The 144,179-nt window shown below is 41.9% G+C and overlaps 2 protein-coding genes and 1 pseudogene across 6 annotated transcripts; all 3 read right to left on the bottom strand.

Moving 5' to 3' along the window:
* Positions 1-33,843: 33,843 nt before the first annotated feature.
* On the bottom strand, positions 33,844-34,912 carry LOC140595664 (protein YIPF4 pseudogene; annotated as a pseudogene).
* A 16,292-nt stretch (positions 34,913-51,204) lies between these two features.
* RPF2 (ribosome production factor 2 homolog) lies at positions 51,205-96,615 on the bottom strand. Of its 5 annotated transcripts, XM_072738992.1 has the most exons (11): positions 96,494-96,573; positions 94,226-94,358; positions 91,327-91,364; positions 85,774-85,813; positions 85,268-85,385; positions 80,794-80,875; positions 79,847-79,923; positions 72,475-72,574; positions 61,583-61,685; positions 55,221-55,365; positions 51,205-54,463 (listed from the first exon to the last, which is right to left on the bottom strand). In XM_072738992.1, exons 5-11 carry the CDS (start codon positions 85,328-85,330, stop codon positions 54,284-54,286), a joined length of 750 nt encoding a protein of 249 aa, XP_072595093.1. In that variant the 5' UTR covers positions 85,331-85,385; positions 85,774-85,813; positions 91,327-91,364; positions 94,226-94,358; positions 96,494-96,573; the 3' UTR covers positions 51,205-54,283. The 5 variants fall into 5 exon arrangements, with proteins under 5 accessions (XP_072595093.1, XP_025861593.2, XP_072595073.1 ...); XM_026005808.2 differs by lacking the exon at positions 85,268-85,385 and having other exon boundaries at positions 96,494-96,615; XM_072738972.1 differs by lacking the exons at positions 85,268-85,385; positions 96,494-96,573 and adding an exon at positions 95,509-96,351.
* A 10,859-nt stretch (positions 96,616-107,474) lies between these two features.
* Positions 107,475-122,458, bottom strand: GTF3C6 (general transcription factor IIIC subunit 6). The gene is made up of 7 exons (XM_072749408.1): positions 122,329-122,458; positions 121,078-121,451; positions 120,722-120,802; positions 118,297-118,360; positions 118,153-118,197; positions 115,972-116,085; positions 107,475-110,570 (listed from the first exon to the last, which is right to left on the bottom strand). The coding sequence occupies exons 1-7, from the start codon at positions 122,456-122,458 to the stop codon at positions 110,266-110,268; spliced, it is 1,113 nt and encodes a 370-aa protein (XP_072605509.1). The 3' UTR covers positions 107,475-110,265.
* Between the last annotated feature and the right edge of the window lie 21,721 nt (positions 122,459-144,179).

Genomic DNA, 144,179 nt, shown 5'->3' with positions numbered 1-144,179 from the left:
TTGTTTTGCTCTTCGGCAGTCACCTCCTACCACTAATCACAATATGCAGGCTCCGCAATGCCACCTGCTCACTTAAAAGAAAGAAGACGACTTACTTCATCTCTCCTGCTTGCATACCCGATTCCCTATCAGTACCTGGCGCATTAAAGACGCCCATGCGGCAAGGGGCGGACCTATGTAATACCTAAGCTTTCAAGTGACATTTTTGGCAACACAGCTGGAAAAGTACTTTTGCACGACAGCACAGGTGTTTGCACTTTAGACAAACCCCCGCACGTAAAGTCTGCCTCCCTGAAGCGTGGAGCAGCAATGTATGTGAAAGGGAGGAAGAAGAGCCATGCAATCTTGAGCACACTTCTTAATTGCTCAGTTAGATTCTTCACCTCAAAGTCAAAATATACTAGTTATTTTATGTGCCCACTACTACGGTGGGGCACATAGATGAGTGTGATTGGTCGTATTTCTTCCTCTACCCCTTAGTAAACTAGTGGGAGAAAATCCTGGGATAGGATAGGAGGCTCAGAGGATGAATGTTATGCATGCACAACAAAGAGAAGTGGGATGGAGCCATACAATTCTCTTCAAAACACTACAGAAGAGCTGTCGCAAGTCACCGCGGAGCTCAGCCCTGAATCAAACAGGGAACTTGAGTGGGCAAGGATAGAGGAAGAGTGTTCTAGGTAGAGAAAATCACCTAAGCTGTGGAAAGCAGGGCGTGCTTGGAGAACAGGGGACATAGCGCAGATATAATGTGTCTGAGGGAGGGGTAGGAATCATAGACCAAGGGACGCCTAAGTGGCTCAGCGGTTGGGTGTCTGCCTTCAGCTCAGGTCATGATCCCAGAGTTCCCCCGATGATGTCCCACATGGGGCTCCCTGCAGAGCCTGCTTCTCCCTCTACCTGTGTCTCTGCCTCTCTCTGTCTCTCTCATGAATAAATAATTACATAAATAAATAAATAAATCTTAAAAAAAAAAAAAGAGTCAGAGTCATAGACCAAGATTAGTCATACAAGTGCACAAGGATGTTAATCCAGCATTGTTGGAAATAAGGGAAAAGGGGAAGCAAAGATATGTATCAGTGGCTGGTTGATTAAATACATTCTACATCATCTCTAGAAGTTATGTTGTTTACCTCCAGCGACTTTGAAAGTTATTATCCACAACATTTTATTTAGCAAAGAAAACACATCATTTAAAAAAGGTATGGTTTATAACACAAAATATAAAATAAATATCCATGAGTCAATAGTGATATAAGTAAATGATTAAGTATATTAAGTCTTCCTCTCAAAACCTATAATCCCAGTCTAATCATTAAAAAAAAAAAGAGGGCAGCCCCGGTGGCGCAGCGGTTTAGCGCCCCTGCAGCCCGGGGTGTGATCCTGGAGACCTGGGATCGAGTCCCACATCAGGCTCTCTGCATGGAGCCTGCTTCTCCCTCTGCCCACCCCCTCTGTGTGTGTCTCAATAAATAAATAAAAAATCTTTAAAAATAAAAAAATAAAAAAATAAAAAAAAATAAAAAAAGAATTAGGGGCACCTGGGTGGCTCAGTCGGTTAAGCCTCAGACTCTTGATTTCAGCTCAGATTAGGATCTCAAAGTTGTGATATTGAGCCCCTGATCAGGTTCTGTGCTGGGTGTGCAGCCTGCTTAAGATTCTCTCTCTGCCCCTACCCCTGTTCATGCAGGCACAAGCTCATTCTCTCTTTAAAAAAAAAATAAAAATTAGGGACTCCTAGGTGGCTTAGTTGGTTAAGAGTCTGACTTGGGCTCAGGTCATGATCTTGGGGTCCTGGGATGGAGCTCCACCAGGGCCCCTGTCAGACTCTGAGCTCAGCAGGAAGTCTGCTTCTCCCTCTCCCTATGCCCCTCCCACTGCTCTTGCTCACACATCCTCTCTCTCAAATAAATAAATAAAATATTTTTTTAAAAATTAGACAAATCCCAATTGAGGGACATTCTACAAAATGCCAGACCAGTACTTCTTAATACTGTTGAGGTCATTAAAAACAAGGAATGTCTCAGAAACTGTCAAATCCAAGAGAAAATGAAGGCAGTGTGACAACTAAATGAAATGGGGCATCCTAGACAGGATCCCAGAACAGAAAAAGGTTAGTAGGTAAAACTAAGGATATCTGAATAAAATAAAACAAATTATTAATATGGGCTCATTAATTGTAACAAATGTGGAATAGAAATTAAGATGTTAATAATAGGAGAAACTGGGTGAAGAGGTATGGGAACTCTATTATCTTTGCAATTTTTCTATGAATCTAAAATATTCAGTAGGGAAAAGACAATATCTTTAATAAATGGTGTTAGGAAAACCGAACGGTTACATACAAAAGAATAAAACTGGGCCACTATCTTACACCATATACAAAAATAAGTTCAGAATGGATTTAAGATTCAAATATAAGACCTAAAATCATTAAACTCTTAGAAGAAAATATAGGCAGTAAGCTCGTTGACATTGGTTTTAGCTATTTTTTTGGACTAGTCTCTTTAGGCAAGGCAACAAAAGCTGAAATAAACAAACTGAATTACATCAAATAAAAACCTTTTGCACAGCAAAATAAATCATCAACAGAATGAAAAGGCAAACCTGCTGAGTGGAACAAGATATTTGCAAGTCATATATTCATGAAGGGGCTAATATAAAGAATTTATACAAGTTAATATAAAAAAAAACCCAAACGACCCAATTTAAAAATGGGCAGAGGACTTGAATATACATTTTTCCAATGAAGATATGCAGATGGCCAACAGACACATGAAAACATGGTCAAAATCACTAATCAAGGAAATGCAAGTCAAAACCGCAATGAGATATCATCTCACACCCGTCAAAATGGCTAAAATCAACAACACAGGAAACAACAGGTGTTGGCAAGGATGTTGAGAAAAAGGAACCCTGGTGCACTGTTGGTGGAAATGTAAATTGGTGCAGCCACTGTGGAAAATGGTATGGAGGTTCCTCAAAAAAAATTAAAAATAGAACCACCATATAATCTAGCGATTCCACTTCTAAGTATTTATCAAAGAAAACAAAAATATTCAAAGAGATAGATGTATATATATGCATCCCCATGTAATGCGGCATTATTTACAATAGCCAAGATATGGAAGCAACCTAAGCGTCCATCAGTAGACGATCGGATTACTAAGATGCCATATGTGTGCGCATGTGTGTGTGTGTATAGTATATAATGGAATATTATATACATGAAGTATATGGTGGAATATTACTCAACCATGAAAAAGAATGAATCTTGCAATCTGCAACCACATAAATGGACCTAGAGAGTATTATGCTAAGTGAAATAAGTCATACAGAGGAAGAAAATACTGTATTATTTCATTTATCTGTGGAAACTAAAAAAACAAACAAACAGACAAAACAGAAACACTCATAGACAGGAGAATCATACTGTTAATTACCAGAGTGGGGAGCAGTTGGGAGCTGGAGAATGGGTGAAATAGATGAAGGGGGATAAAGGGGGATAAAAAGGTGCAAACTTCCAGTTATACCCATAAGGATGTAATGTACAGCATAGGGAATATAGTCAATAATATTATAATAGCTGTATGGTGACAGATGGTAACAAGACCTAGGGTGGAGGTCATTCCTAATGTTGAATAATATTCAATCACTATAAAGCACACCTGAAACCAATAGAATATTGTATGTCAATTATATTTCAATTAAAAAATTAATCTGAGGGACGCCTGGGTGGCTCAGCGGTTGAGCATCATGCCTGACACAGGCAGAGGGAGAAGCAGGCTCCCTTCAGGGAGCACGATGGGGACTCGATCCTAGGACCCCGGATCACACCCTGAGCCGAAGGCAGACGCTCAACTGCTGAGCCGCCCGGGCATCCCTCCATGCTCTTTGATAAAGATAATCTGGACCCTCAATTGGAAGGAGTTTTCTGGGTTGAAATCTTACTATTAAATCTGGCAAGTTTGTGCTTGGCGTGTTGTTTTTCTATATCAAAGGGGGAAATTTGAATCAGACTTTCTTGTCTGAATGTTTTTTACAGGAAAGTTTTTACTTATAAATGCAAATACGCTGCTGACTGAAGCAAACACTTGGGTGGGAAGAGAAACTACGTTCTAGTTCCACGTGGACACCTGCCACTAACTTCCATCTCGTTATTGGATTGACCTCTTGCTTCACCTTCTCCATCTGAAAATATGGAACTGTTTCTATATAACTACCTCCCGATAATGGTATGTTCCTTAATGAGTTTCTATTTAGTAAGCACTTTGTGATCTTGAGATAAAAGGATTTATAAAGTGTGAAACACTATAATTGTTCTTTAACTCTAAATGCCAGCAGTAACTTCACGGGTAGGCCTTTTCATCTGTAGTTTATGTTGAACTTATTATTTATAAACTAACTATTAAAATATCCTTACTTGACTCCTCACTCCTTTCAGAAATGTTATTCTTTCCTGTTTAGGGGGGGGTCTCATTTTTTAGCTAAGAATTAACACTTTCACTCTCCAAGAAATGTTCTCCATCTAGTCCAGTTCAGCATAAAAGCTCCTTAAACATCTGAGTTGAATTGAATATGCTAAATACTAAAGTACCGGGATCCCTGGGTGGCGCAGCGGTTTAGCGCCTGCCTTTGGCCCAGGGCGCGATCCTGGAGACTCAGGATCGAATCCCACGTCGGGCTCCCAGTGCATGGGGCCTGCTTCTCCCTCTGCCTGTGTCTCTGCCTCTCTCTCTCTCTCTCTCTCTCTCTCTGTGTGACTATCATAAATAAAAAAAAAAAAAAATTTTAAATACTATACTACTAAATCATGTAGTCGCGGATTTCCAGGGATGCAGTATGTAATCCAGTACATAATACCTGTTCTGATGTCATTTCAATTACTGTTTTAAATCTAGTGGCTAACAGTAGCTTTGGCCTGCCCTAGTGGTTATGGACAAATTCTAACACATAATCTTTCCATGTCTCTATTCTCCAAATCACACATAGGAATAGTACTACGGTGGTGATTATTTGGTAGGAAGTAGGGAGTATTGGGTAGGAAGTTAGTAACTGATATCATCAAATTTAAACACACATATACACATATGTGACCTAGAAATCTTTTTTGTGAATGCTTTGATTAAAAACACGTGCACAGAGATTCTTCAACACTGACTTGAATAAATGACAAAGGAGGACTTTGTTGCTTAAAACTGAACTCTATAAATGATACTGAATTAACTCTCTGACCTCCACTTCCTCATATCTTTCAAAAATCCTCTCAATCTGCTCCTCCCCTAGAATCCCCCTTATCTTGCCAAATACAGGCTAATTAAATCAAGACTCCTCCTTCATATACCTCTCCCCTAGGTAGGGGCCCAGGGCAGGCCGCAGGGCAAATGTACCCCCAGGACATATTGATTATTTTGAATTGAAGCTACTCAGAAAACAATGGCACAAGCACACTTGGACTCTCCTGTCTCCCTGAAAGCAGGAAATAAATCTCCCATATGAAAAATACCCTCCCTATACTAAGAAGTAAAAAAAGAAAGAAAAGAAAAAAAAAGAAAAGAAAAGAGAAGAAAAGAAAAGGAAAGGAAAGAAGAAAAGAAAAAAGAAAAGAAAAGAAAAGAAAAGAAAAGAAAAGAAAAGAAAAGAAAAGAAAAGAAAAGAAAAGAAAAATCATTATCTCCAGAGGTAGGGACTTTAAAGTTGAGAAGCCGTAAAAGAAAACTTGTTTGGTAGCCCGGGTTGCTCAGCAGTTTAGTGCTGCCTTCGGCCCAGGGTGTGATCCTGGGGTCCTGGGATCAGGTCCCACGTCGGAGTCCCTGCATGGAGCCTGCTTCTCCCTCTGCCTCTCTCTGTGTCTCTCATAAATAAATAAATAAATGTCTTTTTAAAAAAAAGAAAGAAAACTTGTTACTTTTTACTAACATACTACTTCAACTCAAATTCCACTTAGAATTCCTTTCTAATTAAAAATCCCAAACACCTGTTTTCCTTATCCCATAGATTCCTCACAAATTTATTGTCTCTTTGTCGAAAATATATAACAATTGCCTGCCTTGGTCATTTCTGTAGGTCTCACTTTCATTACCAGGCCTCCATGTGCACAGAATAAACCTTTGCCTTTTTGCTCCTGTTAATCTGTCTCCTGTCAATTGAATTCTTACTCCAGCTAGAAGAACTGGAAGGGTAGAGAAAGAATTCTCCCTCCCGTACACCTTGTTCCCCCAAATACAATCCTGCCAATTCCAGCCCCAGAACGTCTACTGACTGGCCTCCTCCACTCCATCCAGCTGCTGGTTCCCTAACGATTCCTCATCATTTCACATGGCCACCAAAGTGACCTCCTAACTAGTCTTGCTACCAAAATCTCTGCCTCCACCAATTCATCCTCTTCCCTATCTCTGCCCAAACTCTGTTCTTTAGGCTTAAGACCAGCTCCTTGTTGAAAGAACAGGTATAAACACCTCTGTGCCTGACACCCTGCAGACCCTGCTTTTGACATGACTTCATTTCCCCTTTTCTGAATGGTGACATCTTACTCAACATTCAAGGCTTGACTCCAAAATGGAAGTCACGTCCGGGAAGCCTTTAGCAATTCAGTGGTTTTCAGTCTCCTTCACTAGACTAAGAATTTTCAGACAAGTCAAATCAGCTCATGAAGCTTTGACCTACAGCACCAAGCACAACATAGGTGCACAACAAATATTTGTCGAGCCAAATTGAACAGAATTCCAAAAAAAATTTTAAAGATTCACAAAGCATGAAATTGAGAACATCAAGTCTGGTCCCATATTTTCAGGTGGAAATTTTTCAACATTTTTTAAACAACATGGGTTTGTTTCCTAATTATAAAAGTAATACATGCTCATTATAGCAAATGCCATAAAAAAAAAAAACAGGAAATCAAGATAATTTATTATTGTACCACTCAAATAACCTCTCTAAACTTTTAATTTTTTTATAATTTGTGTACTTACAGGAGATAGTTTTATAAATTCCTTTGTAGCCTATTTCCTCCATAAAATATAGGTTTGATATAACCAAAAAAATTTAAATGACTCTTAACCCTTAATGAAAATTACTGGGCAGCCCCAGTGGCCCAGCTGTTTAGCGCCGCCTTCAGCCCAGGGTGTGATCCTGGTGACCCAGGATCAAGTCCCACGTCAGATTCCCTGCGTGGAGCCTGCTTCTCCCTCTGCCTGTGTCTCTGCCTCTCTCTGTGTGTCTCTCATGAATAAATAAAAAATCTTAAAAAGAAAAGAAAATTACTGTATCCAAAATGATGAGTGAAACATAAAAAAGCCTGTTATGAGGTGATGATGCCCAATGGGCAGCCAGAGTCACTTACTAAATAGGGGATCTTACTATATGTGACTCAGATTTGTACGTCAGCAAAGCTATTACCACATCTTAAAATTTTTCAGCATTGCTCACAAAGCCTCAGATCTACTATATGTCCTTCTAGTTTATTTTCTGTGCATTTTTAAGTAAAATCAGAATCACAGCATTGTGGACTAAATTGTGCCCCTCAAAATTCGTATGTTGAAACTCTAAACCCCAAAACCTTAGAATATGACTGTATTTGGAGATAGGATCTATAAAAAGGAAATTAAGTTAGAATGAGTTCATTAGAGTAGGCCCTAATATAACTTAACTGGTGTTTTCTTCTTTTTTTATATATAAAAGAAGAAAAGGCTCTTCTCTATTTAAGGTAGAATTTTTATTTTTAAGATTTTATTTATTTATTTGAGAGAGAGAGAGAGCATGAGCAGGATGGGAGGGGGAGGAGAAGAGGAAGACGGAGAGGAAGAAGCAGCTTCCCCCCTGAACGGGGAGCCCAACTCAGAGCTTAACCCCAGGACCCTGAGATCATGACCTGAGCCAAAGGCAGTTGCTTAATCAGCTGAGCCACCCAGGTGCTCCTCTTTGTTGTTGTTGTTTTAAAGGATTTATTTATTTATTTACTTTAGAGCACTCAAATGGGAGGGACAGAGGGACGGGGAGAGAGACAAACGCAAGCAGACTACCCACTGAGGGCAGAGCCTGATGTGGGGCTCCATCTCACAACCCTGAGACCCAAGTGTTAGATGTTTAAGCGACTGGGACACCCAGGTGTCCCTAACTGGTGTTTTTCTAAGAAGATATTAAGACATACAATGAGAGACACCAGGAAAGGGCCATGTGAAGACAGAGGAGGAAGGAACCATTTTGAGCCAAAAAGAATGGCCTCAGAAGAAACCAAACCTGCTGACATCTCGATCCTGGACTTCTAGCTTCCAGAGCTGTGAGAAAGTTTTGTGTTGTTTGGGCACCTGAGATTGTGATATTTCATTATGGAACTCCTAGTAAACTAAAATACATCATAAAAGCACAATTTTATGTCTTGCATTTTCTCCATTTAACCCTCATATCACAAATAATTTCCTATGTTATTAAATATTCTTTGGTCACCTGGGTGGCCTATTTAGTTGAGTGTCTGACTCTTGGCTTCAGCTCAGGTTGTGATCTTGGGGTTGTGAGATGGAGTCCCAAGTTGGGCTCCCAGCTTAGCATGGAGTCTGCTTGAGATTCTTTCTCCCACTCCTGCTTGTGCTTGCTCGCTCGCTCTCTTTCTCTCTCTCTCCAAAATAAGTAAATAAATCTTTAAAAAATATTCCTCAATAATACAATGTTTGGTGTCTATGAAGTGTTCTACTATAGAGATGGACCATAATTTACTTAGTCATTTCCTATCACTGCATATATCAGTTATTTCAGGTTTTCACTATGATAAATAATATTGCAATAAACATCCTGGCACACAAACCCTTGTCTACGTCTCTGATAATTTTGTAGGATAGAGTTCTAGATGTGGGATTACTGACAAAAACAAAAACAAAACAAAACCATGAATACTTTAAGGCTCTCAATACATTGCTAAATTTTAAAGCAACTTTATCAATTTATACTCCCACCATTTAGAATGACCATGTTAGGGGTGCCTGGCTGGCTCAGTTGGTGGAGCATGCAATTCTTGATCTCAGGGTTGTGAACTCGATCCCCACATTGGGTGTAGAGGTTACTTAAAATCTTTTTATAAAAATAGAGGGAATACCCAGATTAATGTATCTCAGGAAGTATTAAATAATACGATTACTTTTAAATCCTGCCAAGTTAGGATTAAAATGAAATCTCAGTGTTAGTTTATTTTCCAGATCTGCAGTTATAAGTGAGAAAGATCAAATTTATTAACCACTTCTATATCCTTTTTAATAAATCATCTCTAGTTATTCTCCACATTTTCCAACAGGGAAATTTATATTTCTTATTGACATTTATGGATATTTCTCCATATAGGTCCCATGTATTTCTTGCTAGGGTTAGTCCCAGACATTTCATTTGCATGTTGTGTTCCTGTTCTTGTGAATGAATTTTTTCCATGAGAACTTCTAAATGGTTATTGCTAATAGGCTAAAAGGCAATTACATTTTTATATAGTTATCTGATCCCACCGCTCTATTACGTTTTTGAGAAATCTGGAGACATTTAAATATAGTGCTTCAATTAGAATGAAATGGCTGTTTTTACTTTGGTCTAACTTTGACAGTAAAGCAAGCTCCACTAGATTAAGATAATACAAGCCTAATAAAAAACTTTTATCACTTCACAGCATGTGTTAGATCCTAATTCTACAATCTAAATGGATAAGTTTGAATGATGTGTATATATTCACGCAGTTTACATTTCTAGTTGAAAATAACTTCAACATTTTCTTTTTTTCTAATGCAACAATTTTTAACAAAACGACTTGTCTTCAAATACTTGGTTCTTAAACAAAGTACCTCTAAAAGCAAAATATTGTGCATCGGTGTTTATACTGTTGACTGTTCCTTTGGCCTTCTCAAACTCTGTGCTGTGGTGTTCTGTAGGGCAGGGCAGAGACTGGCCTGGGGCTTGCTGGACACTGCTCAGGCTAAGTCTGATCACCAGCACCCTGCTGGGTGCAGTGTGGGTCCAGAGTCTGGTCTTCAGCTCTTTATGTTCCAGAATTCAATTATTTCCCCTCACCAGGGTCATTTATCTTCTGGAGAGTGACTCAATCAAAGTAAATCCATAATAAAACTAATTAAGAACCTGGGATATAGTTTTAAAATGTAATTTCATATACTTTCAGGCCAACTTGAATATTCTTATGGGTTGTACAGTGCCTTGTTTTCCCAGAGGGAAGAATATGCATCACAAAACCTATTACCACCAAGATGCTATTAGGGTTTCCTAAGCCAGGTTAAGAAGGTTAAATAATTCTCAGAGAAAGTGTGTTTAAACCTATGCTACCCTGATGCCCCCCCTAATTTCACTATAGAGGACACAGGATATTATGGCAAGAACATTTGGAATCAGAAAATGAACTTCTTTCACTTTACTGTGTGTCTGACCTCGTTCCAGTCACTTTCTTTCAAGAGCCTATCTGCAGGTCAGTGCAGGAGACCCAAACACAATTCCTCAGCATCTAACCCCAATCCACCTACCCCACACCCTCCATCCTTCCAGCATGATGGCATTACCTAAGCCATATTTTAGTATCAAGCATATTTTACCTCAAGCATATTTTAGTATCATTTAAGATATTTGAAGGGAGCCCTCCTTTCTTTCTTTTTCTTTCTTTCTTTCTTCTTTCTCTTTCTTCTTCCTCTTAGAAAGTGGGATCTAGAGAGATTTTGAGGAATGGAAACCCATTCTTTAGTAGCATTATCTTTGTAAATATTCTGGAATGAGAATGTGTGCACTTTAGATGCTAAATCAGCTTCATTGCAGAGGATAACATTGTCTAACTCTATCCTAAATTTTAGGAGTGTGCCCTATGGCCTGTGGCTCTCCCTGCCTTGTCCATCTATACCTAGTGTCCCCAAAGTATGGCTGCTCAACAAAAATCTCTTGAGTTCAGCATCCTACCTTTAGCACAGACCCTGCTAATGTTTGTCGAAGTGTACTTAGCACAATTAAATTTATTGTCATGAGAAGAAAAAAATGTATTTGATAATTTAGATTTGATAACAATAATCCCTGTCCATGTGGTACAGTGGAATTCAAGAGAGTTTTGGAGGAAGAGATTTGAACTCAAGTTCAGGCTCGGCCTCTCCAGAGCTGCCAACCTAAGGTCCCAGGACAGCTGAGATGGAGTGGGATGATAACCTCTGTGCCCTGTGCCTCACTGTGGCACTGTGGAGAGGCTGATGTCATTATTGTTGCTGGAAGAATGTCCTCAGTTACAATTATTTATTGAAACTTTGAATTCCTGGGATCATACAGTATTACCTCTAAAGAAGGGATTCTATGATTTTGCTCAACTTCCTGCTTAAAGTAAGAATCTCTTCTAAGCATCATAGTGAAACCAAAGAGGCTGCAATGTGCAAGAAGTATTGTCCACGAATATAAAAATCCTCAAGTTGTCATGGAATCACAAATGATGTTTAACAACACGCCTCTCCTCAGCTTCTGAGGATCTGTTCGTGTCATGGTCTCTAAACAGAGACTGCTTGCTTGGGTTTAGGGTGTGGGGTAGCATCGTGGAAACTTACTCTCCCAAACCACCATGGAGGTAAAGCCCTAAGGAATACCTTTTGCAGACACAGGGAAACCTATAACACCAAGCAGAAGGAACCTCAGGAATCATGAATTCCCATGTTTTTAAAACAATATTTACTATATTTTAATCCACAGTTAGAAACACATCTGATGTCATAACCCAATGTGCACATACACACAGACATTGGAACAAAGGCTTAACAAAACAATATTTATCTTACAAATCACGTTCTAATCTATTTTATTTCATTAAAAAAAAACTGGCTAATCTTAAAACTGAACATCCAGTTATTTTACCAGCAAATGGCTTTACTCAGGGAGAGCAGAGAATTGCAATTTGGGAGTCAGGAGGAATGGCAAAACAGTAGGCAAGTCTAGAAAACAAAGAAGAGCAACAGTCTTTTAAAGAGGAAAGGGGGAAAGGGGAGAGTTGCTATGAACAAAGAGGCCATCTGGGTAAACTGGCTTTTCATTGGCTGAGTTGTGACAGTCTCTCATTGGCTGGGCTGTTTCCAGGCAAGGGGAAAAAGCTTCCTCTTCCTCCTGGGGCAGTCGACTATGGGCTCCTTCCTCTTGGACATGCAAGGGGCTGAGGAGGAATGGTAAGGCGCGGGAGCTTCTCCTGCTCCATTTTAAATGAGGTTGTCCTTTATTGATTTTCATGAGTTGCTGGCGAAAATCCTAAATTGGTATTTGCAGCCTACTAATGAATTTGGATTTGAAGTTTGAGAAACACTCCAATCCAATCCAATGCTCTCATCTTCTAAGTGAAAAAACTGATGCTGGGAAAGAGGAAATGGCTGTGTTTTGACTGCTCCGTGAATACAAATACGTCAGTGCCTGAGAGTGACAAGACTCTAGGCCTTCTGATCCTCATCCTGGCCTTCCCTCAGAACTTCCTAAGACTTCTCTTGCCTTCATGTATAGAGACAAAATTCTTTCTATTTTAAGAGCTATCTAAGCTTAAAATAAAGCTAGATAAAATTCAAAATTCAGTCTCTCATTCTCTTTCGTAACAGTTCAAATGCCCAATAACTCTATGGGACTATTTATTTATTTTATTTATTTATTTTTTAATAAATTAATTTTTTATTGGTGTTCAATTTACCAACATACAGAATAACACCCAGTGCTCATCCCGTCAAGTGTCCCCCTCTCTGTGGGACTATTTAGACCCTCATATTGGACAGCACAGAAATAGAATATTTCCATCATAACAGAAAGTTCTGTTGGACAGCACTGATCTAATGAGCAAGGTAATAAAGAGAACGCCTCCACTCAGATGCATTCAATCAGTCCTGGGCATTCCTGTTCAAATGAAGCACAAAGACAAAAAAGACAAATCAGAAAAAGATAACCACGAAGCTAAAAAACATCATTTGACAAATAATTCAAAAGATCAGATTTAGTCTGGAGAAGATGAAAACACACTGTAAATGTGAAGATTATCTTCAAGTATCAAAGGACTGTCATATGGAGAAAGAATTAGTATTATTCAGTGATTTAAGGAATAGAATTAAACCCATGGGTCAGAGTTAGAGGGTAAAAGATTCTGGTTCAACATAAGGAGGAACTTCTTGCATGACAGAGCTATCCAAAGGCAGAATGGACAGCCTCATAGGGGAGTGAGCTCAACAGTCTGAGAATGTTCAAGCAAAGCCTGAACATTTGCCTGCCATATAAATACTTAAAAAAAAAAAAAATTGGGACACCTGGTGGCTCAGCGGTTGAGCGTCTGCCTTTGGCTCAGGGCATGATCCTGGGGTCCTGGGATGGAGTCCTACATTGGGCTCCTTGTGGAGAGCCTGCTTCTCCCTTTGCCTGTGTCTCTGCCTCTCTCAGTGTGTGTGTGTGTCTCATGAATAAATAAATAAAATCTTCTAAAAATTTTAAAAATTTAAAAAAACTATGGAAAGAAGGAAGTTATTTGTCAAGTATATCAGGGAGGAGGTAGGAATCCAAACATAAATGGGTAGTTGGACTTGGTGATCTTTGGAACTTCTTTAAACTCAAATAACTTGTCCTATCTCCTCTGATTGGTTTTCAGCCTCTGATGGAGAGATTCTGGAGAGCATGGGTAAAGTACTGAGTGTTCTGGACTATTTTGAGCAAGATCAGGTCAAAACTCAAGAATATAACAGGGTCGGGGGCAGGAGTACCTGGCTGGCTCAGGTGGTAGAGCATGCAACTCTTGATCTCAGGGTTGTGAGTGTGAGTCCCACGTTGGGCATAGAGCTTACTTAAAAAAATAAAACAGGGCACCTGCCTGGCTCAGTAGGTTAAGTGTTCAACTCTTGATTTTGGCTCCAGTTGTGATCTCAGGGTTGTGATATCCAGCCCCACATCAAGCTCCACACCTTATGATTCTTTCTCTCCTTCTCCTTCTGCCCCTCCCCACTCCCTCTCCAAAAATAATAAAAATAAAATAAAACAAAAATAATTTGGGGAGCCTGGCTGGCTCAGTCGGTACAGCTTGTAACTCTCAAGCTCAGGGCTGTGAGTCCAAGTCCTACACTGGGCATGCAGCCTACTTAAAAAAAAAACAAAAACAAAAAAGAATATGACAGTGTCAGAGCCCCAGAAAAAGAGAGAGAAAGAAGGTGAATGAGTAAGCAATGTAACTGAAATTAAATGGAACAGAGGGACAGAAGAGAAGACGTAGGAGGAAAAGGAGATCTTGAGAAAAAGGAAAGACAGAAGAAGAAACTGGGATGGAGAGAAAGAATAAGATACCTGTAAGAGATCTGGAATAAAAGGCAACTATAGAAGCTTTAATTTTGATTCTCCCTGACTCAATGAGTGACCTAATAAGTTTTTTTTTTTAAGATTTTATTTATTCATGAGAGACACAGAGAGAGAGAGAGAGGCAGAGACCCAGGCAGAGAGAGAAGCAGGCTCCATGCAGGGAGCCCAACATGGGACTCGATCCCGGGTCTCCAGGATCATGCCCTAGGCTGAAGGCGGCACTAAACTGCTGAGCCACCAGGGCTGCCCAATAAGTTTGTTTAAATAGGAGTAGAAAAATATGAATGGGATCTGTAACCAGGAAACTTAATAAGGGGGAGAGACAGAAACAGATGAATACAATCAACTCAAAACATTACTTTATGCAATACCAAAGTGAAAACATTTGACCACCTACAGAGCCAACAAGATTTCTTCTTCTACCACCTCTAGCCCTTCAAGAGTGTGATAAAAATAATACAACTATTTTGTTTTTTAAGACTTTATTTATCTATTCATGAGAGACACAGAGAGGCAGAGACACAGGCAGAGGGAGAAGCAGGCTCCCTGCAGGGAGCCCGACACAGGACTCGATTCCCAAACTGGGATCATGCCCTGAACTAAAGGCAGATGCTCAACCGCTGAGCCACCCAGGCGTCCCTAATGCAACTATTTTGAGATGAAGATTGTATTGTTTCTATACTACAACAAATTACCTCAAATTTAGTGGCTTAAAACACTTGTGCCTTAGACAAATTGATTCTCTCACAGGTCAGAAGTCTGAAATGAATTTTAACTCACCTAAAATTAAAGTATCTTCAGGGCTGGTTCCTTCTCGAGGCTCCAGGAGAAAATCTGTTCTTTGCCTCTTCCAACTGCTAGAGGCTGCCTGAATTCCTTGGCTCATGGCAATATCACTCTAATCTTTGGCTTCTGTGATCATACCTCCTTTTCTGACTCTGACATTCCCGACTCATCTTGTAAGGACTCTTGTGATTACTTTTGACCCATCCAGGTAATCTGGGATAATCTCCCCATCTCAAAATATTTAATGTAATCACATTTGCAAAATCCTTTTTACCATGTCAAGGTAACATATTCACAGGTTCTTAGAATCAAGATGTGGACTTCTTAGGAGGTCTGTCTGCCATAAGGATTATAAGCATTTGCATTTAATGGTTAGAAATATTATATCAAAGTATTAAAATTAAGGTCACTGACCCAGCATTTGTAGGACATATGCTATTAGGGAGCATGATGGTAGGAAATGCAAGGAGTCAGGATTCAGGGGTCCCAGGTTCTAGTCCTACCTCTGACATTAGCTATGACACTAAGCGAATCACTCCCTCTTCTCTAGAATTCCCCTTGCCTATGAAATAAACTCTATCATCCACTGATGGGGAATTGTCAAATAGTACTCTTGGCTTATTTTTTTCTTCCTTGTGAAAAAGGGCATCAATCTTTCCTAAAAGCTGTCAGTTCATTCATTGTTGCTATGGAACAAATTTTTCTCTTAATGACCAAATGGTCTGGGCTTCTAGACAAACTCAAGGGCACTTTATGAAGCGTGTCAGTCTCTGGAATAGTCAGCTCTACTTTGTGCCAATAAAGTATCTTAAGAAAACAATGCTCTGAAGTTTGTTAAGACCTATGAATTCTATGTGAGTTCAGCATCCTAGGCTTGTCCTCTCAAATAATAATTGAAACTATTATTCACACACATATATTCACTTATTCAACAAACATTCGTTAGTACACTGAGTACTGCAAAGCACTGTGCTAGGATGATTTCTAGCAAGCTGGTTCTTTTTTTTTTTTTTTAGATTTTATTTATTTATTCATGAGAGACACAGAGAAAGAGAGAGACAGAGACAGAGACACAGGCAGAGGGAGAAGCAGGCTCCCTACAGGGAGCCTGACGTGGGACTTGATCCCAAGACTCCAGGATCACAGCCTGGGCCGAAGGCAGCACTAAACCACTGGGCCGCCCAGGCGTCCCAAGCAAACTGGTTCTTGATTTTAATAAAGAATACTTAATAGATTAAGTGGATCACTTGACATTATCACTCAGCAAACAATTCAAAAAACACTTATGAGGAGTAAGCACAGGAAACAGGAACTCAAGTTCTCTGACCTCAATTAATACCATTCAAATATAATATGAAGTACCATATTAAACATGTCTTAAGGAATAAAATAAAATAAACATGTCTTAAGATCAGGGTTATTTTTCTTTTCAAAGTTTTCATTTTCCTTTGTATTATAATTTTTTAAAGAGGGGGAGGGGGTAGAGAGAATCTTAAGCAGGCACCGCGCCCAGCACAGAGCCTGACAGAGGGCTCAGTCTCATGACCCTGAGATCATGACCTGAGCCAAAAGACAAGAGTCAGATGCTTAACCCATTGAGCCACCCAGGGGCCCCATGTATTTACAATTTATTTTTAAAAAAAAAGGTCAGCCTCCACCTCCACTCCTTTTCAGGTGCTCCTTCTTCTGGTACAGGGATATGAATGTAAACTTCTGATCTCAGGTTCTGAGTATTTTTCCAGTTACAAATAATATAATCCCATTCTTTTATTTTTAAAAGTATGTGTCTGTTTTTCCCTGCAGGATAGGATTTTGAAGGTTTTTCTCCCCTGTTTTGTTTATCCACATTTTCTAACTTTTCAGTAGTAAACATTTATTTTCATATAATGAAATACATCAAAATATTTTAATGGAAAACAAATCCTTATGATAAATTTACTGCCCAAATGATCTCACTGTTGGAAAACTTAGAAGTACTATTTAATTTTCACAATAGTAGTTAGTGCATGTCTGTACTATCTGATAGCTTCAAGTAATAATTGTAGTCATAAAGTCTTTATGAGATTGTAAGATTAAATTTTGACTCCTCTTTGACTCATTCTGGAACTGGAGAACTGTTAAACTCCTCTGCACTGTGGTTTCTGGCCACATTTCACTGTGGGAGTTCTACCCTAATCTGGCACAAATTAAGAATGATATGGGCTTTGATGGTCAAACAGCCTTTGAAAGCTTTCTATTTATTATATTTATATCTGCCAATGGTCACCTACTGATAAAAAAAATTGAGGGAGTTAATATGGCACGGTTATAATTCTCTCAAAACTAGTAAGTCTCAAAACTCGACTAGCTAATTAGTGTCCAAATTAGCTACTAAATCCTCATTGCAGCTTCCTGAAGGTCAACGGGTGAAAGACAGAAGCTAACGTAAGCACCAGCGTAAGGTTATAATTTAACCAGTGGTTCCCATTTGAGATGACCACATTCCTACACAGAAAACGAAATGTTTGTTCAACAGTTTTATCTGTTTTCTTCCAGGGGATTTTAAGTTATTTACAACTGAGAATCAGTAATGTATTATTCTAACTCTAGCTACTTTCTTTAACAGACTTCAGCATGGGGTCCAATTCACACATAAAGCCCGTCAAAGGTGGTCTGGTATTTTGCTGTACTCCTTGACTCAACCCCAGAAAGATTAAGTCACCCAAGGTCACTTAGTTATGAGAAGAGGAAGGATTAGAACACAGAGTTCCCAGTCTCTGGGACAATCAAGGAGCCCTGTTTGGTGTTTTACTGAATCATGCAATCCCCCTTTTAGTTTACAACCATGATAGTCTCCAGTTCTCACATATCGCAGGTCGCTGTTTCAGTCCCTTGCCCTCTTCATTCGCTCAACAGCCATTTTTGAGCATCTGCTCCTTGTCAGTCACTGTATTAAGCATTGATAAGATAACCAACACATTATATAGTGTTGTGCCATTTACAAGCCACTGTCACACATACCATATCATTTGGTCATGTAGTGTGAATCGTGTGACCTATTCAAAGTCAAGAACTTGGACTCATTCATTCTTGCATCATCTGAGACTTAGTCCAGTGCTTGAACAATGTACCAAACATTCACTGAATGGATGAATAAATGCAGGATAGAATGAAGGGGTGAATGAATATAGAAGTCCTCATAACTCTGGTCTATGCCATTTTTTATTTGGGATTGGCAAGCATTCACTTTCCTCCTTAACTCTTTTTCCTTTTGGAAAAGCTTTCTGGTTTCTACCCATTTCTTTCTCTCCTATAGAATAACACCTCCTGATTATGCTCAGAGGCAAACCTCAGGTCCCCAGAAGTCCCTAAAACTCCTACCTTTTTTCCTTGTCTAGGACCCTTGCCATTAATTTGGCAATTGAATTATAACACAAATTCTTGTCACTTGTCTTACTACTTAAGAATAATTTTAATTGGGGATACTCAGTGGTTGAGCATTTGCCTTTGGCTCTGGGCATGATCCTGGGATCTGGGATCAAGTCCCACATCGGGCTTCCTGCAGGGAGCCTTGCTTCTCCCTCTGACTATGTCTCTGCCTCTCTCAGTCTGTGTGTGTGTGTGTGTGTGTGTGTGTGTGTGTGTGTCATGAATAAATAATAAAATCTTTTAAAAAAAAGAATAATTTTCATTGGAATAAAAGCTGTGAAATTAGGTTTTCCTTGTTAGATTTAGAAACCCAGAAAGCAATAAGTCAAGGATCCTAGAAAAAAACGGTGGAAACCATAGCTAAGCTGTGTACAGTTAGTGCTCAAGGTGAGGTCAACAGACAGAATCAGAAAGTGGCCTGTGTCCAAGGATTGCTAAAAGAGTTTAAGCAATTATTTATTAGTCACACAAACAGAAAGCTTTTTTTCTATTTTTTTTTTTACATACTTCCAGATTACTGCAAGATTTTAAAAATTTTCAGGGCATCACCATGAAAACAGCCCTGAGGACAGTTAAGACCCCAAGAAAACAATGGGCACCTTTCCCACCTAAAGTGGCAGTGGTCAACTTCCAGGGAAGGTGGTGGAGTAGGAGGATCCTAGGCTCACCTCATCTCATGGATACATCCCAATAACACCCACATCAATGTAAATAACCAATAAAATGACTCATAGAGAAGCAGAATATGCTCTACACAGCCAAACAGAGAGAGGGGGCCATATTGCAAAGGGTAGGAAGGGTGGAGATGCAGTCAGGAGCCAAACGGACCCATGGGACTGTCCACAGGAGGGAAAGACCCACTGGCCACAGAGAGGGGAGAGGAGCAGATCACATCCTAGGCATGAGGCACCCACATTGGGAAGACAAATTGCCATAACATTTGGTTCTAAAAACCTGAGGGGCCCAACTTTGTGAGTTCTTACAATCAGTGGGGCTTAATACTTGGAAATATAAAAAGCAGCAGCCATGGCTCTAGAAGAGCCAGAGGGCAATCGGAAGCTGAGCCCTTACCCTTAAAGAGCTAGCACAACAAAGAGCTCTGCTGAGATACAGCACAGAAGCAGCAGTTTGAAAGACACCTGGGGTGTATGGGAGGAGATTTGTTCTCTAATCTTGGGGCCTGTGCTAAAGGGGGAGGGATCTTCAGGAGACTTCTCCAAGAACAAAGGAGTTGTCAGGCATCATTTCCCTCTCACACTCAGTTTAGACACAAGAACACCTGTGGGAATCAGCACAGCGCAGCACCAACACTCTCCACCTAGCCTGCTAACAGTGCGTCCCACCCCCCACACTCTTCCAGGACCAACCCTCTCCAGCCAACCTCCTCCGACAGCAGACCAGTGCAAATTTTGCTAACACTGCACTTCTTACCCTGCATTCTCCTATGGACTTGCCCCCTCCACAACACACCTGGTAGGGGTCCATCCAAGCTGCCCCACAAGCATGGTAGTGTGCAAACAGCCCCCACAGAGGTCAGCATCACCCCAAATTGATTTCTGCCCTAGGAAAAGAGGAAAATAACTACACAAACCAGTTTGACTGTGTCCTACTGGGGGCTGGGTATCTGCAGACCCTGGCAACCAACTAAACCTTCTTGTGGAACAACTCAGGGAGAGTGCTCTATAGTTCAGTGCTACCACAGCTCTGACCAAAGCCTAATATGACCCAACTCAAGGCACAAGGCACAAGGCAGCTCCAGACTGGCCCACTGACAACACAGAGAACAAATCCTGGCCACAACAGGCAAAGACATTGCAGATGACTAAACTGAAGGCAAATGCAGCTCAGCCATAATAGTAGGGTGAACACAACACACATAGGAGACCCTTCTAAAGCACCGGGTTCCGGTGAACAAGAGACGTTGTACTGCAGGACACTGTAGGACCCCTTTTTCATAAGGCCACTTCTTTCTTTTCTTTTCTTTTCTTTTCTTTTCTTTTCTTTTCTTTTCTTTTCTTTTTTTCTTTTCTTTTCTTTTTTCTTTTCTTTCTTCTTTCTTTCTTTCTTTCTTTCTTTCTTTCTTTTTCTTTCTTTTAATTGGGTTAAGAGAAATTTATTGTCGCACAATTCTGGAGGCTCAGAGTCTGAAATCAAGGCATTGGCAAGATTGGTTCCTTTTAAGGGCTATATAGGAGAATCTGCTCTAACCTTCTTCCTTAGCTTCTGGCGGCTTCAGGTATCCCCTGGCTTATAGATGGTGTTCTTCCTATGTCTTTTTTTTTTCTTCCTATGTCTTTACATCATCTCTTTGTACATATCTGTCTCTGTTTCCATATTTCCCCTTTTATCAAGGACGCAGTCATGTTGGATTAGGGCCCATCCTAATGACTTCATTTTGACTTGATCATCACATTCCCAGGTACCAGGAGTTAGGATTTCAACATCTTGAGGGGGAAAATAATTCAACCCATAATAAGGCCACTACTTTCAAGAGTAGGAGACATAGCTGACTTTCCTAACACATAGAAACAGACACAAAATTAGACAAAATGAGGAAATAGAGGAATATGTCCCAAAAGAAAGAATGGGACAAAATCACAGGAAGAGAGCTACGTGAAAAGGAGATAAGTAATATACCTGATAGAGAATTTAAAGTAGTGGTCATAAAAATGCTCACAGGACTCCAGAAAAGGATTGAGGACCTTAACAAGACCTTGAACAGAGATAGAAAACTATAAAAAAAGAACCGATCAGAGATAAAGCCTTAATAACTGAAATTTAAAATACACTAGAGTGAATAAATTGTAGATTAGAGGAAGCAGAAGAAAGGATGAGCAACCTGGAAGACACATTAATGGAAAACAATCAAGAACAGGAGAGAGGGGATGCCTGGGTGGCTCAGTGGTTGAGTGTCTGCCTTTGGGTCAGGTCTTGATCCCAGGGTCCCAGGATTGAGTCCCACATTGGGCTTCCTGCATGGAGCCTGCTTCTCCCTCTGCCTATGTCTCTGCCTCTTTCTCTGTGTCTCTCTCATGAATAAATAAATAAAATCTTTAAAAATAAAATAAAACATTAAAAAAAGAATAATAAAAAAATGAAAATAAGAAAATCAATGACACCATCAAGAGTAATAACATTCACATTATAGAGATCCCAGAAAAGGAAGAGAAAGGAAAGGGGACAGAAAATGTATTTGAAGAAATTATAGCTAAAAACTTCCTGAATCTGAGGAAGAAAACTGATATCCAGGTACAGGCTGCACAGAGAGACCCCAGCAAAATCAACTCAAGGAGATCCACATCAAGACACACAGTAACTAAAATGGCAAAAAAGGAGTGATAAAGAATTTTTAAAGCACCAAAGGAAAAAAAATTAAAGTTACATAGAAGAGAAACCCAATAAGGCCATCAGCTTATTTTTCAGTAGAAACTGCATGCCAGAAGAACGTGGAATGGTATATCAAAGTACTAAAAGAAAAAAAACCTGCAACCAAGCAAGAATACTTTATCCAGAAAGTTTATCATTCAGAATAGAAAAGAGATAAAGAGTTTCCCAGGCAAACAAAAGTTAAAGGTACTCATCACCACTAAACCAGCTCTACAAAAAATGTTAAAGGGATTCCCTGAGTGGAACGGAAAGACTATGAGCAGAAGTAAGAAAGATAGAAAGCACAAAAGCGGTAAAATTAAGTATATCTATAAAAATCAGTTAAGGGAGGGATTCATGAATTTAAAAGATGTAAAAAATGCTACCATATACCTAAAACATGAGGGGGGGTGGTAAAAATTTAGTGCTTATAGAATCTATTCAAACTTAAGCAACCACTCATTTAATATATACTGGTATATGCTTAGGATGATAGAAATAAACCCAGTGGTAACCACAAATCAAAAACCAGTAACAGACACACAAAAAAAGAGAAGGGAATCCAAATATACCACTAAAGAAAGCCACCAAACTATGAGAAAAAGGAGCAAGAGAAGAATGTAAAACTAACCATAAAACAAGTAACACAATGGCAATGAGTACAGACCTACCAATAATTACTTTGAATGTAAATGAACAAAGCATTCCCATCAAAAGACATAGGGTGATAAATGGATTAAAAAGCAAAACCCGGGTGGCCTGGGTGGCTCAGCGGCTTAGTGTCACCTTCGGCCTAGGGCGTGATCTTGAAGTCCTGGGATCAAGTCTCACGTCAGGCTCCCTGCATATGGAACCTGCTTCTCCCTCTGCCTGTGTCTCTGCCTCTCTCTCTCTCTCTCTTTGTCTCTCTCTGTCTCTGTCTCTCATGATTAAATAAATAAAATCTTTTTAAAAAAAAGCAAAACCCACTTACAAGCTGCCTATGAGAGACTCATTTCAGACTTAAAGACAACATGCAGATCAAAGATGAAGGGATGGAAAATCATTTACCATGCAAGTGGAAGTGAAAGGAAAGCCAGAGTAATAATACTTATATCAGACAAAATAGACTTTAATCCAAATACTGTCAAGGAGGGCACATGATGTGATGAGCACTGGGTGTTCTATGCAACTGACAAATTATTGTACTCTACATCTGAAACTAATGATATACTATATGTTGGCTAATTGAATTTAAGTTAAAAACAGAAAGAAGAAGGAAAAAAGAAACACTGTAAAAAGAGACAAAGAAGGATGCTATTATAATCATAAAAAGAATAACCTAACAAGAAGATATAACAATTACAAATATATATGCAGCCAACATGGGAGCACCCAAACCATAAAGTGGCTAATAACAAACATGAAGAAAGTAACTGATAATAATACAATAATAGCAGAGGACCTTAATACCCTACTTAAGTCAATGGATGGATCATCCAAACAGAAAATCAAGGAACCTGTGGCTTTGAATAACACATTGGACCAGATGAATCTGACAGATATATTCAGAACAGTCTATCCTAAGACAGCGGAATAGACATTCTTTTCAAGTGAACATGGAACACTTTCCAGAATAGGTCACATGTTAGTCCACAAAACAAGTCTCAACATATTTAAAAAGATTGAAGACATAGCATCCATCTTGTCCAACCACAACACAATGAAACTAGAAATTGCACTGCAAGAAAAAATGTGGAAAGAACACAAATATTGGGACACCTGGGTGGCTCAGCAGTTGAGCATCTGCCTTTGGCTCCGGTCGTGATCCCAGTTTGGGGATCGAGTCCTGCATCAGGCTCCCTGCAAGGAACTTGCTTCTACCTCTACCTATGTCTCTGCCTCTTTCTCTGTGTCTCTCATGAATAAACAAAATCTTTAAAAAGATTTAAAAAAAAAGAACACAAATATTTAGAAGTTAAATAAAATACTGTTAAACAGGGCAGCCCCCGTGGCGCAGCGGTTTAGCAGTGTCTCTGGCTCTCTCTCTGAATAAATAAAAAAATAAATCTTTAAAAAAATACTATTAAACAATGGATGCGTCCACCAAGAAATCAAAGCACAAATCAAAAAATACCCGGAGGGGCACCTGGGTGGCTCAGAGGTTTGGCGCCTGCCTTTGGCCCAGGGCGTGATCCTGCGATCCTGGGATTGAGTCCCACATCCGGGTCCCCTCAGGGAGCCTGCTTCTCCCTCTGCCTATGTCTCTGCATCTCTGTGTCTCTCATAAACAAATAAATAAATAAAATCTTTTAAAAAAATGTGGAGGAAAATGAAAATGAAAACACAATGGTCCAGTCTGTAGGATGCAGCAAACGCAGTTCTAAGAGGGAAGTTTATGACAATACAGGCCTACCTCAAGAAGTAAAAAATCTCTCAAATAAATAACTTAAACTTACACCTAAAGGAGTTAGAAAAGGACAAACAAAACCCAAAACCAGCAGAAAAAAGAAAATAATAAAGATAAGAGCAGAAATAAATAGAAATTAAAAAACAAAAACAGGGTAGCCCCAGTGGCGCAGCGGTTTAGCGCCGCCTGCAGCCCAGGGTGTGATCCTGGAGACCCTGGATCGAGTCCCGCGTCGGGCTCCCTGCATGGAGCCTGCTTCTCCCTCTGCCTGGGTCTCTGCCTCTCTCTCTTTCTGTGTGTCTCTATGAATAAATAAATAAAATCTTAAAAAAAAAAAAAAACAATAGAGCAGATCAATGAAACCAGGAGCTCAGCCCCACCCCCAAAACCCTCCCTGGACTGAAGAGAAGGATCTTCCACTGTCTCATGAGCCTGGTCTTTCCCAGTTTACCTCATCCTCTCTGCTTTCCCTCTATTATCATTTGAATGGTTGGGTCACCCAAAGAATAGAAAACACTAATTTGGAAGGATATATGCACAGCTATGTTTATTGCTGCGTTATTTACAATAGGCAAATTGTGGGGCCTGGGGGCTCTCGGCCACTAACAAGGCAACCCAAGTGTCCATGGATAGATTGAATAGGGATAGAAAATGTGGTATATTCACACACAAAAATAAATAAATAAATAAATAAATAAATAAATAAATAAATAAATAAAATCATCTAAGATAAAAAAAAGAAAATGTGGTATAGATAGATGATAGATAATGAAATATTACTCAGCCATCAAAAAAGAGTGAAATCTTGTGATTTGCAACAACACAGATGGATGGATCTAAGGGGTATAATGCTAAGTGAATAAATAAATAAATAAATAAATCAGACAAAGACAAATACGTGATTTTACTCAAATGTGGAATTCAAGGAACAAAACAAATGAACAACAACAACAAAAAAAGACCAAAAAAGAGTCTTTTAACGATAGAGAACAAACTGAGGGTGACCGGAGGGGAAGCAGGTGGGGAGATGGGGGGAAAACAGATGGAGGGGATCACGAGCACACCTCTCAAGGCGAGCGCTTGAGAACTGTAGTGTTGAGTCTCTAGATCGTACACCTGAAACTGATACAACGCCGTATGCTAATGATACTGGGAATTTTAAAAATAAAGAAAAATAAAAAATAACCTCCCAAAGTGGCAACGGTCCAGTTCCTTCACGCCCTTGATCAACAACTACTTATTAGACCTCTACTTGTCAAACAGTGTTAAGGATACAGTGTCTTAAAAAACCCAAAGCAAACCAACAACCCTGCAGGGCGGCCAGGGAAGGAGATGACCCTTCAGCTCAGTCCTGGAGCACACGCAGAGCTTCCAGGCAAAAGGTTGGGGGCTGCCCCCACCCCACCCCCTGACCCAGCCGGAGACCAGAGAGGGAGAGGGTAGGCGATGAAATCTAACACACACACACACACACACACACACAAAGAAATCTAAGACACAGGTGGGTGAACGAGGGCCTAGAGGGGGGGGGAGCAGCGGAGCTTTATCTGAGTACGACAGAGAAGTGGAGTGGCAGGTGCTGGCATGTTTTTCTCCCTACCACATTGGGTGACGAGAACCTCAAGGTAAATCGGCCATCCGAAGTGGCACAGGAATGACTGTCCCTTTGCGTCATTTCTTTGGATGCCATTTTAGGGGACTAGCTATGCTGGGACCTTTCGTTGCTTTACTACTAAACGCTTCCCTTTTAATAAAGACCCACAGTGCCAGGTTTTATCCAAATCATCCCATCACGTCTTCACGAAGACTTGCTTGGTGTCAGACATCTGATGCTCGTCTTTGACAGGAGACCTCAAGGACTCCACTGTCCCCCCCCGCACGGCTGGGCTGCGCCTGGTGGAGATGACATCCCCGAAACGTGTTGGGAGAAGGTCAAGGTGAGGGTCTGCTTCTGCGAGATCCCTCATCATGGGGCAGACATCTGCTCCTAGAGTTGGCTCGGGAGTAAAAGTTGATGTCCTCCCTCCGCACGTCGGTCGGTGCCCAGAGGTAGGAAAATGGGGAGAACCTGGCCCGACCCCGTCCTTAGTCACGTAGCACAGAAGCTCCTAAGGGGGATCCCTGGGTGGCACAGCAGTTCAGTGCCTGCCTTTGGCCCAGGGCGAGATCCTGGAGACCCGGGATCGAATCCCACGTCGGGCTCCGGTGCATGGAGCCTGCTTCTCCCTCTGCCTGTGTCTCTGCCTCTCTCTCTGTGTGTGACTATCATAAATAAATAAAAATTAAAAATAAATAAAATAAAATACATTAAAAAAAAAAAAAAAAAGAAGCTCCTAAGGGCGCCGCCAGCGCCCTGGCCCCCTGCAGCCCTCGTGTGTTTCTCCAGGGGCTCGTGGGAGAGGGCTTGGGGACGGGCCACGGGCAGGAGGGGCACCTGCTCAGCGCAGCCCCAAACACTGGGGTGGGACCAGCATGGAGCCCGGGGGGGACCTTCGGGGTCAGGGGGAGGCCAGGGCAGCCGCTACAGGCTGGGGTTCGGGCCTCGGCCAGGCCAGGGCCTGGGGCTCTCGGCCACTAACAAGGCCACGGCTCCCTGCCCGGCGCGGGACCTCCGTGGGGGCGACTGTCTCACGCGTAAAACGGGAGCATCAGCGCCCACCTCCCTGGGCTCCTGGGCGCACGTGGGGCACCTGCCTCGCCGCTCGGTGGGTCCGCGTGTGATGTGGGGGGCGAACAGGGCCCCGGAGAGCAGGGGGCACCCGCCTGCGGAGAAGGGCTCGTGGCCGCCTGTGCTCTGCAGGTGGGCCCGGGGATGAGGCCGCGGGGCCTCCCGCCAGGGGACGCAGGTTCCCGCCCAGCTTGCACGGGGGGGAGCCCCGGGGAGGTCCCCTTGTTTGTGCCTCCCGGGCCCAGGAGGCCCGCCCCAGCCAGCCGCACGCACACACACACACACACACATGCACACACACGCACAGACACAGACACACACAGACATGCACAGACACAGACAGGCAGACACACGCACAGACATGCACGTGCACACACACACAGACACACGTGCACACACAGACACACGCACACACACAGACACACGTGCACACACACAGACACACGCACACACACAGACACAGGCAGACACACAGACACACACACACACAGACACAGGCAGACACACACACACACACACAGACACAGGCAGACACACGCACAGACACGTACGTGCACACAGACACAGACACACGCGCACATACAGACACACGCACACACAGACACAGGCAGACACACGCACAGACACGCACGTGCACACAGACACAGACACACGCACACACAGACACAGGCAGACACACGCACAGACACGCACGTGCACACAGACACAGACACACGCACACACAGACACAGGCAGACACACGCACAGACACGCACGTGCACACAGACACAGACACACGCGCACATACAGACACACGCACACACAGACACAGGCAGACACACGCACAGACACACACGTGCACACAGACACAGACACACGCGCACACACAGACACAGGCAGACACACGCACAGACACACACATGCACACAGACACAGACACACGCGCACATACAGACACACGCGCACACAGACACAGGCAGACACACGCACAGACACGCACGTGCACACAGACACAGACACACGTGCAGACACAGACACAGGCAGACACACAGACACGCGCACACACACACAGGCAGACACACGCACAGACACACGTGCACACAGACACAAACACACACATGCACACACACACGCACACACGTGCAGAGACACTGACACACACATGCACGCAGACACAGACACGCACAGACATGCACACACGCACATACGCACACAGACACACTGACACACACGCACACACACAGACACAGGCAGACACACGCACGGACACACACGTGCACACAGACACAGACACACACGCACACACACAGACACAGGCAGACACACTGACACACGCACACAGACACATACGCACACACACAGACACACGCACCCACGCGCACGCGCACAGGGGGAGGGAGCGCTCCCTGGGCCCAGGGCATGGGCCCCCGAGCCAGCGGCCCCCGGAGCCGGGACACAGATGCCAACAGCAGGACGCGGCGAACGGCTTTGGGGGCTGGGGAGGAGGGCGGAAGCGCGGCCAGAGGACAAGGCCCTGGGAAGACAGTCCCCCACGGGGCGCCTGGGGGCTCAGCGGCTGAGCGGCTGCCTTGGGCTCAGGTCGTGACCCTGGGGTGCTGGGATCAAGCCCCGCGTGGGGCTCCCTGCACTGGAGGGGGAGCCTGCTTCTGCCTCTCCTCCCCACTCATGCTCTCTCTCTCTTTCTGTCAAATAGATAAAATCTATTTTAAAAAAAGAATTAAAAAATACCAGTGCACACGGAGACAGAGCCTGGCTGCTGCACCTACAAAGCGAGGAATGGCCGGGCGGGCTGGCACCCCAGAAGCCCCGGGCGCCCCCGGGCACCTCCTCCTGGAGAGCCTCCGGAAGGGAGCCCCCGGCCGGCACCTCGACTCTGGACTTCCAGCCTCCAGAAGTAGGAGGCAATACATCCGTGTTGTTTTAAAGCCCTCGGTTGGTGACATTTGTCCTCACAACCCCAGGACATCGACCAGCAGGAAGAAGGTGGCAGTTTGGGAGGCGGGAGAGCAGCTGAGCACCCCCACTGCCACGAGCGAGCCCCGCAGGGCGGCGAGGCTGGGCGGCCGGGGGGGCTGGAGACACCCCACTAGGGGCTCATCGGGCCTGGTGACCCCCGGGCCACACGCAGGAGAGGCAGGGGCCGCACTCTGAAGGGCAAAGGTGACCAAGGTGTCACGGCCGGCGCCCGAGAGACCAGGCCCCCTGCCCTCTTTGTTCTGTGACAGAGGACACAGAGGACACCCTCAGAGAAGATTCGGGAGCCTTGGTGTCTTCCCGGGAGAGAGGTGAAGGGGCCACACTGCGGGGTGAGGAGCAGGCCCCTGGTGAGGAAAGACGGGGTGACTCGCGGGACGTCCAGGGTGAAAGAGAAGGCCGCGGTGGCCCGGCCCATGCTGGGCGAGACAGGCCCTGTCCTTCGGACGCCGTCCGGGGGTCCGCCGGCTCCAGGGTCATCTGGTCAAGAAAAGCTAAAACCCCCTGGTTTTCCCCTCTGCCACCCGGTGCTCACGCACGGGCCCAGCGGAGAGGGGGCTCTAGTGGGGCTCCACAGCTGCGCCTCGGCCTGTTTCAAACGGTCCCTGCGGTGGCCACGGAGGGTGGGACAGAATGAGCGGGAGACTCAGAGTGGGTGCCTGTGACCACGAGGCGGTGGCGGCGCTGAGGGCCCAGGGACAGACTAGAGGCAGCGCCCTCTGGGGCCTTGGGGTGCTGATCCCTTCCGAGGGGCCCCTCGGAGGCCTGGGCCTCCTCGGCTCAGCAGGGGCCGTGGCTCCAGGGACCCAGGGCTTCCCCCCCCTCCTGGCTCCAGATCCGGGGCCGAGGTTGCTCCTGCCTCTCGCCCAGCTGCCTGCTCCGTGTGGACCCAGCCCCCTCCTCGTGATACACCGACCCGCCGCCGCCGAGCTGACAGCAATTTGTTGTTGTTACCCTTGATTACTCCCGAGCGGAGCGGGCCCCTTGGCCTGCCTCCCTGGCACAGAAACAAAGAGGCGCTGGTTAAAGCGCAGACCTGGGTGCGCTGGAGGCCTGCAGATCAAAGCCAGAGGCCGGGGTGGGCAGCCCTCTTCCCGGCCCGGTAGGCATCTCCCTCCCGGCACAATTTTCACACCCCCTGTCCTCTGTTTGCCCAACCAGCGAGATTCTGATGCCAAGGGGAATTCACATGATTTATTAAGACTTGACAAAGAACACAGTTGCGTAGCATGAAAATTAAGAACAGAATCAAATCAAAGGCATAATAGGTGTTTTATCCTGCACACCGCCACCCACACTGACCAGTCTGCTGATGAAAAGATACGGGGCAGAGGCCTGAAGGGAGAGGCCGGGGAACGGGTGCAGGAAGCTTTGCTTTGCTCATGGCTCGTCTAGGCCACACGAGCGCCTCCGTCTCTCACCCAGGGATTTGACAACTGGTGAGGGCCGGGATAACATACTGGCAATACTGAGGAAACGCAAACCTTTTGCTAATTCATTCAAGGTTTCTTGTGTTTTGTTTTTAAGATTTTATTTATTTATTCATGAGAGACACAGAGAGAGAGGCAGAGACCCAGGCAGAGGGAGAAGCAGGCTCCCTGCAGGGAACCCGATGCAGGACTCGATCCCAGGACCCTGGGGTCACGCCCTGAGCTGAAGGCAGATGCCCAACCACTGAGCCACCCAGGCGTCCTTCGTGCAAGGTGTTGAACACCTGCTGTGTGCTGGGCATTGTGTGAGGAAGGCTCTGGGGATGTGAAAAATAATAATACACAATCCTTGTTCTTATGCAGCAGCACGGATTAAGGATTAAGGCCTAGACAAAGCACTCAGAGAAGGGAGTTGCAGAAACCTCCTCCTGGGGAAGTTAGGAAGGCTCCGGGGAGGAGGTGATCATTCAGGTAATTCTGTGAGGTCGAGCAGGAGGTCCCTAAGTACTAGAAACACCACGTACCAACATACAGAGTTGTAGAGAATATGTTTTGTTCAAAGAACATGAAGAAGCTGAAGGCTGGGATAATTTAGGAAGCGGTAGGGGATGGGGCCAGAGAGGCAAGCTGGGAACATAACTCTGAAGAACCTGTTCTACCACACGAGAAATTTGGATTTTATGTGAATGCAGCTCTGCTGGGAAAATGTAAGTAGGAGAGCTGCTCGGTGAGACTTTGGTTTTGCAATGATAGATTGGATGGGGCACCCCACTGGTTCAGTCGGTAGAGCGAGCAACTCTTGATCTCAGGGTCATGCATTCAAGCCCCACGTTGGGCATGGAGCTGGCTTAAAAAGTTAAAATAAAGGGCGCCTGGGCGGCTCAGTCGGTTAAGCGCCTACCTTCCTGGGATCGAGCCCCACGTGGGGTTCCCAGCTGGGCTGGGAGCCTGCTTCTCCCTCTCCTCCCTGCTTGTGCTCGCTCTTGCTATCTCTGTCTCTCTTTCTCTCAAATAAAATCTTTTTTTTTTTCAAATAAAATATTTTTTAAGAAATTAAAAGTAAATTTAAAAATAAATAAAAATGATGAATTGAACTAACTAAATAAAAACAAATAAAAGGAAAGGGACTAAAGGCTGGGAAACCTCAAGGCTGGCGAGCTAGGAGACCCCTGGGTAGGGGGGTAGGTTTGTCAAGGGGGAGCCACGTGTACAATTCAAACCCACTGAGTGCGCTAGGGCCAGAAGTCCTTACCTCTACCATCTCATGTTGTCCACTGTCCCCTGAGTGTCTTCTCCTGGAGAGCACCCAGTGCACAGATAGAGGTTTAAGGAGTACGTGTGTCCAGCCAGGAACACCTGATGCAGCCACGTCTCTCCACAGCCAGCTCAGTTGCTGCACCCTGGCGAGGAAAAGCAACTTATTTTCACAGTTAGAAAATGTGTTTATGTTTTGGCCATCAAGAAGTAAAATATACAAGAAAAGAAAAGTTGGAAATAAGGGAAAAAAGAGAGAATGCCTACAGTTTCAGAAACTGCCATTAAACTTATGGTGGACCTTCTTCCAATCTTTTTCTATATACACAGGGATTTTGGTTATTTTTTTTTAAAGATTTTATTTATTTATTCATGAGAGACACAGAGACACAGGCAGAGGTAGAGGCAGAGGCAGAAGCAGGCTCCGTGGACGGAGCCTGAATTGGACTCGATCCTGGGACTCCAGGATCATGACCTGAGCCAAAGGCAGATGCTAAACCACTGAGCCACCCAGGTGTCCTGGATTTTGCTTATTGTTACTTTTGTTTATTCTAGACATCCCCATAGGGGTTCATTGAAAATGGTGGGGGTTTTTTTTGAAAATGGTGTTTTAAACATGTTATCATACATGGTTCATAAATATCATTTTCAGGGGCTGCATAGATTGCTTCGATTGGAAATAATTTATTCAAATAGGTTCAAATATGTAGGTGGTAAAAAAAAATTCAAAATGCAGGGGCGCCTGAGTGGCTCAGTGGTTAGAGTGTCTGCCTTCGGCTCAGGTCATGATCCCAGGGTCCTGGGATTGAGCCCTTCGTCGGGCTCTCTGCTCAGCAGGGAGTCTGTTTCTCCCTCTGCCCTCACCCCACCCATGTGCTCTCTCGCTTGCTCACTCTCAAATAAATAAATAAAATCTGTAAAATCTTTTTAAAATTTTCAAAATGCAGGAAGGATACACATGAAAAATAAGTCTCCCCCATGCTTATGTCCCGGCCACTCAGTTATCCTCAAATATAATGCTAGTCTGCTGTGTGGTCTTCCAGAGATAAGCCACACATGTGCACACAGGCACCTACAAATAAGTCTCCTTGCACCCTCTCCCTCCGAGGTCGGCTGGCATATTATACACACGGTAGGCACTTGGCTTTTTTCACTTATCAGTGCATCCTGGAGGCTTTTCCAGATTGCCAAATCAAAGCTGCCTTGTTCTTCTTATTGGAAATGCCATTTCTTAGCAGGCAACAAATAGCGGCTCTTCAAGAGCGCCGGGCCCTCCCTGGAAGCAGTAACGTGCCGGCCAGTCTGCTCATGCAGGAGAGCCAGGAAGGGCAAGTCGGCAAGTCGGAGGTTTCCTTTTTTTTTTTTTTTTTTTTATAAAACAAAACACACAGCTGGGAAGCATTTTATTTTTTTCTACTTCATATAACATTGTTCAGGACAAGATTTTAAAGTCTCTTTCCAGCAACTTTTATGACTTAGAAGTACCACTTAAAAATATTTATTGATGCTATAAATACTACTATTTTTCTACATATTAACAATTTTTATAATGCCATATCCATTATACCTCCTGTTGCTTTGGTCAGAAAGATAAATGAAACTGAAATCAGGTATTTAGGTATTCAAAAATGGTTTTTCAAAGCACACCCAAGCAAATCAAATCTGTATCAGCAGTTGTTAAAATTAGTTTTAGTTGTTATTAGAACTTAATAAGGACATACTGAAGCACATACGAGATTTTTTAAATTATATACAATTTAAAAAACAATTTGAATTTATAAATAAAAAGAATGGCCAAATTAATGGTTAAGCATCAGATTTAAAATATCTTAACTTTTAGGCTATTCAGAAATATATTTTGTGGATAATAAGAATTATTTCATAAATATATATGTATAAATATAAATATATATCTACAGGATCTGCGATGCAGGAGAAAACCCTTTAAAAAAAATTGCACTTTTAGATTATCAGGATGCTGCCATATTTACCCTTTGAATGAAATATAATTACCATTCCAGGTGTTTTTGGCACAAGTTTTTTTTTTTTTTAACTTTTTTATTTATTTATGATAGTCACAGAGAGATAGAGAGAGAGGCAGAGACACACGCAGAGGGAGAAGCAGGCTCCATGCACCGGGAGCCCGATGTGGGATTCGATCCCGGGTTTCCAGGATCGCGCCCTGGGCCAAAGGCAGGCGCCAAACTGCTGCGCCACCCAGGGATCCCTTTGGCACAAGTTTTTAGGTGAATATTGACACAACCTTAAAAACACAATGCTTTTATATTTTATTCACTGGAATATGAAGAATCAAACAGAATTTGGAATTCTGACCAAAAAAAATTCAGGTAACTGCAAATGCTTATTTAATTAAATACAAAAAAGTATGGTTTTAAAAAGACCTCAAACCTGCCTTTACATGTGGAACATGTAAAATTTTACCAGCAACAGGTTTTCTTCAATCATCTCAGCAAGAATTCCCAGACTACACACAAGTTTAATATTGTCTTTTTCTACCCATGTATGACTTAGATCACACCCCAGTATATAAAGACAAAAAATAAATGTATAGTAAAAAGATTGGATAAATCAGGAGAGGCTTTTTGGTCTTGAATTCTTCATCCACTAACAATGAAACAGCGCTATAGGCAGCCCAAAATACACCAAACAGTTTTATAAGAGTAGACACCACTTCAAATGATCCAACCACCAAAAGTATAGGAGCTATTACAATGAGAGGAAGTAGTGAATACCCAATAACTCCAAGAACTTGGCCATAGGCAACTTCTCCACCAAGAACTCTGGCCAGTAAGAAAATTGTTAGGGAACCAAATATCCAAATGGTCATAATCCATGAGACCACCCTAAACTGTCCATACAATGATATCATGGAAAAGAAAAGAACAACAGCCAGAGGACCCCAGAAGTCAGGATTGTCTCTCACCACTTGTCTATTGAAACCAAGTGATGGCATTGGCATCAAAACACACCGGATTTTGTAGTAAATATCCTTTAGATCGATATCCAATTCCTCCAAGAGTGGCTTATTATCTTCAGGATCATCATCTTCAACTTCCAAAAGCCAGCCATATCCTCTTTGTCTCAGAAATGTAGTAGCTGTAGATTCTTTAATAAAATCTCCACCAAGGTTTAATTTGACATCTGGAGATGCTATTGAACCACTGAGATCTTCCGCGTCGGGGCCGAGGAGACAAAGGTGAAGTCCCCGCGAGCCGGGAGGAGCGGGCTGGGAGCGAGGCCAGGGACGAGCCGCTCCGGGGCCTGCCCCCCGAAGTCCCTCAAGTCGGAGGTTTCCATCCCCCGCCCACAGGCTGCGGTGCTCAGCAGCCACGGAGACCAAGATGTGTCCTGTTAATGAATGAAGACAGAAAAATGAGACAGGAAGAGTGAAATTTGCTCAAGAAATGAGGTTGGTTTTTTTAGACTTTATTTATCTATTCATGAGAGACACACAGAGAGAGAGAGGCAGAGACACAGGCAGGGGGAGAAGCAGGCTCCATGCAGGGAGCCCGATGTGGGACTCGATCCAGGGTCTCCAGGATCACGCCCTGGGCTGAAGGCAGCGCTAAACTGCTGAGCCACCCGAGCTGCCCAGAATCTTTTTTAATAGAGTAGAATAGAATGTGTGCCCGTATTTTGATTATTGCTTTGTAAAGCTCCTTTTTCAGTTATTTATCTGTATGTATATGTTTATGTGTATCTCTCTCTCTCTCTCTCTCTCTCTCTCTCTCTCATATATATGATTTTTTTTCCAGTTACCTGTGTTCTGGCCGTGTTAGAAAATATATCTATTATTGTGGGTTATAAAGTTTGAAAACAACTGACTTCCCAGGAAGAACTGATCAATATGCATTTCAGTAGCCAGGGAAAAATCCCTCAAAACTATAAGAGCTAGCACAAAGTAGGTGCACCAAAAACGTTTACTTAGGCTGCACATGCTACAAGACTTTAAGAGAAGGCCAAATAAAGCAAGTTTGGGCTCAAGAGCCCTGGATAAGTAAGGGAAAATTTGTAGTGTCCACATGGGTGCTGCTCAGGCAGTGCACCTTGAATCTGGAATTCATCCACTTTGCTCTAAGTCGGCCCTCCTAATCCAGGTCCTTGTTATCTCTGGTCTGGACTCTGGCCAAGACCTCCTCAATGGCATTCCTTCTTCTGGTCCAGTCCTCTGTATCAGTTAGGAGTGCATTCAGCTGTAACAAGAATCCCCATCACAGTGGTTTTTTTTTTTTTTCTTCTTCTTCTTCTTCTTCTTAGGGAGAAGCAGGCTCCATGCAGGGAGCCCGATGCGGGACTCGATCCTGGATCTCCAGGATCACACCCTGGGCTGAAGGCAGATGCTTAACCACTGAGCCACCCAGGCGTCCCCCCATCACAGTGTTTGAAACAAGCAGGGGATTGTTCTCATGTAGCAAAAAGTAGTGGGGGCGGGGGAGCTGACCAGAGCTTACATAGCTGCTCAAAGGTGTCATCTGAACACCAAGCTCCTTCCATGTGCCTGCTCAATATCCTTGGCATAAAACCTTCGTCCTCATGGTTGCAAGACGGCTGCTGCATCTCCAAGCATTGTATCCTTTTCCCAGATAGGAAAAAGAAGAAAGAGTGTAGGACAAAGGGACATAACCTTTTCATCAGTAAAACAATAAACTTTCCTGAGACCATTGGATTCCCCTCTGTAGACCTCCAAATTACATCCATCAGCCACTGGCAACACTGTCACATGGCCACCCCTTGTGCCAGGAGAACCAGTCAGGTTGCATTTTTGGCTGAACACATCAATGCCTTGAGCAAAAACCAAGGTTTTGTTGGCAAAAAATTAATACCTAAAAGCATCGGCTACATTCTCTTCGGCACAGCCCCTGCCTCAAACTCTTCATTGGTTTTTCACTACTCTTAAAAAGCAAATCTGAAATCCTTAAAGTTGTGCTGTTATGGACTGAATTGGGCCCCCCCACTCCCCACACCCCCTTATTAAAAGATAAACTGAAGTATATTGAAATTTTCAAGAGTTTATTTAAGCAAAAATCATCTCAAATTGGGCAGCATCCAATCTAGCAGATAGAAAGGAACTCTGAGTTGCTGTACAAAAATGACTTTCATCGCCATAAGGGAGCAGGAACGAGGAAGTGATACAGGCGTAAAGGCCGTTGGTTGTTACAAGTTTACTTTCCTTTAGGGAATGGCAGGGGCCCATCAGGCAAATCACCTAACTTGTGCTAATCAGGCAATTAATTCCGGTTGGTGAAAAAAAAAAAAAATTCCGGTTTTCCGTTTCTGAGAGAGATGAAAGTGTCATTCACTGTAAGTGAAGTCTTGGTTTGGTGACGGGAGGCTTAGCACAAGCAATTGCATTTTGGGGCCTATTGTCTTGTGTTTTAATTTCAGAATGTGACTGCATTTGGAGATAGGCCTTTAGAGAGGTAGTTACGTTGAATGATGCCAATGGCCAATGATTCGATCAATCACGCCTAAGCAATGAAGCCCTACACAAAACCTTAAAAGGACCACATTCGGAGAACCTTCCGGGCTGACGAACACGTGGAGATTTGGGAAGAGAGGGACACCCAGACAGCAGGGACTCCCCGTGGCCTTTCCTCATACCTTCCATCTGGCTTTGTTCCTGAGTTATGTTCTTTCAGAGTAAATCAGTGTTCCAGTCAGTAAAATGTTTCTGAGTTCTATAAGCCACTCTAGCCCGTCTAAACTAGTCAAACCTAAGGAGGGGATCATTCGAACCTCCGATCTACAGCCGAGTTGGTCAGAAGCACAGGTGATGACTTGGACTTGGCAACTGGCATCTGGAGGGTGAAGGGATGGGGCAATCTTATAGGACTGAGCCCTTAACCTATAAGATCTGATGCTGCCTCCAGGTAAATAGGGTCTGAACTGAGTTGATTGCTTCGTGATCTGGGGAACAAAACACGCATCCTACATGTAGCTTTAGCAAACTAATACAGTTGCTTGACAGAGCTGAGCACACCTGCGTTCCCACTAACCTTAGACTCCCTCTGATGCCATTTTCTCTTGCTTACTGCCATCCAGCCAGGCTGGCCTTCTCTGATTACTAGAACAGGTGAGGCTTGTTCTAGGCTCTGGGCCTTCGCGTGCACTGTTCCTTCTCTCTAGAGCTCTCTTCACCCTGCATTTTAAATGACTAACTCTCCGTCCCACAGATCTCAGCTAACATACCACCTCCTCAGAGATGCCTCCTTGACTGCCTCACACGCTGAAGGTGGTTCCTTGATATTCTCTATCCCAGACCATGGTATGTTTCTTTCATAGGTCTTATGAAAGATTACTATGATTTGTAATAATTTTATTTGGTTATTTTTGTCATTTTTTTGCCTTTTCCAGTAAAATATCTCTAACTCCATCAGGGCAGGAACACGTCTAGTTCATAGATGTGTCCCTATGGCCGAGCACATCCTATACCTTCAATAAATAATTTCTGAAAGAGAGAACAGGATGTTATCTGGTATTTCCTGTTGGTTAAATTTGTTTTTAACTATGTGTGAATAAGAAGAGGAATGGAAGATGGGTAGCAGTTGGATATAATCAACACCTACAAATATGCCTTTGGGACTTGGAGGACAACACTCTCTTGCTTCCTTCAAGCCATTTAATGCTTTTTACTGACCTCCCCGGCATGGAATGAAGTCGAGCTTCCAGTTGGCTTGTTAATGATTCTAGTAACAGCTTGGTCAGAATTTCATGAACCATAGCAAATCCTCCTCTAACTCTGCTCTAAACTCTACGTAGCTCATTAAATGTAGACATCCAAATATATTCAAACCCTTATGTGTTCCCTTTGCAACAATCTAACAACAAAAAACAAAACTCAAGCTATTTTAAAAGTTTTGTAGAGGGGCGCCTGGGTGGCTCAGTCTGTTAGGTGTCTACCTTTGGCTTGGGTCATGATCTTAGCGTCCTGGGATTGAGCCCTGCAACAAGCCTGCATTGGGCTCCCTGTGGGATGGAGGGAGTCTGCTTCTCCCTCTCTGCTCCTGCTCTCTCTCTCTAGGTTTCTCTCAAATAAATAAATAAAGTCTAATAATAATAATAAAAGTTTGTAGAAGGAGAAGATTATTCTAACCATTATGTGTCACAAAGGTTGAACTGTTCAACAAGAGTACCAGTGGGGCAAGGCAAGGGGTGGGGGGAAGACTAATAGTGGAAATTGGAATCTGCTCCAAGTCTTTAACACTGAGCCAGGAGTAAAAAGAGTCTGTTATAGTCTCAACATCTAACTTGAAACCTCAAGATTCAGAACAGTGATTGCCCTGACTCAGCTGCCATAAATGTCTCCTTGTCTGAAAACTCCATGCCTGCCAGATTGTTGGAACAATGCAATATTATTTCAAAACTCTAAGTTTGTGCAAAAGCAGAGGGATGAACTAACCAAAAATAAGGACATAATAAAAATCATTGGTGTTTCCATTAATAAAATTTATTTCGAAAAGTGTTTGTAGTTTCTAACCCAAAGGATTCTGTTCCTCTGAACAGGTTCAAGGGAAGCAAAAATATTACATTTGCATGTTTCTGCTAAATGAATAAAATATGGACAGAGTTGGCCAATTGTCAATAATCAGATCAGGGTTTTACCTCTAAAAGAAATCCAAATATTAACTCTCCCATTTTTCTCATTTCATAACCATAGGTGAGCCTTATTTGAAAGGATCATTGTGTTCCTGGAAGGTTTTGCGCAAATAATATTTTTGGAAATGGAATGATCTAATATCTAAAGATGCCAACAATTTTACGGATCCTAATACTGAATTTTGCTTATAATACTAATAATTATGTTTGTAATAAAAATATTCACTTTTTAATTCTTCCGTGTTTAAAAAGCAGAATTTAGAGGCTCAGATTTATTTTGTATGATTTTTTAAAAATTATTTATTAATGTATTCATGAGGGACACAGAGAGAGAGGCAGAGACACAGGCAGAGGGAGAAGCAGGCTCCCTGTGGGGAGTTCAATGTGGGACTTGATCCCAGGACCCTGGGATCATGACCTGAGCCAAAGGCTGACGCTCAACCACTGAGCCACCCAGGTGCCCCTGTCTTGTATGATTATACATGATGACCATGTAGGTTTTATTTCACAAATGCAAGATTGGCTTAACATACAAAACATTCAAACTACATCACATTGATAGAATAAAGGTCACACCCCATGGGGTCCTCTCAATAGACCCAGAAAAGCACTTGACAAAATTCAAGACCCCGTGATGATAAAAACACTCAACAAACTAGGAACAGAAGGGAATTTACTCAACCATATAGAGTGCATCTACAGAAAACCCCCAGCTAACATCACACTTAATGTGAGACTGAGTGAGGAACAAGATGAGGAACCAGACCCCACTTCTAGTCAACGTTGTGCAGGACATCATAACCAAGGCAATTAGGCAAGAATAAGAAATAGAAGGCATCCAGATTAGAAAGGAAGAAGTAAAACTATCCTATTAACTGACGATGTAATCTTGCATATGGAAATCCTAAGGAAGCCACTAAAAAAATTACTAGAACTAATAAATAGGTTCAGCTAGTTTGCAGAATACAGTATCAATGTACTAATACAAATTGTGAGGCAGTTGGGTGGCCCAGTTGGTTTGGCATCCAACTCTTGAATTTGGCCCAGGTCATGAGGTCATGAGATTGAGCCCTGCATTGGGCTCTGCAACCACCCAGGAGTCTGCTTCTCCTCCACTCCCTCTCTGTCCGCCCCTCCCCCTACTCACACTCTCTCAAATAAATAAATAAATAAATAAATCTTTAAAAAAACAAATATAAATTGTATTTCTACACAATAGTTACAATGAACAACCAAAAATGAAATAAAGAAAAGAATTCTAAAAAACAAATCAAACAAAAAAAAAGAATTCTACTTACAATAGCATCAAAAGAATAAAATAATTAGAAGTAACTTTAACAAAAGAAGTACAAGACTTCTACACTGAAGACTACCAAGATCTTTGAAAGAAATTAAAGACCTACATAGGGGTACCTGGTGGTTCAGTTGGTTGAGCGTCCAACTCTTGATTTTGGCTCAGGTCATGATCTCAGGGTTATGGGATCAAGTCTTGTGTTGGGCTCCATCCACCTGAGCATGGTGTCTGCTTGAGATTCTCTCTTTTCCTTCTGCCCGTCCCCCCACTCATGTACTCCTCTCTCTCTAAAGTAAATAAATAAATAAAATCTTAAAAAAAAAGTCCTACATAAATGAAAAGACATCATAGGTTCATGGATTAAAAAACTTAAAATTAGGGGCACCTGAGTGACTCAGTTCGTTAAGCATCTGCCTTCAGCTCAGGTCATGATCCTGGGGTCCTGGGATCAAGCACCATGTTGGGCTCCCTGCTCAGTAGGGAGTCTGCTTGTCCCTCTCCCTCTACTCCTCCCCGCCACTCGTGCTCTCTCTCTCTCTCTTCTTCTCTCTCAAATAACTAAATAAATAAATAAATAAATAAAATCGTTAAAAAAATTACAATTGTTGAAATCTTGCCATTTACAAAGACATCGATGGAGCTAGAGAGTATCACACTAAACGAAATAAGTCAGTCAGAGAAAGACAAATACCATATGATTTTACTCATATGTGGAATTTAAGAAACAAAACAAATGAACATAGAGGGGAAAGAAAGAGAGGAAAACCAAGAAACAGACTCTACTTCAGAGAACAAACTGACAGTTACAGGGGGCTAGGGTGTGGGGTGTTAAATGAGTGACGGGGGTTATGGACGGCACTTGTGATGAGCACTGGGTATTAAATGGAAATGTTGAATTACTAAATTCTATGCCTGAAACTAATAACTAATATTACACTGTGTGTTAACTACTAGGAATTTAAGTAAAATCTTGGAGAAACAACAACAGAAACTTTACAATTGTTAAGATGGAAATATCTTCAAAGTGATCTACAGATTCAACACAATCCCTGTCAACATGACAGCTGACTTCTTTGTAGAAATTGGCAAGCTGCTCCTTTTTTTTTTAGTAAACTTTTTGTTGAATTGTAATTTGTTTTTAAGAGAAGCATTTTTTTAAAAGATTTTATTTATTCATAGACACACACAGAGAGAGGCAGAGACACAGGCAGAGGTAGAAGCAGGCTCCATGCAGGGAGCCCGACGGGGACTCGATCCCGGGTCTCCAGGATCACACCCCAGGCTGCAGGCAGCATCAAACCGCTGCGCCACCGGGGCTGCCCTGGTAAGCTGCTCCTAAAAATTCATATGGAAATTCAAAAGACCCGGAACGGCCAAAAGAATAAAGTTTAAAGACTCACATTTCTCCGTTTCAAAACTCATTACTACAATAGTCAAGACATTGTGGTACTTGCATAAGGAAAGACAGGCCAATGGAGCAGAATCAAGAGTCTACAAATAAACCCTCATATTTACAAATATTACTCATTTTTTACTAGGGTGAAAAACTACTCAATGGAAAGGAACAGTCTTTTCAAAAAATGGTGCTGGGACACTGGATATCCATACACAAAAGAATGAAGCTGGACCCCCTATATCACACCATACAAAATCAACTAAACTGGATCAAAGACCTAAATGTAAGAGCTAAAACTCTAAAAATCTTCAAAGAAAAACACAGGAGTAGGTCTTTTTGACATTGGAATAGGCAATGGTTTCTTAGACATGACAACAAAGCATAACAAAAGAAAAAAATGGGTAAATTGGACTTCCTCAAAATTTAAAGTTTTAGTACTTCAAAGGACATCATCAAGAGCCTGAAAAGACAACCCACAGAATACAAGAAAATATTTGCAAGTCATATATCTAATAAGGGACCTGAGCATCTAGAATATATTAAAAAAACTTTACAATTCAGTAAAAAAAAAAGACAACTCAGTTTAAAAATGAGGAAAGGCTCTGAGTAGACATTTCTCCAAGGAAAATATGAAAATACCAATGAGTGCATGAAAAGATGCTTAACATTACTGGCCATCAGGGAAATGCAAATCAAAATCACAACGAAAAGCAAATCTGCCTGAAAACAGCATTATGACAACTTGTTATTTACTGACAAAGAAGTATCCCTGTTTTTGGCAGATGAAATGAAAAGCATCCAAAAATACACAAAGAAATAGCATTTCTTATCTGTTAGAATGGCTATAATAAAAACAGGAGGCACCTGGGTGACTCAGTTGGTTAAGCATCTGGCTCTTGGTTTCAGTTCAGGTCATGATCTTGGGGTTGTGGGATCAAGCCCTAAGCGGGCTCTGCACTCAGCAGGGAGTCTACTGGAGTTTCTCTTTTTCCCTCTCCCTCTGCCCCTCTCCCCCTCAAATAAATAAATAAATGTTTTTTAAAAATGGAAGGATAATAAATGTTGGTTAGAATGTGGGAAATTGGAACCCTTGCACAAGGCTGGTGGGAATATAGAATAGTACAGCTGCTGGGGAAATAGCCCGGAGATATCTCAAAAGTTAAACACAGAATTAACCACATAATCAGCATTCATTTGTCCCACTCCTAGGTATATACCCCAAATAATCAAAAACAGGTATTCAAATAAATACATGTGCATGAATATTCATAGCCGCATTGTTCACAATAACTGAATGGCAAAAACAATCCAAATGTTTATCAACAGATTAAAATCAATGAAACAGAGTGGATGAACCTCAAAAACATTATGCTAAGTGAAAGAGGCAGTCACAAAGGGTCACATATTGTATTACGGTTTATATGAAATATCGAGAGTAGGTAATTCCACAGAAAGCAAAGTGATAAGTAGTTGTCTGGGGCTGGCAAAGGCAAGGGAAATTGGAGGATGATGGCTCAGGAGAGGTGGTTTCTTTTGGGATAATGGAAATGTCATAAAATTGATTGTAGTCACAGTTGCACAACTCTGAATATTCCAAAAGCCATTTAATGAAACACTTTAAATGTGTGAACTGACCCCAGATAGCCAAACCAATCCTGAAAAAGAAAAGCAAAGCTAAAGGACTTCAAGTTACATCACAGAACTGTAGTCATCAAGTCAAGTTATATTACCAGCTGTATGGCATTGGCACAAAAACAGAGATCAAAGGAACAGAATCGAGAACCCAGAAATGGACCCACAGCTTTATGGTCAACTCATCTTCAACAAAGCAGGAAAAATACCCACTGGGAAAAAAAAAGACAGCCTCTTCAGTAAATGGTGCTGGGAAAACTGGAGAGCAGCACGCAGAAGAATGAAACGGGACCACTGTCTTACAGTACACACAAGACTAAACTCAAAATGGATGATGGACCTACACACGAGATAGAAAACCATCAAAATCCTAGAGGACAGGCAGTGACCTCTGTGATCTCAGCCATAGTAACTTCTTACCAGAAATATCGCTGGAGGCTAGGGAAGCATAAGCAGAAATGAACTATTGGGACTTCCTCAAGATTAAAAGTTCTGCACAGCAAAGGAAACAATCAACAAAACTTATATCCAAAATCTATAAAGTACTTCTCAAACTCAACACCCCCAAAAAACGAGTAATCCAGTTAAGAAATGTACAGAAGACACGACTAGACATTGTTCTGAAGAACACATCCACATGGTTCCTAGACACATAAAAAGATGCCCCACATCACTCGGCATCAGGGAAATACAAATCAAAACCACAATGAGACAACCACGTCACACCTGTGCGAGTGGCTAAAATTAACAACACGGGAAACAACAGATGTTGGCGAGGATGCACTGTGGGTGGGGATGCAGGCTGGGGCAGCCACTCTGGAAAACGGTATGGAGGCTCCTCAAAAAGTTAAAAATAAAGCTACCCTACAGCCTAGCAATCCCACTACTGGGTATTTACCCCAAAGGACACAAAAATAGGGATTCGAAGGGGTCCATGCACCCCCATGACTGCAGCAGCATTATCAACAATAACCAAACTATGGAAAGAGCCCAAGTGTCCATCAACTGATGAATGGATAAAAAAGATGTATTATATATAATATTCCACTGCATGTATATGCAATGGAAACTCAGCCACCAAAAAGAATGAAATCTAGCCATTTGCAGCAACAGGGACGGAGCTTGAGTGTATAATGCTAAGCAAAATAAGTCAGTCAGAGAAAGACAAATACCATATCATTTCACTCCTATGTGGAATTTAGGAAACAAAACAGATGAACACGTGGGAGGGGGAAAAGATGGAAGGAGAGAGGGGGAGGCAAACCATAAGAGACTTGTTGTTGGTTTTTTTTTTTAAGATGTTATTTATTTATTTATTTATTTGAGAGAGAGAGAGACAGTGGGGAGAGCAGAGGGAGAAGGACAAGCAGACTCTGCGCTGAGCATGGAGCCTGATGTGGGGCTCTATCCCACGATCCTGAGATCATGAGCCAAGCTGAAATCAAAAGCTGGACGTTCAACTGACTGAGCCACCCGGGCACCCCCATAAGAGACTCTTAATGAGAGAGAACAAAGTGAAGGTGGATGGAGAAAGGTGGGGGGATGGGCTAGCTGGGTGATGGGTACCAAGGTGGGCACTTGTTGGCATGGGCGCTGGGCACTGTCTGGAAGTGACGCATCGCTAAACTCTACTCCCTAAACCAATATTACCCTCTATGTTAACCAACTAGAATTTAAACAAAAATCTGGAGGAAAAAAATGTGTGAACCATATGGTATATGAGTTATATCTCAATAAAACTATTTAAAAAAATTAACAGTGACACTTGAAAAAAAAAAAAGCAAATTACTCCCATGGAGGAATGCTACGACTATTCCTGGTACTGAAACCAAAGATGCTTCTCCTACAGATGTTTCTAAAAAGGACCTGTTGTGTTTTTTTTTAATATTTTATTTATTTATTTATTTATTCATGAGAGCCACAGAGAGAGAGGAGGCAGAGGCACAGGCAGAGGGAGAAGCAGGCTCCATGCAGGGAGCCCGATGCGGGACTTGATCCCGGGACCCCAGGGTCACAATCTGAGCTGAACGCAGATGCTCAACCGCTGAGCACCCCCAGGGGGGCTAAAGAGGATCCTTCAGAATGTAGTAAATGACAGTCCCCACGATATCCTTCAATAAATGCAGCAAAAACTTCTATGAGGATATTCTCAGAACACTCTTTTGATTGAATCAAAATGCCACAAAGTTCCATAATATGGAAATTAGGCCTGGCCTCTTACCTGATGGTTCCAGAAGCCTTTAGGCAAGGGCTGAAGGAGATCGTGGAGGAATGAGAGCAGCAGTTTCGTGACCACGGGACGTTTAACTTCTCCTTCTCTCTCTCCTCCTCGTCCTCCTCGTCCTTTTCCTCCTCCTTCCGTTCCTTCCTTGTTCCTAAGTTTGCGCGACAGTCATAATTCATTATGTGGCTTAGTCGTCCTGCACATTTTTTTTTTTTTTGTACAGATGTTCTTTAGTTCTCTCCAGCTTCACCGGAGCTGTTCAAGTACAGGTAGCAGGCCACCGCCCCCCACCCCCCACTGCCACCCCCAGGGCCTGAGGCTTCTTCCTCCAGGAGCCAGATGGCTGCCAGGGCTGCCGCTGCCTCCCACTGGCAGAAGCCAGAGATCTGGGGGAGGTTGCTTTATGGAACTAGAAGGTCCAGAGGCTCTTTCTAGCAGGTGCTGAGGTCCAGACTTGGGCAGGGAATCGGGGGGATGGAACAGGGACAAAGGCAAGGGCTATTTCTTGCGGGTATGCTGCCGGCGGGCCTGCAGTCGCTGCCGAGCCCCTGGGGTCTTGGATCCTGCACCAATGGAAAAGGAAGGGGCCGCCGATCCGAAAGGTCCAACTCCAACAAAGCCTTGGTTGGGTGTTGAGGATGCCCCAAAGGAGAGACCACTGCCTGACACGCCCACCCCAGGGGCAGGGGTGTTCTGACCAAAGGTGGGTGTGGAGGTACCTCCAAACACAGGTTTGCTCTCCGGTGTGCTGGCCACATTGAAGGCAAAAGGTGTGCTCTGACTAGGTGCGCCCAACGTGCTCTGACTCAAGCCTCCTCCAAAAGGGGTCGTGCAGCTGTGTGATTCCACCATCTACCTGGGTTACAGCCTCAGTCGGTGTCACGTGAAATCCCTGTTGCTGCTTTCGGCTGGGCAGGTGCAGGTAAACGCCGGGGTCCCCCGCCCCATTTGTTACTAACACGTGCCCTGCTTCCTACCCAGAACCACAGAAGACGTCATTTGACTGAAGCAAGATAACACGTCCTTCCTTTCCCAGCCTTCCAAGGAATACTTGACTGTGGTTTTTTTTTTAATTCATGAGACACAGAGAGAGAGAGAGGCAGAGACACAGGCAGAGGGAGAAGCAGGCTCCACGCAGGGAGCCCGACCCAGGACTTGAACCTGGGATCCCGGGGTCACGACCCCAGCTGAAGGCGGCGCTAAACTGCTGAGCCACCGGGCTGCTCTGTTTTCTGGGTCCCTATGGTTAAACCCAGACTGAGGAGGAAAGAGAAATGTTGGTTGTTTTGTTTTCTACCAGTTGCCTTGCAAATTAGTGCAAAGTGCTGCGGTGGGTTCGGAAGCTGGATTCGTGTCTGCTCCAGAACTCCCTGTGAGGGACCAAAGGCACAGCCAAGCTTCGGTTCCATCTAGTAGGAAGTGCGTGTGCGTGTGCGTGTGCGTGTGTGTGTGCGTGTGTGCGTGTGTGTGTGTGTGTGTGTGTTTAAGGAAAAAGAAAGAAGAAAAATAAAACCCTCAAGAACAACAAAAAAGAACTTGGACCTTGGTCATGTTCCACGTCCCACTATTAACAGGTAAAAGTGAACCAGAACCTTCTCCATCTACCTGGCGCTCAGCGGTCACATTCATGACAATGACGTCTCATGGAATCAGTGTAAATGCCTCTTCCTGCTGATTATTTTTCGGGTACGCGAGACCCCTCCCGCCTCGGCTCACCCATGCCCCGGCTCCGGGCCTCCCCTCCCCGGCTGTGCGCCCCAGACCCTCGTAGGCTGCTTTCTGCTCGGCACTCAGGGCTCCGGGCCACCGCGTCGCCACTTCCAGAGGGCTCGCTCCTGGTCCTTCTAGCGGGGCAGACCCCGCACTCCCCGCACGTACCGGGTCACCCGCCTCTCGGCCAGCACTGCCTAAACCCAGGCCTGTCGGGTTGGCGTGTTTCAGGGCCTGGCGCTTGCCCGCTGGCTGCCTGGTGGGCCGCGTGCCCGGGACAGCCCAGCCAGTCCACGCCTCGGAGTCTCCCCCCAGGAGAAGCGGGAACGTCCGTCCGCGGAAACGTGTGTCACGAAGGTTCAGGGCAGCTTTGTTCATAGTCGCCAAAAGCTGGAGGCAGCCCCCGTGTCCAGAGACGTGACTAGGAGGCCAGAAGGTGGGGCGTCCACGCGGGGGGCTCGCGCCCAGCACTGAGCTGCTCACGGATCCTGCAAGACCCATGAACCGCCAAGTCTTCGTGCTGAGCTAAGGAAGCCAGTCACAAGACTTGCCCTTTTCTATTCCACTGGCCATGTAACATTCCAGAAAACTGAGGGTGGCTCAGTCAGGTCAGCATCTGCCTTTGGCCCAGGTCGTGACCCCGGGGTCCCGGGCTGGAGGCCCGTGTCAGGCTCCCCGTCAGCGGGGAAATCTGCCTCTCCCGTCTTCCTTCCTCCCGGCCCCTGCCCGAGTGCTCCGGCTCGGGCTCACTCTCTCTCTTTCTCTCTCTCAAATAAATACAATCTTAAAAAAAAATTCCAGAAAATCTTCCTTAGTCTGTAGTGACAAAGCAGATGAGCGGTTGCCTGGGCGTGGGGCTTAGAGATAGTGGACTCCAAAGCAGCACAAAGAACCTTTTTGGGGTAATGAAAATGTTCCCATCTTTAATGTGCCAGTGCTGTCATGGATATAATGTGCAAATGCCCAAACTCGCCAAATGATATACTTTAAGTGGATGTACTTTCTTTGTTTAAAAAAAAAAAAAAAAGATTTATTTATTTATTTTAAAGAGAGAAAGAGAGAGAGAGGTTGGGGAGGGGCAGAGGGAGAGGGCGAGAGCCTCGAGCAGAGTCTGCACAGAGCCCGACACCGGCCTCAATCTCACGACCCTGAGATCATGACCCGAGCAGAAAGCAAACCAGACGCTCAACCCCCGGCACCACCCTGGCGCCCCTAAATGGATGTACTTTTATTATACAAAAATTATGGAGGTTTCTGTCACCCTCACCACCACCTGAGCACGCTCCAGGAGCTCGGGCTCCTCTAAGGCAGCGCCCCGAGCTGGGATCGCCACCGTGCATGTGGTTGGGGGTATTTCGAGACCCGGGGCTCGGTTCCCTCTGCCTTTCTGCTACGTATTCCTGTCGGGCGGTGCCGTTTTCTGACCTCCCCGTCTCACATATACTGTGTCAGCGAATCTGAGCTTATGTTTCTGTGGACCTTTCTGGAAGGCTCACACTGATGATGGACAATGGGTTTGTCCCCTGGGTCGCTTCCCAACTGTAGGACCGGATCTCCCTTTTCCTACCTTTGCTTTTCACATTTAAGTAATCCCTATGCCCAACATGGGGCTTGAGCTCAGAACCCCAAGATTGAGAGTCGCAGGCTCTACCTGCCGAGCCAGCTGGGCGCCCCTACCCTGTTTACGGCCCCCTCTGGATGCTGAACTTCTTACTCATCTTACTGCATTTCTCCTTGGCTTCAGTCCACCTTCCCAGCCTGCCAAGACATTTCTATCCCAAGATACTTCGCATTTGTCATCTAACATCCTCGCGGCTTTATGTCATCCACAGATTTAATACGTGTCCGCTTTGTCTTCACTCGAGTGGAAGATAAGACTGTTTAGGAGACAAAGGCCAAGGACGGAGCCGTGCGGCTCGCCGACGAAGGTTCCCTCCGCAGTGCCACAGAGTTGCTCATTCACCAGCATCCTTTGGGGCAGCGGCCCCTCGGCGGCCGGCTGGCCTCGGGGTTCTAGTTGCAGCACGTCTCTCCAGTTGCTTCACAACAATACGCCGAGACTCAGATTTCCGCTGGAGAAGCCCCTGGACCAGAAAGGAGAAGATGGGGATCTTCCAGCTGTGTGACGTCAGACAAGTCACTTAATGTCTCTGAGCCGGTTTCCTCGCCTGCAATCATACGTACGACTGACTGCGCTACCCGTCTTAGGGGAGATTTTCAACAGCAAATAAGATGAGTATGTGAAAATGCTTTCTGAAAATACTTCTGGGGGCCCCTGGGGGCTCAGTGGTTGGCGTCTGCCTTTGGCTCAAGTTGTGACCCCAGGGTCCTGGGATCGAGTCCCGCACCGGGCACTCTGCAGGGAGCCTCCTCTCCCTCTGCCTGTGTCTCTCTGCCTCTCTCTCTGTGTCTCATAAATATTTTTAAAAAGTAAAAATACGGGATCCCTGGGTGGTGCAGCGGTTTAGCGCCTGCCTTTGGCCCAGGGCACGATCCTGGAGTCCCGGGATCGAGTCCTGCATCGGACTCCCTGCATGGAGCCTGCTTCTCCCTCTGCCTGCGTCTCTGCCTCTCTCTCTCCCTCTATCATGAATAAATAAATCTTGAAAAAAAATAAAAAGTAAAAATACAAATAGTTCTGGGATGGAGACTCCGAGTCACATCAGCCCCCCGGACGGCAGGATGACTCCTCTGGAGCCAAGCACGATGGCTCTCTTCCCCTCATAGCCTCCGCAGGGAAATGGCCCAGAACTGCCACCTAGCACTGTGCCACCTGCCTTCTTAGGTGGAAGTCACACTCTGTCCCGCCACCGCCACTACACGGGCTCCCCAACCGCCCTAACACGACTTAGAGACCACCACCGCCTTGGTTCGGTGCGTGGTTGTCTTTAACTGGATCCTTGTCCTTCTACATCTCAGCTGAGCTCTCGGGGAGCATGGGCAGAGGACTCCAGTTTCTTTGAAACCCAGCCACTGCCCCTCCGCCCACACGGCCCTGCCTGCTGTCCACCCTTCCCACATACCCCGCAGCCGAAGTCTTTTTTAAGATGTTTCTTTGAGAGACAGGGAGATAGTGGGAGAGGGGACAGGGAGAGGGAGAAGCGAGTTCCTTGCTGAGCAGGAGCCCGACCTGGGCTGAGCCGGAGGCAGACACTGTACCGACGGAGCCCCCCAGGCGTCCCCTATCCACAGCCAGGATTCTGTTCTTGAGGAGCTCCCAGGTCATTTGAGCTTCGTTTGATTTTTCAAGATCCCATCTAACCCTTCCCGAAGGTCTCCCTATATGGAGGAACGTGCGGGCGGCAAAATTCAAACCATTTGTGACCTGGGTGAGATTTAATGATGAGCCACGTGGAGAGAAATGGGGCCTAGAGGGGACAGCAATGAATTCTCGTTCTTTCCCTCAGTGCCCCAAACCCCAGAGCTGCTACCAGATGACAGGTTGTCATCTAAAGTGATGGCTCTCATCTGTGGGGTCACCTTGCCACCTCCTTGGTCAGCTGACTCTGGAGCGCAAGTTGACGGATGTGAATCTTCCAAGTCTATATCCAATGCACCAAGTAAATAGCTTGTACTTTAGTAAACTCTGAGCTCACTTGCGGTGTTTTGAGAGGGGCAGAGGGGTTACCCGAATACAACCCCAACTCTGGCTGCAAGTCCCTTACCCTGATCTGGCATCCAGAGGTGGCCTCTGAAGCCCTGGGCTCCGGCGGAGTGGGAGGATGAACCCTCAGAGCCAACATCTGCCATTGTTTGTTTTAAAAGATTTATTCATTCAGGAGAGAGAGACACAGAGGCAGAGACACAGGCAGAGGGAGAAGCAGGCTCCATGTAGGGAGCCCGACGTGGGACTCGATCCCAGGACCCTGGAGTCACGCCCTGAGCCAAAGGCAGCCGCTCAACCACTGAGCCCCCCCGGGCGTCCCTGCCATCCTGCTTCTTGCTGAGCTCTCAGAAACCTGGTTTTGAGTTTGAAGAATCAATCCAAATCCAGTATCCAGTAAAGTACTTAAAGTTCAGGTGCTTTGATATGTGCTTGGTAAAAGCCCTACCTGCTAGGTTTGCATCTCCCCATCATCTGCCTTCTTTCACACGGGCCCCACCCCTGCTCAGCAGGACCCTGCAGTGCTGGACCTTTCTCCCTGTGTTTGGGACCTATTTTCTGATGCTCAGAGTGAAGGATGGAGGTGGGGGTGAAATGGGCTGGGAGAGGGAAGAGGGGAACTTGTTTAAAGGAAGCAGAACAAGAACATTTCAAATATATTTATCCCTTATTTTAAAACTTTTTCCCAAAGGGCTTTGAGATGGAAAAGTGCAAATGGCTTCACTTTAACCAAGGCAGTTAAAAATTCGTATCACGGGGAAAACAGTCATGGCTTTGCTGTTTTAAACAACTGTTAAAAGTGCTCTAAGGGCAGAATGAAGACGCTGTATATTGCAGGCTCTTAATTTTTATGATGGACAAAGCGCCAACAACTGAAATTCAATTAAAAAATAAGCTTTCCTTTGTTGGTCAAATGCTAGCAGTGGTTTTAACTTCTTCCATTGTAAAGTCTCTTTCCTGGCCCCACATGGGGGAAAGGGTGTGTGTGAGGGGGGGCACGAAATGGCTAAAAATATAAACAAAAGGAAGGAGAGCTCAGAAGCTAGATGATCAGAGAGCTGAAAACTGACTTGGGTAGTATCTTCTTTCCCCTTTCCTAAGTACTAACAAGTCTGGATTATGTTCAATATCAAGAAAACAAATAGCATTTAGGTCATAAAAAGGAACCAAATTCCATTAAATTGTATATTGCTTGGTATCAGTATTAACATCCTAGAAAAAAACAAGACAAATATAGTATTTAAAACCAAAAAACCTGCCAAAATCCAAAGGGTTAAGTATAACTTAGTTAAGTAAAAACCAAGACAGGCAGTTTACCACCTCTACTGAAATGAATATATATTCTTCGACTTCTGTATGTAGTGTCCTAAAGTTCAAGGACAAGTGGAAATTAAATTAAAATGCATTTTCCCTAGAAACAGTGAAATAAAAGGTGGATCGGGGGTTCCAGATGGCTCAACTCCAATGAAGATTTCAAAAAAAAAAGTCTTCCAACTAGATTTCAGTAATACTATATACTATATTTCAGTGACACTTCTCTTACTGAATTGGATGCATCCAAATACTTATTACTTTTATCATCTTGAGATAAAAATTACATAGGAAAAAAAAATTACATAGGAAACAAAAGGCTGCATGACCAGATCTTAAAGAGAGTTGATTGAAACAAACACTTTCAGTGGTGCCTGGCTGCCTCAGTCAGCTAAGCAGGTGACTCTAGATCTTGGGGGCTGAGTTTGAGCCCCACACTGGGTGTAGAGATTACCTAAAAACAAACATTAAACACCCCGCAGACAATGTCCGACATACCAAAAATGTGGCCATCTGTACCAGCTGAACTGCTGGGAGAAGTGTTCCTGAAAGATGTCAAGGGATGGCAGGGTCCTTCACGTAGGAGGCTAGCGAGACCCACTGCTTTGCTGAATCACTGTTTCCTTAAGTGTCAGCTCAAAGTAGGGGATCAGGAACGGGTTTATCAGAGAAAGGAAAAGATAAAGAAAATCGAGGCTCTAGCTTTTGCTGAGTGTCAGCAAACTCTTGTAAATGTGCACACACACAGGCATGAAGGAACTCCTTGACATGGAATTGAAAACAAAAGCACTGGGGTGCCTGGGTGGCGAAGTTGGTCAAGCATCTGTCTTCGGGACCTGGGATCAAGCCCCGAGTCTGGCTCCCTGCTCAGGGGGGATCCTGTTTCTCTGTCTCCTCCCCACTTGTGCTCTTGCTATCTCTGTCTCAAATAAATAAAATCTTAAAAAACAAACAAAAAGCATTTCTATAGGTTTCTATAGGTTTGTGTTTTTGCCACATGGTTGGTTTGTATTTGTATAAAGGAGCTTCTTTACCAGGAAGATAAATTTGAAGTGAGGGAAAACAAATACGCAAAGAGGAAAAGGCAGTAGAAAGCTGCTTCCCATTTCCCAAGGCATAAGGCACATCTTCAAGAAAACCTCACTCCTCCTTGGTATACAAACACCAGGGCCCTCACTACCGTTAGCTGCCTAGAGCTACTCAGCACCCTGAAGTGCTCGATCTCACACCTTCCCCAGGCTCCCCTTTTTCACTTCCAGCCCTATCAAAATGGCTTTGCTCTCCCAGAAGGGGAGATGGGGCTCAGTGGCGGTATCTCCTCAGATACCCCTTAGTATGGTAATGTCAATGGTCACATAGTGGACATGCTCAAGAAATGTTTCAAGACACAAAGTTAAAAATCTCAAAAGAAACTCTGGCAAAATAACAGAAGAGTAAAACACAAAAGTCAGGTTGTAGGTATGTGCTGGAAGATAGGGTTACCTTTCCAGGTAACTCATATTAAGTGCGTATTCAGTTCCTTTGGGCCACTTCCACTTATCACGGCTTCCTCCCTTTATAGAAAAGTTAACCCAGAAATTATTTAAATTATCAATGGTTGTTCCAGAGATCCCTCCTCACCTACCAACCCAATGAGACTTTGCGGGGGGGGGGGGTGGGGGGGGGGGTGGGGGGTGCACAGAGGGAATACCACAACAGAGACAGAAAATGGCCCACCAGGATATGTCTCATGTAAGAGGCTGACCTTCAACCTAATACTAGTATATCACTGTTCATAATATATATAATACATAGTTGAGATAAATTACCATGTTATAAAAATATACAATAAAATCTTGTAAGAAACTTAGAGATGGCTGATGATTGATAACTCTCTTAAGAAAACAGACTACAATTAACATTATTGGCTAATTCTATCAATTTTTTTTAATTCTCTTTGATTTTTTCTCCTGGTCTTCTGTTATCCTTTCTGCAGGTCGCTTCTTCAACCCCTTCATTTTCCTGGTTTGTAGTTTGCTTAGGTCTTGCTTCTGCATATGAATCCTTCCATAAGTTGTACCAAAAGTATCATGGGAGACATTTTTCTTCTTCTTTGGCTGTGAAATAAGAATATATATATGTATATAAATATATATAATAGTATCTACTATCATAGCCTTGTAAAAATCTCGTGTACAACTATGTTACTAGCAATTCCCACTAGTGAGCACCTATTCAAGAATATAGTCTATAACCCTAGAGACCTTTCTTCTCAAATACATACAGATGACTTGATCTTGTTAAAATGCATGTTATAATTCAACAAGTCTAGAGTAGGACCTGATATTCAGCATTTCTAAGAATTCTCAGGTAAACTGTCAGACCACACTTTGGACAACAACACTATAGACTATGTTAACCATTGTCATGCACTGAGAGAATTTCCTGTGTTTAGCTTAAGGAATTGTGACTATCATTTCGATCTTTACTGGCATTCCAGAGATGCCATTTCTACTTGTTTTTAAGAACCATTCAGAAGTCAAAATACATTTTATCCAAGTATGGTTTACACAGCCTGTGCTCTAAATTCCCAATCTCCACAATGCCTCAAACAATTCTCTTTCTTGCTGAAAACTGACAGTCTTGCTACCAGAAAGCTCTCAACCACAGCTAACGCGTGGTTTCTACAACTCTCTTATTATCCTTTATGGTTGGCTTACTTGCTGCTTCCTCCTTTTCTTTGTTCTGAGTCTAATTTTATCTCCATTATTGATCTCTTTCTGTCTGTCCTTTACTGTACTATCCTGCAAACCCTTTTGGGAAAGAAGAGTGGAATTTACAAATAAATATGGCAACAATATGCAAGTTATAAACCTTGAGGGCTTTTGGCATTTTCATAGATAATTTATAAAGATCATCTGAAGCCAGACGTGTCCTCCTCAGAACCAGATCCAACGAGGGCCCCATCTCTTCCAATTCAATCCTTGGTGTTCTACAACCGGATTTCTTCAGCAGCAACCTGTGTGAAGTACAAAAGAAAGGTCAAAATATATATATATTGTTGAGAAACAGAAAGTGAGATGGACAATTCTAAGAAATGAAATCTTTTTTTTTTTTTTAAAGATTTTATTTATTTACTTGAGACAAAGAGCATGATAGGGGGTGAGGAAGAAGTGGGCTCCCTGCTCAGCAGGGAGCCCAAAGATGAGGACACAAGGCTTGATTCTAGGACCTGGATGTAGATCATGACCTGAGCCAAAGGCAGATGCTTAATCAACTGAGCCAACCAGGCACCCCAGAAATGGAATCCTTTGATTTGATTTCTTCATCTTAATTATAGATTTACATAATTATAAAAACAATTTCAAACTGGGCCTTTGAAACATTACATTTACATAATTAACAAATTCTTATTTCTCTAAGACCCCCATTCAGAATCTACTTTTGTCCATAGTACAGACACCTACTGATCTCTATTGAGTGGAATGAACTTTAAAAATCTTAATATAACAAAACCACAACTTTCTAGATTCCATACGTCCAAATAGCTCTGAATGTGAAAATAGATGAGGGACACAGTCAGGAGGAGGGGAAACTAACAAATTCCTTTTGTGAGTGATACCACAAGAACAGCTCAAAGACCTGAAGATTTGAGCTGACTCAATTTGTTATAGTGGCCAGATCTCAAGATGGAAAAAAAAGAATTTAATGAATAACAATGTTTATAAAAGATCAAAGTTTTCACACTAAAGGTGGAATGTGAGAGAGGCAACAAATGACATGAGAGAGAGTAAAAGCACAGTAAGAAATACCAAGGAACAACAAACTCCAGGAAGCAGAAGTGAGTATTTAGAAGCTCATTAACAGCCCTTTGGGCCCCAAAGCATGACATGCAGACAGTCCACCCATTGGGAGGTGCACCTACTCGCTGTAAGAAGTCTTAATGATAAATATGCCGTATTAGACAGTTAGTTATACCAAACTGAACAAGGCAAAAACAAAACAAAAATCAACCTAGGATATATAAAAAGCAGAAGTGTTAACAACAACAAACAGTAAAAGATAACATGAATATTCATATGGGACTTGAGGCCAAAACAAGAGCCCTTAGGCCACTCTCTGCATAATGGGGGAATTTGCCTATCTCAGGGCCACTGTGGGAGAAAATATTTTTAGAAGCTCAAGTTGGTGATATCAGGGCATCTTTCCTAAAAGCTGATTCAAAGCATATGGTGGCAGTAACCCTTTGACTCTGTTGTAATTCATGTACTTCTGCATCCACATTTTCAATACCTCCATATAAATGATATTTATAAAACTGAACTAATAACAAGATTAGTATCTTGATTAGCATCTTGTGTTCGGTAGACTTAAGAAATCAGGGAAACTGTATATATAAAAATGGCAAACTAAAAATGTTTCTACCACTTAAGATGTTAATTTTCAGCTAAATGGAAAAGTTGTAGATCTAGAACAACACATGGCATGCATGTCTGATGGATTCACATTACCCAGGCACCTTTTATCTATACAAGTATCCTCCTACCAATAATTACTTCAATGGGCACGTTTACAAGAAAACTTTCTTCAGTTTTCAGTTTTCTATGTAAGGTTTCTGGTAATAGACCTATAATTCTTCTTCTTTATTAAACTTTTAACAGTGAAATCTAGAATCTAAAATTATTATTTTAGAATCCAAAATTATTATTAGTCTTTTAAGAAAACAATCTGTTGGGCAGCCCTGGTGGCGCAGCGGTTTAGCGCCGCCTGCAGCCTAGGGCGTGATCCTGGAGACCCTGGATCGAGTCCCATGTCGGGCTCCCAGCATGGAGCCTGCTTCTCCCTCTGCCTATGTCTCTGCCTCTCTCTCTCTGTCTCTATGAATAAATAAATTAAAAAAATTAAAAAAAGAAAAGAAAAGAAAACAATCTGTTTACTCCTTCTCAGAGGGAATGTATTTTTTAGAGTTTTTATTTAGGGGCAGCCCTGCTGGCTCAGCGGTTTAGTGCCACCCTCAGCCCGGGGCCTGATCCTGGAGTTCAGGGATCGAGTCCCACGTCGGGCTCCCTGCATGGAGCCTGCTTCTCCCTCTGCCTATGTCTCTGCCTCTCTCTCTCTGTGTCTCTCATGAATAAATAAATAAAATATTTTTTTAAAAAAAGTTTTTAGTTATTTGACAGAAAGAGCAAACAAAGCAGGGGGAGCAGCAGAGGGAGAGGGAGAAGCAGACTCCCCACCAAGCAGGGAGCCCAACATGCGGCTCGATCCCAGGACTGTGGGATCATGACCTGAGCAGAAGGCAGACACTTAACCGACTGAGCCACCCAGGAGCCCCAGAGCAAATGTATTAAGAGAGACTTACAAATGATTTTTGTGATCCCTCTAAGCAAAAAGAAGAGACTGACACTGACTCATTAAAAAACTAAATTAAAACCCTTTATTTCACCTCCATCCCATCATACACACTGCACTTTATTTTTAAAGATAGACATTTCATTTCCAGGCCATCATGTCTCCAGCCAAATACCTACACCCAAAACTGTTCCATCAAATGCCTATTACTCTCCATCTCAGATCCTAACCTTAAGCTTCATTTCCTTTGGTCTCCCTATAAGCTCTAAATCAAAACTGACATTCAATTCTGCAAGACTGTATGGTACAAGACGCAGGGACACAAAGACAACCCAACTCCTTCCTTCTCACATGGGCTCAGGCTATTAGAGATGTTGATGGGTAATTTCTGTATCTTTTAAAACATTATCTGCCTATTTCTTGAGAAAGACTGCCAGTACCAATCTTGTTCAAGTTGTAATTTCCCTATTTTTCTCCCTTCCATAACCCTCTCTTCTGCAGATGTTGTTTTCATTACTTAAACTCCTTGTCTATGATGCTATTTGCTTTTTAAGGTATGCTAATACTTCCTTGTTTTGCATATTTCTCCCCATAGAACCTAATGAATGCCATGGTAAAGGCAAATGTGGCAGTTACTAAAAATTTCCTGTATTATATTCATGGCTTTGACTTTACAGTGAATAAAATTCTCCAAGGAATATAAATGGTCACTTGCAAATGAAGAATTAATTAGCATATGATAGATACATGGGAAGAGGTCAGTACAATGATTCATTCCCTCCCAAAAGGTCAGATCAAAGGTTATACTAACATAATTTCATGTTTATACGTTTTCATCCAAAAAATTCAAAGCCATTTTCTAAGATTAAGCGTATTAATCTTCATAATGTGTATCAATGTTAACTGTTACCTTTTACTAATTACTTAAGGGCTGATTCCAAGTAAAAGAGGGCAGGACACCAAAGAAAGCATACCCTGCAAGAGTGCTTAAGGAGCCACACTAGGTCACACCACTTCTCTGGCATACTCCCACCTCTATCCGCAACCCTCTCCCTTTTATAAAGGAATTACTATTGATCTTAGAGGGACTGCAGAATTACCTAAATGGTATCACCACCTTTTGAAAAAGAAAAATGGAGGCCTAGGTTATGAAATGACCTGCTTAGGTAATGTGGCTAAGCCTGGCCCAGAGCCAGCTCACTGCTCAGAGGTGATGCTCATTCCTCAGACCACTGCTTCCTTCCTCTCCCAAGGGTGGCACAGCCCCTGCAGACTAACCTAATCTACATCGAATGATTTTCCCCCCCTACTAACAGCTTGCTCTCAATCACACAGTCCATTTTCTATTATAAATCAATAGCTAGTAGGTATTACAGGGCCTACATAAAACACCTGGGATTAAATTTACAGTAGGGTCCCTCATCTTGAAAGTTCAAACTTATTTTTTTCACTATGGGACATGCTGTGCTAACCTAATGGCAATTCCAACAATACTTCTTAAAGTAAGTGGATAGGTGGATATATGGAATTACACTGCTAATTTATCCATGTTCTGAAGTCTGATTTGCTAATTTTCTGTCCATTTTGTTTTCTCTGAATTTCTTTCTTCACAAATTAATATTTCTCACTAAATAGAAGTTCTGATACAAGTGAATACTCTTCTTTGAAACTGTTTACAATGAAAGAGTTTTAGATTACTGATGAATAGGGATCCCTGGGTGGCGCAGCGGTTTGGCGCCTGCCTTTGGCCCAGGGCGCGATCCTGGAGACCCGGGATCGAATCCCACGTCGGGCTCCCGGTGCGTGGAGCCTGCTTCTCCCTCTGCCTGTGTCTCTGCCTCTCTCTATCTCTCTGTGACTATCATAAATAAATAAAAATTAAAAAAAAAAATTTAGATTACTGATGAATAATAATTCATCTCCCATTCTCAAAGATTTTTATTTTTATATTTTTAAGCTCCTTTGTAGCCCCAAGGTCTGCTGACACTTTTTTTTTTTTTTAAGATTTTATTTATTTATTCATGAGAGACACACAGAGAGAGGCAGAGACACAGGCAGAGGGAGAAGCAGGCTCCATGCAGGGAGCCTGACATGGGACTTGATCCCAGGACCCCAGGATCACACCCTGGGCCAAAGGCAGGTGCTAAACTGCTGAGCCACCCCCCTAGGGATCCCCCTGACACAAGTTTTCAAAAAAAATTTTATGTTATTGATTTTTCATCTTTCTTAATCTATAAATTGGAGTCATCTAACTTTATTATTTTTTAAAGATTATATTTATTTATTCATGAGACACAGAAAGAGAGGCAGAGACATAGGCAGAGGGAGGAGATGCAGGCTCCATGCGGGGAGCCGGACATGAGACTCAATCCTGGGAATCTGGGATCATGCCCTGAGCCAAAGCCAGACACCCAACCACTGAGCCACCCAGGTGTCCCATCCTCTAACTTTATAATGTAATATATTCTTCAGAGCACCAAAGCTAACTTTGGAAACTTAAACAGACTTAAGGCTTTCAATCTCAACAAGCTCACAAGATTACAAAATCAGTCTTGCTTTAAAAAAATAAAAATGATTATAAAATCTCCAATTACATATTGCAATTATGTAGATATTTTATTGCATTTTGCCTACTATTATTATTTATCCAAACAAAAGCAAAATAGAAAAAAGAAATGATACTAATCTAATCATGGTGAAAAGAGTATCTGACTCAATACAGTTAAGACAAAGATGGGAATTATTGATAAGCAGTGAATATTTACAAATAATTTATTTTAAATTAAAAATACACACACACACACACACACACACACACCATGCTTACCTCAAAAGGCACAATTGTAGCATGTCATTAAGCTTTTCAATGAAAATAAAATCAGTGTTAGGATTTATATTTATATTGTGGTAGAGGTAGGGCTAGGTCTAGGCTGGAGAAAGAGGGTAAAATGAATCTAGCCACTGAATCTTCTCATTCCTTTCAGATTCCAGTTTTTAGGTTCAGAGTTTTGAGATTTGCTTTGGCTGGCCTAAGACTTGTGGCTAGGTGCTCTAAATTCAGTCAGGTAAAGGAGGGGCATCTGGGTGGCTCAACTGGTTAAGTATCCGACTCCTGGTTTCAGCTCAGGTCATGATCTCATGGGTCATGGGATCAAGCCTTGTGTTGGGCTCCATGGGGTGTGTGCTTGGGACTTTCTCTCCTCCTCCCTCTGCCCTTCCCCCTCAGCCCCCTCCTCAAATAAACAAAAGATAGAAAGAAAAGAAAGAGAGAGAGAGAGAGAGAGAGAGAGAGAGAGAGAGAGAAGGAAAGAAAGAAAGAAAAAGAAAGAAAGAAAGAAAGAAAGAAAGAAAGAAAGAAAGAAAGAAAGAAAGAAAGAAAGAAAAAGAAAGAAAGAAAAGGAGATATTGCGTGAAGTAGGGTCAAGACTGAATCAGGTTCTAAGATCAGAGGAGTGTAGCATCAGATGCTCTGGGGTCCTGGAAAAGCAGGGTTTCAGAGGCAGAAGTGGGCAGGGGAATGACAGATTTGAGGATCAGGATAGATCTGCTGTGCCACTGCTAGTCTGCAAGCTCTCCAAACAAACTTTTGACCCAACACCAATTTTAAGTTTATTTTTTTAAATTTTTATTTATTTTATTTATTTATGATAGGCACACAGTGAGAGAGAGAGAGGCAGAGACATGGGCAGAGGGAGAAGCAGGCTCCATGCACCAGGAGCCCGACGTGGGACTCGATTCCGGGTTTCCAGGATCGCGCCCTGGGCCAAAGGCAGGCGCTAAACCGCTGCGCCACCCAGGGATCCCCCAATTTTAAGTTTAAGCTCTACAAAAGTCACACTAAAGTACTAACCCTGAATTCAAAAATATGCTAAGAAATGACTTACTTATAGCTTCGGAAGTAAATTTTCCCATTCAGTGCAGTGAAGTGCAGAACATACTCTAAACCAGCCAGACGGATATTTGATACTGTGGGGCCTCTGAAGAAATCTGAAAACAAATTTGAGAGTGTTAAAAAAAAAAAAAAAAAAAAAAAAAAAAAACTTTAACATGCTTATAAATCCAGTTACAGAAAGCCACACTGTAAAATGCTCCACATTGTATCAATATTCACCTAAAAAGATAAAAGGTGGCATAAAAACTGATCCCTGAAGAATAGGAGTCCCATCCCTCTACCATTTAAGCTCATGACTGGTTAGTTCGTTGAACCATGGAATTTTTGACTTCTGAAGTTCTCACCCTAAGCCAATGCTTAGCATAGGAGTACACTATATTTATATTAACTTTTTAAAAAATATAAGTCAAAGCATAAAATGTTTATCTATGAGTCAGGTAGGTTAAGATGGCAAATTAAAAAAAAAAAGATTTTATTTATTTATTCATGAGAGAACACAGAGAGAGGCAGAGACACAGGCAGAGGGAGAAGCAGGCTCCACATGCAGGGAGCCTGGTGTGGGGCTCGATCCGGGGTCTCCAGGATCACACCTTGATCCAAAGGCAGATGCTAAACCACTGGGCCACCCAGGCGTCCCAAGATGGCAAATTTCTATGAGGCAACTGGGTGGCTTAGTCAGTTAAGCATCTGACTCCTGATTTCAGCTCAGGTCATGATCTCAGGGTTGTAAGATCCATCCAGGCCTCCATTGCTTAAGATTAAGATTCTCTCTCTTCCTTTCCCTCTGCCTCTTGTCCCCCCCTCCACCCCCATATTCTTTCTCTCCCTCTCTCTCTCTCTCTCTCTCGTAAATAAATAGTTAAATAAAAAAAAAAAAAGATGGCAAGTTTCTATTAAAACAGCTGTTCAGAGGCATCTGGGTGGCTTAGTTAGTTAAGCATCTGACTCTTGGGTTTCAGCTCAGGTCATGATCTCAGGGTTGTGAGAGTGAGCCCCAAGTAGGTCTCACACTCAACAGAGTCTACTTGTCTCTCTCTCCCTTTGCTCTTCCTCCTGCATGTGTGATCTCTCTCAAATAAATAAAATCTTAAAACACACACACACAAAACCCAGCTATTCAAACTTTGACTATTAAATCAAATTTGCCTTTGTTTTCTAGTTGAGGCCAACATGGGAGAAAATTCTAACAAGAAATCTCAATTATATGATCAAAGATAATAAACTAAATTGTTAAAACCAGAAAAGAACCACAGAGATCCATGAGTAGGCTGTATTCCCAGCGTGGTCATCCTACCACGGATAGCACATGAGATGATCTTAAGTGATACACAAGCAGATATAATTTACTATGTATTAATCATTTTATCAGATACCATTTTCCATTGATGGTAGAGACATAAAGTTTCCCTGTAAAAAAAGGAGTCAGGGTAAAGAAACCTCTCCAGTGAACAACACTATGAACACTACATGGGCTTGGCTAGTGTTATGAAGGTAGCATAGGAATGAAAGAAGTCTGAAAAACAGCAATCAAGTTTGGTCCTCTCAGTATACAGCTATGTAGACTGAACCCCAAAGAGGCTAAATGGAAGTACACAAATAACAGTTAGCTAAGAAACAGTTACACACAAAAATTTACTTAACTTGGGGATCCCTGGGTGGCTCAGCGATTTGGCGCCTGCCATCGGCCCAGGGTGTGATCCTGGAGACCCGGGATCAAGTCCCACATCAGGCTCCTTGCATGGAGCCTGCTTCTCCCTCTGCCTGTGTCTCTGCCTCTCTCTGTCTCTCTATGTCTCTCATGAATGAATCAATTAAAAAAAAAAATCTTAAAAAAAAAAGATTGTATGTAAAAAAAAAAAAAAAATTTACTCAACTTAATTACTTAGGAAGAATTACAAGGCAAGTGATGTGGTAAAGAGATTGTCCCAATTTGTAGCCACCCAGCCATTTTTTGTCTCTCTTCTGATTAGCTCAGAAGGGAATCATCTTATGCATGGACATACACATCCTTTGTTGTTTGCATTTTCTTTTTTGTGGTTAATTGAAAGAAAATCACTAACGTGCATAAAATAGACACAGTGTATATATGCACATATATACACCACCCTTCCCTACTCTCCCAAACAAAAATCTCTCTCAGGGAAATTTTTATAAACAAAGTATGTACTTTTTCAAGGTATTCTCTCTCTCTCTCTTTTTTAAAGATTTTCTTTATTTATTTGACAGAGAGAGAGAGAGAGAGAGAGAGAGAGAACACGCGCAAGAGCACAAGCAGGAGGAGTGGCAGGCAGAGGGAGGAGAAGCAGACTCTCTGTCCAGCAAGGAGCCCAACGTGGGGCTCAATTCCAGGACCCTGGGATCATACCCTGAGCTGAAGGCAGTTGCTTAACATTGAACCCACTGAGCCTCACAGGCGCCCCTCAAGGTATTTTGACCTAAATTTGCAACATAATTAATGAACAAGTTTCCAATGATTTTGTCAAAATCTGACTCTCCTTCAGGGGCCAAGTTAATAAAGCCTGCTCACTGTGTTGGTAGCACTAATAAAGTCAGTCTTTCTGGAGAACAAGATATGTACATTTCCGTTTACCTTGAAACAGCTTTTGTAATGCAAATGCTACAGGCATATGTGTTTTTTTCCATAAGCGTTTAAAAATGCAAAGGAAGGGGCACCTGGGCGCCATAGTTGGTTGAATGTCAAACTTTTGGTATCAGCTCTGTGCAGTCTGTTTAAGACACTCTCCTTCTTTCCCTGCACCCCACCTCTGAATGAAGTAAACAAACAAATGAAAAGAACACAAAGGGAAAAAAAGAAAGAATGAAAAGAAGGCAAAAAGGTTTAAGAACATCGACTCTTCCTTCACACCATACACAAAAACTAACTCAAAATGGATCATAATTAAATGTAAAATCTAAAACTCTTAAGACTTCAAGAAGAAAATCTTGGAAAAAAAATCTTTGTGATCTTGGGATAAGCAATGGATTCTTAAACGTAATATAGGAAGAACATACCATTACAGAAAAAAATGGAAAAAAGACTTCACAAAAATTAAAAACATCTGCTCTTTGAAGACATCATTAAAAGAAAAAAGCAAGCCACAGACTGGGCGGAAACATTCAAAAATTACATGTCAGACAAAGAGACAAAGGATCTCTCTCACACACACTCATATCCCTACTTTATTACACACACACCCCTCTTAGTGCCCAAGAAGATAAGTAACCTCCAAAAATTAATAAATAAGGCAAAGATTTGAATAGACACTTCACCAAAGATATACGAATGGCCAATAGGCACATGAAAAGATGTTTAACATAATTAGTCATCAGAAAATTCAAATTACAACTTCAATAATAGCACTACTTTACTTTGTAGATTTGACTCTAGAAACACACTACCATCAGCATAATGTAGTATTGGCAAGGACATGGAGCAGCTGGAGCTCTCATATACTATTCGTGGGAATGTAAAATGGTACAGCCGTATTAGAGAATGGTTTCTTTAACTGTTAAACACTATTCAAATGACCCAACTATTCCATTCCTAGCTAGGGATTTACCCAAAAGAAATCAAAGCATTATGCCCTCACAAAAATTTGTACACAAATGGTCACAGCAGCTCAATTGACTAAAAAAAATTTTAAGATTTAATTTATTTATTCATGAGAGACACATAAAGAGAGAGGCAGAGACACAGGCGGAGGGAGAAGCAGGCTCCGTGTGGGAGCCTGATGTGAGACTCGATCCTAAGACCCCGGGACCAACACCTGAGCAGAACAGAAGGCAGATGCTCAAGCACTGAGCCACCCAGGTGTTCCCTGACTAAAATTTTAATCTAATCAAAAGCTGCAATCAATCTAAATGTCCATTGACAGATGAAGAAATAAACAAATTGAGGAATAGCTCTAAGTAGAATACTGCTCAGCAATAAAAAGAAATGAACTAATGATACAGCAAATCTCAAAACTGAGTGAAAGAAACCAGACCAAAACAACTACATACTGTATGATCCTATTTACCTAAAGCTCTACAAAATGCAAATAATTCATAATGACAGAAAGCAGATTAATGTTTGCTTAGAATACAGAAACAGGATAGATAGACTGCAAAAGGCACAGGCTAATTTTTGGGTGTAATTGGTTCTCTATCTTGACTTCCATGGTGTTTTCACAGGTGTATACATGTCAAAATCCATCAAATTTTAAAACTTCAAATACGTAGACTTCCTTGTATGTAAATTATGCCTCAAAAGTTGTTTATAATTTAAAATGAAAAAATGTAAAGTAATCCTTAAAAATAAAAAATGAACCTGTGTACTGATCATGATTGTACAGAAAAGAACTATTTCAAGTGACTTCAAAACACAGTGATTTGGGGACACCTACGTGGCTCAGTCGGTTTAGTGTCCGACTCTTGATTTCTACTCAAGTCATGGTCTCAGGGTCCTGGGACTGAACTCCTCATAGAGATGCACCCTCAGCGTGGAGTTGGCTTGAGATTCTCCCCCTCCCTCTTCCCACCCTTATGCTTTCTAAATAAATAAATAAATCTACCTTTAAAAAAACAAAAACCACAGTGATTTGACCATATATTCCTTTTTATTTTTTTGTAAGGGAGAGAGAGCAAGAGCAGAGCAGGGGGAGGGACACAAAGAAAATCCAAAGCATGCTCCACACTCAGTATAGAACCTGACACAGGGCAGCCCCGGTGGCGCAGCGGTCTGGCGCCGCCTGTAGCCTGGGGTGTGATCCTGGAGACCCGGGATCGAGTCCCGCGTCGGGCTCCCTGCATGGAGCCTGCTTCTCCCTCTCCCTCTGCCTGTGTCTCTGCCCCTCTCTCTCTGAGTCTATGAATAAATAAATAAAATCTTAAAAAAAGGGATCCCTGGGTGGCGCAGCGGTTTGGCGCCTGCCTTTGGCCCAGGGCGCGATCCTGGAGACCCGGGATCGAATCCCACATCAGGCTCCCGGTGCATGGAGCCTGCTTCTCCCTCCGCCTGTGTCTCTGCCTCTCTCTCTCTCTCTGTGACTATCATAAATAAATAAAAAAATAAAAAATAAATAAATAAAAAAAATAAAATCTTAAAAAAAAAAAAAAAAAAAAAAAGGAACCTGACACAGGGCTCAATCTCATGACCCCAAGACCATGACCTAGGCAGATACTGAAATCAAGAGTTGAGTGTTTAACTGAGTGAGCCATCCAAGTATCTCTGACCATATATTCTTAACAGGATATATTTTCTGGGGACACCTGGGTGGTTCAGTGGTTGAGTATTTGCCTTCCACTCAGGCTGTGACCCTGGGGTCCTAGGATCAAGTCCCTCATGGGGCTCCCCGCAGGAAGCCTGCTTCTCCCTCTGCCTACCTCTCTGTGTCTTTCATGAATGAATAAATGAATGAATGAATGAATGAATGAATAAATAAATCTTTAAAAATGAATAAAATCCTTAAAAAAGAATATATTTTCTACAAAAAAATCCAAAAACAAAACCACAAAACTTTCAACTGCACTCAATATTCATATTATTCTTAATAATATGATTTTATTGAGACTACTGTATGGTTAGTACAATATAAAATAAATACATTACTACATTGGATTTTTGTCATGGATGAAAGAAGGTACATACGTGAAGTCAAAGAAGTTAAGATCTTATTGTCCTAAATTTGAGTTAGAAATTTCAATATGAACTGAGGAATATGTTTTATCTTAACAAACAAAACAGATTTCATAGTTCTGTTCATTAAAAAAGTGTACAAACAAGACGAGTCATGAAACAATCCCTAGCACACGGACTGTGATTTCGAAAATAATTTCTCAATTTAAAAAAGTTCAGGGCTCCTTGGAGAAACAGGTGATTCCAGAAATGGAGCAATGAAAGTATAGGAGGAATCTGAAAAATCAAAGGGGCAATGAATTAAAAGGTATCGAAACTCAGAGCATTGCTGAAAAGACTGATCCTAAAATGGGCAGGAATGATGGTTGAGATTAAAAAAAGAGATATTAATAAGTACAGATAAAGATAACCTGGTTAAATAGAAGATAAATTGGTAATGGTTGGAAGGAAAGCCCCAGCTTGGACCTTTCTCAATGGATCAATTCCAAGTAAAAATAAGATCTCAGGTATGGCTGTGCGTCCATGACTAAATAAACTGAGAAAGGGCACAGAAGTTTCATTAGGACACTGATGGGACAAAGACCAAGATATCTGAAGTTAGAGAATACATTAGATCCTGATTCTCTACTTTAGACAAATAAGTTAACTGATCTCAATTTCTTCATCTACAAAGGAATATTACCATAATAAACTGATTTTTGCTCCCTCTATCCTCCAATCCCTGCCAAATTCATAGCTAAAGTCCTAACTCCTAATGAAACTGCCTCTAAGGAAGAAATTAAGGTTAAATGAGGCATGTCAGAAGGTTGGGTTCTGGTCCCATAGGATAGTGTCCTAAGAAGAGAACCTACAAAGCTGACACTCTCCCTTTCTCTCCCTTCCTTCCTCCCACGCAGACATGAAGGAAAAGCCAGGCGAGTACACAGCAAGAAGCCAGTAAGAGTCCTCATCAGAAATTCTGATCTTGGACTTCCGCCACCAGAACTCTGAGAAAAAAGCCATCCAGTATATGGTATTTTTTATAGCAGCCCAAGTAGACTAATATGATTACCTTTGTAAAGTTGCAGATTACCTGACCTAATCTATGGCAGTTATTTTCATCAACATATTTTTTTCAAGTAGAATAAGAATTAGGAAATGAGAAAGGTTAAAAAAATTAAAAACACCACTGATATAGAGAAAGGCAATTAGAAAAAACAACCCAGTTAGGTAGTTAAATTTTAAGACTTTAAAGGAACATTTAATAAAACTAACCTATTACTTGATATACTGTCATCTTTGTATATAAGAAATAGTATTATCAAAAAGTAACCAGGGACGCCTGGGTGGCTCAGTGGTTGAACATTTGCCTTTGGCTCAGGTCGTGATCCTGGGGTCCTGGGATCAAGTCGCTCATCAGGCTCCTTGCAGGGAGCCTGCTTCTCCCTCTGCCTATGTCTCTGCCTCTCTCTTTCTTTGACTCTCATGAATAAATAAATAAAATCTAAAAAAAAAAAAAAGTAACCATAAAAATTAGGATGCAATCTAAAAACAGATATTTTACTGATTTCCTATAAAGAAAAGCAACACCACTAAGATTCACTAAAAATCTATAGAGTAGGGATCCCTGGGTGGCGCAGCGGTTTGGCACCTGCCTTTGGCCCAGGGCGCGATCCTGGAGACCCGGGATCGAATCCCACGTCGGGCTCCCGGTGCATGGAGCCTGTTTCTCCCTCTGCCTGTGTCTCTGCCTCTCTCTCTCTGTGTGTGACTATCATAAATAAATAACAATTTAAAAAAATAAAAAATAAATTTAAAAAAATCTATAGAGTATATTTAAGAAAGCAAAACAAAAACAAAATTCAGAATGAACATGGGTACCAGGCATAAAAACACTAAAGTTATTAATAAGTTAACTTTTCTTTCTGGCCAATTGAAAAAAAACAAAAACAAAAAACAAAAAACCCAAAACTTCCTAAAAGGAAGGAAGCCCTTGATAATAAAATTCTCTTTACCTACTGTTCTACTTTATTTCATATGAATACAAAACATACACCAAGGACTCTGCAGCTGGTCTTACTTCCTATTTATGTTAAAAACTAACTTCCCTTGGGACTTGACAATCTCACTTCATTCCTCTACCTTTCTTCTTTCCCCAGATTCCTTTTCAGTTTTCACTCCCTTCCCTTCACCATTGCATTATGAGTTATTCCTGCCATCTAGTGGAAACACGAAGTAAGTTTTTATAAAAACCACTTAAAAGCAAATGAAAGCCTTCTCTTTTAATAAGTATGTATTGACAGTTAACAATTATACAGAAGAAGTAGGGGGAAGAAAGGCAGAAAATTTGCACCAATGGAGTACAAGAAAAAGGAAATCTTGACTAAAAATCACCCTTGATATTTTGGGGTGTGTAATATTCAAAGAAGGAAATACTGGTCACTGCCTTTCATGCATTTTTTTTTTTAATTCATGAAAAATTCAAGTAAATCTATAGCAAAGGCTGCAATGAGTCAATTGTTCAGCATAGGCAAGACAGTGGAGGCAGAGAAGCTCAGGCTTTGGTTTTCATTTTGGCTCACCTACTTAACAGCTCTTTACCTCTCTAAGCTTCTGTTTTCCCACCTGTAAAATGGAGTATCACTAAACTCAAGAACTTTAGTAAGGTTTTTTAACAGGTTACAACACTACTCAGGTCTTTTTTTTCTTCTTAAAAGATAATTTTTTAATTACTTTTTAAAGTAATCTGTACACCCAATGCAGGGCTTGAACTCATGACCCCAGGATCAAGAGTCTGATACTCTACCAACTGAGCCAGCAAAGTGCCCCCCAAATAGCCATTATTGACGAGAGAAATGAAAAGTTTTGAAAATTGCAATCCCAACAATAAGACCATAAATAATCATGAGGAAAATGAAAGCAATGTGTCTGCCCACAAATGTTTTTCAGTTGGCTCAGGATTGTTTTTTTTTTTTAAGATTTATTTATTTTAGAGAGAAAGAGAATGTAAGTGGGGGGGAAAGGGCAGAGGGAGAGAGAGAATCCTCAAGCTGACTCCCCACTGAGCACAGAGCCCAACACAGGACTCTGGGATCACAACCTGAGATCACCACCTCAATCACCTGCTTAACTGCCTGAGACACCCAAGGACCCCAGTTGGCTTAGATTCATAAAGAGCATGTCTGTAATTTAATTTATTTATAATAGGTAGTTTTTCCTGCCCATAGGTCCTGTTCCTGTTCTTTAATAAAAACAATGTGCACCAAAAAATAATAATTTATTTGTAACATATACTCCATCAACTTTCCAAAAGTAGTCTAGGGCAAAGTATATATAAAAAGCCAAAAGAAGGGACCCCTGGGTGGCACAGTGGTTTGGCGACTGCCTTTGGCCCAGGGCGCGATCCTGGAGACCCGGGATCGAATCCCATGTCAGGCTCCCTGCATGGAGCCTGCTTCTCCCTTTGCCTGTGTCTCTGCCTCTCTTTCTCTCTCTCTCTCTCTTTGTGTGACTATCATGAATAAATAAATAAAATCTTAAAAAAAAATGCCTATAAAAAAAAAAAAGCCAAAAGAAGTGCAACCAAAACACTGCAGCAAAGCTTGTAAGAATGGTGCAAGAAAAGCTTAAATGGAATAAATTATTTAAACCTGAAAAAAATGTTAGCATATCAGAAGAGTTTATTTTTTTTTAATTTTTTATTATTATTTATTTATGATAGTCACAGAGAGAGAGAGAGAGGCAGAGACATAGGGAGGGAGAAGCAGGCTCCATGCACCAGGAGCCCGATGTGGGATTCGATCCCAGGTCTCCAGGATCGTGCCCTGGGCCAAAGGCAGGTGCCGAACCACTGCACCACCCAGGGATCCCCTCAGAAGAGTTTAAATCCCTAGGGACAAACTAAATTACTCTCCAGAGTTAGAAAAGAGCTGGCAAATGTGATCACAAAATTTTAAGTAGGATTAATATTAGCAACCTTTAAGAAATTACAGAGAATAATGGCAGCTTTTCAATAAAGGGGAGAAAAAGTGATTTAAAATAGATAAACTTGGGATCCCTGGGTGGCGCAGCCGTTTGGCCCCTGCCTTTGGCCCGGGGCGCGATCCTGGAGACCCGGAATCGAATCCCACGTCAGGGTCCCTATATGGAGCCTGCTTCTCCCTCTGCCTATGTCTCTGCCTCTCTCTCTCTCTCTCTGTGACTATCATGAATAAATAAATAAAATTAAAAAAAAAATAGATAAACTTAATGTCAATCCCAGACAATGACAATAACTATATGCTGGATTTTAAGGTGACTTCTGAACACTAAGGAAAAGATATAGTCAATACATAAATCATTAGGAACAACGGTAACTGACTAAGTAACCTGTAAGACAACCTTACAAGATTATGAGAATAAAGCTTATGAAAATCAAGCTACATATAAAGTACCTAGTACACGCCTGGCACTTAGGGATGAAAATGATAATGAAGTAAAAGGAGCTGAGAAGTCGGGACGTATGGGTGGCTCAGTGGTTGAGCATCTGTCTTCGGCTCGGGGCGAAATCCTGGGGTCCTGGGATTGAGTCTCACCTCAAGCTCCTTGCAGGGAGCTTACTTCTCCCTCTCCCTACGTCTCTGCTTCTCTCTTTGTTCCTCTCATAATAAATAAAAAATAAAATCTTTAAAAAAAAGAAAAAGAGCTGGGAAGTCACTGAAGGTTTCCAGGGAAGAAATTTGATCTGAAACTTGCAAGAATCAGGTAAATAAGAATGAAATTAGGTAAATAAGAATGAAATCAGAAAAAAAAAAAAAAAAACACAATAGGAATGTACCTAATATATTTTCAATAAGCCACTTTTTTTTTAATAAGCCACTTTTTAAATGGAAAAAGGAGGGAGGAAATTAGGAGAGATTAGAAAAAGCAAAACAAAACTAAGTTATAATTTTCAATTTTCTAAAAAAAAATATTTTTTTTTCAATTTTCTAAATTTACTTTAATGATGCCAATAATGATGGGAAATGGGTATATGCATTTCATAAAGCATAAAACACTTTATAAATAGGTTGATACTGAAGTTACTATAACATCAAAAAATAATAATGGTCTATGCAGTAAAGAATCCCTTAACTTCTCCCCTGCTCCTAGTGGGGAATAAAGCAAATAATGAAAACGGGGGACAAAAGAAAGAGATCATAATAAAGAAAAAGCTGTGCATCTACAGTCAAGTGGCAAAGTGCTACCAATGACAGCCCTAGATTGCCTACCTCAGCTACCCTGGGGCTAAGAAGTACTAAAATGCTTACCAATAAGAAGATTTTTCAGCCTTCTATAGTCTTCTGTTACATCAAAATCATCACCAGCAAATATTAACATGGGTTTTGTTCCCTCGGGACATTTACTATTCTAGGAAATGAAAAAAAAAAAAAGATATAATTATCAACTCTAAATTGTTTATAAGCTGATTTTAAAGTAGTCAATACTTCCTTTATGGCAGTGGACACCACTGAGTAACCGTTGTTAAAGTCTCCCCCCCCCCCCCCCATTGCTGTCGTGTCTAAGTCAGCATCTCCCAAAGAGTCTGAGCAGCTTCAGAATCTCTGTAAGAGGTTTGAGCTTTAAAAGAACTGATGAAGGCAGCCCTGATGGCTCAGCAGTTTAGCGCCGCCTTCAGCCCAGGGCGTGATCCTGGAGTCCCGGGATCAAATCCCCTGTCGGGCTCCCTGCGTGGAGCCTGCTTCTCCCTCTGCCTGTGTCTCTGCCTCTCTCTCTGTGTGTCTCTCATGAATGAATAAATAAAAACCATTAAAAATAAATAGATAGATAGATAGATAGATAGATAAACAAATAAACGAACTGATGAAAGTCTGAGGAGCCATTTTGAGCAATGGGGAACGCTTACAGACTGTGTGTAATGAGGGATCCAAACGTCACGTGCTCCAGAGGCTTTGGTCACCTATGCCATTGTGGAAGAGGTGGATGCAGCCATGAATGCAAGGCCACACCAGGTGGATGGAGGAGTTGCAGGACCAAAGAAGGCCATCTCAAGAGAAGATTCTCAAAGCCCATTTAACTGTGAAAAAGCTTTTTGATGGTATCATTAAAGAAGACACTGAAGAACATCATCTAAGAGATTATTTTGAACAGTATGGGAAAATTGAAGTGACTGAGATCATGACATGACTGAAGCCGTGGCAAAAAGAGAGGTCTTGCTTTTGTAACATTTGTAACATTGTAACAGACCATGACTCTGTAGACAAATTACATTAAAAAACACCATACTGTGAATGGCCACAACTGTGAAGTAAGAAAAGCCCTATCTGAGCAAGAGATGGCTAGTGCTCCCTCCAAAGAGGTCAAAGTGGTTCTGGAAACTTTGGTGGTGGTCATGGAGGTGGTTTTGGTGGGAATGACAAGTTTGGTCGTGGAGGGAACTTCACTGACTGAGGTGGCTTCAGTGGCAGTCGAGGCAGTGGTGGATACAGTGGCAGGGGGATGGCTCTAACAGATTTCATAATAATGGGAACAACTTTGGAGATGGTGGAAGCTATAATGATTCTGGCAATTACAACAATCCATCTTCAAATATTAGACCCATGAAAGGAGGAAATTCTAGAGGCAGAAGCTCTGGCCCCTATGGTGGTGGAGGCCAATACTTTGCCAAACCACAAAACCAGGGTGGCTATGGTGGTTCCAGCAGCAGCAGCTATGGCAGTGACAGAAGGTTTTAATTACTGCCAGGAAACAAACCTTAGCAGGAGGCAAAGAACCGACAGGGAAGCTACAGGTTACAACAGATCTATGAACTCGGCCAAACATAGTGGTGGCAGGGTCTAGCTGCTACCAAAAAAAAAGAGATATTCAGACACTACTCGTTTGTATGGGCAAAAATCTCGAGGACAGTATTTGTGAATAATTGTGTAACAGGTTAGTTTCTGTTCTGTGGAAAATGTAAAGCATTCCAACAAAGGTTTTTTTTTTTTTAAGATTTTATTTATTGATTGAGAGAGAGAGAGAGAGAGAGGGGGGCGCACAGGCAGAGGGAGAAGCAGGCTCCATGCAGGGAGCCTGACGTGGGACTCGATCCAGGGTCCCCAGGATCAGACCCCAGGCTGCAGGCGGCGCTAAACCGCTGTGCCACCGGGGCTGCCCAGCAACAAAGGGTTTTTTAATGTAGTTTTTTTTTTTTTTTTTGCACTCATGCTGTTGATTGCTAAATGTGGTAAGTCTGATCATGACGCTGAATAAATGTGTCTTTTTAAAAAATGTGCCGTGTAAAGTTAGTCTGCTCTGAAACCATCTTGGTAAACTACCCCACCAGTGCAAAGTTAGAATTCCTTCAGGGTGACGCCAGGTTCCATCCTAAATTTATTTGCAACCTGTTTGGGAGCCACCGTCTCCACAAACCTCAGTGTAGGTGAACTGACAGTTAATGCGTTGTGACCTGTAGTTCACCGTTCAAAAGGTGGCCCAAGCAAAGTCCTGGAGTTTATTTGGTTATTATGATTTTGACACATCCTATACAATATATCTAAATCGAATTATGGTAGCAGATAAAATTATAGATAGGATTAAAGCTTGTGTATCGTCCATTATCATGGGTAATCAATAAGCGACTTAAAAAAAAATAAGCGACTTAATACTCTCCCTCAAAAATTAAAATTATTTTGTAAGTAGTCAATACTTACAGTGATTCGTTCTCATATTTTGACTATCCTAAAACTATATTTATGAACAGTGAATAAAAACTAAAGACTTGAGACTATATTTTTAACTTTTAAGCTAAAAAATAATTTTTTGTTTCATTCCCTCACATTGCAAATGAGTAAGTGGTCAAAGAATGACACAGGCTACTTTTTAACATTATTCTATACCAAGAATAAAATAAAAAGCTAAAACTGCTGCAAAACATACATAGCCCTTTAATAGCCAGCATCCCAGAATCCAAAGTTAATTTCTTTAAATTATTTATTACCACTGTTGCCTTTCCTACTGCATCACATAAACAGTATTTTTAAATGAAAGCTAATGTAAACAACCAACTAAACATTCACATGAAGTAACAGAATTTCATACAACCTATAGCTAGTATGGGCAATCCTTACTCAACATGGTTGAAGCTCTTACTATAAAAGATTTTCACCAGTTTGGGATTTTGTATACAAAGAATGTGATGTGAATAATAAAAACCTTTAAAAGCCACCAAAATAAAAGAAAAAAATCTAATAGAAAAAATTATTTAACTGAATGATGAGTTTATGAAGGCGAATGGGTGTTAGTCTGAACTTTCCATTGATTCTAAGCACCTCTACTCTGGTTCCAATTAAGGACTGTACAAATCTAGAAACAGACAAGAAACAAACATCCTCTGCCCTAGGACCAGATGTCACCTGTTGCTTCCCTGTTCACCATGACTTTTCTTGACATTCTCTGCTTTAGACTCTGAACCTTAACTCTCTACACTTAGGACGTGTGCCTAAGATCTGTCTGTGTGATCTGGGGCCTGAGTGGACCCACCAGACCCAGTGATTCTTCCACTTACTGTCTGTGCCAACCTGACCCAGCTGCTCCTGCTCCCAGGTCTATGGGGCCTGTTAAGTGTACAGACAGTAGGAGAGAGACACAACATCCTGACCACAATGTGTAGTGATAAGCATCATTCTATGACCCAGAATACACATCAAAAAAATATAACTGAACAAGTTATATGAAACAGTATTTAACATTTCGGTCACTAATATTTTTCACAGTGTGAAAACCCAGAACTAGAAGAAACTACAACAGATGAGCTTTATCTGAATAGTCTGGAAGGCACTATGAATTCAAAATACTATATTAGTACTATGACTATAGTAAACTAAAAACATCGTAATTATGTGACATTCTTGAACTAACAGTCTGAATTAAGTTTTTTAAAAAGATTATTTGAGAGACAGAAAGGGAGAGTACAAGCAAGCATACACAGTGAAGGGCAGAGGGAAGCCCAATGTGCTGAGCATGGAGCCCAATGTGGGGCTCAATCTGAAAACCCTGAGATCATGTCTAAGCTGAAATCAAGGGTGAGATGCTTAACCTACTATGCCACCTTACTGCCCCTGAATTAAGCTTTCTTTAACAGAAAAAAGGAAATAATTCTAATAAATCATATACATACTTCCGAAATAAAATGTCCCCAGGCACCTGCAATATATATCTTATCCTATCTAAAATAAAACCAACTAGCCTTAAATTTTAATCATCTCATTCATTAAGGCTAATTTTACATAAAATAACCATCCCTAGAAGTTTGGCCACATCTTAGAACATAGATTCCTAGAATGACTCAATTTCCTGGTAGAATTGAATCACCTGTTGCTTGAGAGTAAATAGGAGGATGAGGTTTGGCCTGGCAATAAAAACAGGCAAGTGAAAAAAGAAATACTGGTGGAGGGATCCCTGGGTGGCGCAGCGGTTTGGCGCCTGCCTTTGACCCAGGGCGCGATCCTGGAGACCTGGGATCGAATCCCACGTCAGGCTCCCGGTGCATGGAGCCTGTTTCTCCCTCTGCCTGTGTCTCTGCCTCTCTCTCTCTCTCTCTCTGTGACTATCATAAATAATAAAAAATAAAAATTAAAAAAAAAAAAAAAAAAAAAAGAAATACTGGTGGAGAGGTCTTGAAAATAAGGAGGTAGATGTGAAAAAGAGATAATGTAACATGCAATTCCAAAACAAACTAAAAATGGAAGGCTATAATGGAATAATGAGGTAAAAGTGAAGGTCTAGCTAGTAGTCGGGGGTGGGGGGTGGGGGGTGGGGGGTGGTACTTGGGCGGCTCAGTCGGTTGAGCATCTGCCTTTGGCTCGCTCAGGTTATGACCCCAGGATTCCAGGATAGAGTCCTGTGTCCCACTCCCTGCTCAGCAGGGAGCTTGCTTCTCCCTCTCCCTCTCCCCCCTGCTCATGCTCTCTCTTTCTCTCTCAAATAAATAAATAAGTAAAGGGGCACCTGGGTGGCGCAGTCGGTTAAGCGGTTCAGCATCTGCCTTTGGCTCAGGCCATGATCCCAGGGTTCTGGGATGGAGCCCCATATCAGGCTCCCTGCTCATAGGGGAGTGCTTCTCCCTCTCCTACCTGCTCATGCTGTCTCTCACCATCTCTATTGCTATCTCTGTCTCTCTTTCTCAAATAAATAAATAAAATCAGGGATCCCTGGGTGGCTCAGTAGGTTTGGTGCCTGCCTTCAGCCCAGGGCCTGATTCTGGAGACCCAGGATCAAGTCCCACATCAGGCTTCCTGCATGGAGCCTGCTTCTCCCTCTGCCTGTGTCTCTGCCTCTCTCTCTCTCTCTCTCTCTCTCTCTCTCTCTCTCTCGGTTTCTCATGAATAAATGAATAAAATCTTTAAATAAATAAATAAATAAATAAATAAATAAATAAATAAATAAATAAGAATGAATGAATGAATGAATGTAAGAATTTAAAAAAATAAACTTTAAATAACAGTCTGTGTAGAAACTGCCAATGTAAGCATAGTGACTTTTACAGTTATGGATATGCTTCACGAGTGAACACTTATTATTCAATTTAAATGGCTCTTGTTAAGAATAAGATCTGACAATAATAGTTCTGTGGTATGATACAGAAGCTACACCGTATTGGAAGTATTTCTTTGCTTAGGAAGCGAAATGCAAAGAGTGGCGGAGTTGGCATGCATAATCAGCCAGTGCTCACACCCCACTAACTGGTGACCAAGTTAGCAACAGTGAAGGTGAAATGGAGATATAGTGCTCATCTCCAAGGAGTCATGAATTGCCCGAAAGACAAACTGTAATAAAATGATAGCTCCCACCATAATAAAGCATCAGTTTACACATTTTACCAAACACCTTCCAAAGTATTATCTTCACTGATTAGCATTTTCACATATATCATCTCATTTGATATTGTTATATCTATTTAATTTTTTTTAAAGATTTATTTATGTATTTGAGTGAGGGGGAAAGTATGAGCAGGGGCAGAGGAAGAGGATCTCAAGCATATTCCCCACTGAGCATGGAGCCTGAAGGGGCTTGATCTCATGATCCTGAGATCATGACCTGAGCAGAAATCAAGAGTTGGATATTTAATTGACTAAGCCACCCAGGTGCCCCTGATATTGTTATATACCTATTTAATACTTGATTGCAATTGAAGGTTAAGGAAGTAACTAATTTGTCATGCCACGAAAAATCATCTAAATGGCAAACACAGGCCTTCAACCCAAACATTCTGCCTCTAAATCTAATCTCAGGCCACTGTTCTACCTTATACCTGAAGAAGCTGCTGTCACTAAGTAAGGAACTGGTGAGAGCCTTTCTCAAACCCACCGAAAACTTGGAAGGCAGTCCTCTTTTTAGGGGAGCCTAGGAAAAGGAGTCATCATATATTTTACAATTCCTTCAACTATACCATGACCCTCAAAGACCCACAAATAAGAACAATTATGTAACTTTCCATTACAAATTTCAATATGTATTCTTTCAACACTCTGGTTATACCATTTACTACATGTATGACTCCAGGTCACCAAGAGAATTCCTCTGGGGCTTAATCCCCAAATCTACATAATAGGGAAAGTAATTTCAGCCTTACACAGGGTACCTCCTAAATCTAAATGAAATAACTATTTGATGGAACAGAAGCCAGAAGCAGAATTCTGAGAGAGCAGAAGCCCCGTTTGGACCCAGAAGCGGAATCAGGACAGTTTTCCTGCCTTTCTAAGACTATTTACTACCTTCTATTTTATAATACCATTCAAACAAAGGAGTCACAAAGATGCAAAACCTAAGTACTGAACTAGCATTCTGGTGGACAGCAGCCTAACTACTGTAGGATCAGCTAAAGTATCCTAGGTTTCAAACGGGGCTCACTTTTAAAACTCTGGTATTTCTGAAATTCCATAAAATAGGTGTTGTGACCAATCAGAGGGAGAGGATAGCATGTAAACTGTGGGCCCAGACAAGAGTTAATAATCACTCTGAAGTCTAACTGCCAGGAGATCCCCATATGTATTATATTCTTTCTCTCTCTCTCTCTCTCTATATATATATAGATAGATAGATATAGATATATTTTAAATATATATATATTTTTTAAGATTTATTTATTCATGAGAGACACACAGAGACAGGCAGAGACAGAAACAGGTTCCCTGTGGGGAGCCCAATGTGGGAGTCGATCCCAGAACCCCGGGATCATGCCCCAAGCTGAAGGCAGATGCTCAACCGCTAAGCCACCCAGGAGTCCCAACAGACCTTATTTTATTTTATTATTATTTTTTTAATTTTCTTATTTTATTTATTTATGATAGGCACACAGTGAGAGAGAGAGAGAGAGAGAGAGAGAGAGAGAGGCAGAGACACAGGCAGAGGGAGAAGCAGGCTCCATGAACCGGGAGCCCGACGTGGGATTCGATCCCGGGTCTCCAGGATCGCGCCCTGGGCCAAAGACAGGCGCTAAACCACTGCGCCACCCAGGGATCCTAACAGACCTTATTTTAAAAGATAAAATGAAACTCGCTTTTTTTTTTAAATCTCCGAGCACAGAATAAAAATAGTTTTCTTATTTAAGTTACAAAACTGTAACAGTACTCTTCACCACAAGATGTCACTATTGCCCAAGAGCAATATTACAAAATGCTTTTTACTTTTATGCTATCTTACCTTAACATCTTTTAGAGAGACAAACTTCTCGATACCTAATTCAATCATATCCAGCACATGGTAATCATACATACGACCTAGAAGGAAAATACATTTTCTTGTAAGTATTTATTTTTCCCAAACATCCAACTTTAAAGGTATGTTCAAACTGGCATGTTTAAGGGATCCCTGGGTGGCGCAGCGGTTTGGCGCCTGCCTTTGGCCCAGGGCGCGATCCTGGAGACCCGGGATCGAATCCCACGTGGGGCTCCCGGTGTATGGAGCCTGCTTCTCCCTCTGCCTGTGTCTCTGCCTCTCTCTCTGTGTAACTATCATAAATAAATTAAAAAAAAAAACAAAAACAAGAAAACAAACAAACAAAAAAAACAAACTGGCATGTTTAAAATGTTAGAATCTGCCTCTTTTTTTCTTCTTAGGCCCCACCAAATATGTTCCCTCTTTCTTAAACTTTCAGTTCTACCTAGAATACATTGTTGCAGTCTTGGCCTTGAAAGAATCTTAAAAATTATTTAACCAAACTCCCTTATTTTATGAGTAAATAAAGGCCCACAGAGGGAAAGAGACTTGCTTACACCAGTGACTATGCCAGACCAAGTGTCAATACTCACTAAGGAAGGGTTAATTTATATGGCTAGGTGTACTACTTTGTTTTTTTCTCTAACACTGATTTAAGAGGTACATATGTTTTATATTAGGAAAATTTCTGCAAATTTAGGTAAAGTAGTATTTACATGCCTATTCTTTACCAGCAGTCTGGTAGATAAAAAATTTTATTCAAAGTCACAAGAAGGAAAAAAAAAAAAGAGAGAAAAAAAGGAAACATTTTCACAAAGAAATGTTAAAAAACTAGCTTAGCACTCACTTGTTACTCCTGAACCCTCAATACCATCAATTATTCTGAGTCACAAGCTGTAAATAACAATATTTATAAAGTAAATGATATTTACCTATTACTAGATTATTTGGCCGCTTCTTATTATGGGAGCCAAACATAAATAAAGAACAATCTGACTTCTTTGAAAAGAATTCCTGTAAAACCAAAGAAACTCCAGTTAATGCATTAATATAAGAACTTTTAAAAACTGTACCTCTGAACTTTAAAAACAGTAATGAAGGCAGCCCCGGTGGCTCAGCAGTTTAGCGCCGCCTGCAGCCCAGGGCGTGATCCTGGAGACCCAGGATTGAGTCACACATCAAGCTCTCTGCATGGAGCCTGCTTCTCTCCCTCTGCCTGTGTCTCTGCCTCTCTCTCTGTGTCTATGAATAAATAAATAATAAAATCTTAAAAAAATAATAAATAAAAATAAAAACAGTAATGAATACTTAATGAACTAGACAGGAATAAACAATAGAAAAGGACTTTATTTCTAGCTTTTTACTTCAATTTTTCTGATTTGAGGTACCTAAGAAAAATATATAAATTGAAGACTAAAAATATGCTGGAAAGTTTAGGTTAATAAATTAAATGAGACTATTTTCAACTATGCAGTTTTGGATTAACACACTATTTCATTTGTTGAATAAACGCCTTTATTCATTAGACATTACTGCTATCATCAATGGTACATCTTACCATGCATTAAGATACACATGAATAGGGACACTTCAGGGTTCAAAAAGCCTAAAACTTTTTTTTTCTTAAAGATTTAAAAATGTATTTATTTGAGAAAGTGAGAGCAAGATGGGGGGGAACATGAGCAGGGAGGAAGAGCAGAGGGAGAGGAAGAAGCAGACTCCCCACTGAGCACAGAGACCGGTGTGGGGCTCAATCCCAGGACCCCGAGATCATGACCTGAACTGAAGGCAGACCTTAACCGACTGAGCCACACAGGGGCCCCTAAACCTCTAACTCTAGATGAACTAACGATCATAAGCCTCAAGTTTTCTTTAGAGGTTACAGGACTCCCTGGGGTGTGGACTCCTAGTTTGGTTTTCATTCATTCCAGTGTTTAAGCAGAAGCAAACGGGGCAAAAAACTACCAAACCTGCCTATCCACCTGATATAGAGGATGTAGAATCAGAAAGTCCAAGAATTCTGGCTCTGCCATTTACTGTCAGATCTAGTCAACTTTTCTAAGAATTAGTTTTATCATGTGTAAATCGCAGACAATAAGACCTTCCTACAAAAATCTGCAAGGGCCACATGAAAGTCATACATGGAAGTACCTTATCCTATGTCTAGTACAAAGCAGGCATTCCAAAAAAGGATTCTTAGGGGTGTCTGGGTGGCTCAGTCAGTTGATGTCCAACTCCTGACTTCAACTTGGGTCTTGATCTCAGGGTCGGGAGTTCAAGCCCTACACTGGGCTCCACTCTGCCCAGTGTGGAACCCACTTTAAAAAAAAAAAAATTTAAGTGTCCAAATAAATGAAAATGCTTTCTTAAAAAATTTTTTTTTACATTCTTACTATCACTAACACCCCAAAGCTATCCATGAGCTACCTCTCACATAACTATAGTACTCATCTGTTATTGTTCTCCAACATATGAAGTCCAGTTTTTGTTCAAACTAGAGAAAACATTGTCAAATTATCTGCAAAAGGCCAGGTAGTAAATACTTTTAAGCCTTTTACATGCTTTTTTTAAATAAAGAAACCCTAAAAAAGAAAAAAAGAAACCTTTAAAAATATAAAAATTAAAAATATATATATATAAATTATTCTTAGTTTATATATCTCACAGAAACAGGGATTTGGCCCACAAATTTGCCAACTCTGTTCTAAAGCAGTTCCAAGATCATAGTATAAGAAATGTGCTACTGGAAAAAAAAAAGTGCTACTGGAGGGATACATGGTCAGGAGGAGGAATTCAACCACATTTCCAACATGACCACTGTTTTCACAGCCATTCTGAGTTCTAGTAATCTGAGATTTTCTATGTCCAGTGAAATATCTGCTATCACTGGAAGTGGGAGATGAAAGAGAGGAAAACTCACAATTTCAAGTGTAAGAAAAGCTATCAAAACTCGATATATTTTTTAAAGATTTTATTTATTTATTCACGAGACAGAGAGAGAGAGAGGCAGGCAAAGACACAGGCAGAAGGAGAAGCAGGCTCCATGCAGAGAGCCTGATGTGGGACTCGATCGCAGGACCCCGGGATCACGACATGGGCTGAAGGCGGCACTAAACCGCTGAGCCACCCAGGCTGCCCTCAAAACTGGATTGAAAAAGAAGTACAGGGGGATGCCTGGGTGGCTCAATGGTTGAGTGTCTGCCTTCAGCTCAGGGCATGATCCCAGAGTCCAGGGATCAAGTCCTGCATCGGGCTTCCTACATGAAGCCTGCTTCTCCCTCTGCCTGTGTCTCTGCCTCTCTCTCTCTGCCTCTCATGAATAAATAAATAAACAAAACACAAAAAACAAAAACAGAAAAAAGTACGGGGATGTCTGGGTGGCTCAGTGGTTGAGCATCTGCCTTTGGCTCAGGGTGAGATCCCAGGTCTGGGGATCAAGTCCCGCATCAGGCTCCCTGCTTCTCCCTCTGCCTATGTCTCTGCCTCTCTCTCTCTCTCTCTCTCTCTCTCTCTGTGTGTCTCTCATGAATAAATAAATAATCTTTTAAAAAGAAAAACAAGAAAAAAAAGGAAGTACAGAATGCTACAAATTCTACATCACATCACTGCTACAAAGTGATCACTCAACTAAAAGCATCATGGTACCTAGACAAAACAAGCCCTTGATAAGCAGTATATGAGAGAGAGAATTTTGGGTTACTTTCAATTTCATAATCTCTTCAACAAATGACTGAAAACTCAAAACTACAATGAAAGTAATTTTGTAAAAAACTGAATATTGGAACGCCTGGGTGGCTCAATGGTTGAGCATCTGCCTTCGGCTCAGGGCGTAATCCTGTAGTCCCAGGATCGAATCCCACATCGGGCTCCCTACATGGAGCCTGCTTCTCCCTCTATGTCTCTGCCTCTCTGTCATGAATGAATAAATAAAAATCTTTAAAACAACCCCTCAATATTGGGGTACCTGGGTTGCTCTGTCCGTTGAGCATCTGCCTTTGGCTCAAGTCATGGGCCTGGGGTCCTGGGGTCAGGCCCTAAATTAGGCTCCCTGCTTGGTGGGGAGTCTGCTTATTCCTCTGCCCATTCCTCTGCCCCTTTCCCTGCTTGTGCTCTCTCAAATAAACTTAAAAATTTTTTTTCATAAATGAAATATTGATTTTTCTTAAAATGTTATAATTTTTAATTAGTAGTTAGTTGCTACATTAGAATTAAGATGTCCAATTTTGCCTTCTAATTAATTACTAAGATTCTATTCAAAAGTTCTTTCTTCTAAATTCACTAACCAGGGGTGCCTGGGTGGCTCAGTCGTTTGAGCATCTGAATCTTGATTTCAGCTCAGGTTATGATCTCAGGATCCTGGGCTGGAGCCCTGTGGTGGGCTCTGTATGCTCAGCAGGGAGTCTCCTTGAGGATTCTTTCCCTCCACTCCTCCCCCACACGTGCGTACCTGCGCACGAGTTCTCTAAAGTAAGTATTTAAATAAAGAAATAAAAGAAATTCACTAACTAAAAGGAAAAACAAATAAGTAATGGTGTTCCCCTTAGGAGAACATAATTCCATTCTGATTTTTTTTTCAGTATCTTTTACTTTTTTTTTTTTTTTAAAGTAAGCTCTAGGCTCAATGTGGGGTTTGAACTCATAACCCAGAGATCAAGAGTCACATGCTCGGGATGCCTGGGTGGCTCAACGGTTGAGTATCTGCCCTTGGCTCAGGGCGTGATCCCTGGTCCAGGATGGGAGTCCCTCATCAGGCTCCCTGCAGAGGGCCTGCTTCTCCCTCTGTCTCTGCCTCTCTCTCTCTGTATCTCTCATTAATAAATAAATAAAATCTTAAAAAAAAAGAAGAGAGTCACATGCTCTACTGACTGTGCTGGCCAGGCATCTCCCATTCTGGCTTTTTAAAGCTCAATTTATTTTAACCCACTTATTCCCTTAAGATTTTCTTTAAAAGGAAGCAATAAAATCACATGCCCAAAGTCCATCATTCACTATTCACTATTTACTATACACTATCCTTTATATTCTAATTTCATTCACTAGCTTTTTTCATTTAGTTTGGTTGCCAATACACTCAAAAAGGAATTCAATTAGTAAAGCAACTGACAACTGTTAGCAACAGATCAAGCAGCATTCCTTGTTCTAAAAATACCCAAAGAAAGAAGTCAGATTTTGAAAAATAAAACCTGCTTTATAAAAAGACCTATAACAAGCTTCCTTTTGATAATCTAATTATACACATAAAATATAATTCAATTTTTAAAAATTGTGAATATATTTGCAAGCAGTGAATAGTAACACTAGTCATAGTGAAATGTAAGATCTATAGTCATATTTTTGAAAGTATAAGTCTTATTTCAAAATAATAAATAACAGGCAGCCCGGGTGGCTCAGCAGTTTAGCACCTGCCTTCAGCCTGGGATGTGATCCTGGAGACCCGGGATCAAGCCCCACGTCCGGCTCCCTCTGCATGGAGTCTGCTTCTCCCTTTGCCTGTGTCTCTGCCTCTCTCTCTCTCTGTGTGTCTCTATGAATAAATAAATAAAATGTTTAAAAAAATAATAATAAATATCTTATTTCTTCTCCACTTTGTATTAAAATTACCTCATATAAGATGATTTCTAATTCAAAACATCACAAATTAGGAATACCGAAGGAGTAGTAATTAGTTTGAGTAATCATTTATACGCTCTCTTATATCAGAAAGATTCTTGAGGTGCCTGGATGGCACAGTTAAGTGACTGACTCTTGGTTTCAGCTTAGGTTGTGACCTCAGGGTCATGGGACCAAGCCCTGCATTGGGGTCTGCCTTCATCTTGGAGTGTGCTTGAGATTGTATTTCCCTTTCCCTCTGGTCCTACACTCCCTCCATGTGCCCTAAAATAAAAAACAAACAAAAAGATTGTTGTACTCACCAATGATGTCTGATCCTCAAATGGTCTTGTAATGTTTTTCCTAAGAATATTTTTAAAAGATTACCTTAATTTCAATAATCTTAATAAGCTATTCACCCATAACAATTAAGAGATATATATTAAGATAATTTTATGTTCAAATGATCAAAAATGAAACTGGAGGGATATTCATTCATTCAAACAAGTATTTAGTACCTATCACGTACCAGGCACTGTTATAAGAGCTAAGGATCCTAGAAAACAAACAAGATTCTTGCTTTTGTGGAGCCTACATTCTAGTGGAAAAATTAAAATTTCAAAAAGTAGTAATTGTAGTGACAAAAATAAAATAGGGTAGTCTGTTATGAAGAGTAGAAAATGACTATTTGAGTTCAGACTTGATAGATGAAGAATATGCTGTTGAAAAGTTTTGAGGCTGGGATCCCTGGGTGGCGCAGCGGTTTGGCGCCTGCCTTTGGCCCAGGGCACAATCCTGGAGACCCAGGATCGAATCCCACGTCGGGCTCCCGGTGCATGGAGCCTGCTTCTCCCTCTGCCTGTGTCTCTGCCTCTCTCTCTCTCTCTCTGTGACTATCATAAATAAATAAAAATTAAAAAAAAAAAAAAAAAGAAAAGTTTTGAGGCTAAGCACATTCTAAGAAGAATGAACAGAATAAGCAAATATCCTGAGATGGAAACAAACTTAAACTATTCAAGAAATGGAAAGAAGGAGAGTATCATTGAAGCTTGGTGTCCAGGGATCCCTGGGTGGCGCAGCGGTTTGGCGCTTGCCTTTGGCCCAGGGCGCGATCCTGGAGACCCAGGATCGAATCCCACGTCGGGCTCCTGGTGCATGGAGCCTGCTTCTCCCTCTGCCTGTGTCTCTGCCTCTCTCTCTCTCTCTATCATAAATAAATTAAAAAAAAAAAAAAATTAAAAAAAAAAAAAAAAAAAAAGGAAGCTTGGTGTCCAAAGGGAAAATGGTGGGGCATGAGATCAAAGATGTAGACATGGCCCAGATGATATAGGGCCTTGTTGGTCAAGGTAATGAACGTAGATATTGAGTAACAGGAAGCACTAAAGAGTTTCAGGCAGGAGTGATAAAAAGATCAGACTCAAATTTTCTATTTAAAGGACTGTTCTGTCCACAGTGTGAGAATGCACTGTAGTATGGCAAGACTGGAAAGAGTTAATAAGAAGCTATCACAGAAATCCAGGAGAGAGAGAAATAAATGGTGCACTGGACCAAGAACCCTAGTAGGAGAACTGAAGAAGCAGTGAATAAAAAGCGCTATTTTTCAAGTAAACAAGAAAGAAATACAAATATATTTTTTTCTTTGCTTAAATATGCATAAAGAAATTCTGGTAAAATACATGATAAACTGAAATGTACTTGTTCTGAGAAGAGTATTTATATTTTCACTTATAATTTTCGATTTCCAATCATGTAAACAAAGCTTCTATAAAATAGTTCAGAGATGCCTGAGTGGCTCAGCGGCTGAGTGTCTGCCTTTGGCTCAGGGCGTGATCCTGGAGTCCTGGGATCGAGTCCCACATGGGGCCCCCTGTAGGGAGCCTGCTTCTCCCTCTGCCTGTGTCTCTGCCTCTCTCTCTCTCTCTGTGTCTCTCATGAATAAATAAATAAAATCTTTTATTAAAAACAGTTCATAATTTTTATGAAGCAAAATCTATATATAACATGATCCCAATTTTGTTTAAAGAATAAAATGGGACTCCTGGGTGACTCAGTTAGTTGAGCAGCCGACTCTTGATTTCAGCTCAGGTCATTATCTCAGGGTCCAGGGTCAAGCCTCACTCCAGGCTCTATGCTCAGAGGGAAATCTGCTTTAAGGATTCTCTTTTCCCCTCTCCCTCCATCTCTCTCCTTGCTCACATGCACACACACGCAAACATAAATAAATCTTTTAAAAAGAATAAACGTAAAGACATGAAATATCTGTACAGATGTGAAAAGGGATGAAGGGGAGTGGGAGATACCAGCTTCCAGTTATGGAATCAATAAGTCATGGAAATAGAAACGCCTGAGTGGCTCAGTGGTTAAGCGTCTGCCTTCGGCTCAGGGCAGGATCCCAGAGAGTCCTGGGATTGAGTCTTGCATCGGGCTCCCAGCAGGGAGCCCGCATCTCCCTCTCCCTATGTCTCTGCCTCTCCCTGTGTGTCTCTCATAAATAAATAAAATCTTAAAAAAAAAAGTCATGGGGGGATCCCTGGGTGGCTCAGCGGTTTAGCACCTGCCTTTGGCCCAGGGTGTGAGTCCTGGGATCGAGTCCCGTATTGGGCTCCCTGCATGGAGCCTGCTTCTCCTTCTGCCTGTGTCTCTGCCTCTCTCTCGTTGTCTCTCATGAATAAATAAAATATTAAAAAAAAAAAAGTCATGGAAATAAAAGACACAGCATAAACATTGTAACAGTGACAGAAGATAGCTACACTTGTAGTGAGTATAGAGCATAATGTACACATTTGTCAAATCACTAGGTTTTACACTTGAAAATAATGTAACATTGTGTGTCAACTATACTCAAATGAAAAAAAAGAAAAGAAAATGTACAGGAAAAAAATATGTCAGAATGTACATAGTGCTATGGGTGATTATTACATTAATCTAATTAAGAGAAATATGTATTACTCTCATAGAAGTATTTTTAATGATGCAAGGCAAACAAAGAAAAATTATTGCAGCATTTATAATAGCAAACTATAATTCACAAATGAGCAAATATAACCTGTTGGAAACATGGAAAATGCAGATTAAACAAAGTATGATTTTTACTTCTTAGCTTAAAAACATAAACCAGAAGTAGGTAATGGCCCATGGAACTTGTATATTGCACTCTGCCAAAAGGACAATCTTTTCAAAAAGTAATATAATTAATATGCTCTACTGGGCATGAAGTTGTACCCAGTAATCTTATGTCTAAGAATCTCATATAGGAACTAATTCAAAAGGATAACTCATTTCTGTAAAAATGGTCATTTAAGCATTATTATAAGAACAGCAAAAAAGAAAGACCCAAATTCCCCCAAATTAAGGTAAGTTACAAGTAAATTTTAGTGTAACCACTTAATAGACATTATACTGGCAATGTAAATAATACCTAAAGGATCAATTATCAATAGGAAAATATTTACGATATAAATAAAAAAGGGGGACCCCTGGGTGGCTCAGCGGTTTAGCGCCTGCCTTTGGCCCAGGGCGCGATCCTGCAGTCCCAGGATCGAGTCCCACGTTGGGCTCCCAGCATGGAGCCTGTTTCTCCCTCCTCCTGTGTCTCTGCCTCTCTCTCTATGTCTATCATAAATAAATAAATCTTAACAAACAAACAAACAAATAAATAAATAAATAAGGCTTAATATAAAATTTAATATATGGCAACACCACAGGTAATTTGGGGGCATTTTGTTAATGAAAGAAGATAGACTCCAGAGGCTATATGATTCCACTTATGTAACATTCTGAAAAAGGAAAAACTATAAGGATGAAAAACAGTTCACTGGTTAAGGGGGAGGAGGAGGACAACAAGAGCACACTGCACTAAAAAATTTTCAGGATCATGGAACTGTTTCTGTATCATGAACTGTAGTGGCCGACACAGTTCAATGTATTTTTCAAAACCGATAAAACTGTATACCACAGAGTAAATTTTACATACATAAATTAAAACAACAACCAGGAGGGACACCTCAGAGTCCCGGGATTGAGTCCCACATCGAGCTCCCTGCATGAAGCCTGCTTCTCCCTCTGCCTATGTCTCTGCCTCTCTCTGTGTGTCTCTCATGAATAAATAAATAAAATCTTAAAAAACAACAACAACCAGGATGTGGAGAAAAACCCAAAACAGAATTCAAACTATAATAAATGACCCTAATTGTATTTTAAAGGAACAACACAGACACATTAAAGAGGCAGAAAAAACCTAACTTATGTTACACTGGAAAACAGTATTTGTACTGGATACTCTAAACTTAAAAAGAACTATTTACACATTTTATCCTCTAGTTAATTTGTTAATTTGTTTCTTATAGGGCTAGAAATTCTGAAACTATGTATGTACTAGAATGATACAAATAAATAAATATATATGGACTATCAATAAAGAAAGCCAAGTTTCTTACTGTCAGAAGAAAAAAGTTACAAGGAAAGAAGAAAGGCTGGAATGAAGTCTGTGGCATTGGAATGGAACTGAAGTATTAGTATGAACTCATGATTCTTCAGGAAGTATCAGTATGAACTCAGAGTTTTTCAAATATAGATAAATATAAATTTAGATGTGTGTATGCATAGGCATCTAGGGACAATGACACTCCCATAGCAACAGAGTATACTTAGTGCCCAGATCTTTATTTCTAAATTATCAATTTCCAATATACAGAAACAGGTCTCCATAGAGAAGGGGTTGATTTCAGGGTTGCCACAAAGAAAAAGTAGAGATGAGCTTGGACCATCTTGTGGCACCAGAAAGGAAGTACTCAAATACAAGGAGAATATTGAAAGAGGACAGGAGCCGAACCAAAAGAGATCCCAATGGCCAAATGTAGAATTTGAGCAACAAAATAACAACGCTGGACTATAACTCCAAAGAATAAATATCCGTAAGTCCACACCAATATAAATGAGTAATTCAACAAGGAGAAGGGAGAGATTTTCTTCATAAAATTCCAACTAATAAATATATAACGAGGAAGATAGAAAACCACTATCAGAACACCAGGAGCAATCACCTCTGTAGACAAGATCCATTGATGGAAGCTAAAATTAATAAGAAAAAGTGTGTGGAGAGAAAGGATTATTTGCACAGTCTTTGCATGGTCTCAAAATATTTCCTCCAAACATTTATTAATTATGAGAGGAAAAATAGTTAATGTATAGTGGAGAAACCAAGCAGACACCACTTTAACCAAGGTTAATGCTACCAGCATAAGATATCCTGTGCTCCCTGTTATGATTTACTGAGAAAAGCACATCACTTTTCTGGTATTCTTGCCAAAAATGAATAAGGCTCAATCTATTCATGAGAAATTTAAGACAAATCAAATTGAGGGATATTTTACAAAATAATTAACAAGTATTCATCAAAACTGTCAAAGTCATCAAAAAAGGAAAAACTAAGGAACTGTCACAAATGGGAGAGCAAGGAGACATGACAATTCAATGCAATGTAGGATCCTGGAAGAGAAAAAGGATATCACTGGAAAAACTGGTGCAAACCAAATCAAGTACATTATTGTACCAATGTTAATTTCTTTTGATAATTATGGTTACACAAGATGCAACATTAAGTGCCTGAAGGTCATGAGAACTCTACTAATTTCTGTTAACTTTTCTGGAAGGCCATAATCATTTCAAAATAATATATATGTATTAAGATTCTAACTATGTAATCATATTTAATACAAGTAAAAACACAAACTGGAACAAAATAAAATTTAAAAATACTAATAGCTATATATAAGGAACTATCATATTTTTTAAACAAAATAGTTTTCTGAATCTCCCATAAGGTAACTGCTATTTTTATAATAGAACAATATAAGTTAAAATAAGTCAGTACTTACTTTTTATACAGAACACCATACGGTTTTTTCAGTGCATACTGTAAGACATAATTTATAGCTTTCAAAACAAATTACATTCAGAAAAGCAGAAGTAAAAGTAAAATTGCATTGTATCAGGCATTACACAGGATCACCTGGTCCCAGGGTCCTACTCTAACGTCTTCTGCTTGGCTCCCTTTTAATCACTTATATGACCCTGCAACATAAGCTTAATATCCTCTTAGAAAGCTTAATATCCTCTTAGACTGGACTTTCTCAAAGTTTCTACGTCCTTTCAAAAATCTATACAACTCAAATAATTCCTTTCATTTCTTTAAATTCCCATTCCGTTCTTTCCAGGCAAACTCTTTGACAGTAGAAAGAAAAGCAAAAGAAAATATAAAAAATAAATCCTATCAGGAAAGGCTGAAAGAGTTGAAGTAACGTCTGGAGACCAGAGAAAGAGTCCCAGAAATGACAATCAGAATGCTAGTTGGAGTTTAAAACACAGCCCTTTAAAAAATTCCTGTCACTGAACCCTCATTTTATTCTTACTTCTTTCCACTCATTCATTAATAATCACTTATTACCTTTAGGGTCAGTTCTGCTCTACCATAAGGAATAAAAAAAGATTTAAGGCATCCCCTTGCATTAGGGAAAGGGGTAAATAAGCGAAATAATGAAAAGAAAAATGATCATTCATCAACAATCAGAATTGATGAACAAAGGAAATTCAGCAGTAAAAGCTCTTTTTAAGTACTAAAACTTCTTAAGTTTATTTGTTTTAGTGATCTCTACAGCCAACGTGGGACTCAAACTCACAACACCAGGATCAAGAGTCAATGCTCTTCCAAGTCAGCCAGGTGTCCCTTCAGTACTACAAGTTTTGATAATTCTTGACCAAGTGGTTCCCTGCTTTGGTGTCATGCACGTTACCACAGTGACAACTCAAGAATCATCAATATGAATGTTAACTACTGCAATAACCTGTAATATTGTTCTGTTCCCAAGGCTTACTTAAATACAGGGCCAGAATCCTACCAACACAATGACACTAACACAAAGGATGAGCATGTATTAGACATTCAGATATCCAAACTATAGTGTTTAACAAGCTTTTTGAGTTTAGTCAAGCATAAAAATCTATTCAATTACTTAATTTCACTCAAAGAACCTGTTGTATTCAAGGCCTAAATATCCAACCACCAACTAGGTATCTCCATAGACTGTGCCTTTCAATCACTGATTAAACATTTGTTGAGCATCTACCATGTTCCACAAACTGGGCTAAAAACCAGGCTATGGAGGTAGAAAAAAACATAAAACTTTTATCTTCATCACTTATAATTATAGGACCTGAACTGAACATTATCACTTCTCTCTAAACCTGCTCCACCTGGTATATTCTCGAATTGGCATTGCCACTCAAGAATTCAATCCACACACCATGGCCATACTCTTCTACCCTCAACATCCAGTCTCTCCGATCATCTCTCATTTTCACTGGCACTACCACACTCCAGATACTCATGATCTCAATAACAGCAATGGCTGAATCAGTTTCCTACGTTTGCTTTCAGTTTTCTCTGGTCAAACTGATTAAAAGGGCCGATCATGGGAAGCCCGGGTGGCTCAGCGGTTTAGTGCCTGCCTTCAGCCCAGGGCATGATCCTGGAGTTCCAGGATCAAGTCCCACGTTGGGCTCCCTGCATGGAGCCTGCTTCTCCCTCTGCCTGTGTCTCTGCCTCTCTCTCTCTCATGAATAAATAAATAAAATCTTTAAAATAAAAAATAAAAATAGATTTAAAAAAAAAAAAAGAAGGGCTGATCATATCTGTCATCTCCAATCTTTCAATGGTTCCTTAGAGCTTTCAGACCAAAGCTCAAACTCCATGTACTATCTGGTCCCTGTCTGTTCCTCTAGCTCCACTGAGCCAACTTTCCTTTAGCCATCCCCAGTTATTTGCAGTTCCCCAAATGCATCATGATCCTTCACATTCCCTTTCGCACACGTTTTTTCCTCAGCCCTGGAAGACTTCCTCCTCCTCTGCCTCTCCTCCTACTTGCTCTAACTCCTTCTCCAAAAGGAAGTTTAAGTATCTCCTCTGGTAAGCGCTACCTGTGTGTGGCTGCCCCTATGGGATTTTAACTATGCCTCCCATCCCACCCTGTACATGCCTCCACCGCAGCACTAAATTCACAATGCTATAGTTTATAATTCTTACTTGCCTGTCTCCCTTATTAAGCTCATCGAAGGGATAGGTGTGTCTTATATTAACTATTAATCCTCAGCACCTAGCACAGTACTTGGTATTGCTGAAGGAATAGACAGTGATACAGTTATTTCACGTCACAAACTAGGTATGTCCCTTAAATGTTCCTTTAAATTGCCAAATTCTAATTATCTAACTCAGGTGAAATTTACTAAGGGAACTACAGTATTTGCTTTAATGAAAATCAGTGGTTAGTGTCCTGCCAAGGCAAATAACCTCCAACTTGAGCTTTTCTCTAAGGCTAGCAGTTCTTAGGACAGGGCAAACTTATCCATGTATTTCTCCAGCAGCCTAAACTACTATGCTGAAAACTTCCTAAAATAATTTCAAAACCATCTGAAAAATAAGTGGGCAGGGGTGCCTGGCTGGCTCAGTCAGTAGACTGTGCAACTTTTGATCTCAGGGTTGTAAGTTCAAGCCCCTTGGTGGGTGCAGAGATTACTTAAAAATAAAATCTTTAAAAATTAAAAAATAAGGGACACCTGGGGGGCTCAGTGGTTGGGTGCCTGCCTTCGGCCCAGGGCATGAGCCTAGAGCCTGCTTCTCCCTCCGCCTGTGTCTCTGCCTCTCCCTCTGTGTGTGTCTCTCATGAATAAATAAAATCTTTTTTAAAAATTAAAAAAATAAGTGTATATATATATACATACCACATCTCTAAGTACTTGTGTCACCATTGAATTCGCATTTCCCCCTTTAATCAACATTGCATTTTTAATATTTTCACTGAGTTTCGGTTCTCTCTTCTCAAGGAATCTCTTTGCTCTTTTCGTTTTGGGCTTTCTGTTCAGAAAAATCACAATTTATAATAACTTAAAACATTATCCTCATGGTACAAAACCACAACTTGGCTAAGGTGCAAATTCTTAAAAATCAACAAATATTACATAACATTTATCAGTTAGGATTCTACCACTAAACAAAATCTCACTTTTCAGGGAGATATTAGTAGAGGGTTTTTAGTTGTTACTATTAACTGTTAATTGTATTAGCTTTTAGTTTTTTAAAAAAAGGCTTTCCTTTTTTTTTTTATATCCCCAGCAATTCTTATTACTGCTTTTTTCTAAACTTAAAAAAAAAAAAATGTGGGCAGCCTGGGTGGCTCAGCTGTTTAGCGCCTGCCTTGGGCCCAGGGCGTGATCCACGACCCGCTCCCTGCAGGGAGCCTGCTTCTCCCTCTGCCTGTGTCTCTGCCTCTCTCTCGCACTCTCTTTCTATGAAAAAATAAATAAATCTTAAAAAAAGAAAAAAATGTTTTTAAAGATTTAATGAATCCTGTGGCTATTTTTACTGCATTATTTTTTTCTGCAGTCTTGCACACCAAAGAGCGATCTGTGAGCAGTCACTAAACACAGAGAGGCTACTAACTGCCTATCTTCCGTCCCGTTTTAAGACCACAATCCTTACCAGGAAGTATACAATATCCCACTCCAACATCACAGGCAAAAAAGTCAGATATTATTGCCACCAAAGGGGGGGATGATGATGACTCATCATTTTATAGAGCCACTCTTAATGCTTATCTTAACCAAGATCCCATGACACAGGTAAACTTATTTTCATTTCACAGATGAGGCAACTGAGGCCAGGGAGGTAATTTGGCCAAGGTCACACTATTCACAAGTAGGCCAATCTTCAAAATGAGCTAGATATGAAAACTCATCTAGACAAATCACTCTGCAAAAATATGAAGGGACAACATATTCATTATCCTGATTTTTATGACGGGACAGCAGGAATAGAATGTTTTTATACATTTCTGTTTTCAGAAAAAGGGCTTCACTTCTGCTTCCACCGTGTATCTTGCTTTTCCAACAGTTCTCTCCCATCTACTGAAAGAATTCCTCCTCTCTTAGGGAACTATGACCCTCCAACCTCCTTTCAGTCCTGTGGACACTTTGGGCAGGAAAAGAAAAACAGAATATACACATACTTAATTTACCACCCAGAGGGGGATCCCTGGGTGGCTCAGTGGTTGAGCGCCCGCCTTAGGCCCAGGGCGTGACCCAGGAGTCCCGGGATCGAGTCCCACATGGGGCTTCCAGCGTGGGGCCTGCTTCTCCCTCTGCCTGTGTCTCTGCCTCTCTCTGTGTGTCGCTCATGAGCAAATAAATAAAACCTTAAAAAAAAAAATTCTCCTCCAGATAAAGCGTCAAGCAATATAAAGCTTCCGATCATTTACTGTTTGATGAAGACACAGGTGTGTTAAATCACGAAATGTTTAGTACGTCTATACTAAAAAGAAAAAAGGGCTCTATGCTCTATATTCCGTGTGAGCTGTCACTTGTCCCTGGCCAGCGGCTAATGCAAATCACACGTATCTGATCAGCTGCTTGTCCCCCAATCAGACATAGAGAAGATGCGCAAAAATCTCTGAGTTAATGACCAAAAGAAGAATCTGTCGTTTTGATGGGGTCTCAACCCAGGCGTCTCCCAAGACGCAGCAGCCGGACGATGTAGGAGATCGATAAGTATTTTCTGAACGCGCGGAAAGCAGACATCGCCCCGAGAAAGAAAGAGCCCGCGCCCTGTCCTGCGTGCGGCGCAGCGAAGGCTCCACTGCCCGCCGGGAATTCTCGCGGCTCCGCGAAGCACGATCAGGGCTCCACGTCCGCGACGGCTGGGGGCGGGGGACCCGGGTCCAAAGTCACGTCCTCACAGCGCTCGGGGAGCCAGGCCGCCTCCGGCCGGCCGGGAGGGAAGCGGCCACCATCCGGGCGCTGCCGCCGGGGCTGCCGCCCGGGGCCTCCGCGCTCTCGGGCTCCCGGCGAGGGCACCCATCGGCCCGCCGCAGGCCCAACTGCCAAAGAGCGGGAAGAGCGAGGGGCAGCCCGGCGGAGCGGAGGCTTCCGCCCTCCTTCCCCCCCGCGGGAGTCCCGCTCCCCAACGACCCCCGAGAGGGCCCCCAGCGAACTCACACGACTCGGTCCAGAGCGTCCATGGCTACGGCCACGCGGACCCGGCGGGAGGGGAGGGGCGCGCGTGCGCCGCGCGGCCACGCCTGATAGGCCAGCGCCCCGGAACGGGCGGAACCGGAACTTGCGCGGCACGCCACTTCCGGGGGCCGCCCCGTTCCCTTGGTTACAGACTTCGGTCTGGGCTCCTCGCCGGAAGTGGGCGCCGGCGGGGACGCCCCCTGGGGCCGCTTCCAGCACGTGCTCGTGTGTAGACGTCTACGCGGAATGAGGTGTCCCGGGACCCGCTGTTCTCCTGCGGGGAGTCCTCGGAATGCCGACGTCGAGGCGCAGCGCGCGCTGGTGGCCGCACTGGAAGCTCAGCGAGGCCGAGTTGGGCTCGTAGAGGACGTGCAGCGAGTAACGCCGCCGAGCCTCATCCCCCATTCTAAGAGATTTATGGATGTTTGGGGGTTTTCCCACTTTTTTTTTTATTATTATGAATTTGAACTTTTTTTTGACTATTATGAATAGTCTATTTTCAATAGTCTATTGAACTTTTTTGTCTATTATGAATAGATTATTTTCCACTTTTTTTGACCATTATGAATTTGGTTTCCCCTTTTTTGACTATTATGAATCCGGTTTGAACATTCACGTACAAGTCTTTGTGTAGAGATTTCAGTTCTCTAGGAGTAGAATTGCTGGATCACAGGGCAACCCTGGGTCTGACACTTTGAGGAACTGCCAAACTGTTCTCTGCCTGCAACATCTTACATTCCCGCCTAGCAATGGAACAGGGTTTGGTATTGGTATTTCTATTTTTTTATTTTATTTTATTTTACTTATTCATGAGACACACAGAGAGGTCAAGGGAGAAGCAGGCTCCATGCAGGGAGCCGGATGTGGGACTCAATCCCAGGACCCCAGGGTCACACCCTAGGCCGAAAGCTACGCTAAACCGCTGGGCCACCCAGGGACCCCCTATTCTATTTTCTATTACCCCCACCTTCTGGTGTAAAAATAACACATTTATATTAGAGTGCTACAAGTTTGAAGTCTGAAATTAGTTTTGCAGATCTAAAACTAATATGTCACAATCATGAGCTTTTTGTATGAAGAAATAAGGATCGTGTACTTAATATCATAAGCTACAGCTTTCTATCATATTATCTTTTTTCTCATGGAAGCAAAACATTTCCAATGTCCCATCTTGAAACTTTTAGCATCTGTAGTGATGAAATGTTTTGTAAATATACACCAATGACCTAGACTAATCCTTCCTTGTGGGAAATGTATGTTCTTTTAAGTTTACATGGAAGCAAAACACTTGAAATGCGGTATGTACCATATTTCCTGAATTTTCTGTACGTAATCTCAATGACATTAGATCAGAATACTATGATCATATTTTCATGACTAGAGTTCATCGTGCATTAAATTGGGCAAGAAAAATTTGATTTTGACTGATAGTGTTCTCACCAGTGTAAGAGATTTACAGGTTCTGATCCCTTAGGTTATGAATCCTACCCATTCTTAGCATTACCAATTATGTGCAGAGTGACTGCACAATTGTAGTTTTTTTTTTCATTTTTTTATTTTTTTTATTTTTTATTTTTTTTTACAATTGTAGTTTTTATTTTTTAAAGATTTTTGTATTCATGAGACACACACACACACACACGCACAGAGGCAGAGACACAGGCAGAGGGAGAAGCAGGCTTCCTGTGGGAGCCCAATGTGGGACTCGATCCCAGGACCCCAGGATCACACCCTGAGCCGAAGGGAGACGCTCAGCCACTGAGCCACCCAGCGTCCCTGACTCTGACACTCCTGAATCCCTCTTATAAAAGCCTTGTAATTACATGTGGCCCACCTGGATAATCCACATCATCGCTTATCTCAAGATCCTTTACTTACTCATAAAGCAAAATTCCCTTTGGCCAAGTAAGGTAACACATTCACAGATCCCTGAGTAAGGACATCTTTTGAGGGGAGCACTATTCTATCAACCACAAGTTCCAGTTTTCCTACTCTTTAGCAAATATTGCTATTGTCCATCTTTTTTTATTAAGCCATACCTGGGTGTGAAGTGGTATCTCATTGTGGTTTTCATTCGTATTTCCCTGAGGGCAAATGATGTTGAAATCATTTCATGGGCTGATTGGACATTTATAGGTTTATCTCCTTTAGAAAAATGTCTATTTAGATTATTTGCTCATTTTAAAAACTGTGTTGTCTTTGTGGTGGAGTGTACATAAATTCTTTATATATTCTAGACATGAGACCCTTATCTGATATACAATTTGCAGATATTTTCTCCCATTGAGTATCTTCATTTTCTAGAGTGTCCTTTGAAGCAAAAGCTTTCAATTTTGCTGAAGTCCAATTTATCCATTATTTTCTTTCGTTGCTTTGTACTCTTTGTCATATCTAAGAAGCCATTTCCTAAACCAAGATGATAAAGATTTACACCTTTATTTTCTTTCTTTTTTTTTTTTTTTTGCTTTAGGCATGGTCTTTATTCACTAGGAATTGTATGAATATTACAATTTTCTTTTGCTGAAAAAATATAAAAATAATTTTATATAGGAATATATTAGTTACTGCAGATCTTTCTAAATCTCTGTAAATGTTAGAGTTCTAGAAGTCTGAAATTAGTTATGCAGATCTAAAATTAAGATGTCGGGACAAAAAAAAAAAAAAAAAAGATTTCGGGATGCCTGGGTGGCTTAGTGGTTGAGCATCTGCCTTTGGCCTGGGGCGTGATCCCAGAGCCCTGGGATTGAGTCCCACATTAGACCCCCTGCCTGGAGCCTGTTTCTCCCTCTGCCTGTCTCTCTCTCTTTCTCTCTCATGAATAAATAAAATCTTTAAAAAATAAAATTAAGAAGTCACAGTAACATGCTTTTTGTATGAAGAAATAGGATCGTTTACTTAATACCATAAGCTACATCTTTCTCTGTCAAATAAATAAATAAAATCTTTTAAAAATAAAATAAAATAAAAATAAATAAATAAAAATAAAATGAGTGGCCTACATGTATGTAGGTTTATTTCTGGGCCCTGTATTCAGTCTATTCAGTATTGCCTATTCTTTTGCCAATTCTCACTGTCTCAATTGCTGTAACTTTATACCAAGTCTTGAAGTTGGGTACTGTCTATCCTCCTTTGTTTTTCAATATTGTGTTGGCTATTCTGGGTCTTTTGCCTCTCCATATAAACTTTATTTTGTTTAAGGAGTGATTTATTACTTTTTTTTTTTTTTACCAAAGTTTATTCTTAAATGTACAACAGGATCTAACAGTTCATTCTAGCTATAGGTGGCAACAGATACATGACAGGGAATCCAGATGTTTAACAAGAATGGAATTACAAATCACCATTGCCTCAAGCATAAGGAACAGCTTACTTTTTGTCAGATTACTTTTTTTTTGTCAGATATCTTAATTCCCCTGTGACCCCAGGGCCCACCCCCACAGCCTTCACTTTTAGACCCCAGGGCCCATCCCCACAGCCTTCCTGCTCCTTTATTTCTTGAATGCCTTATCTTTCTCATCCATCTGCTTGGCCTGCTTCTTGGGCCACTTCAGGGCCATTTTCTTGCCACCTTCACATCCAGGCATGGCACCTGCACCCCTTTCACAGACCCTGCCACCAGAAGTTTCTCCATATAAACTTTAGAATCACTTTGCCAATACCCACAAAATAACTGTTAGGATTTTGATCGGGATTGCACTGAATCTAAAGAGCAAGCTGGGAAGAACTAACATCCAGACGATATTGTGTCTTCCTATCCATGAATATGGAATATCTTTCCATTTAGTTCTTTTTTGATTTATCAGAATGTTATTTTCCCCATATGGGTCTTGTATGTATTTTGATTAATACCTAGTTTTTTTTTTCATTTGGGGGGTGTTACTATAAATAATATTGTGTTTAAAATTTCAAATTTCATGTGTTCATTGCTGGTATACAGGAATGCAATTGCCTTTTGTGTATTAACGTCCATCCTGCATCTCTGCTACCACTGCTAATTAGTTCCACGAGTTTTTGTTTTTAAGCTTTTTTGGTAGTTGCTCTCACATTTTCTACAAAGATGATCATATTATCTGGAACAATTTTATTTCTTCCCAATCTGTATGCTTTTAGTTCCCTCTCCTTGATTGCATTACCCTAGGTAATCTAGGACTTCCAGTGCAATGTTAAAAAGCAATGGTGAGAGGGGACATTCTTACCTTGTTCCTGATCTTAACAGGAAAGCTTCAAGTTTCTCACCATTAATATGATAGCAGTCTTGTAGACAGTCTTTATCAAGTTGAGGAAGTTCCCCTCTTTCATCTCTGATATTAATAATGTCTCTTTTTTTTAGCCAGACTTGAGTCTTAACAATTTTATTGATCTTTTCAAAGAATCAGCCTTTGTTTTAATTGACTTTCTCAACTGATTTCCTGTTTTCAATTTCATTTACTTCTAATTTTTATTATTTCTTTCTTCTGCCTACTTTGGATTTAATTAGCTCTTTTTTTTTCTAATTCCCTAACATGTAAGTTTAGATGATTGATTTTAGGTCTTTCTTCTTTTCTAATATATACATTCCATGCTATACATTTCCTTCTAAGCACTGCTTTCACTGTGTCTCACAACTTTTAAGTTTTGTTTTCATTTAGTCCAAAACATTTCTAAATTTCTGAGAGTTCTTCTTGCCCTGTGTTACGTGAAGTATGTTGTTTAATTTCTGAGTATTACAGTATTTTCCAGCTCTGTTATTGATTTCTAGTTGTTTCATTGTGGTTTGAGAGCAGACATTGTATGATTTCTACTCTTAAACTTGATGTTTTTTGCCCCCAAATGTGGTCTATCTTGATGAATGTTACATGTGAGCTTGAGAAGAATGTATATTCTATTGTTATATGAAGTAGTCTATAGATGTCCCTTATGTCCAGTTGACTGAGTTTTTGAGTTCAACCACATACTTTAAAAAAAAAACACACACACAACATTTTATTTATTTATTCATGAGAGACACAGCGAGAGAGAGGCAGAGACAGGCAGAGGGAGAAGCAGGCTTCATGCAGGAAGCCCATTGTGGGACTCAATCCCGGGTCTCCAGGATCATGCCCTGGGCCGAAGGCAGGCGCTAAACCACTGAACCACCCAGGCTGCCCGAGTTCAACCATGTCCTTCCATCATTTTCTGCCTACAGGATCTGTCCATTTCTGATAGAGTTGCAAAAGTCTTCAACTATTAGTGGATTCATTTGGATCTCCTTGCAGTTCTATCAGTTTTGCCTCATGTATTTTCATGCTCTATTGTTGGACACATACATGTTAATGATCATTATGTCTTCTTGGAGAATTGACGACCTTATCAATACGTAATGCCCCTCTTTAACCCGGATAACTTTCCTTGGTCTGAAGTTAGCTCTGTCTGAATTAATATAGCTACTCCTACCTTGTTTGGATTAGTGTTACAATGATTAGGACCTGAGCCAAAGGCAGATACTCAACCAGAGTTACCCAAGTGTCCCTCATATAGACAACATTTAGTTGGGTCTTGTCTCTTGATGCACTCTGACAATCTGTCTTAATTGATGCATTAAGAGCACTGACAGTCAAAATTATTGTTGACATGGCTGGATTCATATCTATCATATATATTACTGTTTTCAGTTTGTTGCTCTTTGTTGTTATTTTTGTCTTACATTACTTTTGTCTTTTGTGGGTTTTTTTTTTTTTTAAGATTTTATTTAGTTAGGGCAGCCCAGGTGGCTCAATGGTTTGGCACTGCCTTCGGCCCTGGGGGTGATCCTGGAGACCCGGGATTGAGTCCCATGTTGGGCTCCCTGCATGGAGCCTGCTTCTCCCTCTGCCTGTGTCTCTGCCTCTGTCTCTCTCTGTGTGTCTCTCACGAATAAATAAATAAAATCTTTATTTAAAAAAAATTTTTAAAAATAAATTAAAAAAAGATTTTATTTATTTATTTACGAGAGACACAGAGAGAGAGGCAGAGACATAGGCAGAGGGAGAAGCACGCTCCTTGTGGGAAGCCTGATGTGAGACTCAATCCCAGGACCTCATCACAACCTGAGTTAAGGACAGATGCTCAACCACTGACCCATCCAGGTGCCCTGGTCTTTGTGAGTTTTTAAAAAGATTTTTTTTTTTAAGATTTTATTTATTGGGCAGCCCAGGTGGTTCAGCGGTTTAGCACCGCTTTCAGCCCAAGGCATGATCCTGGAGATCCAGGATCGAGATTTTATTTATTTATTTATGAGAGACAGAGAGAGACAGAGAGAGAGAGAGAGAGAGAGAGAGAGAGAGAAGCACAGACACTGACAGAGGGAGAAGTAGAGAAACTGGTGGGGGAGGAGTAGAGGAAAGACAAGCAGACTTCTCACTGAGCATGGATCCCAATTTAGGGCTGAATCCCGCAACCCTGAGATCATGACCTGAGTGGAAATCAAGAATCAAAGAATCAGACACTCAACCCACTGAGCCACTCAGGAACCCCAAGGTTTTATTTTTAAATAATCTCTGCAACCAACCTGGAGTTCCCACTCACAATCCCAGGATCAAGAGTTGCATGCTATACTGACTAGCCAGCCAGGTGCATCTGTATTTTGTGGGTTTAAATGGCCATTTTATATGATTCCATTTTCTCTCCTTTCTTAGTATATTTGGTTAAACTTTATTTTTTTTTAAGATTTTAAGTAATCTCTGCACCTAACATGGGGCTCAAACTCAAAATCCAAGATCAAGAGTCATATGCTCTACCTACTGAGCCAGCCTGGAGCCCCTAAACTTCTTTATAAACTTCTAATAAGTGCCTGGGTGGCTCATTGGTTAAGCATCCAATTCTTGATTTTGGCTCATGCCATGATTTCGGGGTCGTGAGATCAAGCCCCCTGTTGGGCTGTGCTTGGCATGGAGCGCCTGCTTAAGATTCTCTCTCCCTCTGCTCCCCCCAATCTTACTCAATCTTTCTCATAAATAAATAAAAACACTTTTTAGTGGTTGCCCTAGAGTTTGCAATATATATTTATAATTAATCTATGTCCACTTTTTTTTTTTTAAGATTTTATTTATTCATGAGAGACACAGAGAAGCAGAGACATAGGCAAGGGAGAAGCAGGCTCCCAGCAGGAAGCCTGAGGCGGGTCTCAATCCCAAGACCCCAGAACCATGACCTGAGCCAAAGACAGACACTTAACCACTGACCCATCCAGGTGCCCCTCCACGTCCACTTTCAGATAACAATTTACTACTTCATGGAGTGTACAAGTACCTTACAATACAAAAATACTCTTAATTCCTCCTTCCTGTCCCTTTTATCATTTGTGTCATCCATTTTACTTATACATAAGCACACATGTCTTAGTCCATCTGAGGAGTTAAAAGAGAATTTCCTATACTGGGTGGCTTATAGACTACAGAAATGTATTTTCCACAGTTCTGGAAGCTAACAAGTCTAAGATCAAAGCAACAGCAGGTTTGGTGTCTTATGAGGGCCTATTTCCTGATTCATAGACAGCCATCTTTTCACTGTGTTGTCACAGGGAACAAGGAACAAAGGAGCTCTCAAGAGTCTCTTTTTACAAGGGCACTAATACTATTCAAGAGGGCTTCATCCTCATGACTTAATCACTTCCGAAAGGCCCCACCTTGTAATACCATCACCCTCGGAGTTAGGATTTTAACACATGAATTTTGGGAGAACACATTCTTTCTATAGCAACCCATATATACAAAAGCATAGTTAATCAAATATATTGTTATTAGTATTTCAACAAATTTATCTGGTGATCAAGTGAGAATAAAAATTTTTTTTCTAAGATTTTATTTATTCATAAGAGACACACAGAAAGAGAGAGGCAGAAGCAGTCTCCCTGCAGGGAGCCTGATGTGGGACTTGATCCTGGCCAAAGGGAGGCGCTCAACCACTGAGCCACCCAGACATCCCAAAAATAAGTTTTGATTTTACCTTCACTTATTCCTTCTCTGATGATCATACTTTCTGTATGCAAATCCAAGCTTCTGACTCATATCATTCTACTTCCCTCTAAATAACTTCTAACATTTCTTGCAAGGAAGGTCTACCGGCAATAAATTCCCTCAATTTTTGTCTTTATGTACTTTTTGAAAGTCTCTCTCACATTTAAAGAATAATTTTGCAGAGTACTAAATTCTAGCTTGGTGGGTTTTTTCTTTCAACATTTAAAATATTTCATTCCAAATGTCTTCTTGCTTGCATAGTTATTGAGAAGTCACATGTAATTCTTCTTTGCTCCACTACAGGTAAGGTATTTTTCCCTCTCTGGTTTCTTTCAGATTTTAAATTTATTGTTGATTTTCTAGAAATGAAAATATCCCTAGACTTAGGGATTTTCTGGCATTTATCCTACTTGGTGTTCTCTGAGCATCCTGAATCTGTGGTTTGATGCTTGATATTAATTTGGGGAAATTCTTAGTCATTATCGCTTAAAAGTTCAGCTTTTTATTTACAAGATGGAGTGGTGACTTCCAGCTTCTCAGTGCCAGACCAGAAACCAGAAATGTGTCTGATAACATTTTATCGAATGCCAGATACTGTGTATTTTACTTTGTTGAGTGTTGGCTATATTAAAAACATTTTCAGTGTTGGGGTGCCTGGGTGGCTCAGTCAGTTGGGTATCCAACTCTCAGTTTTGGCTCAGGTCATGATCTCAGGGTTCTGGGATCAAGCCCCACATTGGGCTCCACACTTAACTTGGAGTCTGCTTGTCCCTCTTCCTCCCCCTCTGCCCTACTCCTTCACTCATGAGCTCTCTAATAAATAAATACATAAAATTTTTTAAAAAATATATTCTTGGGATCCCTGGGTGGCGCAGCGGTTTGGCACCTGCCTTTGGCCCAGGGCGCGATCCTGGAGACCCGGGATCGAATCCCACGTCGGGCTCCCGGTGCATGGAGCCTGCTTCTCCCTCTGCCTGTGTCTCTGCCTCTCTCTCTCTGTATGACTATCATAAAAAATATATGGGCACCTGGGTGGCTCAGTTGGTTAAGTGTCTGCCTTCAGCTCAGGTCATGATCTCAGAGTCCTGGGATCGAGCTCCGTATTGGACTCCCTGCTCACTGGGGAGTCTGCTTCTCCCTCTCCCTCAGCCCCTGCTCATGCTTACTCACCCTCTCTCAAATAAATAAAAACCATTAAAATAATTCTTCAGTGTTGTCTGAGATGCAGTTACTTGGAAAACAGTTTGATCCTTTCAGTTCTTGTTTTTAATTTTGTTAGGTGAGACAAAAGCCTCATTTAGGCTAATTATGCTCTGAGGCAAAAACCCTTCTGAGTACTGTGTCCATGCTCCATGAAATAGGAGGTTTTCTACACCGGCCAAGAACTGCAAGCTCCAGGGATTGTTCAGATGGCTCTTTTCCCTGCCTCCAGGGGCTTTCTGGCATACATGTTATCAAGTAGTCTACTGAAGACTCCAGGAGGGTTCTCTGTAGCTTTCTTGAAGCTCTCTTGAAGCTTTCTCTCTGTATTCCCCTGATATTCTGCTATGCAAGCTCCAGCTCTCTTGGTCTTGGGTTTCCAGTTCTATCTCAACTCAGAAAGACTTCTGAATTTCATCTGGACTCCTCCTCCTTATACTGTAACCTGGAAATTCTCTCCAGGCAGTATCTAAGTATCTAAGGAAATCGTGAGGCCACCTCACTTGTTTCCTGGGGTGGAACAATTTATGCACCAAAGTGGGAATGACAGTGTGGCAGACAAAATGATGTCTCCCTAAAATGCCTAGAACTTATGAATGTTATATATAAAGAGCATTTTGCAGATGTGATTAAGTTCAGGATCTTTAGATAGGATGGTTACTCTGGATTTTCTGTATGAGCCCAACCTAGTTACGGGGGACCTTTTAAGAGGGACATAGGAGTATAAGAATCAGAGATATGATGACAGAAGCAGGTGAGAGAGATTTGAAGATGTTATACTCTTAGTTTTGAATATGGAGGAAAGGCCCTCAAGCCAAGGAAAAGTAGGCAGTCTCTAGTAGTTGGAAAAGACAAGGGATTCTCCCCTGGAGTCTCCACAAGGAATGCAGCCCTATCAACATCTTGATTTTATCCCCATAAGGTTTAATCTATTTAGAATTTGACCTCCAGAACTCTAATAAATTTAATGGTGTTTTAAGCCACTAAATTTGTGATAATTTGTTACAGCGGCAGTAGGAAACTAATATAATCACCAAATAGGAGCATGAAATATGATTAGAAAATAACAGTTTGTGGGGATCCCTGGGTGGCTCAGCAGTTTGGTGCCTGCCTTTGGCCCCGGGCACGATCCTGGAGTCCCGGGATCGAGTCCCGCGTGGGGCTCCCGGCATGGAGCCTGCTTTTCCCTCCTCCTGTGTCTCTGCCTCTCTCTCTCTCTCTCTCTCCTTGTGCCTATCATAAATAATAAATAAATCTTTAAAAAAAAGAAAATAACAGTTTGTGAAGACATCACGATAGTGAAAGAACTCTTATTTGGATTTGAGAAAACTAGGATCCTTGCTATCTTGACATCTTTATTCATGATATGCAAGTATGGCTACATTAAACCCAGACCAAAGTACCAGTTATCCTGCCTTGCCCCCCAAAAAGAGAAACATTTTAAAAGAAAAAAATAGGGATCCCTGGGTGGCGCAGCGGTTTGGCGCCTGCCTTTGGCCCAGGGCGCGATCCTGGAGACCCGGGATCGAATCCCATATCAGGCTCCCGGTGCATGGAGCCTGCTTCTCCCTCCGCCTGTGTCTCTGCCTCTCTCTCTCTCTCTCTGTGACTATCATAAATAAATTAAAAAAAAAAAAAGAAAAAGAAAAAAATATACCAGTACCTAGAAACTACCTATTGCCACTAACAAAGGTGTATGTTCACTCTGTATTGAGTCAATAATGTGTACTTCTAGATAATTTTATAAACAGGATTCTCTTATTCTATAAGGAAATAATGGTGGAAGTCATAAAAGAGAGACAGCAAATCCATTTTAGAATCAATGACATTTATGGAAGATAATACATGCCAGACACATTAGGAAGTTTGGGCAGTTTCATATGGGAACAAAACGAAATGAAAACAGTAGATTCTAAAAAATTATCAGCTGCTGCTGAATAGCTAACTACATGATACCATCAATAATTTGACTCAGCTGGCCACATCTGTCAATGCATTTGTTATGACCAACTATATAGTACATAATAAACAAATGCCTGGATATCCAAACATTTCCATATTGGCCTTAAGGAATAATTCCGCATGGAGCACCTTAGCAATATAATCCTATCATTATTTGTGAGCAAAAGCCAACCACTGCATTCAGTGCCAGAAGTAGTTTTATAACAGCTACACAGGGACTGTAGTTCCAAGATTAGTTTGTTAAGTAATTCTAGTAAGTCAGTAAGACAGATCAATGGTGAAGAAATTCATTGGTGAAGTTCCAGTCTTACAAAATACTTCATGGTTGGAAAAGATTATTTTACTAAATTCCAAACATTTATTCTCATTTACAGGTAGGGAACTAAAACACATTACGTTCTCTTCAGAATATAAGACTCTATTATTCTCTTCAATTTCAGGTAGAAAGAACTACATCAGTTTAGATCAGTTTCTTAAAAAAAAAAAAAAAAGGTTTTATTTATTTATTCATGAGAGACCAAGAGAGAGGCAGAGGCAGAGACACAGGCAGAGGGAGAAGCAAGCTCCATGCAGGGAGCCTGATGCGGGACTCGATCGCAGGACCCTGGGGTCACGCCCTGAGCCGAGGTCAGACGCCCAACCACTGAGCCACCCAGGCGTCCCTAGATCAGTTTCTTTAGCAAGATTACAAATCTCAAGAATCTTCCATTCTACTTCCTTATACTTTTCTCTATTTTTCAAAATGTGTAACGTATTAAATAGGATTAATGACTTACACAGGAGACAAGTTATTTCTCTCACATAAAGGCCAGAGGTAGATGGTTGCAGTGCCTTCTCTGCTTGAACAGCAGCAGCAGTCACAGGTTTGGAAGGACATTCACACTCACAAGACCCAATTGGCCTAATGGGACTGAATCCAGCACCAGATTAACTTAACTTTATAGGAAACAACACAGCAGCACGAGGCTTGTTTCAACAGGAGGCTTTACTCTGGCACCAAGTGTCAGTGCAGATATAAGGAAAGGAGATCATTAGGGTGGGTGCAGATGCTACGCTGGCTTAGAAACTTCAGGCTTTCCAAGAAGCAACATCTCTTGAAACAGCCGTGAGTGTAGCTTTCAGGAATCTTAGTAATAAGAAACACAATACTTGAGGCGTCTGGCTGGCTCAATCAGTAGAGCATGCAACTCTTGATCTCAGGTTTGTGATTTCAAGCACCATGTTAGGCATGGAGCCTACTTAAAAAAATACAAACAAAATACACAGTGCTTAAGTAGGTCCAAAGTCCATATTTTCCAAAGGGCATTTAGAGCTGCCGTAGTCTTCCTGGTCCATACAGTTTACCAATAAGGGGGGGTCTTTTTTTTTTTTTTTTTAAGTAGGCTCCATGCACAGCGTGGAGCCCAACTCAGGGCTTGAACTCACAACCCTGAGATCAATACCTGAGTTGAGATCAAGAATTGGATGCTTAACCAACTAAGCCACCCAGGCACCCCAATAAGGGGTCATTTTTAATCACAATACTGCCTGACATCACAGTTGACATTCTCTTATTATCTTCTCTAGATTTCCAGAGAAACATGGCTAAAAGGTAAACTTGAAGTCCTTTTACAAGGGAGAAAAAGAAAGGGTTTTATTATTAAACTTCTTTATTCTTGGCAGTCCAGGGCAGCATCATATGAGGATCCAATCTTCTATCTTGTTGCTCTGTCACTCATGGCTTCTATTTCCAAGGTTTCTTTACAGTCCAGAAAGCCTGCTGAAACTTTAGCTACCACATCCATGTTCCAGCAGGAAAAAAAGAGAAGATGAACTGACTCATCTCCCTTTATGCCTTAAGGTTTAAGGAAGCTTTCTAGAACCATCCACCACTCAACACTTATAATTCCCATGTCACTGGCCAGAACTTAGTCATATGGCCACATATATACATATGTACACATATATGGGCACATTACTAACTTGAATAATCCTGGGATTATTAACAAAACAAAGAAAGAACAAATACTAGGTCAGGTAATGAGCAAGATGGGTCAGAGATACGATAATGGAAGAAGCAAGAGATTTACTGGCTTAGAAGAGAAAAGGACCATAGACCAAGGAATGTAGGCAGCCTCTAGAAGCTGGAAATGGCCTTCAGATGACAGTAAGAAAATGGGACACTGATCCTTCAATGGCAAAGAATTAAAATCTGCCAACAACTAAATAAACAGGGAAACAGAGTCTCCCCACCCCTAACCTCCAGAAAAGAATGAAGTCCTGCCAATACCTTGATTTTAGCCCAGGCCATGTGAGACAGCTGACTTACAAAACTGTAAGATAATATACTTGTGTCATTTTAAACTGCTAAGTTTATAGTAATTTGTGACGGCTGCAATAAAAAAACTTATATACTTACCTTAATAAAACTTTCAATTTAAAGGGCTTATCAGAGAAGGGTCCCTATAGTCATTTATAGCAGATTTTTAAAAATTCAATTTGGATCTTCTCCTTAATGACTCTGGTATATTAAACTGTGTTATAATCAGAAATGCACGTATAGCCAATAAAACTAGTAAAATAGTGAACTGAAAGCTACACAATTCTTTTATACCAAAACTCCAAACAAAAAGTTCATGACTAGTTATAATGAGAAACATTTCATCTAGGAGAGATTTCTAAGGTAGTATCTTGAGTTTCCATAAAAACATAGCCGTCTGTCTCAGAGGAAGGGATATCATCAAGAAGAGGACCAGAATTATCTACTTCCAAGTTCAGTGATTTCCCCTGTTCATAACCCAAGCTTGAATTATCTTTCATTTGAATCTCTTCCTCTTCCAACTCCAAAGATTTATCTGAGGCTGGAGCTCCAATATCGTCATCTTCATTTTCATGCAGAAAGCTACATATCATGTTGGGTCTATAGGAGAAATCATTGTCCTTGATTTGCAGCCATTCCACACCACCTAACGAGGGATGGTGAGGGATAGGAGGACAAACCAAGAAAGAAGTATGAAAACGGAATTTCAGTTACTTTACCTATATTTCCCTTTATTTTAATTTTTTTTTAAGTAGGGTCCATGCTTACTGTGGAACCCAATTCAGGGCTTGAACTCACGAAATTGAGATCAAGACCTGAGTTGAGATCAAGAGTCAGACACTCAATCAACTGAGCCACTCAGGCACCCCTCTCTTTAATTTAAATTTTCATCCTATGAATACATGTCATAATAAAACCCCAACATAAACCAATGAACATGGTGCCATAACTACTGAAAAACGATCACATTATTTCCATCTTACATGGAGACCCTGGAATGCCTATACTGTATGCAACATCAAAATTACTGTAAGTGAAAAACAAGAAACAGAGAAACACAAAATCACTGTAAGTGAAATCTAGTCAATAATATTGTAGTAACTATGTGGTAACTGATGGTTACCTACACTTATGGTGAGCATTTTGTAATGCATATAATTATTAAATCACTATGTTGTACACCTGAAACTAATATAATACTGTATTATCAATTATACTTCAATTAAATTTAAGATTTTATTTATTCATTAAAGAGAGACAACAAGCACAGGAGTGGGGGAGGGGCTTAGGGAGAGGGAGAAGCAGACTCCCTGCTGAACAGGGAGCCCGACTCGGCTCAATTCCAGGACCCCAGGGATCATGACCTGAGCTAAAGGCAGATGCCTGGGACGCCTGGGTGGCTCAGCGGTTGAGCATCTGCCTTTGGCTCAGGTTGTGATCCCACTGTCCCAGGATCGAGTCCTGCATTGGGCTCCCTGCATGGAGGCTGCTTCTCGCTCTGCCTGTGTTTCTGCCTCTCTCTCTCTGTGTCTCTCATGAATAAATATCTTGAAAAAAAATAAAGGCAGATGCATAACTGACTGAACCACCCAGGTTCCCCTCCAAAGAATTCAGACCATAAAAAAAAAAAAAGAAAAAATCACTAAAAGTAATCAACTTCAATTACTATTCCAAATTCCTTTTCCAGAGTCCAGTTCCCAACTCAGAGATAATCTGAGCTCTTACTGCACCTTATGCCTTATAGAAAAGTCTGTCACTTCCCTATAATTTTCTCCTCAGTTTGCATAATAGATACTACCCTATCATCTTTCTTTTTCCCCCATCACCTTTCAACTCAATACCCACATGTCATTTTAAGTTAGAACATCCAACTATGAAATAAAACACCTCTCAACAAAAAGAAAGAAACTTGAAAAACATTGTTATCCTTTTCATACTTACAGCCCTAGTCTAACAAAGAACTTTCACAAACAAGAATGGCACTCAGTGGGCAGTCTGCTTCCCGACACTCTCCCTCCCTCCAACTTTGGGTTTCAGCTCAGGCCATGACCTCAGGGTTGTAGGATTGAGCCCTGTATTCAGGCTCTGCACTCAGTGTGAAGTCTGTTTGAGATTCTCTCCCTTGGGGCACCTGGGTGGCTCAGTTGGTTAAGCACGTGCCTTCAGCTCAGGTCATGATCCCAGGGTCCTGGGATCGAGCTCCATGTCAGGCTGTCTGCTCAGCAGGGAGCCTGCTTCTCCTTCTCCCTGCCACTCGCCCTGCTTGTGCTCTCTCTGTATCAAATAAACAACTAAAATCTTAAAAAAAAAAAAAAAAAAAAAGATTCTCTCCCTCTCCTTATCCTTCCCCTTCTATCCGTGAGCACAGTAAAATAAATAAAATCTTAAAAATAATAATGCTAGTCATTTCTTCTTTCATCCATATGAACCTTTCAGTCAAATATTTTCAATGGATCCTCATTAATTTGTATAGTAAGCCTGAACTATTTATTGTCATGTTCCAAATTCCACTAGATAGGGGATCCCTGGGTGGGCTGGTGGTTTAGCGCCTGCCTTGGGCTCAGGGTGTGATCCTGGAGTCCTGGATCGAGTCCCACATTAGGCTCCCTGCATGGAGCCTGCTTCTCCCTCTGCCTGGGTCTCTGCCCCACCCCCTCTGTCTCTCATGAATGAATTAAAAAAAAAAAACTAAAAAAAAAAAAAATAGAATCTTAAAAGAATTCCATTAGATAGCTCTAATATACAGCAATTTATCTTGCCACCCTGTTCCCCACCATAAACTCTTCTGTGACTGCTGAAACCTCCTTATAGCTGATGCCATGTCTTCTCATATATTATTACCATAAAATCTCCTTCTATCAAAAGTTGACTGGTCCTTTTCTCTCCAGTCGGCATCAACTATTTTTTCATTTTCCCCCCTGCAACAGCATCATTTACCTAGTCGCCGGATTCAAAACCTTGAAGCCATCCTGCAGCTTATTTTGCTATTTAGCATAATATGTGTCACATACCAGATACTTAAAATAAATGGAATGAAATGGGTGTTGAGTCCCATTCATACATGTGTTTCAATGTGATTTACTTTAGAGTGCAAATTCCCAGAAGGTGAGGACCACATCTCTTGCTAGTTTGTTCTGCCGGCAGCATACTGCCATGTTCCCTTAACAACCGCCAACACGGCCCCCACAGAACTTCACTTTCCTGGTATTCGTGCCCTGTGTCATCTCCTCCCACAAAGAACAGCACATGGCAGAAATGCCAGACTGTGACTTCTAGGCTGGCTCATAAAAGATACCGCGGCTTCTACCTTGTCCCAATCACTTGACCTGGGAGAAGCTGGCTGCCACGTCCGGAGGGCGCTCGCACAGTACTGTGGGGATGCAATGAACAGAGGCCTCCCGCTGAAAGCTGACATAGCCTACCAAGCATGTGAGGGAGCCGTCCTCTGTATTTCCAGATCACCGCAGCCCAGCCAACGTATTGACTGCAACCTTAAGACAGAAATCAAGCCAGAACTGCCTGGCTAAGCTGATCCCAAATTCCTGAGTCCTGATAAAATATTTTTGTTATTTTTTTAAACCATTTAAATTTAGGGGCACCTGGGAGGCTCAGCAGTTGAGCATCTGCATTCAGCTTAGGGCGTGACCCCAAGGTCCCAGGATCGAGTCCCACATCAGGCTCCCTGCAGGGAGCCTGATTCTCCCTCTGCCTGTGTCTCTGCCTCTCTGTGTCTCTCATGGAAAAATTAATAAAAATTAATTAATTAATTAAAAAGTTTAGAGGTAATTTTTTATGCAATATATCCTTGAACAGATGGCTAATGAATTTATGTGATTAAACACAATACCCAAATCTCCCAAAGACCTATTAGATTATTAAAGACTACCGGACAGTAAATTCTACAACTTCCTTCTTCAAAAAAGAATATCTAAATAATAACTAAGCTATCTGATATGTAGCTACCTTTCAAGTTCATTCTAGAACTTTAAGTACCTCTTTTCTCCTGTTATTGCAGAGTGCTAAAAAGGAGATAAGTTTTGGGATATACATGTTAAGAACAAAGATTTTTTTATGCACTTATGTGTAATTGGTATAATTAACTTCTACATGATTAATATACCTTCACGTTTATTCCTTAAAATACAATAAATCAAACCATAAACATTCATCACTAGAATCAGTCATGTCGACTAGAGTTTGAAATATGTCTTTGAGCAATGAGGGTTTTTTTTTTCAAATTATGTGAATTTTTAAAAATTGAAGTATAGCTGAGGGGCACCTGGGTGGCTCATTCGGTTAGGTGTCTAACTTTGGCTCAGGTCGTGATCTCTGGGTCCTGGGATGGAGCCCCATGTCTGGCTCCCCACTCGTGGGGACTTTGCTTCCTCTCTCCCCATCTCTTTGCCCCTCCCCTGCTTATCCTCTTTCTCTCTCGAATAAATAAAATCTTAAAAAAAAAAATTGAAGTATAGTTGATACACAATGTGACATTAGTTTCAGGTGTACAAAGAAGTGATTTGAAAAGTCTATACATTATGCTATGCTTATCACAACTTAACTACCATCTGTCACTACACAACACTATTACAATACCATGGACTGTACTTCCTAAGCTGTACAATTCCCATAACTTACTCATGCATAACTGGAAGCCAGTTATCTCCCACTTTCCTTCAACCATTTTGCCCATCTCACCACTCCCTCCTCTCTGGCAACCATCAGTTTGCTGTCTGTATTTATAGGTCTGTTTCTGCTTTTTGTTTATTTGTTTTGTTTTGTATATTCCACATAAAAGTGAAATCATACATTTGTCTTTCTCTTATTTCACTATAAGCAATGAGCTTTTTAAACTAGCAAGTGATTATTTATCTCCACAAAAATGTGCCTGCTATGGGTGCAAGAAGCATAGTCTGAAGACTCTGCTTTGGGATAACCAGCAACTGGAGAGGGCTCAGTGGATGCAAATTAAGAGTGGAACTCGGGATCCCTGGGTGGCGCAGCGGTTTGACGCCTGCCTTTGGCCCAGGGCATGATCCTGGAGTCCCAGGATCGAATCCCACGTCGGGCTCCCGGTGCAAGGAGCCTGCTTCTCCCTCTGCCTGTGTCTCTGCTTCTCTCTCTATCTCTCTGTGACTATCATAAATAAATTAAAAAATTAAAAAAAAAAAATTAAAAAAAAAAAAAAGAGTGGAACTCATCAGGTCCAACAACTGTGGTCCTAGAGTCCCACCCTCACATATGAAGCCAGCTTCTTCTAGTCTTCCCCAAGACTTCCCCAAGAAGAAAACTTCTTCCTCAGGAAGATTGCCACTACTGCCACAAATTTTCAGGAGATTCTCTGGGGTTACACTTGAAAATCCAATCCTATCATCTCCACTTACAAAGAAGTTTTAATTGGGACGCCTAGGAGCTCAGTGGTTGAGCATCTGCCTTGGGCTCAGGGTGTCATCCCAAAGTCCCAGGATCAAGTCCCTGCATTGGGCTCCCTGCATGGAGCCTGCTTCTCCCTCTGCCTATGTCTCTGCTTCTCTCTGTGTCTCTCGTGAATAAATAAAATCTTAAAAAAAAAAAAAGTTTTAATTAAGGGGGTAAAGGAGTGGTAGCTACTGAATTCTCTAGGGCTTGGAAATCTATCAAGTTTCTTGACAAACTCACAAACATTTCTAATGCAAAGCAAATAAGAGATTTCCTACATGTCTCCAGTGCCTTCTGCTACACTAGAGTTCAAATAACTTTTATCTTTTTTTTTTTTTTTTTTTAAGTAGGCTCCATGCCCAGAGTGGAGCCCTATATGGGGCTTGAACTCACAACCAGGAGATAAAGACCTGAGCTGAGATCAAGAGTCAGGTGCTAATCCAACTGAGCTACCCAGGCACCCCTACAGTTCAAATGAATTTTAAATCTATATCTGGTACTTTTCATGGAGCACTCTCAATTTTCATATTACATAGTTGTCACTACAAAGTACAAGGAATGTCCTGGCAGCAATGTGTCATTGTCAAAGCCAAGAGTAAATCACCTATTTTCAGAGAACTAAGTGAACTAACCTACACTTTCTTCTCCTTCTTTCTTTTCTGTCAGAAGAGTTCTTGTCATGCTGAGCTTCTTCATTGTATGGCATTTATATTTTAGTACCGTTTTACTACTGCCTTCTGCATCACCTAGAATATAAAATGAACGGAATTATTTTACTGTTGATGCCATCAAATCATCATGTTAAGCCTCAATAGTTCCAGTTCATGGAGTTACACTAAATTACTTACTATCAAGATAGTGTAGTAAGTTCAAGATTTAATTCAACCCCCCTGCTCCCAACACAGAGAAATGACAGATAAAATACATAACAACTAGGCAGCCCGAGTGGCTCAGCGGTTTAGCACCGCCTTCAGCCCAGGGCGTGATCCTGGAGACCCGGGATCGAGTCCCACATCGGGCTCCCTGTGTGGAGCCTGCTTCTCCCTCCACCTCTCTCTCTCTCTCTCTCTCTCTCTGTGTGTGTGTGTGTGTGTCTCATGAATAAATAAATAAAATCTTTAAAAAAAAATGCATAACAACTGAATGCACAGCTGGACCCAAAAACAACAAACCTCACCAGAGGACCAAAACACAAAGGTGTGAGTGAAATTAAATCTACCAACCCACTAGGCTCCAGCCTGAAGTAAAGAAGTGGGACCAGGAATTTGGCCTTACAAGGTAATGAGGTTTCAAATTCTACCACTCAAAACGAAGCACCAGAGTCAGACTTACTACCTAAAGCTAGAGACTGGAGTCAGGACATTCTCAATCACAAAAGAAGGCGGAGAAAAAAAACCTGCCAACCCTGCTGTCTGGGGTTACAGCTTTATAGGAAACCGTGGGTACAGGCAGGAAATAGGACAAGGCTCTGAGCTACAGGTGTGAAGCACACTGAAAATTCCCACACACTACTTTGTGTCACTGATACGACACTTGAGAAAGGTTCAGTGCACTACCTATTAGTTTGAGCCACATGAACTGGTCATATTCAGTTCAAATCGGTCACTTCATATGGTCAAACCTAATACTCAGTAATCTAGTAATTCCATTTCTAAGTTTATAACTTAAGAGACATTTTTGCACACATGCACAAAGAGACACAAAAATACTCATGGCAACATTTTTGCAGTGTATTAATAAGCATAGTCACACACTGAGCGGGGGCACCTGACGGGATGAGCACTGGGTGTTATGCTATATGTTGGCAAATTGAACTCCAATAAAAAAAAATTAAAAAATTAAAAAATAAAAAGCGTAAGCATAGTCACAGGCTCTGGACTAGACTGCCTGGGCTCAAATCCTGACTCTGTCTCTTACGTCATGTATTACCTAGGGAATGTTATTTGCCTCTCTGTGCTTCAGTTTCTTCAAACATAAAATGAAGACAACAATGGTATCTATCCCACAGACTTGTGATGAGGATTAAATGAGATAACACATATAGCATTTGGAACAATGCCTTACATATAGAAGGCATTCAATAAATTTTTGTAGTTATTAATAATTACAGGTAAAAATGAAGCAATCAACGTATCAATAACTGGAGATTAAATTTTGTGGTATTGTCACAAAAGAATACTAAGCAACAGGGAAAACAGAATTCTACATACTAACATGCATAAAATCTCAAAATCTATCTCTAACTGAAAAAAAAATACACAATGAGGGCAGCCCTGGTGACGCAGTGGTTTGGCGCCACCTGCAGCCTGGGGTGTGATCCTGGAGACCAGAGATCAAGCCCCAAATCGGGCTCCCTGCGTGGAGCCTGCTTCTCCCTCTGTGTCTCTGCCCTTCTCTGTGTCTATGAATAAATAAAATCTTAAAAAAAAAAAAAAATACACAATGATACATATAATATGCTATAGTTTATATCAACTTTGAAAATATACAAAGAGGTGCTGTTCATTGTGGATACATACATGTGTAATACAAAATCAGATATAGGAAAGAAAAACATCAAATTCAGGGGAGTGATTATCAAGACAGAGAAAGGGAGTATGTTTAAAGGGGGTATACATGAGGCTTCAAATGGATCTGCAATGTTTTTTAACTATTTGGCAAAATGATAGGATTTGATATAGCTAGACAATGGGCACATGAGATGTTTACTTTTAATATTCACTGTACAAAAGTAAGTTTGCAGTATTTCATAGAAAAAAAGATTTGAGGGAAAAAAAAGAAAAAAGATTTGAGTCAGCAGTCTAAGCACTTACCATGTTCAACATTTTCTTCAAATATAACACAGGTCCCAAGAGTGTCTGCAGAGGGTTAAAGGCAACTTGTTGAGAATTACGAGTTAACTTTCTCTGAAAAGCATATTAAAAAAAAGGAGTTTCATCTATCTGACATCCTCCTACCTTCATACTCTCCAGCAAAGACATAGTTGTCCACTTGTAGAATGGGCCTCTCGGTGTCAACTCCCTACAACAGAATACAGAATAATTTAAAAAATCATTAGAGATGCCTAGGTGGCTTAGCAGTTAAGCATGTCTGCCTTCAGCTCAGGGCATGATCCTGGGGTCCCGGGATGGAGTCCCATATCGGGCTCCCTGCATGGAGCCTGCTTCTCCTTCTGCCTGTGTCTCTGCCTCTCTCTCTCTCTCTCATGAATAAATAAATAAAATCTTAAAAAAATAATACTAATCATTACAAAAAGCCTTGCAGGGGCACCTCAGTGGCTCAGTTGGCTAAACGATCTCAGGGTCGTGAAATCCAACCCCACGTTGGGCTCTGTGCCGGCATGGAGCCTGCTTAGGATATTTCCTCTCTCCCTGCCTTTGCCCCTCTCCCCCTTTCTGTCTCTAAAAAAACAAAAAACCTTAGAGGGTTGAGTGAAATGGGTGAAGGTACTTATTTTATAACTGAAAGTTTGTATCTTTTGACTAAGTCCTGGGGATGTGGCTTACCTCAACACTTAATACCACAGAGTACATTTAAAAGTTGCTAAGAGAGGAATGTGTGGGTGGCTCAGCAGTTGAGCCTCCTCTCAGGGCCGGAGTTCCAGGAGTTCCAGAATCGAGTCCCTAGTCCCACATCTGGCTCCCTGCAGGGAGCCTGCTTCTCCCTCTGCCTGTAACTCTACCTCTCTTTTCTCACAAATAAACAAAATCTTATGGGGGGCGGGGGGATTATCTGTGCAAAAAAAAAAGTCGCTAAGGATAAATCTTAAAAGTTATTACAACAGAGGGCCCGGCTAGCTGTTTGTAGAGCATGCGACTCTTGATCTTAGAGTTGTGAGTTCAGACCCACGTTGGGCACAGACCTTACTTAAAATAAAAAAACAACCATTACAAGAAGAAACTTTCAATTTTTTTCTTAAGATTTTATTTATTTATTCAGGAAAGACACACAGAGAGGTAGAGACACAGGCAGAGGGAAAAGCAGGCTGCACACAGGGAGCCCGATGTGGGACTCGATCCCGGGTCTCCAGGATCACACCCTGGGCTGCAGGCGGCACCAAACCGCTGCGCCACCAAGGCTGCCTGAAAAAAAAATTTTAACCTGTAGTGATGGATGTTTAACTAGACTTAATGCAATGACTGTTCCCTCAGTACATACAAGTATTAAATCCTGATGTTTTACACTTGAAACAATGTTTTTGTTTTGTTTTGTTTTTTTATTCATGAGAGACACAGAAAGAGAGAGTCACAGACATACAAAGAGAGAAGCAGGCTCCTTGCAGGGAGCCGGATGTGGGACTCCATCCTGGGACTCCAGGATCACACCCTGAGCCAAAGGCAGGTGCTCAACCACTGAGACACCCAGGTGTCCCAAAACAATGTTATATGTCAATTACATCTAAATTAAAACAAAATTGAGTCCTCAATATGTAACCTTGCTTCCAAGGAGAGGGATCTCCAAAACTGGGAAACCTCTAGAGCTTGTCCTTGCAAGGGCGACAGAAGCTAAAAATGCTCTGATCACAGCAGCTACAACCTGAAGGATACTTAATTCATATCCAAGTAGCCAGCTGTATTTCCATCAACATTCCCTTCAAGTGGGACCCCCGGGTGCCTCAGCGGTTGAGCATCTGCCTTTGGCTCAGGGCGTAACCCCGGGGTCCCAGGATAGAGTCCCACGTCCGGCTCCCTGCATGGAGCCCGCTTCTCCCTCTGCCTGTGTCTCTGCCTCTCTCTCTCTCTGTCTCTCATGAATAAATAAATAAAATCTAAAAAAAAAAAAAAAAAGCTAATTTTCAAAGGGCATAAGCTCTAAGCCATGAAGCCAATATTATGTCTCCTTTCCTCCTAAGGGAATGGTTTTCTAGTTTGTATGCTATGTTTTAATATTAAAATTACTTTGTAGATTGTGTATACACATTTTTGTAAATACATGGAGTATCTCTGAAAGGATCTGTAAGAAACTGATAAAGTCCGTTGTCTATAGGAAGGGGATAAAGGGGAACAGGGATGGAAACTTACTTCTTACTCTATATCCTTTTTTACTCTACATCCTTTTGTAAAATTGTTCAAAATAAAAAAAATTATGTCATAAATAGTACGATAATAACCTTGACTAGAAGTATGAGGTTTATTTGAAGAGGACTTCTTGGATTATTACATTGACCATAAAACACACATATTCTTGGGGCACCTGTGTGGCTTAGTAGGTTAAGTGTCTGCCTTTGTTTGGGTCATGACCCTGGGGTCCCGCGTCGGGCTCTCCGCACGGAACCTCTCTCTCTGTGTGTCTCATAAATAAAATCTTTAAAAAAAAAAAGAAAGAAAGAAAGAAAATGTGCAGAAAGCCCCCCCCCCCCCCCCGCAATTCTAGAAGACTCACCAAAATCTTGCATTTATTTTCACATTTTGATAGAAAGTCTGAGTCAATAATTCCGGACAGCTCCACCAGAACCAACTGCTCCTGGGGGGACAAAGCGGGGTCACCGCGCCGCCCGGGGGCGCGCACGCGCAGTCGGCGGCGACCCCGACTCGGGAGCCCCGGGCCGCGCTCGCACCGACAGGCGGCCGGCGACCTTTCTCACCTGAGGTAACTGCCTCTCCTTCCCCCATCGCAGCACCGCGGGCAGCCAGGGCCGAGGCCGGCGGCGGTCCGGGGCCCCCCGTCCCGCCAGCCGCACCCCGACTCCCTGCCCCACACGCCGCCCCCGCCGCGCGGGCCGCCGCCGCGCCACTCACGGCTTCCTCCTCGTCCTCGTCCGCGTCCTCCGGGATCCGCTCCTCGGCCGCCGCCATTGTCCCGCGCCTTCCCGGAACCTCCGCGGCCCCGGCCACGCCCCTCCGCGGCCGCCATCTTGGGTGCGGGCAGCAGCCGCCCCGGGCCGGCTCCCGGACGGCCGCTGCCAGGACGCGAGATGGCGGCGCCGGGCCCTCCTCCTCGGCCCTTCCCGGGAGCGGGACGACTGTGGCTGTGGAGGCGGCCGGGTCGGGCAGGCCTGTGCGCGAGGACACCGTCAGGGCCACCGGCCCGGGGTGGGGGAGAGGGCTGTGGAGGGACGGAGGACCAGGAAGGTGCGAGCGGGCGGCCGCGGGGCTCAGCGGCTGAGCGGCGCCTTCGGCCCAGGGCGTGACCCCGGGGTCCCACGATCGAGTCCCGCGTCGGGCTCCCGAACGGAGCCTGCTCCTCCCTCCGCCTGGGTCTCTGCCTCTCTCTGTGTCTCTCGTGATTAAACAAATAAAATCTTAAAAAAAAAAAAGAAGAAGAAGAAGAATTAGAAGAAGGTGCAAGCAAGGAGGCCGCCAGGTGAGAGGAAGGCGAAGAGGCCTCGCCTTGGCCCTGACTCAGCATTGCTGGGGAAGAAAAAAATATATATTTTTTAATTAAAAATTTGCATATATTTACTGACGAGAAAGAAGCAGAGAGGGATCCCTGGGTGGCGCAGCGGTTTAGCGCCTGTCTTTGGCCCAGGGCGCGATCCTGGAGACCCGGGATCGAGTCCCACGTCGGGCTCCCGGTGCATGGAGCCTGCTTCTCCCTCTGCCTGTGTCTCTGCCTCTCTCTCTCTCTCACTGTGTGCCTATCATAAATAAATAAAAAATTAAAAAAAAAAAAAAAAAAAAAAGAAAGAAAGAAGCAGAGACCCAGGCAGAGGGAGAAGCAGGCTCCGTGCAGGGAGCCCGACGCGGGACTCGAACCCGGGACCCCGGGGTCACGCCCTGGGTCGGAGGCGGCTGCCCAAGAAATCCTCACTACCCCGTGAGCGCCGCTCCTCAATCCAAGTTCTCCTTGACCCGAGTCAAGGGCCCGTTCCAGGAGAGGATGTAAGGAGGGCGGAGAGCGGGCCGGGCCTGCCAGCTGGGGACCAGGACGGGGAGAAAGAGACCCAGCAGTGGCCTGGAAGCCCACCGCCCTAGGGGCTGTAATCCTGGGGGAGGGGAGCCTCGAACGGAATCTGCTTACACTCCAGGGGTGCCCCGGTCGTGAAATACGTGACCTCTGTACGGAGACGGGATGATCTAGCCCCAAAGCGCATGAGCTTTGGGGTCGGATCCGGGGCCAGTTCAGCTGCATTGTTAGCAGCGAGGTCTCAGGCAGTTGGTGCCGGGGATGAAATGACATGATACGTGTAAGATCAATTTCGCCCGCTATCTGGCACACAGTAAGCGGTTTTTTTATTTTTTATTTTATTTTTTAAAGATTTTATTTATTTATTCATGACAGACACACACACACAGAGAGAGCGAGAGGCAGAGACACAGGCAGAGGGAGAAGCAGGCTCCATGCAGGGATCCCGACACAGGACTCGATCCCAGGTCTCCAGGATCAGGCCCTGGGCTGAAGGCGGCGCTAAACCGCTGAGCCACCCGGGCTGCCCCACAGTAAGCGTTTAACGTGGGTTTTATCTCTTAGTAGTGATATACAAAATTTTATAGAGTATTGACTTGTAGTGTGCGTGCTGCCAAAGCGAACACTGGAGTATTAGTGACTCTTAAAAACCACTTTGCATGTATCCTTCCAGCTTCTTTCTACACATACTGTATTTTATTTATTCATGAGAGACAGAGAGAGGAGAGAGAGAGGCAGAGACAGGCAGAGGGAGAAGCAGGGTCCATGCAGGGAGCCTGATGTGGGTGGGACTCGATCCAGGGACCCCGGGGTCATGCCCTGGGCCAAAGGCAGACACTCAACCGCTGAGCCACCCGAGCTGCCATATACATACTTTTATTATTATTTTTTAAAGATTTTTATTTATTAGTTTATTCAAGAGAGACAGGAGCAGAGGGAGAAGCAGGCTCCCTGCCGGGACCCCTAGGCGGACTCGATCCCAGGACTCCGGGTTCACGCCGTGGGTGGAAGGCAGCCGCCCAACCGCTGAGCCGTAGAGGTGTCCCATCTACACTTACTTTAAGTGTTAAATTTATACCTCTGTTTTTAGCTTGCTTTTCTCACTATATACAGTATCATGGATGTTTTTCCAAGTTCTCCATGGTAAATGCAGATCTGCATCATAGTTTTTAGCAACCGTGTAGTACTTATTGTGTAATATTATTTCCCAACACTTGCATGGCCTGGCTGGCTCAGTTGGTAGAGCATTCGATTCTTGAATTCAGGGTTTTAAGTTCCAGCCCCACCTTGGGTGTAGAGATTACTTAAAAAATTTAAAAAGTATATATTACACAACATTTTAGTAAACATCTTTGTGCATTTTTACACAGTTGCCCCATTAGAGAAATAGGAGTCCATTGCTTAAAAAAAAAAAAAAAGAAAAAGAAAGAAAAGGTAGAGCGCTTAACCTGCTGGAAATTGTAGATTTAAATTCTAGCTCTGAAGTGTCATAATTATGATCTGGGACAAGCTGCTACCCTTTCTAAGCTTCGGTGTTTTTATTTATTAAATGAAGATTAAGATATTTATAGTTACTGTATATTTTCCATTTGAAGATTAGATTGTGTTGTATCTATAAGTGCTTTCTTCATAAACAAAAATTACACAACTTGTCAGATTTTATTGGGGTAAAGGGGAAGATAAAGAAGAGGACAATCCAAGTTGAGGGAACAGCAGTCATAAAGGCTTGAGGAATGAGAATATGCGTGCGTGTGTGTTTTTTTAAAGATTTTATTTATTTATTTATTTGACAGCACAAGCAGGGGGAGCAGCAGGCAGAGGGAGAGGGAGAAGAAGCAGGCTCCTGGGTAATCAAGGAGTCTGACTCGGGGTCCATCATAGGACCCTGAGATCATGACCCAAACAAAGGCAGACACTTAACCTACTAAGCCACACAGGTGCCCCAAGAATATGTGTGTTTTATGGTCAATGTAATAATCCAAGAAGTCCTCTTCAAATAAACCTCATACTTCTAGTCAAGGTTATTATCGTACTATTTATGACATAATTTTTTTTATTTTGAACAATTTACAAAAGGATGTAGAGTAAAAAAGGATATAGAGTAAGAAGTAAGTTTCCATCCCTGTTCCCCTTTATCCCCTTCCTATAGACAACGAATTTTACCAATTTCTTACAGATCCTTTCAGAGATACTCCCATGTATTTACAAAAATGTGTATACACAATCTACAAAGTAATTTTAATATTAAAACATAGCATACAAACTAGAAAGCCATTCCCTTAGGAGGAAAGGAGACATAATATTGGCTTCATGGCTTAGAGCTTATGCCCTTTGAAAATTAGCTTTTTTTTTTTTTTAAGATTTTATTTATTTATTCATGAGAGACAGAGAGAGAGGCAGAGACACAGGCAGAGGGAAAAGCAGGCTCCATGCAGGGAGACTGGGACTGGATCCCAGGTCTCAGATCATGCCCTGGGCTAAAGGCAACACTAAACCGCTGAGCCACCCAGGCTGCCCTGAAAATTAGCTTAAAAGTGGAAACATCTTAGACAGAAAACAGGTACTTATTTGGGCAGAATAACTCATCAACATCAGCTTTGAAAAAGGGGAAAAAGGAAGCCTTTTGGTGATTGGGAGGAATTTCAATGGTTTCTGATTAGAGTCCATTTTTCTATTTTTAAGATTTTTTTTTTCAGTAATCTCTACATCCAACATAGGGCTCAAATTTACAATCCCAAGATCAAGAGTCACATCCTCCAGAGACACCTACTGACCCAGCCAGGTGCCCCTGGAGCCCATTCTTAATACGTTCTATTCTCGAGGTACCTAGCTGGCTGAGTAGGTAAAATATATTGACTCTTGATCTTGGGGTCATGTAGTTTAAGCCCTATGTTGGGCATAGAGCTTACTTCAAAAAGAAAAAAAAAAACATTCTATTCTCAGGGTGCCTGGGTGACTCAGTTAAGTGTCTGCCTTTGGCTTGGGTCATGATCCTAGGGTCCTGGTTGAGCCCCATGTAGGGCTCCCTGCTCAGGGAGAAGGCTGCTTCTCCCTCTCCTCTGCCTGCAGCTCCCCCTGCTTTTACCCTCTGTCTCTGTCAAATAATTTTTTTAAGTCTAAAAAAAAAATAATGTTTTTAAACATTCTCTTCTCAATCTTAAAAAAGATAATAAGTCCCAGATGCTAGCTTAAAAAGACTAAATCATCCTTATTTAAAAATAGAAGCAATGGGGCGCCTGGATGGCTTAGTTGGTAAAGCTAGAGCATCCCATCCAACTCTTGATCTCAGGGGAGTGAGCCTGGGCCCCACCTTGGTGCAGAGATGGCTTTTAAAAAAAAAAAAAAAGAAGCAGCAGCAATAAACCAAATGTGGCAGATCTATGTATGGAATCGTATTTGCCGATGAAAAGAATGAAGTACAGATACATGCTTCAACATGGATAAATTTGAACGTATTACACCAAGAAGGCAGACACAAAAGCCACATATTGAATGATTCCATTTATATGAGATTTCCAGTTAGGTGAGCCTATAGAAAGAAAAGGTCAGTTAGTGGTTACCAGGGCCTGGGGGGATGGGGATGACCAACTGGTTGTGTGGTTTCTTCCAGAAGTGATGAAAATATTCCAGAATTAGTGGTGATGGCTGCACAACTCTGAATATACTAAAAACCACTGAGTTGTATACTTTAAAAATAGTTTTATGGTATGTTTATTATATCTTAATATAGCTGTTATTTATTTTTGTTAAGAGTTTATTTATTTATTCATGAGAGACACACAGAGAGGCAGAGACACAGGCAAAGGGAGAAGACGGCTCCATGCAGGGAGCCCGACATGGGACTCGATCCCAGGACTCCAGGATCACGCCTTGAGCTGCAGACAGACGCTCCACTACCAGCCACCCAGGTGTCCCTGTAGCTATTATTTAAAACAGTAGAAGCTGCTAGTTTTAAACTGAACAGGTAAGAGAAATTGCTTGGTGATTAAAAAAAAATCTTTGAGGGGACCCTGAGTGTTTCAGTTGGTTAAACATCTTCCTTTGGCTCAGGTCATGATTCCAGGGTCCTGGGATAGAGCCCCACGTCAGGCTTCTGACTTAGCAGGGAGCCTGCTTCTCCCTTCCCCCCTGCTCATGCTCTCTCTCTCTCTCTCAAATAAATAAAATCTTAAAAAATAAAATATTTTAAAAAATCTTTAAAAATAAATAAATAAATAAATAAAATCTTTGAAGGCCAGATGAGAACCAAATACTATGGCAATTGTATAGCAGAAACATAATTATTTGGCCCTGGATCCAAAAAGATGGCTTAAGGATCCATGCTGGGGGGTGGGGGGGCAGGGAGGAGTTGGTAAGGGTCAAGTGTCATTAGCTTGTTTTGACTGAACCCACTTTAAGCCTTATGACAGTCTCAAGAGGTAATTATTATCTAAAATGATGTTCAAAATATTTAACTGTTAATATTTAACAGAATGGCAGGAAAATTTAATCTCTGTGAGTTTTCTCCCCTTTACACTCCCAGGTCATACATAGTATTTGGAGAGAACTTTCCTGTCTCCAGCCCATATTGGTTTCCACTGAGATTCCCATGGTTGAAGCCACACAGATCCTTGAAGTGCAGGGATTCTGTTTCCCAGAGCATGGGAATAATCCCTGCTGTGTGTGGGAACTTGGGTGTTTAAAGGTCTCACCTTGCTACGCAGAACCTAGCTAGGCGCCTGGCCAGGGCACTGCAAGGGGATGGAGGACGTACCCGTTCACGCGCTCCTTCCAAGCCTCCAGTTTGAGATAAAGGCACCGTCCCCCCTCTCCCTCTCAGACATCGAACACAATTTCTTTCACTGAGCTCAGACTCTAACAATGGACAGGAAAAGGCACAGTCTCCAGGTAGCTCAGCTTTCCATTCTCTAGACCTCCAAGGCAGTGGAATACTAAGGGCCCGGCTACCTGCTCTGGAAGCCTAAGTGGGAAAATGTGGGGTATTAGTATCTCCATAAATTAGCCTGCCATATCAATGAAATCCTTTGGAAAAAAAAAATCAAACCTTGTATTGTTGGTTTTAAGAGTCAAAAAAAAAAAAAAAAAATTAGTTCACACCCTAGGGAGTTTAATGGCTCAAAGAGCTAACTGCAAAGATACTTGGTGGCAGTGGCTTGTCCCAAGATCTTGTGTGGTTCCTGGGGCATTGCAAGAAAGAGGGTGATAGTGAGAGGAATAAAAGATAATGACCTGGAGTCCTTCAGTCCCATAAAGGAAGAAAATGCATTTCAAAGTGTTCTAAGTAGTGAAGTTCTACTGCTAAGAAGTAACAAAATGAGGGAAAATTTACAAGTCTGTTTAAAAAGAGCTATGTTGGAGACAAATTACATGATTTTCTGAGCCACAGTTAGAGCGAATAGAGAAAAATCTATGGAATTTGGTGGAGAGAGTCAATTGTCTTTAATTGTAGTTAATAAGAGGAATCTTGGGAAAATCAGAAATAGAATTTTTAAGAAACTTAAATAGGGTGTCCTGCTCAATATTTAAAAGCCTGCCACTAGGAGGAGACAAATGAATTAAAAACGGCTTAATTGGTTCTTCTTCCTCTAGAACATGGTTTCTAAATTGAGAAGAGCCTGTATGAAAAATACATTTAGGGCAGCCCAGGTGGCTCAGTGGTTTACCACCTGCCTTCAGCCCAGGGCGTGACCCCGGAGACGCGGGATCGAGTCCCACGTCGGGCTCCCTGCACGGAGCCTGCTTATCCCTCTGCCTGTGTCTCTGCCTCTCTCTCTCTCTCTCTCTCTCTCTCATAAATAAAATCTTGAAAGAAAAATACATTTAGCAGCAGAATTCTAGGTGGCAGCGCCTGGGTGGCTCAGTCGGTTAAGCACCTGCCTTCAGCTCAGGTCAGGATCCCAGGGCTGTCGGATAGAGCCCTGCTTTGGGCTCCCCACTCAGCGGGGAGTCTGCTTCTCCTTCTCCCTCTCCCTCTGCCGCTCCCCCAGCTTGGGCTCACTCTCTCCCTCTCAAATAAATAAAATCCCTAAATTAATTAATTAATTAGTAGAAGTGCCTGGCTAGCTGTGTTGGTGGAGCATCTCTTGATCTAGAGGTTGTGAGTTCAGACCCCATGTATACTTCAGAATAAAATTTGAAAAAAAATTACAGTTAAATAATAGTTCATATTCCACTAAGTTCTTCTTCTATTCTTAATCTATATCATAATCTGTTTTAGATCTGTAAGCTAAATGCTAGACCAGTGGCCCCCAGCTGCATCAGAATCACCTGGTGGGCCTGTGAAAATCCAGATTGCCAGCCCCACACCCAGAATTCCTGATTCAGCCAGTCCGATGTAGAACAGAACAGAATATATGTATTTCCAACAAATTCTCAAATGATGGGTTCTTCTGGTCTGAGGAACCACTGCCTGGATGTCTAGGGAAGTAAGCCACTTGCCAACAATCAGATTTAATGAGATATTGAGAACATACTAACTAAAATATTTCAATTTGAAAAAAAAAAGTAACTTAGTATCAGAAATAAGGTTTGAAGGATCATGTTTGGAGGGCTTTGAATTCAGAAGAATGCAGTTTATACTTAATTTGGTAGCAGCGTCGCACTTTTGGGAACTCTTGGGGTGTGTTATAGGCAGTGCCCAAGTGAAGCAGGGATGAGAGCAGACAGTGCAGGTGGCGTCTACAGGGGTCCTTCTCAAACCGGGACACAGGAACCCTATGTGAAGCTCCCCACAAACCGAAGATGTACCCAAAGCATCGGTTTGGCTCACTGACAAATAACTAAAAGCTCCCTTTAATGTGAAAACAAAAATAGTTGGAAAAGAAAATAAAAATAGATGGAAGAGGTTGGAAAATCTACCTGACCTTTTTTTTTTTTTTTTTTTTTAATTTTATTTTATTTATTCATGAGAGACACAGAGCGAGTGAGAGGCAGAGGGAGAAACAGGCTCCACGCAGGGAGCCCGACGCGGGACTCGATCCCGGGTCTCCTGGATCAGGCCCTGAGCCGCAGGCGGCGCCAAACTGCTGTGCCACCGGGGCTGCCCTCCACCTGACCTTTGAAAGATAACAGGAGTCTACTAAGAAATCTCTCCCAAGTGGGGAGAGGAAGATTCAAAAGCTGCTAAGGGGTCCGATCCCTAAGGATACCCTCCACCCTTCGGAAACGTTTGAGAAATACCGGTGTAGGTGTAGGGAAAGGCTAAGAGGTCCTGAGGGAAAGGAAGTGGCAGTGTGGGAAAACAAGCATCTAACTGTTACTGACTTAAGAGTACAAAGTTTAAAGGTGTCACACTGTTTAGGTTATTGAGACGGGCAGAGGGAGCCAATGACGGCTCTGGGGGGGAGGTCATCTGGCCTGTGGGGTTGGGGGGGCCTGGAACAGGGAGCTTTTCTGTGGGTATTCAGGTCCCAGGGGATGAGACCCTGGGTTGGGGTGGTGACCAAGGAAGGGAAAAGAGGTCAGAGACATTCCAGGTGAAGAGCAGAGGACCCAGGAGACTGTCTCAATGAGGAGGCCAATAAGAGAAGGAAGTTTTTAAAAAATCTTCATTTATGAGCCTGAGAATCCGTCCGGAAGGACGGCGTCGGTGACATGAGGTAGAGCCCCAGCTGCTGTGTCCAAACAGAGAAAGGGGGGATTACCCAGGCCCGTGGTTCTCAAGAGTGGTGCCCAGAGCCATGTATTAGCCGGGGTCTGTTCCAAGTGCACATTCTCAGGCCCTGCCCCAGGCCACTAAATCAGAAACGCTGGGAATGACACCCGACGCCCTGTGGCCTAACAGGCTCTCCGGGGGGTTCCGAGGCCCCCCGAAGCTGAGCTCTGAGCCAGGCCAGTCAGGTTTCCTGTTTTGTTTAGTTGTTGTGTCCTTTCAAGAATTCGAACTGAGATATACAGAGAGAATCAGCCTGTTGATTGTGGGGAGAGAAGCTGAAAAGTCGGTTATAGAAAGAGGATGAGTAAGCCGGAATTATGAGTAACAGAAACTATAACTAAGTGAGGTAGTCAGCCGGTCGTCATAGGGACGGATGGTGACACCCTATGGTTGGGGAGACTACATTCCTGCTGCAGCCAAGAGTGACCAGGCACCCCAGGCTCTGGATGGCCGTGGCGCTGGGCCAGTCCCCTGTTCATTTTCCTTCCCAATTGAAGCCCAATCATACTGCTATTCTTAGGTTCCTACGATATTCTTATCTCCTTTATAGTCACGTGAATCCTTAAAATAGCGAGACTTCCCATTGCTTGAGGTGACCTGAGTGGATCTGCATTCCTAAAACATGAAAAGTGGATAGAGCTCCAGAGCAGATGGAGCAAAAGTTTAAACTGATGAAAAGAATTCATTGAAAAATATATATATGTGTGTGCACTTCTTTTTAATCTTTTAAAAATAAGATTAACCATCTTAACTATTTTTGTTTAAGATTTTATTTATAATGAATGAATAATTGAATGTTCATATAATAATGAATATTATTTTATTTTATATAATATATTTTATTTATAATTAAATGAATAATCATTTGAGAGAGAGAGAACACAAGCAGGGGGACCAGCAGAGGGAGGAGGAGAAGCAGGCTCCTCAGTGAGCAGCGAGGGGGGCTCCATCCCTGGACCCTGGGATCTTGACCTGAAGATGCTCAATTGACTGAGCCACCCAGGCGTCCCCCATCTTAACTATTTTTTAAGTGTACACTTCAGTAGTTAAGTATGTTCACATTGTTGGGCAACCACTGTCCAGAACTTTTCATCTTTCAGAGAAATACTTTTCAAAGAATTATACTTTTGAAGAAATTTATTGTTATTAAACATTTTATTTAAGTTTTTCATTTTAATTTCAGTACAGTTAACGTACAGTGTTCTGTTGGTTTCAGGTATATGACAGTAATTCAACAATTCCATATCTCACCCGGTGCTTATCATAATAAGTATACTCTTTAATGATGAAATCAATTTTAATACCGTCACTTGTCTACCTGAAAAGCTGAATCACTTCCAAAGTTCACCATCAAATCTGATGCTGCTCAGGTTCATACTTGGAAGCGTTTTTGTTTTACTATTCTTATTCTTTTTTTTTCCCCTTAATTTTTATTTATTTAAGTAATCTCTGTACCTGACAGGTGCTCGAATTCAGGACTCTGAGATCAAGAGTTGCACGCTCTTCTGACTGAGCTACTCTGGTGCCCCTACTATTCTTCTTCTTATTTTTAGCTCCATATTCAAGCAGTCACTCTAAAAAACTGCTGTTAGTTGGAATGTCTTTTGACCTGTCCTTTCATTTCTCTCAGGTATTGCCTGAACCACATCTAAACTTCCCACCCTACGATTTCAGTATTTTCCATGTCTGGTGTCTTTATCTTTTCTTTAATTTTATATTTCAGGGGATCCCTGGGTGGCTCAGTGGTTTGGCACCTGCCTTTGGCCCAGGGTGCAATCCTGGAGTCCCGGGATCAAGTCCCACGTCGGGCTCCCTTCAGGGAGCCTGCTTCTCCCTCTGCCTGTGTGTCTGCCTCTCTCTCTCTGTGTCTGTGTCTATCATGAATGAATGAATAAATAAATCTTTAAATAATAATAATTTTGTATTTCACCTTTTTCATATTGATCTTCAAATAACAATAATCATGCAATTCAGGTAGAGTTGTAATTAGTAAAGATTCCAGCAACTGTTGGCAAATGAGGCCTAGCCTGGCATACTCAGTGCTTTAGATAGGACCCCACTCTTGGTCCTGGATCCTGGATCCTTGACCTCTCTCACCTGGTAAAACAGGGGTTGGATTAAAATAGATAATCTCTAAATTTTTTTCCATCCATGACATTGCCTATACCATTATATTTTGCTTTATCATCTTTTTTTTTTTTTTCTTGAGGTGGGATGGGGGATAGTTTGTGGGGAGAGAAGGACAGAGGGAGAAAGAAGATCTTTTTTTTTTCCTTTTTTTTCTTTCTTTTTTTTCAAGAGAGAGGATCTTAAGTAAGTCGTGCACTGAGGGCAGCGCCGGTGGCGGCGCAGCAGTTTAGCGCTGCCTGCAGCCCAGGGTGTGATCCTGGAGACCTGGGATCGAGTCACCTGGGTGAGTCATGGTGCTCCCTGCGTGGAGCCTCCTTCTCCCTCTGCCTGTGTCTCTGCCTCTCTCTCTCTCTCTCTCTCTCTCTCTGTGTGTGTGTGTGTCTCTCATGAATAAATAAATAAAATTAAAAAAAAAAAAAGTTGTGCACTGAGTCTGGAGCCTGACATGGAGCCTGACACGGGGCTCAACCTCACGACCCTGAGATCATGACCGGACCTGCAATCAGGAGTCGGATGCTTAATGGACACAGGTACTGAGGATAGATGCTCAACCGACTGAGTCACCCAGGTGCCCTTTGCCTTATCTTGATGGCATTTCCCTTCAGTCTGTTCACAAAATATTACTTATTTAAGTAGCTTGGTTTTGTAGAATTAATGTTTTACCATCAATACGTTTAAAGAGAGGAAGTCAGAGTTCTAAGAACAAAACTGTTATACTTAGGGTGTTACAAATGTTTTAATTTGTTATGACAGCTTGGTTTGTATCAGAACGTACCCTACCTTATCAAACCTTACACTCTTCCTTTCCGCCTATCAACCAACCCTTTTGTTCCAACCAAACCAATCTGTTGAAACTCTACATCCTGCCTTTTTTTTTTCTTTTTGCCACAGGGCCTTTGCTCCGTCAGGCTGACCTTTGCTCCTCAGTCCAGGCCCATTACTTCCCTCAGAGGATCTTGTCCTGACTACTTACTCTAATATTACATTCATTCATTAAGCCCACATTTACTGAGCACTTAATGTTTGCCAGGCCCTCCTTCCACTTTTCCTATGAGTTTCTGGATTCAACTGTTAAATTCAATTAAATAAGGAGCCCGTTAGATCGAGGTAACTGTAATGAACCCACAAAAAGGAAACCAAAATCTTAGCCTGTAAATGCCTCAAGTTTACAAAGTTGGACCCTAAGGACAAGAAAGCACAAAGAGCCAACGGGGCTTTAAGCTATAGCCAATCAATGAGTTTTTTTGCTTTGCTTCTACCTTTCCTAAGTCTCTCCCCAGCTCTTGCAGAGCACTTGTAACCATTTATGGTTTGGTGCTGATTCAAATAGATTTTTGCTCAGGGACACCTGGCTGGCTCAGTATGAGGACCTTATGACTCTTGATCTTAGGGTCATGAGTTCAAGTCTCACGCTGGGTTTAGAGGTTATTTAAATAAATAAATGTTTTTTTAAAAAATCAATATTTGCTCAAATAAGCTCTTAAAATTTTTAATAGGCTTCAGTTTAATCTTTCAACGCAACTTTATTTTTTATTTTTTTTTCAACACAACTTTATTTCTTTTCATTTTTTTAAGATTTTATTTATTTATTCATGAGAAACACAGAGAGAGGCAGAGGGAGAAGCAGGCCCCAAGCAGGGAGCCCGACGTGGGACTCCATCCCGGGATTCCAGGATCGCGCCCTGGGCCTAAGGCAGACCCTCAATCGCTGAGCCACCCAGGCATCCCTCAATGCAACTTTGAATCATATTGTTCACATTCTGCTTTGTCTTTGCTCATCTATATGTATTTTTTTACCCAACGTGATTTTAATTTTTTTTTTGGCTTCTTTGTATGGTACTGTGGGTTCCTTAAAGATACTGAATAAATGGACAGATGAATGAATTAAATAATATGAAACTAGTTTGATTCAAAGGAAATACTTAACTAGAATTTAAGAGTCATTCTAAGGGGACACCTGGGTGGCTCAGTGGTTGAGGATCTGCCTTCAGCTCAGGTTGTGATCCCGGGGTCCTGGGATCAAATCCCACACCGGGCTCCCTATAGGGAGCCTGCTTCACCCTCTGCCTATGTCTCTGCCTCTCTCTGCGTGTGTCTTTCATGAATAAACAAATAAAATCTTTAAAAAAAATAAATTTATGGGATCCCTGGGTGGCGCAGCGGTTTGGCGCCTGCCTTTGGCCCGGGGCGCGATCCTGGAGACCCGGGATCGAATCCCCGTCGGGCTCCCGGTGCATGGAGCCTGTTTCTCCCTCTGCCTGTCTCTGCCTCTCTCTCTCTCTCTCTGTGACTATCATGAATAAATAAATAAAATCTTAAAAAAAATTATTAAAAAAAAAAATAAATAAATAAATAAATTTAAAGTCATTTAATTTGACCACTTTGAGGGTTACAATGTAAATGATTCAATTGAGTGACCTATCTCTAGACTGTGTACTCCGTCTTATGCATGTTTGACCAAAATCACACATTTTTTACTCTTACTCATTCACCACTTATATTATTTCTTCTCTATAGAAATGAGTTGACCCAGTGACTGACACATGTTAAGCATTCAGAAGATGCTTGTTAATTATTAACGAGAATTAATGTATATTTTTTAACCTTTACAAGTAAGAGAGCAAGTTCTTTCATGACAGGGAGTAGTCTCTCTCTCTCTCTCTCTCTCTCTCTCTCACACACACACACACACACAGATTTTATTTATTTAGTAAACTCTCCACTCAGTTTGTAACGCCAACACACCACTCCCAGATCAAGAGTTGCATGCTCAACCATCTAAGCCAGCCAGGCATCCACCCCATACACAGATTTTAGAATTATGGTTGACCCTTTAACAACACTGAATGAACTACATGGCTCTACTAATATGCCTGTGGGTTTTTCAGTGCAGTATTGTATTTTCTCTGCTTTATGATTTTCTTAATAATATTTTCTTTTTCTGTAGCTTAATGTAAGAATATAGTATATAACACCTATAACATATGTATTATATATATAGCATATACACAACGCATGTATTATATATAAGATATAATACATATACAGGATGCATCTTAATCCATTGTTTATGTTATTAATAAGGCTTCCTGTCAACAGTAGGCTATTAGTGGTTAAGTTTTCAAGCAGCCAAAAGTTATATGCAGATTTTTTACTGTAAAGGGTGGAGACGGGCACCCTAACCTCTGTTTTGTTCAAAGGTCAACTGTAATCTAATTCTGAGTTTACAGTGGGTACTTAATAAATGCTTCTTGAAAAAATAAGCGCTTCTTGAGTGGATGAATAAATTGCAAAGCAAAATATTTTCTCTTAGAAGAATTTTCTTTTCCTAAGTCAGTGTTTCTTTTTTTCTTTCTTTTTTTTTAAGATTTTATTTATTGGGCAGCCCCGGTGGTGCAGCAGTTTAGCACTGCCTGCAGCCCGGGGTGTGATCCTGGAGACCCAGGATCGAGTCCCACATCAGGCTTCCTGTATGGAGCCTGCTTCCCCCTCTGCCTATGTCTCTGCCTCTCTCTCTCTCTCTCTCTCTCTGTGTCTCTCATGAATAGATAAATAAAATCTTAAAAAAAAAATTCGGGACTCAGTGCATTAGTGAAGAGGTTACCTTAAAAACTACCCAGGGGGTGCAGTGGACAGGGTTCTTGGACTGCAAGCAACAGAGACCAAGTCTGGCCATGTGTAGCCATAGGGGATGTACTGAAAATCTTTTATTTATTTATTCATGAGAGAGAGGGGCAGAGACACAGGCAGAGGGAGAAGCAGGCTCCCTGCAGGGAGCCCGATGTGGGACTCGATCTGGTCCCTGGGATCATGACCTGAGCTGAGGGTAGACACTCAACCACTGAGCCCCCCAGGCGCCCAAAAAGTAGACATTTCAAGCCAGAATATTGCCTTATTACAGCATAAACCTGCACAAAGAAAGCTTAGATCTTTAACCACATGCTGATGAGCAAGAGATCAGTATTCCGTCTTTTGTGCAGCTTCCCCATAATTAAAGTCACATAAAAAGGGCAGGGATTCAAATAAGTCTAGCGTGTTTTCTCACTTACCAGAAAGTGTTTGTGTAGCTACAAAGGGCTGCAAAACACAGACTGTTGTAGCAACAATCGCATGGCCAGATCATCTCCTGTCCTAAGTCTGTTTGGAGATCACGTTGACTCCGAGGCTCTTTTTCCTTCTTCCTCTTGTCTTCAGATTGCTCACCTCTGATAGATGGAAAATATTCCCAAGACCAGACTGGAGAGTTTATAATTCGCCAGTCCCCTCCCTTTATGGAGTGAGATGAGCTTTGGCAACTGATGCCTTGAGGACGGATCCTTGACAGCAGGTGTGTCTGAGAAGCTTAGGACAGTTTTCCACAATGGGCTCCCTGTTGGTGTATCTGTATCCAGGCTGGATATAATTAATTGACTCTCTTAAAATTAGGCTTTCTTTTTCTCATGTGACTTCTGGAAAGCTAGTTAAGATTAGAATTTCTATTTCCTTATTTGTAAAAAGGAACTTACATTAGAATATTAGTACTGCAAGGAACTGTAAGACAACTTAACATAACTTTAAATGTTTATGAAGAAGCTAGATCCAGAGGGGTTGAGGAACTTGCTTAAGGTCAAAGAGCTTGTAAGTGGCTGGATCGGGAATAAAGTCTGGAATGTAGTTAATTTTGCTGTTAACAAAGGACCAAGATTGAGGAGGAACTACTGAAATCTTTGCTGGAAAGTCAAAAATTTAAATGCCATTAATTGGTATTTTACTTTTTTGGTATTAATTATTCCTACAATGTAGCTCCTGAATAAAAACATAAAAAGGTACTTTTCCAATGTTTCATCTAATGAAAATATAACCTGAAGATTTGATGTTCAACATAAGATATAGAATTTTCAAAGTTTCTTTTGACACATATATTTTTTAATGTTTTATTTATTTATTTATTCATGAGAGACACACAGAGAGAGAGAGGCAGAGACATAGCCAGAGGGAGAAGCAGGCTCCTCGCAGGGAGCCCGACATGGGACTCAATCCTGGGTCCCCAAGGTCAGGTCCTGGGCTGAAGGCGGCGCTAAACCGCTGAGCCACCTGGGTGCCCTAGATATATTTTTCATAATAATTTGGAATCATACTTTTAATTGATTTTTTTATTTAAAAATTTTTTTTAAAGATTTTATTTATTTATTTGAGAGAGAGAGAGAAAGTGCGCGCGAGAGAGGGCACAGAGGGAGAGGGAGAAGTAGATTCCGCACTGAACAGAGAGCCTGATGTGGGGCCGGATCCCAGGACCTGGGATCATGACCTGAGCTGAAGGTAGATGCTTAACTGACTGAGCCACCCAGGTGTCCTCAATTGATTTTTTAAAAGGTTTATTTATCTATTTTAGAGAGGGATATAGAGTGTGCAGTGGGGAGGGGCAGAGGGAGAGGGGGAGAGAAACCTAAGCAGACAGCACTGAGTGCAGAGCCAGAGGTGGAGCTTGAGCCTATGACCCCAAGATCATGACCTGAGGCAAAACCAAGAGTCACGTGCTCAATTGACTGTGGCACTCAGGTGCCGAATTTTCTTAAAAGATCTTTATTTTTTTATTTGACACAGAGAGAAAGAGAGAGAGAGAGCACAAGCTGGAAGAGTGGCAGGCAGAGGGAGAGGGAGAAGCAGGCTCCCTGTTGAGCAGGAGCCCAATGTGGGGCTCAATCCCAGGACCCTGAGATCATGTTCCAAGCTGAAGGAAGACACTCAACTGACTGAGATGCCCAGGGCCCCTCAGGTGCCCCAATTTTAACTGATGTTTTAATGAATCTACTTATTTATTTTTATTAGAGAGAGGGGGGAGAAGTAGAGAGAGAGGGGGAGAGAATCCCAAGTAGGCTCCACATCCAGGGCAGAGCCCTACACGGGGCTTGATCCCTCAACCTTGAGATCATGACCTGAACTGAAAGCAAGAGCCAGACACTCAACTGACCGAGTCACCTCCATGTCCCATGAATCCCTTTTTAAATAATTATTTCACTAAAAAAATAATAAAATAAAATAAATAAAAAGTTATTTCATTACAGGGCACCCGGCTGGCTCAGTTGATGGAGCATGTGACTCTTGCTCTCAGGATGGTGAATCCAAACCCTATGTTGGGCATAGAGCTTACTTAAAAAAAAAAAAAAAGAAAGATAACAAAAAGAAAGAAAGAAAGAAAGAAAGAAAGAAAGAAAAGAAAGAAAGACATGCGCAAAAAAAGTGAAAGTATATTTAACTGCTATGAACCTTAACTCTACCTAAAAATTTTTTTTTTAAGATTTTCTTTATTTATTTTAGAGACAGAGAGAGAGAGAGAGAGTGGAAGCAGAGGGAGGGGCAGAGGGAGAATCTCGAGCAGACTCCAGGCTCAGCGTGGAGCCCCACGTGAGGCTTGATCTCCTGACTCTGAGATCATGACCTGGGCCCAAACCAAGTCAGACACTGAACAAACTGAGCCTCCCAGGCACCCCTAGTTAAAGATTTTCTGGTATAATTTTAATTACACAGAAAAGTTGCAAAGATTGCCTTCTCTTTATAACATTTTATGTATTTCTATATACAGTTTTTTCTTTCTGAGCCACTTAAGAATACGTTGCAGACATGATGCCCTTCTAACCTTAATTCTTAAGCAGAAAAAAAAAAAAAAAAAACCACACCCAGTAACTGTAGAGTCAGCCAGTATCGGTCTTTTCAGCAACACCCACTCAGACAGATAATAATCATTGTTGATAGCATCATTTTCAAATTGTACATATTCTGACTTGAACAATGGTAGATAAAAATCTAGCCGTAAGAACAATTAATATAGTCTTCACTCAGGAGGTACTTACCAGCGTCCATGGGTGCCTCAGTGGATGGAAGCATAAAACATATTCACATTTTGCTCATTTTTGAGATGCTGGGCTTGCTTTCAAAGAATTCTCTCTCTCCCCCGCCCCTCCCTCATCTCTCTCTCTTATTTTCCCCTTATGCACCAAAGCATTTTTTTTCAGGGTGAGAAGAGGATTTAAAATAAAATTGTGGGGATCCCTGGGTGGCGCAGCAGTTTGACGCCTGCCTTTGGCCCAGGGCGCGATCCTGGAGACCCGGGATCGAATCCCACATCAGGCTCCCGGTGCATGGAGCCTGCTTCTCCCTCCGCCTGTGTCTCTGCCTCTCTCTCTATCTCTCTGTGACTATCATAAATAAATTAAAAAAATAAATAAATAAAATAAAATAAAATAAAATAAAATAAAATAAAATAAAATAAAATAAAATTGTGTTTGCTTACAGATGAAGGATCGAAGGATCAAATCAGAAATCCAAAATGAACAGTTCTGAACTCTCTAAGAATTAGGTGCTATTTTCTGCCCTTTCAATTTTTTTTTTTTTTTTATTATAGTCACAGAGAGAGAGAGGCAGAGGGAGAGAAGCAGGCTCCATGCACTGGGAGCCTGATGTGGGATTCGATCCCGGTTCTCCAGGATCGCGCCCTGGGCCAAAGGCAGGCGCCAAACCGCTGCACCACCCAGGGATCCCTATTTTCTGCCCTTTCATTATTGGGTTGGCCATTTCTGCTTTTGTTGAAGTTGGAGTGAAACTGAAGGATGTCAGATAGATCTTCAAGACGTTTCTCTTTCTTGCTTCTGTGGCATCATCTTCCAAACGATGTTAAACGCTGGGTGGATGCTTCAGTACTAAGGAAATCTTTTCAACTTGTCACCTTGGTTTTTTTATATATAGATTTTATTTATTTATTCATGAGAGACACAGAGAGAGAGAGGCAGAGACACAGGCAGAGGGAGAAGCAAGCTCCATGCAGGAGCCCAATGCGGGACTCGATCCCAGGACCCTGGGATCATGACCTGAGCCCAAGGCAGACACTCAATCCCCGAGTCACCCAGGTGTTCCTTCATTGTCACCTTGAATACACATTCTATCCACATGGCCATGGGAATCCCCATGCCCCCGGCATCAATAACCATAGGTTTTGTGAGATTCTGTTAAGGATACAGTGGTCAATACGGGTGTCCTTTTATTTAAAAAACTGCCACAGAAACTCTGAATAGCAAAAGGGGACAGGAGGGCATTTCCAGTGCTATCCTTTGTGAACAAAGCACCCTTGTGCAGGAAGTTAGTTATCTTCACCGTAGAGCTCAGCATAAATAACCAGAGAGCAAACTGGTCTCCTGGAAGGCGGGCTCATCTCTATGAGCAAGAGAGTTTCATAGCAATCTTTTTTCAGCAAATAGAACCTTATTCCTGGTTTTAAGCACAGACCTTTGAAACCCACTTATTTTTCATATTTAAGGAGGACAGATTTGTGAAAGATAACTAAACCTATTATAACCTCATCATTCTGTGTTCTTTTTTTTTTAAGATTTTATTTATTCATTTGAGAGAGAGGGAGTGTGTGCACAAGCAAGGGGAGCAGCAGGCAGAGGGAGAGAGAGAAGCAGACTCCCCACTGAGCAGGGAGCCTGATGCGGGACTCGATCCCAGGACCCTGGGATCATCACCTGAGCCCAAGGCAGATGCCTGACCGACTGAGCCGCCCAGGCACCCCTCATTTTGTGTTCCTTGGTGTGAAACCAGCTTCTTACCACGTTGTGAGGGCACTGCCATCTTTCTGGTGCCAGTGTGGATTTTGTTAATTAAGATCTGAATAAAAGTCTTTTATAATGTGAGCACAAATAAAATGCACTTTGCTTTTGTTTTGCTGACAGTCAAGACTACTAGTAAAAATAATCCCAACTAACCTTATCGTCTGATGTAGAAAGGTGGTGTCAGTGAATATTTATCAAGCACCCCTGGAATATGATACTCTTTTATGTATTCACAAATGTGGAAATAAATTAAAAAGTTGATGATGCCATTTGATTAGACTGCACCATGGTTTATGAGGCTGTGATATTTCCACAAAGATCATGTTTCTTTTCAGATTTTGAGTGATGCAGGATAGCAGCTAGTCAAGGATAAGAGCATCCAACATTAAACAAAACTTTTCCAGTTTACTTTAAAAAAAAATGAGGGGGTGCTGGGGTGGCTCAGCGGTTGAGCATCTGTCTTCAGCTCACGGCGTGACCCTGGGGTCCTGGGATCGAGTCCCACGTCAGGCTCCCCGCAGGAGCCTGCTTCTCCCTCTGCCTGTGTCTCTGCCTCTCTCTGTGTGTCTCTCATGGATAAATAAAATCTTTAAAAATAAATTAAAAAAAAACATGATTAATTAATTGTCATTGGATCTTCCTTTTAACTTTGTTTCACATCATTTTTGGTTTAAAATGGTATCTTTGGGGGCACCTGGCTGGCTCACTCTGCGGAGCATGTGACTCTTGATCTCAGGGTTGTGAGTTTAAGCCCCATACTGGGTGTAAAGCTTACTTAAAAAGAAAATAAACATTATATTTTTAAAATAATAAAATGAAATGACATCTTCACTATAAGCAAGGAATACCACTAAGTATTGTCTTAACTTTCTTTTGGGGGGGGCGGGGGAGGAGCAGAAGGAGAGGGAGAGAGAGAATCATAAGCAGGCTCCACGCCACCCCAGGGAGCCCAACATGGGGCTCAATCTCACGACCCTGAGATCATGACCTGAGCCAAAATCGAGAACTGGATGCTTAACTGACTGAGCCACCCAGGCGCCCCACTGAACTTCTTACCTAGATTCTCTCATGCTGTTTTTCAGTCTATATTTATTTTCTCGTGTGTTATACATGTAGGGTGGTTTTTTTTTTTTTAATCATTTGTTATTTTTAAGGAGGAAGGTGCTTGCTTCAATGCTACAGAATTCCTATAATGATTCCTCACACCATTTTCTATGCGCAACTCACTCTGGTAGGTTGGGAACACAAATGAACATCATCAGTGGCTTTTCAAAAGCCCCTGATAACTTATTTTTTTTTCAAAATATTTTATTTATTTATTCATGAGAGATATATAGAGAGAGGCAGAGACACAGGCAGAGGGAGAAGCAGGCTCCATGCAGGGGCCCGACGAGAGACTCGATCCCAGGACCCCCGGGTCACACCCTGAGCCAAAGGCAGATGCTCAACCCCTGAGCCACCCAGGTGCCCCAGTAAATGTCATTTGAATGATCTGCCTACCGAATAATATTGAAACTGAGTTTTAAATGGTTTTAGATGAAATTTAAATGAATTTTAAATGAATTTCACATTAAACATGCTATTCACATAGTACCTACCACCTAAAGTTTTTGCTTTGACGCATGTTTGTTAAACATTTGATCCTTTCTTCAGGGGTTAGATCAGGTGCATCTTTTTCTGTGAAGCACTTACTGGTTGTGACAGCCCTTGATGATGACTTATTTTTTGTACCACTCAGGTGGCTTAGCATATTGGGTCTACATCACATTAGGCTTTTTTTTTTAAAGATTATTTATTTATTTATTTATTTATTTATTTATTTATTTATTTATTCATGAGAGACAGAGAGACAGAGAAGGGGGGTGGGTGGGCAGAGACACAGGCAGAGGGAGAAGCAGGCTCCATACAGGGAGCCTGATGCGGGACTCGATCCTGGGACTCCAGGATCGTGCCCTGGGCCGAAAGGCAGGGGCTAAACCGCTGAGCCACCCAGGGATCCCCCGGTAAATAAAATCTTTTTAAAAAAATTATTTATTCATGAGCGACACACAGAGAGAGAAGCAGAGACATAGGCAGAGGGAGAAGCAGGCCCCATGCAGGGAGCCCCATGTGGGACTCGATCTTGGATCCCAGGATCATGCCCTGGGCCAAAGGTAGATGCTCAACTGCTGAGCCACCCAGGCATCCCATAAATGTTTAAAAAAATAAAGAAAAAATAAAATGTTTGTCCATGAGCTAATTGTGAACATATTGCACAAAGGTAACAAAAGAATAAACATTGTAGACATTGGAATTGACTGTAATCTAATGGGATCATCTGAATGCATACAATGGAAAATATCTAAGAATGTATAATATAGGAATATAAATGCACTGTATCTTGGGGCCCCTGGGTGGCTCAGTCAGTTAAGTGTCTGATTTTGCCTCAGGTCATGATGTCAGGGTCCTGGGATCGAGTCCTGCGTCAGGCTCCCCGCTCAGTGGGAGTCTGCTTCTCCCTCTCCCTCTGCCTCTCCTCCTCCTTGTGCTCTCTCTCTCTCAAATAAATAAATAAGTAAATAATGTTTTTTTTTAAAAAAATGTACTGTATCATACATATACACTGTATCTCAGTCTCTATATTCAGAGGCAGAAGTCCTCAAAGAAGGAGAGACAGACAGGCAGAGGAGACGAAGGAAAAGCAGGAAGAAAAGGCAAGATGAACATAGGTACCCAGAGGGAGGGATGGTGCTAAGTGAGGCTCGGGAGTGAGTGCGTATGACCCTCGTGTGGTATATGGAGCTGCCCTGGAATGGAGCTCACACTCAGCAGCTCATGGAGCTGGTTGAGTAAGGGGGAAAAGGTCACCTGAAAGAGGGCCTTAAAGTTCAGTTTCTGAGAACATCACAAGCATTATACGTGTATAACTTACCTGTATTCAAAACAGTGCTTGAGGAAGACGAATTGTGCCGTAGTACTATTAGCTCACTAACATTTAGCAAACACTTACTGTAGGTCGGAGGCATATGCGTAAGTGCTTCACATATTAGCCCATTTCATCTCACAGCCACCCTACAAAGGAGGCGCTGCTACCTCTATTGTACAGACAGGGAAAGGGAGGCAATGATCTGTGGAAGTCACATATATCCCCAAGGTCCCACCGCTTGTGAGTAGCTGACCTGGAATATGAACATGGGCAGTTCAACTCAGAAACTGGTGTTCCTTGTTTTTGGGGGGTTTTTTGTTTTGTTTTGTTTTTAAGATTTTATTTATTCATGAGTAACACAGAGAGAGAGGTAGAGACACCGGGAGAGGGAGAAGCAGGCTCCCTGCAGGGAACCGGAGGCGGGACTCGATCCCAGGACCCCAGGGTCATGCCCTGTGCCAAAGGCAGACGCTCAACCGCTGAGCCCCCCAGGCGTCCCAGAAGCTGGTGTTCCTACACCTGATGTGACATGGCCTTCTCTTTCCACAGAGCTGTTTACCCCCACAACAGATAATGAGGAGATTCCTTAGGAGGCTGCAGGAATATGAATCATAATAGTGAGCTTGTACTGTGACCACAGAGAGGCAAGGAAGGGATGAAACTGAAAAAAATACCCAGTGAAGAATTAATTTCTTAAAGGTTTTATTTTATTTGAGAGAG

The sequence above is a fragment of the Vulpes vulpes genome, chromosome 1 (genome assembly GCF_048418805.1).
Source record: "Vulpes vulpes isolate BD-2025 chromosome 1, VulVul3, whole genome shotgun sequence".
NCBI lineage: Eukaryota > Metazoa > Chordata > Mammalia > Carnivora > Canidae > Vulpes > Vulpes vulpes.
This window is presented reverse-complemented; position numbering and strand designations above follow the sequence as displayed.

Excerpts from the sequence above, each read along its gene's own strand:
- GTF3C6 (XM_072749408.1), bottom strand. The coding sequence starts at position 122,458 with ATGTCATTTCATCCCCGGCACCAACTGCCTGAGACCTCGCTGCTAACA. Across the intron at positions 121,452-122,328 it reads CGTCTCCGTACAGAGGTCAC|GCGCCGCTCAGCCGCTGAGC; the intron begins GTATTTCACGAC and ends CCTGGGCCGAAG. Across the intron at positions 116,086-118,152 it reads TGAAGAAAATGTTGAACATG|GTGATGCAGAAGGCAGTAGT; the intron begins GTAAGTGCTTAG and ends TTTATATTCTAG.
- RPF2 (XM_026005808.2), bottom strand. The coding sequence starts at position 96,516 with ATGGACGCTCTGGACCGAGTCGT. Across the intron at positions 72,575-79,846 it reads TCTCTCTAAAAGATGTTAAG|AATAGTAAATGTCCCGAGGG; the intron begins GTAAGATAGCAT and ends TTCATTTCCTAG. Across the intron at positions 54,464-55,220 it reads AAATGCCAAAAGCCCTCAAG|CCAAAGAAGAAGAAAAATGT; the intron begins GTTTATAACTTG and ends CTTATTTCACAG.